This window comes from Schistosoma haematobium, chromosome 5, assembly GCF_000699445.3.
Source record: "Schistosoma haematobium chromosome 5, whole genome shotgun sequence".
Classification (NCBI taxonomy): domain Eukaryota; kingdom Metazoa; phylum Platyhelminthes; class Trematoda; order Strigeidida; family Schistosomatidae; genus Schistosoma; species Schistosoma haematobium.
In genome coordinates, this window is record NC_067200.1 from 16,003,704 (window position 1) to 16,147,882 (window position 144,179).

At 38.8% G+C, this 144,179-nt stretch overlaps 4 protein-coding genes across 8 annotated transcripts; 3 read left to right on the forward strand and 1 right to left on the reverse strand.

The window, feature by feature from the left end:
* Positions 1-13,265: 13,265 nt before the first annotated feature.
* CFAP91 (Cilia- and flagella-associated protein 91) lies at positions 13,266-18,008 on the forward strand. The gene has a single exon (XM_051208374.1). The coding sequence runs from the start codon at positions 13,374-13,376 to the stop codon at positions 13,767-13,769; it is 396 nt and encodes a 131-aa protein (XP_051064996.1). The 5' UTR covers positions 13,266-13,373; the 3' UTR covers positions 13,770-18,008.
* Positions 18,009-20,439: 2,431 nt separating this feature from the next.
* NDUFAF6_1 (NADH dehydrogenase (ubiquinone) complex I, assembly factor 6) lies at positions 20,440-34,479 on the reverse strand. 3 transcript variants are annotated; one of them, XM_051217582.1, is made up of 8 exons: positions 34,246-34,479; positions 30,530-30,580; positions 30,397-30,496; positions 30,218-30,352; positions 30,124-30,180; positions 29,970-30,072; positions 28,479-28,615; positions 24,755-25,470 (listed from the first exon to the last, which is right to left on the reverse strand). In XM_051217582.1, exons 1-8 carry the CDS (start codon positions 34,263-34,265, stop codon positions 25,060-25,062), a joined length of 1,014 nt encoding a protein of 337 aa, XP_051064998.1. In that variant the 5' UTR covers positions 34,266-34,479; the 3' UTR covers positions 24,755-25,059. The 3 variants fall into 3 exon arrangements, with proteins under 3 accessions (XP_051064997.1, XP_051064998.1, XP_051064999.1); XM_051217581.1 differs by having other exon boundaries at positions 20,440-28,615; positions 34,138-34,479; XM_051217583.1 differs by lacking the exons at positions 24,755-25,470; positions 28,479-28,615; positions 34,246-34,479 and adding exons at positions 28,623-28,922; positions 28,981-29,038 and having other exon boundaries at positions 30,530-30,614.
* An 18,499-nt stretch (positions 34,480-52,978) lies between these two features.
* On the forward strand, positions 52,979-72,789 carry MS3_00009244 (uncharacterized protein; the record flags this gene model as incomplete). Of its 2 annotated transcripts, XM_035729606.2 has the most annotated exons (12): positions 53,175-53,325; positions 53,356-53,600; positions 53,633-53,885; positions 57,616-58,116; positions 59,089-59,241; positions 60,289-60,602; positions 63,298-63,744; positions 64,557-64,877; positions 65,916-66,117; positions 67,174-67,275; positions 68,498-68,961; positions 69,622-72,789. In XM_035729606.2, 12 exons carry the CDS (start codon positions 53,175-53,177, stop codon positions 69,799-69,801), a joined length of 3,333 nt encoding a protein of 1,110 aa, XP_035586415.1. In that variant the 3' UTR covers positions 69,802-72,789. The 2 variants fall into 2 exon arrangements, with proteins under 2 accessions (XP_051065000.1, XP_035586415.1); XM_051217584.1 differs by adding an exon at positions 52,979-53,137 and having other exon boundaries at positions 53,227-53,325; positions 53,356-53,415; positions 53,452-53,600; positions 60,289-64,877; positions 65,916-68,961.
* Positions 72,790-97,713: 24,924 nt separating this feature from the next.
* MIER1_1 (Mesoderm induction early response protein 1) lies at positions 97,714-118,277 on the forward strand. 2 transcript variants are annotated; one of them, XM_012946144.3, is made up of 11 exons: positions 97,715-97,757; positions 100,602-100,898; positions 101,791-102,162; positions 102,899-103,298; positions 106,849-106,931; positions 108,953-109,201; positions 109,569-109,650; positions 112,152-112,255; positions 113,588-113,712; positions 116,073-116,374; positions 117,165-118,277. In XM_012946144.3, the coding sequence occupies exons 2-11, from the start codon at positions 100,641-100,643 to the stop codon at positions 117,392-117,394; spliced, it is 2,205 nt and encodes a 734-aa protein (XP_012801598.2). In that variant the 5' UTR covers positions 97,715-97,757; positions 100,602-100,640; the 3' UTR covers positions 117,395-118,277. The 2 variants fall into 2 exon arrangements, with proteins under 2 accessions (XP_051065001.1, XP_012801598.2); XM_051217585.1 differs by having other exon boundaries at positions 97,714-97,757; positions 100,684-109,201; positions 109,569-118,277.
* Positions 118,278-144,179: the final 25,902 nt, after the last annotated feature.

Sequence of the window (144,179 nt, forward strand, 5' to 3'; positions counted from 1 at the left end):
AATTTAACTGTTCATACATGTTTGCTGTGGTGTATCACGAATGTCCTGAAGAGACGAAAATAGATGAACGAGAAGCAAAGCAGACAATGTTCATTACTGATAAAGTTTAGTTACTTGAGATGGAGCATTTGAGGTATTACGGCTTAGCCTCATCCTTTTTTATCAAGTCAGCTTTTAAGCAAGTGTATTTTGATAAATTAGGGGAAGCAAACCAAATGTGTGGTGACGAATGAGCAAAGGACTGTATAAGTGAAGGTGATTTAAAAGGACTGCAAGTCTGAGATGGATATTTCTAATATGTAGTAAGGAAAGTACTGTTTGGGTAAACAAATGACTTATTTTTATAGAAATTATTATGACTCGCTTTTATTGTTATAACGTTTATATAGTCATGAGTGGACTCCTGTTTACCGTAAGCCTACAGCATTTCTTGCAACAGGGGTTCTCTGTGGAAAGTGTAACCAATTCAAGGTTACAAACATGAGCCCAAGAGGTATTTAGCATAAGAATTCGGTATCAATACCACTGGTTAACTGTATCTCACTAAACTGCAGTGACCAAATTTTATTAAGAGAACGCGATTTTTGTAATGGAAGCAGTTATTATTACAACCAACTGTACCAATGATTGTTTTACTGGCCCTGTTCGTTTAAGTGTACCGAAAAACACTCTTCCGTTGTTTGTGACCCTAGCACGCTCAGTAGTCTCGCTTGTAGTTTTTGGCATGATCTCAGTATTATTTTGATACCACGAGATCGCCAACAAATGCATCTTAGCTACAACCTCCAACTGCCTTCTGATATTTGGCATACGGAGGGATCTAACCTGGTAACTGACACGTAGTTTATCTGTAGTGGTGATCATAGTCAAACCCAACTCAACGCTAACTAAATCTGGTGAGTGACAACTGCGAACACGCCTCAACGGCTGGAAAATCTCCCGAAGAAGACAATTACGGTGAGTCTATTATTTATCTATCCACATTTGTTGCACATTTCATATTGATACCTTTCAATATATAATACCCTCGTAACAACTCAAAATGGTGGATAACGGTATGAACAGTATTAATATAATAGACTCCGATGTACAGTTTATCAATCTGCGTCCTGTCGCTTCCATTCTCCACGATCCACAAGTCTGGTTCGCGGCACTAGAGGCTCAGTTCGAGATCCGCCGCATTACGAACCAGCGCAAAAAATACGCCTACACTCTGGAAACTCCACCTGGGGGTCACGTTGCCGCTGTCCGTGAGGTAGTTCCCAATCCCAATGTACCTAACATCTATGATCGTCTCATCGAGGCGATTCTCAGACATTTCCTCCCATCGAGGGAGGGACGACTGAGAACATTATGAGCATTTCAAGTCCTGAGTGATGCTAAACCGAGTCACCACCCCATGCTCCTGCAGTCTTTAGTAGGACTCACGACAGCCCATTCCGAAATACTTAAGGAATTGTGGCTCGAATCATCACCAGCACATGTACAACCTACGATTACGGTCCTGCTCGAGGACACACCACTTTCTCAGGTCGCCCTCATGGTAGACAAGATATTAGCGAGGACTAGCACTCGGGACAATTATAAAGTTGCCTCAACGTTACGCTCGGACGTAGATCTTGATGCTAGGCGCCTTCCAGCTCAAGGTGATCGGGGTTGCTGTATACATACCCGTCTGAAATTCCGAGACCCTTCAGTCATACCAGAACCACACGTAAAGCCGTAACTACCCGACCCCCAGTCACGGCAAAACTTCGCCGACTAGCACCGAACAAATTAGCCTTCGCTAAACGTGAGTTTGACAATTTACTAGCTAGTGATATTATTCGTGCTTCTCACAGTCCCTGGACCTCACCTCTTCACATGTTTCGCCAAAAACGAATGAGGTTAGTTGAGGACCATGTGGCGACTACCGAGCATTAAACGCTGCTACACGTTTAGCTACCCCGTCCCCCACATACATAACATCACTCAGGGTCACGACTATTTTTCCTAAAATCGATCTGGTACGAGCATATCATCAGATCCCAATCGTTCTTGAAGACATCGAAAAACCGCTATCACGACTCCTTTCGGCCAGTCTGAGTTCCTACAAATGCTATTTGGATTACGGAATGCTGCTTAAACTTTGCAATGGTTTATCGATAGCATAGTACGAGTCATAGATTTTGTTCAAGTCTATATTGATGATCTGCTAATCACATCATCAAACGTAGATGAACATTATTAGCCACAATTGATTGATCACAGGAGCACCAGTTCCCTCAAGATTACAGGTACACCTTGCTGACGAGTGCCAAGTAGCACGAAACCCAGGTCCAGGGTTTCCTGTTGACTACCTCCAACCACCGTCTAAATCTCAGAACATTATTAGCATCTAACATTTCTGTCCCAACGCCTTTCGGATAATGCAATAATAATCAACCCGGACAAGTGTCAACTGGGCAAAACCGAAATAAAATTTTTAGGTCATATTATTAAGCAAGAGAATATTTCACTTTGTGAGCACAAAGTACGTGCAATAATGGAGTCCACCGTACCGTCCACACTCAAAGAACTGAAAGTGTTCCTCATTTTGGTTAACTTCTACCGACGTCTCGTCCCACACACGGCAGAACGGTTACGAACATTAACCGACTTACTTCGCGTTAATCCACGCGAATTAGAATTGAACGATTCCGCGTATAATGCATTTTCAGAGATCAAAACGGCTACGGCTCAAGCCCCACTCCCCCTTCACCTTGACCCACTAGCCACACCTAGTATAGCGGTTGATGCGTCGGATTTTGCTATAGGAGCCGTTATGCAATGGAATATCTCCGGAAGTTGGGAACCTATCAAATTTTTCTCACGACGCCTCACTCTGACGGAGACGCGACATACTCACGTGCACCGATCGTTTCGCAAGGTGACCTGAAGCTATGCCCATCACGTCTATTACGGCGGAGACAAGTGCTTACCGCTTCGTAGAACGACGGATAGCGCCGTACGGTTGTCCCTCGACTGTCACGACTGGCCGAGGACTACAATTCGAGTCCAAATTATTCTTCTCGCTGACTGAGCTGCTTGGTACGCAGAGCATACATATACCGCTTACCACCCAGCATCAAAAGGTTTAGTTGAACGGTTTCATCATCAACTTAAAAGTGCTCTTCGGGCACACGAAAACAACAAATGGTACGAAACCTTAATTATCAGAACGAGCTTAAAGGTAGATATTCAATATTCCGCCGCTGAACTTGTATATGGCACGACAATGAGTCTGCCTGGGGAATTTTTCACACCACGGAGCAGTAACAATTTCGGTCAATCAGACCACGTCCAACGATTGTAAGAATATATGCGAACACTGCCTCCAGTGTTAACTCGAATACAGCATCGAAAAGTCGCCATCTCCCGAGAGTTATCTACCTGTTCACATGTGTTCATACGAGTAGATTCGGTACGCGAACCTTGGGAACATCCTTACGAAGAACATATTCATATGATTTTTCGCCATGAAAAGACCTTCGAGGTTGATCGACACGGCTGCGTTGTGATGGTCAGCATTGATTGTTTCAGGCCAGCACACGTGGATGACAGTACCCTACCTGATACGTTGAGACCCAATTCTAATTCTTATCCAATCAGCGCTAGTCTATACTCGGAGAACAATCTGGAATCTCCTCATGTAAAAACTATAAGTGTACTAACGTTCTTATTGTCCTTCTTACTTCAATCTAACACAGTTATTTGGAATATAATTCCTCTCCTGCTCAACCGTGTTCTGATTTGGGGACTTGTCTTGTGAATTGGTGTCCAAGAATACTAAGCGATAGGAATAGCTGGGTCGTAATAAGAGGAAATTGTAACAGTAGTATTAAAACAATACTTAGAATAACATCAGATAATCATATGACTGATAACAAAAATTCAAATATGATTTCGAAGACATTGTCCATTTCGACTTTAGTCACCATCACTCATTGCCCGAAATTATATAGAAATCTAGACTACAGGGTCCAGATTCAGTGATTGGAATCTATCATTATCACTACGGTCTTAATTTTCTGTGTCCAAACTTGTGTAAAATCATTCTAACTGTTAACTTCGATCCACAAGACGTTACGCAAAACTTGGAATATTAGTAATCCATAGAAATCCTTAAATGGGACTACTTGGTGTACACTACGCCATGATGAAATCATTACTTCTATAGAATAACATGTCCTAGATATTTAATTATCGCAGAGTACCCTGTGTAGCGGTAAATAATTCCCCAAAATAAATAGATCTGTAAGTCTTCGACATTGGATGCTCACCACATTAATTTTAATAGACTCACCTAGCTGAAGTTGCTCGTTCATGCATCCGCACCGTAATCGAAATCCCCTGCAATAGCTAGCCAGATTAGATCAGTCGATCCACGATATATTGATAGCCGATCAAATATATCTCTGAACCTCCTCGCTTCCGTCTTTTGATTTCACATGGTGAGTACGATTCATATTTCAAGGTGTTACTGGTTATAGCATTGTCAAATTCCATGAACCTGTTGCATCTTCACCTGTAAACCTTGTAGTGTGGTGTCGAATCGCGTTGACTATGATCACCACTACAGGGAGACTACGCGCCAGTTAATCGATAAGATCTCTCGTAGGCCAAATATCAGAAACCGATTGACGGCTGTAGTCGAGATGTATTTTTTGGCGATCTCGTGGTATCTAAAGAATACCGAGATTGTGCCAAGTGACAAGTGTGGTTACTGAGTGTAACCGAATTCGTACAATGTAAGATCCAAACTAAGGTTTGGACTGCTGAATAGCCTTCCAGGTACGTTAGACACGCGCCTTTTCCCGTCGAAATCAAAACAGGTGATCGGGTAAATAGCGGTTCTATAATTCATCATAAATTTAAATGTAAATCGTTACCTAAACAAATATTACCACCCGGCTATTCAACCAATAATTGTTCAATCAATAAAATCTAAATTACAATAAATAAAGTAGTTGAAGAAAGATGAGGGAAAATTACCAGTCACAACAAATGAACGTTATTCTATCCCGACTGGATAGAACACACAAAAGGAGGAGCAAATCAATATGGCTACCGCCAAGAACAAGTGTCAAGTAAAACAACACAGATGCAGTTCGGGAAGAAACACAAACTTAGTGAATGCGTAAGAAAAACAAAAACTATAATAAAAAAATACAAGTATTAACAATTCAAATGTAATCAAAAGACAAGATGTACAACTAAGGGGATCAATAGGAACAAAGCGCAAGTATATACATGGAGGGGTCTTCACAAACACACAAAACATTCAAAATGGATCTTACATGCAATGTCACGATCAACAGAAGGAAGAATGTCTTTAGTACGGCTAAACAAACAAGTACAGTAAAACAATCACTGGTACAATTTGTTATAATAATAATTGTTTCCATCACACCAATCGCATTCTCTTGTTAAAAGTAGTGGACTACAACCTTCTGGAGTTACTGCCGTCACAAGCCCGTATAAACCAGGGGGATCAAGCATAAGGTTATCCACATCACTCTGTAGAAAGCAAACTTACTTAAAAAAGATTAACCAGAATAAACCATTTAAACTCTGTCCTTAGAGTTGAAGGATCTTTTTCAGAAGAAATCTGACTACTGATTGTGGAAGCCGAGATTCTTCGGAAGTCACATGGCCGATGCCCGCTCTAAAAACCAAGGCAACAATTAATATAGGTACATGGAATATCCGGACAATTTGGGAGACTGAGGGTACCATTTAAATAGCTACGGAAATGAGGAGATACAGATTGGCGTTTATCGGAATAGGTGGAAGACGTTACACCCATGCTAGGTAGAAAAGGTTATATTAGGGAGAAATGCTGCTGTACACCAGTCATGAAGAAAGTGCTCTGTCCACGCAGCAAGTTGATCTGATGCTATACAGGTAAGCACGTGAAGCACTTATACGATGTCAGTCTCCTGTACCCAGGATAATTAAATCATTCTTCAGAACGAAGGCAAGGATTACACTGCTCTGTTTTTTTTCAGTTGTCCAAACGATATGTGTCAGTGGAATGTGAACAAGGATATATAGGAGGGTTCCCGGCGTTTTTTTTAAGGCGATCGCCTTACAAATAAATGCTGCACTGGTCGAACTACCTAGAAAGTCAGCTGCTTACACTACTGAATGGCTCACCAAACTAATTAAGGCCTTGTCAAGTATGCTACTGATGATTACACTTATCCTGGGGATTGTTCACTTCGTAACTTCACTAGCAATAAAAACAATGACAGATATGGCCCTCATAATACCCTCAACATTAGCGTAAACCGCAAAAATAGGTATAATGTAGTGGAAATCTTGAACGACTTATCAGCCTTATTGTAAAACAATTAGCAATACAAAGTATTAGAATAACAGCTTTCATTGTAATAATCAACCCTCGCAGGTCAAATTATGACTTCTAGTAAAGAAAGAAGGCAAGTTTACATATATACATACATACGAGGAGTCCAGCTAGCACTGTGAGCCAAGGTTATCAAAATATATAGTACTCGTCACTAACTGATGTCATAATGCCAAATGACTAGGGTTATGTATTAAGATTTATACTGGAGTTCCAAGTTGGGTTTGCAAACACTAACTGAGGAATGCAATGCTTTGCCACCTTCGTGCTTACAAACCTGAGAAACTTGGGGCTTGAGATTTAGAGTGAGGGTTGTGTTGATTAAAGTTGATAATAATATCAATACGATTTCTGAAGGGACAAACGGTACAACAGATCAGGAGTAATATTGGTGACGGTGAGTAAACAAAGTTATGTCTCATACTTACATATTCAGAAACTTCTTAAACTTCAGTTAGACACTCGAGGCCAGGATTATTGAGGATAACATCTAACTTATGGTCTCGTAAACACCAAGTGTTGTGGTAGACTGTAGTGCAAAGACCACAGATTGGTAAGGCTGATATCGTGTTGTAAATAGAATTCTGTTTTTTATAACATTCATCAATCGATAACAAGAAGGATAACAGGAACAGAACAAGTGACCAAAAGTACGTCTCACAAAACGGAATATACTTTTGTCATATTCTTCTGATTGATTTGCCCACGAAGTACATATCATTCTGATACTAACAAACTAGTAATTGAATTTAGGTATTGTGCTTATTAAGATTATCTATGGGGCGAGGTATGAATCAGTTTTTTAAGAGATGACTAGTGACCCTGAATTAATATGTTGGAGTTTTGTAAGAATAGAGTAGACTAAGTATGTCTTTAGAAGCGCTAGTATTCGTGTACACTGCTAGCTAGTTGGTCTAGTGATTTGGAGTCATTTAGATGCTTATATAACGAATGGTAATTTGATACCGATCACCCACAATGATTGAGGCCAGCTTAGTAGGGGATCACAGATTCCAACAGAATATAGTTTGTCATATAATTTACTGTGAGATACTTTATTAAATGTCTCAGATGTCAAAATAACAGTTTATAACAATTTTTGTGACTCTCAGCACTGTGTTATGTGGTCAAAGGACTCAAAGGGCCAATTCATGCACGAAATACCGACTAAGAAACCATTTTGTGATTTAAAGGTAAGATTTTTAGTAAGTAATCTAATAGACCGCTTTGCATAACCCATTATTCTCGAAACAACTGGATTGATATTTTTGAGTCTGTAGTTAAGTGCATCCACTCCGTCCTGCCTTATGTAGCGAGATAATTTAGCTGGTCTTCCAGTAATTCAAGGATATACCCGTACCTCAAGCGGGTTATTACCGTCATATCTTTTAAAGGACGAGATTAACCAAGAAGGATGGTGATTCTAGACCCCGACTAATGAGGATAACTTTCCCATCCTCCCATATGTCGGCTGCAACTCTAGAAGCATTTCGTGCCAACAGATGTCGGTTGACATCTGGGATCCATATTCACTCGGATAGGCCACATGACGCCAGGATCAAGCACAAAGGCAAGTTGGAGCTAACCATTCCACTTCTGGACTATGGATTGTGGACCAACTCGGCAAACCTTATATAGGTAGGCTACCTGTCCATTCACATAAGGCTCATACAGACAAACAGGAAGTTCAAGCATTTCAAAATGAAAGCACAAACTGATTATACATGAACGCCGCGAGTCTACGAAATAAAATGGATGAACAACGTGAACTTAGCAATGCTAATAAGGTTCATTTGATAGGAATATCTGAAACTCGGATATCTCAGTCTACGAACCAGAAGCTAGCAATACCTAGGATGTCTTTGTTTCGCGACGACAGAAAAACAGGAATTGGGGATGGTTTAGCCCTATACATACGATCCTGCCTGGAGGTACACCAAGTTCACAACCATGAGTTTAACAATCCAGATGGATCTGTATGGTGCTCAGCAAGGTTGTCTACTACTTCGAGGTGCCTAGTCGAAGCCATCTATAGGGTGCCCACTACTGACATCGAATATGACAGTCGTATGTTGGAAGGACTATCCCACTCTACGCGTCTCGGATTCACTCATATCCTGATTCTAGGGTACATCAATCTCCCTAGAGTCAATTTCGCCGAACATACGTATATTGGAAGTAAAAATTCAAGTACAGCTCAGTATTTCAACCTCGTTGGGGATCTGGATTTTACGAAAATATGAAGTCGGCAACTCGTTGGAAAAACAGTTATGCCGTCGCGCTTAGACTGAGTATCTACAAACGAAGACTTTCTAGTTGACAACCTCTCAATCCTGGCTTCCCTGCGAAAGAGTGATCACGCCGTCATAGCCTTCAGTTTTGCTGGCAAAACTGAACTAAGATATCCCACCAATAACAGGCTCTGGAATTTCAAACGATTGAGTGTGTCCGCTCTGCATGACTATCTTCGGGATGTTCACAATCAACTTGATGTGGTTGCTCATTGGGGATTCTTACTGAACAAGCTCTTATGAGCTACAAAGCAGTCAGTTCCTCAAACGGTCCTCAATAGCTACAAGCAACCTACAATCATCAAGAACCGCATTCTTTGCCTGCTCAGCCGCAAAGGGCACTGTTGGTCAGAATACAAGCGAACTGACAACAACGGCGCGTACAGTCAATACAAACGTATAAGGGACATATGCACGAAGGCCATAAGAGAAGACAGGCTTCAGTATCAGATAAAGCTTATGGATAAAATTTGTCTACAATCCGAAAAGCTTATTCCATTATGCAGCCTCCCTTCGTCCAGCTGAAACTGAAGTTTCCCAGCTGCTAGGTCCTGATGGCCCGACCAAAAACGACGGCGATGCCACTAACCTTTCGGCTTAACAATACTCTCTGACATTTCAACCGACCTACATCAACTATACTGATGACAGCTTCATCTGCAACTGCATGGGACTTCCGGAAGTGAGCCTCAGCGCTGACTTGGTGTTCCGGAAATTGCAGCACTTAAGACTAGATACTTCTCCTGGCCCGGATATGGTTCATTCTGCCATACTGAGAGAGGCAGCCTCAATCCTGTCAACGCCGCTTAGCGTGATTTTCTCATACTCGCTAAGCCGAGGCAAACTACCGGAAATTCGGAAGCTGGCTCATATCACACCAAGTTCCAAAGGAAGTCGACGCAGCGAACCTTCAAGTTTCCGACCGGTGGCTCTTATCTCTATACCTTCAAAAATCATAAAATCCCTGATATGCGATGATATACATGACGATTTACTGTCCTTAAATTTCTTCTCACCCCAGGAAGGGTTACTCTTGTACGACCAAATCGCTAACTGCGGTGGACAGATGAACAAGCATCCTTGATCGCAAGGGGAAGGTCGATATCATTTACCTTGATTTCTCAAGAGCTCCTGATAGGGTCAACCATATATGTCTTATCAACAAGCTCAAACGATTGGCTATCTGACCACCTCTAATTGATCGGCTCTTTTCATATCTGGAAAATCGACACTTTAAGGTCAGGGTCAACTTCACTTTATCTCAGGCTATGGAATGTCCTAGTGGGGTCCTCAAGGGCTCAGTACTAGGACCTCTTCTCTTCTTGATTTTTATAAATGATCTTCCACAACAGGTGTCGTCAGACTTATTACTTTTTACTGATGACGTGAAACTTTGGAGAGAGATACGCCACTAAGAGGATATACTGGCACTTCAGGAGGATCTGACTTGACTTCAAAGTTGGGCAGACGATAACGGACTTACCTTTAACACTTCAAAGTGTAAAGTAGTTCATCTGCGACATGTTGCAGACTACAGTTACAACTTAAAAAACCCCTTTCAAGTGGTATCACGAGTCGAACAAATTTTAGTAGTCCTAATACCCTAGGATTTAAAGTCCTACGCTAACTGTGACAGAAATGCTTTTCGAGCAAACCTTGCACTGATAACATTGAGGCGCATTTTTGGCCAGTTTGACTGAAGAACTTTCCACATAATCCTCAACAGCTTTATTTGTCCACATTTAGAGTACGGAAAAATAGTATTTCCTCCCTCAGTCCAAAAAAATAAGGACACTTTGGAGCGTATCCGACGACGAGACACGAAATCAGTTCGTGGACTCAAATTCAAACCTTATGAACAGCGTCTCCAATCACTTGTAGTGTGGCGTCGAGTCGCGTTGACTATGATCACCACTACAGGGAGACTACGCGCCAGTTAATCGATAAGATCTCTCGTAGGCCAAATATCAGAAACCGATTGACGGCTGTAGTCGAGATGTATTTTTTGGCGATCTCGTGGTATCTAAAGAATACCGAGATTGTGCCAAGTGACAAGTGTGGTTACTGAGTGTAACCGAATTCGTGCAAGATCACGATCAACAGAAGGAAGAATGTCTTTAGTACGGTTAAACAAACAAGTACAGTAAAATAATCACTGGTATAATTTGTTATAATAATAATTGTTTCCATTAAACCAATCGTGTTCTCTTGATGAAAGTAGGTCATTACACACTTAACCTTTATTCATTAGAGTATAGGCATCTTAGAAGTGACTTTGTAATGGCTTACAGTGTTCTTAATACTTCGGGATATCCCCTTAAACACCTACGTGAGTTTAGCTCCAACACAAACTCAAGGGGTAACACCCAGAAATTGGAGATACAGAATAGCAGAATGGACTATAGGCACAACTCCTACTCTTTAAGAGTTGTCGAACGCTGGATTTTGCTACCGACTGAACTGATCCAGGCGACTTCCTAGGAGTCATTTGAGAGGAAACTTGGCCTATTCCTAAGGACTAAAAATAACATCGTATTATGGTTTACCAATTTCTTTTTTTCTTCTATTATCGTTGATATACCTAGGTTCCTGGCTGGAGGTATTGGTGATCGACTGCTACTAGACACGGGAGCCCGTTAAGCGAAAGCTTCTTCTATTCCGTTCACAACCATTTGGACCATTTGAATCTGGTATTGTAAACGGACACCAGGTTTCCATTATTAGGACAATTTCCAGCTTGGTAATTAAGGCAGTCGCCTTCAGTCCTGCCATTTTATTACTTAAAAAGCGTTCATTAATAAGCAAAACAATGGACGGGATATGGTTACTTAAATAGTGGTCCATCACACTGTCTGTACCTATATGACTACATGTAACTTGAATGGCTAGTTTAAGTGGCGATACAACGAGGTTAATCGGACGACTAGATGGGCACTTACCTGTTTTCTTGATGGCGATGGGACTAGATATTCGTACGGATCATCAGTGTTACACATGCAGTCGCGTTACTCTAAATCTCTTACCATATTTGGCAATAAGGTGTTATCCGGTTTATTTGATTTGGGAAGCAAGGATATTTCTAGGTCTGTGGTATTGACAGGTAGTGCTGCGCTCAGCATAGGGGTTTAAACATTCTGTATATCTATCAAAATGCATGGAGCGCATGCATCAGAGGGCAGCTGAACTGAATAGGCCGCCGATACACATCAGTAACTGTGACACTATCCCCAAGATCAAAAGACCAATAAACTTTGTTTCAGACTATACATAGCATCATGAACTATTCCTAGAACTTGCACACGAACCTGAAACAAAGTCTAATGGACCACCTAATATATAGGCTGATCACAAATATATCCGACACACAGTCAATAATATACGTATAACCGAATAAAACGATTCACTCCCTTCGCCCAGTATTCATTACGGAGAATAACTTATGCCCTTCGACCTCTGTTATGACGTTCATTTATTTGCGAAATCTCCGTCGACAATTGATGTGACTCGTGGCCCATCGAATATCACGTAATAAGATCACCAATCAGAGCACGACCTATTAAATCTTAGCACTGTGCCAAACCGCTGAAGTGTTTACTGGTACAAGAAACCTAGTGCACTTTTAAGTCCTTCTTGCCTAGTCCTGGATGCCAAGTCCAGAAAACTAATATCAGCTTATCCTGTGTCAATAAAATAAATCAGACATACTTGGTACACACACAAGCAAACCAGACCACAGTCCATCATTCTGTAAATAAAAACGGACACATTCGTACGCAGGTTTATCGGTGTAAGTTGCTGTACCATATTACCACAGAGATACAATTGTCTATTCAAATCACATGGTGGTAGAGGTGGTAAAAGTATAAGCAGTAATCGGATAGATTAGGGTTTGAAAATGTTGTTCAAGGAGTATAATCCAGTGGAATAAATTTGCTTCTGTGTATCAAGCTTGTGCCTTGATTTTCACCGCTCTTTTCCGGCTGATGTTAACTGCTGTCTTTTTGTTTTTCATTTCTTGAATCTTGTCCGTGGTTTAATAATAATGTGTTGTAAGCATCTTTGCAACATGTAAATAGTCACAATTGATTGATCACTGGGTGGTGATCAATGTCATGCTATCAATCTGAACTAATAAGGACTAGACAAGCATGACATTGATCACCACCCAGTGATCAATCAATTGTGATTACCTCTCAGTCCTACAGGAGGTTAGTCACGGCTCGGATAGCTCAGTGGTAACGTCTCTGAATGTGAAGCTGGGTGACACGAGATCGAATCCGCCAGGGAGCATCAGTTCCCTCAAGATTACAGGTACACCTTGCTGACGAGTGCCAAGTAGCACGAAACCCGGGTCCAGGGTTTCCTGTTGACTACCTCCAACCACCATCTAAATCTCAATACATATAAATAGTTCTCAGCAAAATGGGAAATTTTTTTCACTTAAGCGCCCTAACTAAGCCATTTAAGCAGTTACGGACTCTAGTCAGTATTACATCGAGTGTAATAATTGGTCAAATAAATGTAGCTTCGCTGTTTACTGACACCCAAAACAGCACTCGTATGACATCCAAACGGGGAAAGCAAATATTCAAGGATTGGTGGTTAAGATTTATTTATTTGTTTTGATGAGATTTCAGTAATATTTATCACAATGCAATTTTTTCATATATCAGCCTTCAGGAAATCCGAAAATTATGGATATTACGTTGGACTCTTTAGTAGGAAATCAAAATATCACCCAAATAGATCTAAGGCCGAAACGACCTGTCTATATATCACGTTATGTGCAGACAATGTATCGTGATTCAGAGGCGCAAACTGACCCATATTCTCCATTGTATGTTGTCAATACAGGGAAAAACCTTGAGACACTGAAATTAACTTCGTTGAGTTATGGATATGGACTTCCAGTCGGATTATTTGATGTTGAAAGAATTGAACGTGCAAGACAAAGACGAGAAATTGAAGCAAATTTACCGCCGTATAAAGATATTGCAAATAATCTGGTACAAATTGCCAAACGACGTAAAATTTTGGAAGGTTTAGAAAATCGTGAATGGTACTTCAGAGAAAGAGAGGTTGAAGCGTAAGTCAGTCAATTTATTATTACTAAGCTTTTCCAGTCATGTAATTTATGGACGAGGAATTCACTTTAAAAAGCAATTTTCGTTCCTGATAAGTAGAATCAAGGAAACAATGAAACTAGAAATTTGTAAAAGTTTGTTATACCGTTGTCCTGTACTCATCAAGAGCCCTAAGACGTAGGTGTGGTTTAAATCTCAGTTTATCCAACGTGGTGCTTGAGTCTGATTAGTTTTTACTTTCTTCAAATTGATTGAAGCTGAAACTCTGGTCACATATTTAGTACTTGGTACGGGGCATAAAGGTCTTGGCTTGAGTTGCCGTTAAGGCTGTAGATATTCATTATTGAACGCTCCCAAACTAGTAAAGATGCCACAGATATTCAGAGTTTGACAACGCCTTTACACATGACACCGTCCCAATTGAAGTATGCCAATCCAGTCAAATTAGAAATCAGAAATCAAGGTCAGCCAGTCAGTCAATAACGCCATAGAACTCCGTACGTACATACGTCAATTTAAGTTGCCATACCACATTAGCACAGAGGTACAATTGTCTATTCAAATCACATGGTGGTAGAGGTGGTAAAAGTATAAGCAGTAATCGGATAGATTAGGGTTTGAAAATGTTGTTCAATGAGTATAACCCAGTGAAAAAATTGGAAAGAGAAAAAGGAAGGGAGATGAAAAATTCAGACAATTAGAATTTGCGAGAACATAAAAGTGGATGCACCTGCAACTTTGCAAACGATTTTGAGTCATTTCATTCAAGGTCTCTGACCGTTGGTTGCTATCATCTCGCGGATCCCAACCAGGTAGTCTACACCTACAGACACTGCTCAGTCCACTTGCCAATGACCTCATGGATTTGTACCATGTTTCGGTCTGGCCACCCCTAGCTTTCTTCCAACCTACTCGTACACCATAAAACATCGCTCGTTCGGGCAGTCGGTGGTTGTGTATACGTAACACATGTCTCAGCCATCTCAACTGATGAAGTTTCACTACTTCAATTGATTTGCCGTCCCTACCTAGCATCCGTTTCCTAACAACTACATTACTTACTTGGTGGTCCCAGGATATATGAGCAATGCTTTGAAGACATCCACGATCGAATACTAGTGACCTACCAATATCCTCTACTCTTACCGGCCATGTTTCACTGCCATAAAGTAGGCCGGAACGAACTGCTGAGCAGTAAACCCGTCCTTTGGTTGATAGACGGATATCTCGCCTACGCAATAAATGACGCAAGTTGGAGAAAGCCAGTCAAGCCTTCTGTATCCGTGCTGACGTTTCGTCACACACTAGACCACAAGGGCTGACGAGACTCCGAAGATAAGTGAAGCGGTCGATACACTCAACTCCATCACTCCCCATCATTAGTTCAGGTGCCGATGCAACTCAACCCTGAAGTGACATGTTGCATTTCGAGGGGAGAATCGCCTTCAGAACATGCTTGCATTGTTGCTTACGGTGGTCAGAAGACTGCATTTTGTCAGCGTCTTCACCAAATAGAACTCTCATTGGCATACTCTAAGTCAACAAGTGAACCGCCCGGTAAAAGTTTATCTCCTGGAAATTTAGATGAAGAAAGCATTATCTCTAAAAGCACGTCAACAACAAAGTTAAGCAAAAATGGAGAGAGTTGACAGCCCTGAAGAACATTCGAGGTAATCAATTCTGATGACAGTTCGCCATAAGCTCTGACTCGACCAGTTGTGTAGGGAGAGAGAGCCTGTATAAGGTTAATGTATTTCCTTGGTACTCCTTTCATTGACAAACACTGCCATATATCCTCACTATCAACAGAGTCAAATGCCGCCTTAAGGTCGAAAAGTACTATTATTGTGGGACGTCTGAATGTGTGTCTATGTTCTAGGACCTGACGTAGTGTGAATATCTGGTTCACACAGCCACATCCAGGTCGAAAACCAGTCTGGTTTTCTCTAGTTCTGCTCTTCAAGAGCTTTAGTTAGGCGTCGACACATTATTGAAGCTAATGTTTTAGACAATATATTAGTCAAACTGATTCCTCTGTGATTGTAACAAGAGGACTTTTGCCCTTTCTTATAGACTGGCACAATCAGTGGTTGAGACCAGTCAGATGGGATTACATCCAGTTCCCGGATTCTGCCTAAGACCTCAGTCAATCTCGCTGCTAGTACTGGACTGCCATCCTTAAAAATCTCAAGAGTAAACCTGTCAGAACCTGTTGCTCTCCCACGCTTCAGATTTCCTATAGCTTTTTGGACCTTGTCAAGAGTTGGAGGACTTACATCAACTGGTCATTCAGGTCGACTGGAGATCGTGGGAAACCGAAGTGTGGTTGAAGGCCAGTTGAACTGATCCCTAAAGTGTTCTGCCCATCCATCCAATCTCCTAAATTGAGAATGAACAATATGTCCTTCTTTTTCTGAAATAGTTTCGCTAACAGTCGGTTTCCTAATATCGGTTTCCTTAACAAGTCTGAACAATTGTCTGCTATTACCTATTGCCTCTGCCTTTTCCGTCTCTCTTGCTTTCGCTACCCACCACTGTTCACGATCATTGCGTAGGCTCCTTATCAGCCTGCGCTTAAGCTGACTCCGCTCTTTGTCATGTTTAGAGCCAGATGGGATGAGTTTTCGAGCATCTATCACTGCGGTGGATGCTGCTCAGACCCAGTATTTTCCCTAACCTTATGGTTTACTGTCCTAGCAGATATCACTGCTGTTTCCACAGCTTTTCGGATATCATTCCACGCTGCCTCGGGGTGGATATCACTTACATGGCTGCCTAACCGTGTTTTCTAGTTGTTCCTGAAATATATTCTTAGCTTAGCTATCATTGAGTAGAACCCTAAGAGGTTTCTTTGAATCGTCTTACCTACGTCCAGTGAGACGCAGACAAATACGCGCTCGCACTAGAGCATCATGTGAATCCAAGCATGTGCTCCACAACAAGCGTCAGTCTTCTATTGAGCCTCTCCATCGATGGCTGACAGCAATGTGATCTGTTTGGGTCCAACGTTGGGACGAATTCGGGGGTCGCCATGTCAAAATATGTTTTTCCTTATGCTTAAAGTTAGTATTTGCAAGGAACAGGCGGTTATCTGATCATAGCTGCATTAGACGATCGCGATTATCTGTTCTTTGAGCCACGACACCATAAGATCCACTCAGCTGTCCTTGATTTTCGATTAATTTATCTAAGTGTACATGGAAGTCACCAACCACCATTACTACATCAGGGCACCTAACGTTTTGAAGGTCAGAAAACTTTCTGTAAAACTCATCTCTCACCTCATTTGAGCTGGAGTCAGTGGGAGAGTAGACAGAGAGGACGGAGAGGCAACAACGAGCGTCCTTATCTTTCCGAGTCCTTAGTGTTCCGTTTAGTTGGACAGCACGCAAGCAACTGTCCACTGGGATCCAGTCTAAGAGCGTTAGTTCTGCCCTAGGACATAATGCTTTGATCCCCCTGGTTTGTACGGGCTTGTGACGGCAGAAACTCCAGAAGGTTGTAGTCCACTACTTTTAACAAGAGAATGCGATTGGTGTGATGGAAACAATTATTATTATAACAAATTGTACCAGTGATTGTTTTACTGTACTTGTTTGTTTAACCGTACTAAAGACATTCTTCCTTCTGTTGATCGTGATCTTGCACGAATTCGGTTACACTCAGTAACCACACTTGTCACTTGGCACAATCTCGGTATTCTTTAGATACCACGAGATCGCCAAAAAATACATCTCGACTACAGCCGTCAATCGGTTTCTGATATTTGGCCTACGAGAGATCTTATCGATTAACTGGCGCGTAGTCTCCCTGTAGTGGTGATCATAGTCAACGCGATTCGACACCACACTACAAGGTTTACAGGTGAAGATGCAACAGGTTCATGGAATTTGACAATGCTATAACCAGTAACACCTTGAAATATGAATCGTACTCACCATGTGAAATCAAAAGACGGAAGCGAGGAGGTTCAAAGATATATTTGATCGGCTATCAATATATCGTGGATCGACTGATCTAATCTGGCTAGCTATTGCAGGGGATTTCGATTACGGTGCGGATGCATGAACGAGCAACTTCAGCTAGGTGAGTCTATTAAAATTAATGTGGTGAGCATCCAATGTCGAAGACTTACAGATCTATTTATTTTGGGGAATTATTTACCGCTACACAGGGTACTCTGCGATAATTAAATATCTAGGACATGTTATTCTATAGAAGTAATGATTTCATCATGGCGTAGTGTACACCAAGTAGTCCCATTTAAGGAAGTCTTAATATCGATGTTTGTTGTCTATTTGAGACCCGTATTCAAGACTCGAGTGAAGTACTACAAATTCGCTCTCCCTCTGTCGCTTCAAAAAGCTTGTTTTACGTGCGTTTATCCGGGGACCCTGTGACAACTTCGTCTGGTCTTGTTGGCGTTGGTGTCTCACTAAGCGCTTGAGCTGAGGCAGCACTAATCGACTAGACCCCATTAACAGTCGGTTATGTGCCGTTAGATTAGAAAGTTCCATCAAAGTGAGAAGAAATTGGCGTGAGAAACCATGTCTTTTCGTCATCTCCGCCTATGCTCCGACGGATGGCAGCCCGGATGCAATCAAAGATAAATTCTACCGCCAGTTAACTGTTATTCTCCAGAAAGTACGTTCGACAGATATTGTAGTACTAGCCGGAGACTTGAATGCTCAGGTCGGGCGTCTAGGCACAGAAGAGAGTCGTTCAGGTGGTCGATGGGAACTTGTTGGTCGCAGGACAGATAATGGAGACCGTCTACTGCAACTGCGCACAGACCACAACTTGTTTCTGGCTAGCACTAACTTCTGGCACGGTCATCGCCAATGTGCCACCTGGTGTCCTCCCTCTGCATCTGAAGCCTGGACTCAGATTGATCACATCGCGATCAGCTACCGCTGGCGTGGTTGTGTACAAGACTGCCGCTTCTTTTAGAGTACCTATCTGGACTCTGATCATGCCCTGGTCTGCGCCAATTGTACCTTGCTTTTCAGTGGCCAACGAAGTGACGGTTACCAAAGGATTGATGTCAGCAAGTTGGTTGCAACTTCTGTTGCAAGTAAGTATCGAACCGAGCTAGCTTCTAGGCTAGCTACCACTCCACCGAAAAGTATAGATGAGCATTGGTTGCAACTTCATGACGCCATCAAAATGGCGAGTAAAGCCCTTGCGGCTTCGCGAAACGTCACGCTTATAAGCACTGGGTTTCTTCAGGCTCCTTACAAGTCATCGAAGCCCGTCGGTCTACTCCTGGTGACCGTGAGTTTGACCACAAACGAAGAATGCTACGCAATGAAATTGGGCAAAGCTTGCGTAAGGACCGAGAAGCCTGGTGATCGGAGCGTGCCAATTAGCTGGAAGCAGCAGCTGCATCTGGTAACTACCGAGAGCACTTCCAACTCATCCGAGCCACTGGCAGAAAGAAATCTGTTGTGAGCGAAACAATCTGTGAGGATAACGGGATGTCAATCACTAATATCCATCGACGTCTTGGACGATGGGAAGAATTATTCGAAGGGCAGTTCAACTGAGCTGCTGCTCCGGCAACACCGACCGGACTGTCCTACCCTCCATGGCTGGTGACGACTGATCCACTAAATTAGGCGGAAGTCCTCAAGGAACTCCAGCCCCCAAAACGCTACGAATCGCCGGGCCCAGATGACTTACCTCCGGCTCTTTTTAAAGATGGTGGTGACTTTCTGACTAAGGAACTGACGACGTTGTTTACAAAGGTCTGGGAACTAGAGAGTGTACCAACGTCATGGAATGAGTCGATAGTTGTCCCTATCTTTAAAAAGGGTTCACGTTCTTCCTGTAACAACTATCGGGGGACAGGTCTACTTTCGATTGCATTCAAGCTATTGGGTTCCGTCATATTTCGTAGGTTGTTCAAAACCCTGAGAAAAATTGACTCGCGAGGAGCAGGCTGGGTTTCGTTCTGGTCGAGGATGTATTGATCATATCTCCACCCTCCGCCAAATGTTAGAACACTGTCATATTTATCAAAGGCCAACAATCGTAGTATTTCTTGACGTTAAGGCTGCCTTCGATTCGTTGGACATTATTTATGTGTTCAATTAAATAAATAATAAACTTTGGTAACCTCAGGCAGAGTGAGGGCATACAACCACCTCTCTTCATTGTTCCATTCGAGTAGTGAGGTTAGACAGGGTTGCCCAATCTCACCGTTCCTCTTCAACTTTGCCACCGATGACATTCTGGAAACAGCTCTGATGAATGTAAGTAATGGTGGTGTGGATCTGTTGCCTGGAGAAAGACTTCTCGACCTTGAGTATGCGGACGATATTGTCTTACTGTGCGATAATGCCCAAGGCATGCAATCCGCACTTAATCAGTTGGCAATCAGTGTCCGTAGGTATGGTATGTGCTTTGCACCTTCGAAGTGCAAAGTACTTCTACAAGACTGGCAGGATTCCAATTCTGTACTCATCCTGGATGGTGAGCAGATAGACGTAGTCGAGAAGTTTGTGTATCTGGGTAGCTGCATAAGTGCTGGTGGGGGTGTGAGTGATGAGATCAATGCACGAATAGTGAAAGCCAGAGCTGCTTATGCCAATCTGGGCCACCTTTGGCGCCTTCGTGATGTTAGTCTGGCTGTAAAAGGTCGGATCTACAAAGCGTCGGTGAGAGCACTTCTGCTCTATGCTTGTGAAACCTGGTCTCTCCGATTTGAGGATGTTAGACGACTCTCTGTGTTCGATTATCGTTTTCTCCGAAGGATTGCTGACATCCGATGGCAACACCATGCTAGTAATGCAGAGGTTCGGGATCGTGTGTTCGGGCACAGAGGTGATAATGCAATTGGTGTCACTATCTTGAAACACTGACTTCGGTGGCTTGGACACGTTCTACGAATGTCTTCCCAGGGAATTCCATGTCGTGCGTTATTTGCCGACGCTGGGATTGATTGGAAAAAGCGGAGAGGTGGTCAGTGTATGACATGATGTCGTGGTATGAAAGAAAGCTGCAAAGGGATGGCTTGTGTTGGTCCTTCACGACTCCCTGGTCAGGGTCCTAGAGATGGCGCAATACAGTGGCTAGAGACGTTATCAGATATGGCTCAGAATAGAAGCCAATGGCGATCCTGCAGTAACCTTTTACTTTCTTCGTAAAAAATGGTTGTTTCTTCCTTAACTGAAAGATTTCTACTGATTATATCTCTCCGTTTCCCCCATTATTATTACTATTATTATTACACTACCTTACACTGATCTGTTTGTTGTTTTTTTCTCTTTGAATTCTCATTGTTTTTTGTGGCGCATATATATTTGGTGCCCTTTTGTACCAATATTTGTGTTCAAATAATAATAAATAAATAATCACTTACATCCATCGTCGTCTTGGACGATATTTGTGTTCAAATAAAATATATAATAAAAAATATGATGTCGGGCAATGAGTGACTAAATCGAAATGGACAATGTCTTCGAAATCATATTTGAATTTTTGTTATCAGTCATATGATTATCTGATGTTATTCTAAATATTGTTTTAATACTACTGTTACAATTTCCTCTTATTACGACCCAGCTATTCCTATCGCTTAGTATTCTTGGACACCAATTCACAAGACAAGTCCCCAAATCAGAACACGGTTGAGCAGGAGAGGAATTATATTCCAAATAACTGTGTTAGATTGAAGTAAGAAGGACAATAAGAACGTTAGTACACTTATAGTTTTTACATGAGGAGATTCCAGATTGTTCTCCGAGTATAGACTAGCACTGATTGGTCAAGAATTAGCCAATTGGCATGCACCAACTCAGCCGTGCATGGAACGTGCTTTGACCCAATCTATGTCCCGCTAACAACTACATACCTGACATGACTTCATATTTGTTACTTTCGATAAAAAACGTTCGAACTTCAACCTGTTGTCTACCGTTTTTTATTGTAGTATTGTTGGTTTTACATTAATCTCAGATTATTAATGAGCTGAACACTAGATCCCATTTTATCGAGTTACATAACTTCCCAACCGCCGATATTTCCAGGTGTAACCATGATTTTCAAAGATCAGCAAAAAACCTTTTACTGCTTGAGTGATATTTTTACTGGTTAACATTTGTACACGCTAACCAGCCAAGATATAAACCCGCTATTTCGGCGAAACCACACACCACAGTGTATAGCTCAATAAAAAGAGACGGATAGACCAAAATCTATTCCGCATCAAAACTGAATTATCGACATATTTCAATAATTGTTTTTTTATTATTTTACTCAACATTAATTTATTGTTCAAATTTGGTCGATTCACAACTCATTAGTCCATAAATTGTCGTTGAAGACCAATCTTATAATATCTCAAGAATAAAAACATACTACCAAGGATAACTTTATTACTGAATTCTTCCCTGACAGACTGATAATTATTCTCTATCCGCAAAGTGGGAATCGGAAGGTTTGTATGACAACTGGTTTCCAGTTACACAATAATAGGCTTCAATTACATGTATAACGATTTAGCGTTTGGATGAACGAGCACTGGGTCTGAGCTTCGCAGTGGATATACATCTAGCTGATGAGCTTAAAGTAGAATAAAAAATGTCACAAATTATTTCCCTAATCACTATTGTATACATTTCGAACGCTTTACTTTTAGAGATTGATGACTTTTGGTGTATCTGAAATTTATGAACGTACTTTACACAAAAAATGAAAACAGCATCTCGTAATCCGGTGTTGACTACGTTCTTCATTCACAGTACATTTGTGAGAAGTGTTCTTTCGGTCCCACGAGACCGGACCAGTAGTCAATATGACATATAATGTTAGACTGTCATATAAATAGCTAATAATCTAATCTATTTTGGTTACATTCCCACGATTGAATAGTTTCGATTGTGATTATCTTATGTGAATTAGCCACCAGATAGTAACTGATGTGGTACTCATTTCAAATGTATTGTTCGCTGGAGGAATACAACATTGGGAATAGACTATCAACACAGTTAAGGTAGTTATTTTGGTCATCGTAAAACGTATTGTATTAGGAAAACACAATCTGATTATGATCATCCGAAAATGTGAAGTTTAGTCAACAGCATATGTGGAAAATACTCTTCTCCTTGATTGGTGGACTAAATTGAAAGACCATTGGTTGTTCTGTGAGGTCTATTCTTCATTATTGTTTAAAAATTTATACTATCTTGTATACAAAAAAGTGACCGTCTTTGCTCTCTAACAGTATATGCAGACATTTGCCTAGTGGTTTCATCTATTGGGATCATTTTGTTAGTCAGTCCCATTAAAGATGTCTCCAAATACATGATGTACACTTGTTTTGTTTTAAGGAATAACAGTTTCGGGGTTGTAAGCAGCTTAAGAGAATCTACGGAAGTTTACGAATGTGAAGAACTGAACGAAGGTTTCATAGGTGAACCATCAATCCAGTTATCTTAGAATTTATCAAATTCGTTACATCGTCATCACAGTGATCATTCTACACCCATGTTAAGTTTGATCCGTAGTGTAATACTGAAGTAATTGATACACCTTTCAAGGTTTCATCAAGATTGCAGTGTTCCAACTAATATGAAACCTAGGACTGAGACATTTTGGACATTACTATCATATCAATCCATTTAGTCATAATTTGCCTGGTATTTCAGATATCCGTATGTCATAGATCTAAATTCTTCTACAGACACTGTTCATGAACTTAATGCAGTATAGTTCGTCTTAATTTCTACAAGCTTTGCTGCATAATCTATGACCAGTTTGTTTGTGAAGTACCAATTTCCGCAAGTATTCCCATTACAACATAATCGATGTTAGTATCCCACTTCATGTAGTTATTTCCCCTCAGTTCCAAATAAACGGTAAAGCGTAGAGCACTTTTACGTACTTAACTGTTTTCCACTTAGAAGAACGATATACACAACAAATCACAGTAGTAATTTTCTCATGGCTTGCTTCAGTAACTAGCCTTAGAAAACCAATATAAACTCAGGTCTCAACGAACGACAGTCTCGTCCAAGGATGGGACTCTTCAGAGGAGTGGATCAATGACCCTAACTGAAACTGAACTCAAGACCTCCAGGTTTTGTGGTAGTCAGTCAGTAACAACGTGGAACTTCGTACGTACGTACATCAGTTCGAGCTGCCATACCACATTAGCACAGAGATGCAGTTATCGATTCGAATCCCGTAGTGGTAGAGATAGTAAGAGCAGTAATCGGAAAGATTAGGGTTTGTAGATGTTATTCAAGGAGTATAATCCAGTGGAAAAAATTTGGAAAGAAAACAAAGGACATGAAGAATTCAGAAGATTAGAATTTGGGAATCCACAAAGAGTGGATGCACCTGCGCCATTGCAAACAATTTTGAGCTGTCATTCAAGGTCTCTAACCATCGGTTGGTATCGTCTCGCGGATCACAACCAGTTTTTGTGACAAGCGCCCAATCTTTGGAACACAACTGGTATCCAGTCCTTCTTGAACCATTCAGTTATAAGCAACATATGTGCAAGTCTTTAAAATGCTAAATAAAACATACAATGAGATTTCAGAGCAGCAGTGGTTGTTTAACCACGACGGATCTCCAATGCAAACTATGAAGTTCGACAATATCGACGAACCCTACACGGTAATGACTAATTTTTTCAGCGTTGTTTAGAGTGGAATAGTCTTTCGATAGAATTACTATTCCTAGTTAGACTAACTGGGAAAGTAATTAGCTCAGGGCCGATTAACTCATAATTAGATGTACGTTGCACATTTTATCTTGTTTTTAAAAGAGGTGATCTTCATCGATAACGTGTCTGATATGCAGTTAAATTGACCCGTCTTTAGGACTTATTTTGGTCAAGCAGTACTATGGAGTGGCAAGATCAATGAGATGAGATTTAATATTTAAAAACCACTTTAATTTTCCTTAATATTTCGGGTACGATCGTGACAAATTTTGTCAAATACACCAGCAAAAATAAATCAAATGTATAGAACTAGGTGTTCTGGTAAATGAATGTTATTGGACTTTGTATTACTGATGCAAATGTTAACATGAAGTTCTCGAAAACCCAGATTGTTTACTTATTATCAAATTAAGTAGTGTTATGAAGATAGACAAAATAAATCGCAGGGCTTCTGTATAATCCTTCTTCCTACAAAATGTAAACTGGAAATACTGGGCAAGGAAATACAAGCAAAGATTTTTACAATATTTCCGACTCAGCCTATCTAATGCCATAAGGTTAAACAGTCTTGTTCATATTTATATGCATTGAGATACGTGAGAGATAAATTAGAAGTGAGAATTAGGCTTTCGGTTCCCTCGGTATTTTATTCCACCAAGCATTCCAACATAATTGTAGCGGTAATAAATCATTATTGTATTTGGAATTAAGGCGTAAATCGAAATCTGCTGAATAACCTAAGAAATCCAAATATTTATTTATAGAGAGTAGAGGTAGTAAAAGCTTGGGCAAAACATTTTGTATTAAATCTTTTTGTTGCAAATCTTTTTCTTTCAACTTTGCTGAATTGAACGTTGGTGTTGAGAATGACTGCATTATTAATTCCGAGCTCAAATGGGAAACACGTTTAGCATGATAATGACCCAAAGAAGCAATTTCACATGTTAATTTTTTTATAGGTTTATCAGCTGTACCGGTCATCGAAGGATCATTACGTAGAAAACGAAGTACATGTTCTTGAGTTAAGTTATGCTGCGGATAGAAAAAACCACAAAATAACAAGTCTATTTGCTAAGTGATAGAAACAAAGTGGTATAAAGCTATTACATTACGTGGACAACTATTTCGGCAAAGCTACTGCGCACATACCTCTGCCTTGGTCAATTCAGATACTTGGGCTGGAAGCATCATTATTCAGCACTCGAAAGTCTTAGTCTTATCGTTGTCTATAGTCAGTTAGTTTAGAGTTATGAAAAATTAATAGCGACCCAATTGTACAAAAATACACAATAAATCAATATATTACTTCAGTCAGTCAGCTACAACGTAGGAACAGGCACATATACGCGTCGGCCCAAGTTGCCACATTTCATTAACACAACATGATGAACACCGGATTCATGGAAGTAGTTGTCTCAATGGTAGTAATATATAAAAGAAAGATTGTGTATAAAGATACAATACAGGAAGAAAGAATTAGTTCCTAGAAAGAAGGGTATAATGCAATTTTAATCTCACAGTTTAAGAGAAGACGAAGATTGTACACACTGACGCCATTGTGATCGATTATCAGCCATGCCACCAAGAGTCTCCAACCATTGGTTACGATAGTCTCATGGGCCCCAATCAAGTAGTCTTCATCTACCAACATGGCTAAGACCAGAAGTTAGTGACTTCAAGGACTGATGCCACATTTTGGTTTGGCCGCCCCTAACTTCCTTCCAGCCATCCCCAACACTGGTCAGCATTGCGCGTCGTGATAATCGGTGTTCAAGCATACGCAACACGTGGCCCAACCATCTCAGTCGATGAAGATTTACAACCTCACCAACTGGTTTACTATCATTTCCTAATACCCTGCATCTAACCTCACTATTACTTACCTGGTAATCCCAGCAGATGCGAGCAATATTTCTACATCTGTGATCAAAGACTAGTAACTTACGAGTATCTTCTACTCTTAATGGCCACGTTTCGCAGCTGTAAAGTAGAACAGAACAAACTGCCGCGCAGTATACTCGTCCCTTAATTGGTAGAGGGATATCTCGCCTTCGCCATAGGTCACGTAAGCTGGCAAAAGCCAAATGAGCTTTCTGAATCCGTGAAGAGATTTATTCAGACACCAACCCATTAGGGCTGACCAGGGTCCTAAGATAAATGGGATCGTCCACACGTTCGACTATCCACTCCCTGTACTTAGTTCAAATGTCGAGGCAGGCCAGTCCTGAAACAAGAGCTTGCATTTAGAGGGGGAGAAACGCATTCCAAACAACCTAGAATTGTTGCTCAGTGCTACCAAAAGACCCTGGGTTTTATCAACGTCTTCATCAAACGGGAATATATTATTTGAGTATTCTAAGCCAGTAAGTGGACCTCCTGGAAGGAGGTCAATTCATAAAAATCCAGTCGACGAGGTAGTTATTTGCAGTAGTAGGTCTATAGTGAAATTAAACAGAAATGGATAGTGGACAGCCTTGTCGGACACTAATTGAGGTTGCAAAATCAGAAGACAGTTCGCAATAAGCTCTTACTCGACTGATAGTGTTCGAGTGAAGAGCCTTCACAAGGTCTATGTGTTTCTGAGGTTCACCTTTCAAAGACAGTCACAGACCCTTTTGGTTTACAGAGTCAAATGCCGCTTTTAAGTCAGAGTAAGACAACACAATGAGTAATATAATTAATTAGAGTGCCTATACACAAGATTGGAATAACTTATTTGTCTTGAGAAAATCCTGTCCCAATTATCGACCTGAAGTTTGACTCAATAATAACGTTGAGTTATTACTTTTAGAATATATTAGGTTTATCTACAACCTTCAATTATGATTTAGAACTGAAGGACCATAAATGCTAATAACTTTCTTAAACGTAATCATGACTAGTAAAGTAGTTAACAGACTTATAAAAAATATTGATATGTTGTGGATATTTACATCATAAGATCTGGCAATCTCAATCATAGTGATAAACGAAACAGATGGAGAACACGAAGCATGTACAAAAACCCATCAACATTTCCGAGGTATTAGAAGTAAAAAAGAATAAGTGACTATGCAGTTGGCTTTCTTCAAACAAACGTGGGAAATATACTTTCTTCAAAAATCCTTGGATAGCAATATAAAAGACACCAGAGCACGAACTCTTTGCCGGACAAAAAGCTTAACAAGAGGAGGATGATCTAAAAGAACCCTGAAGTAGGAAGAATTTTGTTATAACTTAATCCGATGATGGGTTTGTCATAACAACCACAAATAAGAATGACGACGTAAGGAGCAGCTTGAAAGTGTAAGTTTGCAAAAAAGTCACTAATCAAATTAACAGAACCTTAACTACACATCAGAGTAAGATAAATAAAAAGAGGAGATAGACGCATCTGTTTGACCGAGGTTTGCGATAGGTTGATATTACACAAACCAAATACTTTTAAAACCAGTTGTGTTAACTCCAGAAACTTTAAAGTGAAGCCTAACATGATAAATTATAAGGAAATCATATTATCTGATGAATAAATACTTCAGTAGGTCCTTTATTATGGTTTTCGTATGAGATTATGTATATTCAAACTTATAAAAACCGATTGGCGATGCGTTTCCGACATCGCATACTTGCCCACTTCAAACGAACCCAACATGAAGCAGGAAAATAGTTGAATAGTTCAAGCATTTTAGTTTCATTTATTAGGTCACAAGCTCGGATCCCACCCCACCTAATTTGATTTGATCAGCCAGGTAATATCACCAGTTCATATATAAACACCATGACTCAAATGTAAGTATATAAACTTGTCTGAGATAAAGGAAATCCAGAGAACAAGTGTTTCAATCAATATAGTTTGGTTTGGCCTTCTAGTTATTGTGCTAAGTTAACAACTACGAAGAGGACCAAACTATTGTTGGAGTTTGAATGATGCGTAACAGATTTTTGCATAGAATACCCAGTTTTTTATTCCCCAAAATGTGTTATGCACCCACGCCTATAAACAGTTTAGTAATTACATTTAAAATTAAGAATGCAAATATTCACCTTGTTGATGAACATACTTGATTTATTAAATCCAAAGGAAATAGTAGAACATTCTTATGTTGAGCTAATAAAACTGAACTACGTAACATATTCACCATCCCCTGAGCTCGTCCAAAGTGATTTAGTAATGGGTTCAATGAAGTCATTTCAAATCCTACTTGTTACAAGGTAAAATTGATGTATTTAGTTAAAGTATAAAGTGTGCACAATCATAACAATAAATGAATATTAAAAACAGTCACCTTATGATGATAATTGCATTCTATGAAGGATATAAAGTATTATAGAAAAACGAAGGAGGATATTTAATCAATAGGAAGAAAGCATTTGATCTAGGTTTCTTTGTAGTTGGTAACCATCATCATAGAGTATTCGCAGTCCTGGGGAAGTTGACACTTCCTGCATAGGATTCGAACTAGTGTTAGTGAAAAAAAATTACTGATCAACATGAGACTGATATCCTTTAAAATTGAGAAATTTGCAGTGACATAGTTGAGTATTAAGTAATATCATTCTTACCTAGTCCTTAGTGGTTATTGAATCCTAATGATCAAGCTGTAATGTAGCGATTGGCCAACTGATAAGTGTAAACAAAGAAACAATACATACAAGGTTCTATAAGTTTCCAGAAAAGCTATATAGCCAAGTTTTTGAAAATTATTTGGTTGATTTTAAACGTAATATTAGCTACCAAAAGGTTTGGGATGTCATTTGGAGCAAATAGATGTGAGTAAAACGTCGTTTTTACGGCTTGAATTTCAACTTTTTGTGATAAGCTTTTAAGATTGTAACATAGAACATGAAAAACCTATTGCTATTGGAAATCGGATATATCACTAATTTTACGAATCACTTGTAAAATGAATTCAACCAGATAAAAAACCTGCTGCCAACTTATAAGAATTTTTATATAGCAATTTTTCCTTCGTGAAAATTGTTATTTTGACTGGGGGGTATAGATTTATCATTTAGTGACATTACATTCCAACGACTAGTGATAGCTTTTCTATCTTGGAGCCATACTTTAATGGTTGAAATGCGTGAAGTTAAACTTCTAGGTATCAGAATAATTCAATTACACCTACATTAGTAGGTAGTAGGTAGTAGTAGTAGTAGGTAGTAGGTAGTAGTAGTAGTAGTAGTAGTAGTAGTAGTAGTAGTAGTAGTAGTAGGCCTATAATTAAGTACACGGGACAGTCAATTGTAAAAGTCAGTGCAGGTAGACCAGTACTCAACAGAGTGGAGAAATCTTAAAAGTTTATACATGAATAATTAAACTTCTGTATGATGAGATGCCTTTAATACTAGAAAAATCTAGGAATTTTATAGAACCAGTATAAGTCAAACTTGTATATAAAAAGTTAATGAGAGGAAATAAATATATATGGGAGCATGGAACTGTATAAATTGAACCTGTTTGTAAGAAAATTTTTCTTTAAGCAAAATCCAAAGGTTCAGTACAATTTAGAACCTGTAGTATAAACATCATATGTGAACCAATCACTTACCATAAGCCTCAGATAGTAGACAATGAATCGGGACATAGACATCATCAAAATACGCTTCAGCTGCTTTGCAAGTAGGAAAGAAAACATTATTGAAGTGTCGTTCCTGTTCAAGTAATTTATAAAATTCAAAACACTAATGAAAATGAATTCAAACCCTTGAATTGATGAGCTGATAGAAGCGTTGTTTTGATAATACCAGACCTGAAACTGACTGGTTATGAATAAAGGAAAAGTGATCAAGATGGTACTTCTTTGAGCTCCCGTTCGAGAGGAGTGTGGTGTGGTGACGAATCATTGGAGCTATCAAATAGATGTTCTATAATCTCCCTCCAAAACTGGAACCGGTATTTAGCTTGTGCCAGATTTTCCGATCGGTCACATATCTTAAGTGTAAAAACAAACAAATTAATACAGAAGATATCAATACTTGAGCCAGTTCCACGTTGAAAGCTCTTAAGGCCAAAGCAAAGTTACGTCTTGAACCAGGTAGCAACAGTGAACACAGATAGTTTTCATAATCATACTTTCTAAAATCATAACGACAGAATTAACTGACATACTGAACAATACTGAGACAGTAAGGTTTTGTTTTGGCATTGACAAAGCGAATCCTGGAAGGATGAAGCATTCACATGAATAAACAAGCTGGATTAAAAACACGAAGTTGATTGCATAACTAAAATGTATATTTTGTCAGCAAAAATAACTATTCATTCTAAAAACATAACTGACTTAAAAAACGGAAAAGCACAATTTTCTATTTTTAAGCGGGTATGAATACACTATCAAATAATTACAACACACTGGGACTGTCAGAAATTTGAACAGTTCTTTATATAATTAGACCGTAAAGATGCTCTTACGGCTTTTTACGGTACCTGATTTCGTAAAAAGACCACTTTGTATCAAGTACCGAGTTTAATATTAGTGAATGAGGTCATAATTTGGAATCCCTTAGAGTGGTTTATATCCGTCGAACATTCTATTGCACTACATGTGTTACTGTATTTCTATTGATCATTATGACTGCTAGTAAATTTTTCTTCTTTACCAGTAGTGTAACTTATCTAGTACTTCAAGGTGTCTAGTCGGAGTCATTTACAGGAAGTCAACTGCCGAAATCGAGTACGGTAGTCATATGCTGGAAGGACTATCCCGCTCTACCCGTCTCGGTTTTACACACATCCTGATTCTAGGGGACTTTAATCTCCCTAGAGTCAACTTCGCGGAATACACGTACACTGGAGGCGACAACTCAATTGAAGCTCGATTCTTCAACCTCATCGATGACTTAGGCTTATACGAAAATGTGAGGTCGGTAACTCGTTGGAGAAACAGTCAGACACCATCGCGCTTAGACTGTGTATTCACAAACGAAGAATTCCTAGTTGACAACCTCTCAATCCTGGCTCCTCTGGGAAAGAGCGATCATGCCGTCATAGCCTTCAGTTTTGTCATCAAAACTAAGCTAAGGTATCCCAACAATAACTTGTGTTGGAATTTTAAACGGTTGAATGTGCCAGCTCTACACAACTACCTAAAACAGGTGGTTTGGGATGTTCACCCTCAACTCGATGTGGACGGTCACTGGGACTTCTTACTGCACACGCTCTTACGTGCTACAAACCATTCAGTTCCTCAATCGGTTCCCAAAAGCTGCAAGCCACCTACAGCAATCAAGAACCGTACCCTTCGCCTGCAAAGCCTCAAAAGGCACTGTTGGGCGGAATACAAACGAACTGATTACGACGGAGCGTATAGGCAATATAAACATATAAGGAACATATACACGAAGGCTATAAGAGAAGACAGGCTTCAGTACCAGACAAAGCTTATGGACAAATTCGCCTATAACCCTGGAAGCCTATTCCGTTATGCAGCCTTTCTTCGTCAAGCCAAAACAGCGGAACATTACTCTCAAACATTTCAACCGGCTGACATCAACTTTACTGACGACAGTTTCATCTGCAATTCCACAGGACTTTCCGAAGTGGACCTAAGCGCTGACTTGGTGTTCCGGAAATTGCAGCACTTAAGACTAGATACTTCTCCTGGCCCGGATATGGTTCATCCTGCCATACTGAGGGAGGCAGCCTCAATCCTGGCAACGCCGCTTAGCGTGATGTTTTCACACTCGCTAAGCCGAGGCAAATTACCGGAAAATTGGAAGTTGGCTCACATCACACCAATTTTCAAAGGAGGTCGACGCAATGAACCTTCAAGTTATCGGCCGGTGGCTCTTCTGTCATTACCTTCAAAACTCATGGATTCTCTGATATGCGACGGTTTGAACGACTATCTACTGTCCTTAAATTCCTTCTCACCCCAACAGCATGGTTTCAGGAAGGGTTACTCTTGTATAATCAACCTGCTGACTGCGGTGGACAGATGGACAAGCATCCTCGATCGCAAGGGGAAGGTCGATATCATTTACCTTGATTTCTCAAAAGCTTTTGATAAGGTTAACCACTTGTGTCTTATCAATAAGCTCAAACGACTAGGTATCAAACCACCTTGATCGATTGGCTTGCTTCATACCTAAAAAATCGACACTTTAAGGTTAGGGTTAATTTCACTTTATCTCAGGCTATGGAATGTCCTAGTGGGGTCCCCCAGGGCTCAGTACTAGGGCCTCTTCTCTTCTTGGACTATATAAATGATCTTCCACAACAGGTAACGTCAAACTTACTACTTTTTGCCGACGACGTGAAACTTTGGAGAGAGATACGCAACCAAGACGATATATAGGCACTTCAGGAGGATCTGACTCGACTTCAAAGTTGGGCAGACGATAACGGACTTACCTTTAACACTTCAAAGTGTAAAGTAGTTCATCTGCGACATGTCGCAAACTACAGTTACAACTTAGGAAACTCCTCTCTAGTAGTATCCCAAGTTGAAAAAGATTTAGGAGTCTTGGTGCCCCATGATTTAAAGTCTTACGTTAACTGTGATAAAAATGCCTTTCGAGCAAACCTTGCACTGGTAACATTGAAGCGCATTTTTGGACAGTTTGACGGACGAACTCTCCATACAATCTTCAATAGTTTCATCCGTCCCCATTTAGAGTACGGAAACATAGTACTCCCCCCTCACTCCAAAAGGATAAGGACACCCTGGAGCGTATCCAACGGCGAGCCACGAAATCAGTTCGAGGACTCAAATTTAAGCCTTATGAAGAGCGCCTCCAATCACTAGACCTTTACCCATTAGAGTATAGGCGCCTTAGAGGTGACCTTCCAATGGCTTACAGTATCCTTAACACTTCTGGACATCCTCTTAAACACCTACTTAAGCTTAGTTCGAATAATAACCTAAGGGGTAACACCCAGAAACTGGAAATACAGCATAGCAAGACGGAATGTAGACACAACTTCTACTCCTTAAGAGTTGTCAAAAGCTGGAATTCTCTGCCGGTCGAGCTAGTCCAAGCGACTTCTCAGGAGTCCTTCAAGAGGCAACTTGACCTATTCTTAAGGACCAAGGACAGCATTACACTATGATTTACCAGTTTCTTTTCCTCTTTTATTGTTAACATACCTAGGTTCCTGCCTGGAGGATTTGGTGATCCCCTGCTACTAGACACGGAAGCCTGTTAAGCGAAAGCTTCTTCTATTCCATCCACAACCATTTGAACCATTTGAACTTGACAAAATACAAATTTACCCTAGGTTTTACATTCGAGAGAATCAGCTAGGGACAAAGCAGCTCGAGCATGTCACTTAAAAGGTTTCATAACAAGCTTAGTTTGTTGACACCAGAACCGGGGAAAAACAGAGATAGCCTACAACGTAACACTGAAATGATAGAAACTCATATTGATATACATCGGCTGCCAGAGAAGAGCTAGCTAGACGAAATCCTAGAGAGCATGAAACAAGGTGGCTTGAAACGCTTTGCACAACGAGTCGCGATAAAACTACTGGTCACACTGTGATAACCTATTTTATCAGGTATCTTATAGTAAATGAGATTCCTTTGGGGAGGATGAAAGCCATAATGCAAATTAATCGCATAGAAGTGACATGTGCAGGGAGTGTTTGAATGATAGCTATACCGTAAAGTCCCTGTAACCAATAGTGAAGTCCGTATGCGATTTTTTTATGATACATAAGTAGTAACCAACATTTAATAAACTTGTAAGTACTGAAGCATGATTTGTAAATACCTCCAGTGTGCTTTTGTATACGAAAGCATAAATAAAGGGGAAATGTCGATTTTTCCACCTTACGTCGTGTATTTGGGGGATATTTGTCAACAATTATACGTAACATACGGTGTTTGAATATGCCGCATTTCGTACTTATGTTTTCATAAACGTCGACAAAATAATGCACCGCTTAATAAAAAAAACCAAACTATTTTCATAAACACCAGTAACAAAATACGAACACAGGGATTTGTCTGAAACGCATATACACTGACTTCGTTTTTTGTTTAGCTAAATTGTTCCGACACTATTAACTTGTCAAGCGTCCTTGGCTGTCATAGATCGACTTATAACAGACGGTGGAATAAAATACGAACAGCGTTCATAAAAAAACATGACTTGCTTTCGTTTGGTCAGTTTGCTAATGAAAGCAAAATCAAAAGTAACTGGCTTTAACAGTGGTGTATGTTTAATTGGTAGCATTGGAGAGAGAAATTAATTGCAATGAGAATTCTTCAACTGTTACTCCATCCACCAGCTACAGCAAACAAAGCTTCTAGATAATAATGGTATGTATATGAAGTGAATACGTTATTGTATTTCTTATAGGATGCAATGACGTTAATTTATGCTCTCAAAAGTCCGTAAATCGTAAAGAGCATTTCAACAATGTATTGATGAAATTAATTACAAAAATGTTTTTGAGCATCAGTGATGCTGGTCGAATTCTGAATGATTCCCGAGATCTGGTTTCGGACTTACCAAGGAGCATAAGATGTGTCCTGAGGACATGCACAAGTGTTCAACCAAATTTCATCAGCAGTTGGGTTTATTACCACCTCGTATTGAAAACCAATCTGCTAAGATATTTTTAACTCTGGTTGTTTACTTTTGATTTTGATACTTTAAATTTGTATATTAATGTAGATGGACTTTCTATGTCCTGGAGCTCTAATCAACATTTATGGCCTATATTAGGACGGATGGTTGCCCCAAGGTTTAGTGACGTGTTCATGATAGGGATCTACGGAGGGAATACTAAACCGGCAGAATTCAACGAATTTTCTGCGGACGGAATTTCTGAAATAAAAGAAATGACTGACGTGGGTCTGTTTAGTGCTAAGTTTGATAAATACATAGCTATTAAGTTGTCCTGCTCGTTCTGCTGTTACGTACACGGTTAATCACAATGGTAAGGCAGGTTGCGATAGGTGTACTGTACTTGGGAGACGGCTTTAGGGGAAGGTGACTTCTCTAAATGGTGAATATACGTTAACAACGGACAACAGCTTTCGTCGCCAGACCCAATCTCTTCACCATCAGAGCTACTCGATTCTGGAAACGCTTTCAATTAATATGATCTTAACTTTTCCTTTAGATCCTATGCACATGGTGTATTTAGGTGTCACAAAAAAGCTAGCTAATCTCTGGATATAATTCTCACATAAAAGACTGCTTAACATGAACTCATGTGCTATTGGGGATATAAATAATTTAATATCAAGTACTCCCTCCGACTTTCAACGTGAATGCCGTACACTAGGCACTGGGGGAGGATGGACTACTAAAATTCAGGTCTTTCACTGACCCACGTAATTACTTAGAAGATCCTTTCCCATCCACTGATACAGGAATATTTATGTGCTCCGTAGTTAGCCGGGAACATACATGGGTATCGGTTAAGGACACTGACTGTGAATGTATAGCCATTTATTGTATCAATTATTTAGTTATAGTCGCATTGTTACATACTTTTAAGTGAATGTAATTTGTTTCATTTGTGCTTAATTCATGATCATAAACCATTTCATGACCTTGTAACAGCTTAGGTTGGTTGGTTAAGAGTTGACCCCAAACAACCAAGCATATGCCAAAACAGTACTGTTCAAGTATTCATTCACTTCCTTATTTTGTATAAGCGTTGTATTCCTTATTATCTTATATTGAATGTTGAGAGCCTTTGCTTGTCTGAACAGATAATCTCACACTCCACTGTGACTGCGCGAAGATCGAAATAAAGACCTATTCACTACTTCTCTGGTTTCTTCTATCAATAGCACGAGGGTTACCTTAAGGCACGAAAGTGGTGAGCCCTTTTTGAACACAAATTTAACCTCATTTCTGTTATTAACATTTCTTTTACTTAATCGTAAAAGTAGACCTGATTATCCGTAAACTAAGTTGAGTGTATAACTAGTTTATTCCGTATTATCTTAAGTTATTCGTGTTATAGTAACCATTTTTCGTGCTAACTTTATTGCTATATTTGTCACATACCTCATGTCAAACTCAATAGAAACCCATAATCCGGAGGGTTTGTCACCAGTGGAGATAGACACTGTTATGACTACGAAATCCCGACTTCCAGAATTTGATCGTAGTGATCCTGAGTTGTGGTTTGTTCAACTAGAGCATTATTTCACGAGACACAATATCAAATCTGAAGGGACTCGCTATAGAGACTTGTGTTCTATCCTTCCTCCTTCAGTCGCCAAAGAAGTCCGTGACTTGATTTTAGATCCACCATCACCACAACCATACACCATCTTAAGACGAGAGATAATGAACCGTTTATCATTATCAGATAGTCAAAGAATCCAAAGACTTTTCCAAGGTGAAACACTAGGTGATCGGTCGCCGTCACAGTTTTTACGTCACCTCCAAGTCTTAGTGGGTGATAACACAGTGGGTGAAGCGGTCCTAAAACAAGGATGGATATAAGCTCTCCCATGCTACGTCCAACACTGTTTAGATGCACAAGATCCTGAAACCTCATTATCTCATTTAGCGCGTATAGCCGATAGAATAATGGAAAGAGGTCCTCCAACTGGATCAGGCACAATAAATCACACACAAAGTAGAATCAGCAAAAGACCCCGTCATAGAAAGACTCATTGCGAGTGTTAAGAGTCTCACTGAAGCTGTCACCAGAATGCAAATGGGTCATAGAAACAGGAGCAGGTCACCACAACGACCACGATCCAAGTCACAAAACAGGTCACAAATGTCCAGACAATCTGGGCAGTTTTGTTGGTACCACTGGAAGTTTGGTGTCAACTCAACCAAGTGCATGCAACCATGCGCCTGGCCTAAACATAATTCTAAGACAGCGGGAAACGAGTAACCCCTCCCCAGGTCGCGACGACTGAGGAGGGGCGCCTAAACAGTCGCTTGTTTTATGTTAGAGACAGAAACTCTGGCTTGAATTTCTTGGTGGATACTGGCGCTGCTCTTAGCATCATCCCTCAAAATAAAACTGAGATTAGTCGAGAAACATCATCAATTACACCTCAAACTGCAAATAAAACTAAAATCGCGACATTTGGGCAGAAAACTTTAACCCTAGATTTGGGGTTCAGGAGGCAATTCCCTTGGGTTTTCACGGTAGCCCACTTAGATCTGGCAATACTGGGGATGGACTTTCTAGAGAGATACGAATATCTAGTTGACACCAAGAAACGGCGATTAACACTAAAAGAAACTTCGTATTACACAAAAGGCATAGAAAGTCACATCAGCTCTCTTAACTTGATTCAAACTCCTCCAGTAACAACAGCGAAATTCCAAGATATACTCGCGGAATTTCCAAACTTAACTAAACCAAACCCACAGCCTTCCAAAGATAAACTAAAAGTAAGTCACACTATCAAAACCGAAGGTGCACCGGTTTTTGCAAAACCCAGGAGACTAGCACCAGATAAGCTCAAAATAGCTAGGGCTGAGTTTGATTATATGCTACAACTGGGTATTATCCGTCCCTCTGATAGTCAATGGGCATCTCCTTTGCATATGGTCCCAAAGAAGAATGAAGGTGACTGGCGACCGTGTGGGGATTACAGAGCCCTCAACCGTCAAACCGTACCAGATAGGTACCTAATACCGCATATCCAAGATTTCACAAACGGTTTACAGGGTATGAACATATTCACTAAAATTGATTTAGTCAGGGCATATCACAATATCCCGGTGGCTGATGAAGATATTCCCAAGACAGCTATTGCAACACCCTTTGGCTTATTCGAGTTTGTACGCATGCCATTCGGCTTGAGAAATGAGGCACAGACATTTCAAAGATTCATAGACAACCTACTTCGAGATATGCCATTTGCGCAGGGGTATATAGACGACTTGTTAATTGCCAGCCCAGATTTGCAATCAGACAAACAGCATGTACAAACAGTGTTGAAAAGACTGGATGAACATGGAATAAACATACATTAAAGTAAGTGTGTTTTCGGTGTTCAAACTTTAGAATTTCTCGGTCACACAATAAGCCCAGAAGGGATTAAACCGATCAAAAAAGAAGTAGACACCATCAAACAATACCCCATACCTAGTTCTCTAACACAACTGAGTTTTCTAGGTCTAATTAACTTTTATCGCAGATTCATGCCAGGTTGTGCACAATTAATGCAACCTTTGACAGATTCACTCAAAGGAAAACCAAAAGAATTCAAACTGTCTTCAGACGCCGTCGAAGCTATTAAGCAGATTAAAGATAAATTAGCTCGAGCAACTACGTTGATGTATCCGAATTCTCTTTCCCCACTTGCTTTGATGGTGGATGCTTCAGATAAAGTAGTAGGCGGTACCCTTAACCAACTGGCTAAAAACGCCTGGAAACCAATTGCTTTCTTCTCAAAAAGACTCGCTCCAGCAGAGACAAGGTATTCTACCTTCGGGCGAGAACTTCTTGCAATCTACCTAACCATTAAACACTTCCGACACATGTTAGAAGGCAGGGAATTTATAGTCTTTACGGACCACAAACCACTAACGAATGCACTAAAAGCGAGAGCTGATAAATACTCACCTCGAGAAGTCCGACACCTTGACTATATATCACAGTTCACAAGCGATATCCGACATGTCAAAGGTCAGGACAATCAGGCGGCAGATGCTTTATCTAGGCTAGAAATGAACGTGCTACAACAGTCCACAGTAAACTTCGAGACGTTGCGAAACGAACAAGAGCAGGATCTAGAATTACAAAACCTGCTTAAAACAAACAATTCAAGTCTTAATTTAAAACAGTTCCCATCACCTGTCGATGGTATTCTAATCTACTGTGACACGACCAAGGCAATTCCGCGACCTTTCGTTCCCAAAAGTATGCGAAAGTTGATATATAATAACTTTCATTCTTTGTCTCATCCTGGCGCAAAAGCTTCAACAAAACTAATCAATGCCAGATATATATGGCCGAATTTACAGAAGGATGTACACAAATGGGTTAGAGAGTGTTCAGCATGCCAACAATCAAAGATTAATCGTCACACAAATTCACCCATAGGTGTTTTCTCGCAACCAGATGCACGTTTTGCCCATGTGCATATCGACTTGGTAGGTCCTTTACCACGTTCAAACGGTTTTAACTATCTTTTTACATGCATAGATCGATTTACCAGATTCCCTATAGCCATCCAGAATGCGGATATCACAGTGGAAACAGTAGCCAAGGTTTTCATGCAGAACTGGGTAACCATTTTTGGTACACCCATAACAATAACGACTGATAGAGGAGCGCAATTCGAATCCGAACTATTTAATAACTTGGCTAAACTTCTAGGCTCCAATAGGATACGCTGCACTGCATATCATCCTCAGGCTAATGGGATGGTAGAACGTTTTCACCGTCAGCTAAAAACCGCCCTTATATCTCACTCGAACCCCAGTCAGTGGACAGAATTCCTACCATTAGTTATGTTGGGAATACGAACATCTGTCAAAACTGACGCACAGTGTTCAGCTGCGGAACTGGTTTTCGGAACAACTCTGAGACTACCCGGTGAATTTGTTAACCCTAATACTAACAGTCAAAAACTTAATTTAGAAAATTATGTAGATCAACTACGGGACCACATGTCTAAACTTAAGCCGATTAATACTCGTGAACAATCGCGCGCCGTATATATACCTAAAGACCTAAGCAATTGCACGCACGTCTGGATAAGATGTGACAAAATAAAAGCACCACTCAGTCCTCCATTTGAAGGTCCTTTCAAAGTCGTCTCAAGAAAATCTAAATATTTCGTGATAGAAAAACATGGAAACATTGACACAGTAAGTATTGATAGGCTAAAGCCGGCTTATCTAGATCATGAACCACCATACGTGTTGTTAGATCGTTTAACTGACAAATCCATTACGGAATCGAAATGTAAAGATGATAAATCTTTACAAATGACTAAAACGGTTCGCTGGGCACATCCAATTAGTCAGTCGAGGATGTTGACAGTTTCGGCTGCAGGATAAAATCTAACCACGTAGCTAATCACAACCTGCATCTACTTAAAAATAATTTTTTTCCTCATTCCGCCTCACTGACAACTCCCCAGACCTTTTACCTTTGATATATAAGTGTTATGTTAAATTTTTTTTTAAATACTGGACACATAAGCTAGGTATTCCGAAACGGTGACTGAGGATTTTAATCAAACTCATACAACTAGCACTGGCAAATACAACAAATTCAAGAAGCAACTCAGGCGAGTTTTATACTTTCTTTTTCTGGTTAATTAACTATGTTGGCTGTACTTCTCATATATTTATATACATTTTTCACGTAGACTGGCTATACATATATACCATATGGACTACTTCTAAAAGTTTTCGGTTGAGGATATGTTTAGTAGCTTGATACGATTAATACTACCATTAATAAGTAGTTTTCTAGACAAAACATTTTGGATTAAACCATGGTCAAGTACTTATTAAAGTTCTCATCATTTTTTTTCATGTTTAGGAAACTTACGTAATGACTTAACCAGTTTTCCTGCAGCATGCTTTTTAGTGTGATCATATAACCCATCTTTATTGGCAATATTCAGATTTTTTTAAATTTCTGACATTTAAGAATCAATAACCGTGAAGATATGGTACAGTGCATTACTGTAAGGTTACTATGTTAGCCGCATTGATTCCACATACCTAATTTTAAACACAACATATAAGGGAACTGTTTAGTAATCATAACATTGAACTGACGATATGAATATCACGACTATGCTAACGTTAAACCAATTATTATTAGTGGCCCATACAAAGTTCTGGAACTTAACATTAGCGTAATAAAAAAGACATGTTATGTCAATAACTGATATATATATATTCGTTGGTTTAAATATAACGTAAGATGGAAATTTACTAAACTTGTGGGTTTTTTTTCTATAGTAATAATATTAATGTAAACAAAGAACTTATACTTTTCCAATATGGCACTTTGATATATCAATCTGTCCTCTTGTCATTTTTTCTCTCATATGTGAGCGACTTACGGGCAACAAACATCGTATTGAAGGTGGGTCTGGTGAACAAAAACGCAGGCCCCACACGCACTCGAACCTCTACCCTCCTGAATGCTAGATCGCGTGCTTAGCCGTTAAACCACGTCAGACCACGGAAGAAGTGACTTCAATATTTCCTTACACCAATTATTCACTCATAATACTAATGAGTAATAGGACTTACACACCTCTGAGGTGCAAACCAATTCGTTACTCGGATGAACTGACGAAATATTGCTTCAATATATCATGCATACCTAAATCAAACCAGAAAAGGGTATTTGACACAACTGTACTTGGTCCGCATACTCTACACAATTTTTTTGCTTCTAAACCGTATATTCTTTTTCGTTTTGTGGAGTACTCTGATGCACCCTTGGTTACGCACCTAGTTGTAAAAGGCGGTCATCACAGGCTCAAGGTCATGCGCTTGATCGATTTTGTTAGAGTCCAACTTCTAGTAAGTTCACCCTTTTACATATATGCATTACAAAAGAGTATATTTTTTTTGTTTTCAAGGTTTTTCGTGCACAAGATATCTACACTATGTCTATTTCCTTCCAGAATACCAATCCGTTCTGGAGGCCAAGCACTTACATTGAACCGAACGATTATCAATTACATTTATGTATTCCATTTTGTATCTTATTACTTTATGCAGGTAGTGGAGCAGTTCTTCAGGTTTGTTTGATTTTCACCATTACCTTTGAAGTAGATTCTTCTTTACCTTTTACTTGAGGGCGACTCAAGAGGCAGGTGAGTAAACACCTGATAGCCGGTCTGAGCACGGAAAAATCGTACCTCACCAACATGGTGTTGGGTAGCCCGCTAGCGGCACTTCCTCAGATATTCTTGTTCCACATTCTCACACTTTCTCTTGAAAGCACGCAGCAAACCGTCAGAGATAGTTGTAGAAGAAATCACATGCTACAAAATAAGATGACAAGTTAGTAAATGAAGAGACATCCATGGACTATCGTTGACAGCGTCAGTCGTCACAGATTGTAAATCAAATAATGAGAGAGTTGATAATTTTCCCTTGGGATGAGAAATAGAACTAAGGTGTTTTCGATAGATAGGCTAATCGAACCGACGTTCCTACGGAAGTCGATTCTAGGGGGAAGCTAATGTAACAGCTTAGGTTGGTTGGTTAAGAGTTGACCCCAAACAACCAAGCATATGCCAAAACAGTACTGTTCAAGTATTCATTCACTTCCTTATTTTGTATAAGCGTTGTATTCCTTATTATCTTATATTGAATGTTGAGAGCCTTTGCTTGTCTGAACAGATAATCTCACACTCCACTGTGACTGCGCGAAGATCGAAATAAAGACCTATTCACTACTTCTCTGGTTTCTTCTATCAATAGCACGAGGGTTACCTTAAGGCACGAAAACCTCTTATGTGTATTATAGTCTCACCGAGCGCGGTGAGACTATAATTTACGGACGACCTTTGAGCTACCACTGCTCACAAAAGAAGTTCTAACTACACCCCATATGGCAACACAACTACTATCAGTACACAAGGCCGAGTCTGCAGATGACAACCTGAGCAAACATACATTCACGTCAGGACTAGCATTATGATGTGTTGCTGGACAACCTTGAAATCTGTCATGGTTGTCCTTGAGTAATATCAACTATATCTAAGCTGAACTGTCAAGATTAGGAAATAGTTGCCAGGATTGGAGTCTTATCACGAATTGATATGACGTATGAATCAAGGATCTTGTGTAGACCTGCTATTCATCATACTTTTTCGATTCCAATAACTATACAATATCTAACATTTTCGAGAATTTACCCATTCGTTTAGTCGGTCAATGCTCCATAGAAAGAGGTGATTTTCACTCAGGATTTCATTTCTGTCGTTTACAGCCATCCACATTTGCCCTTTATGAATTGAAAACGGCAGCACATCCTATTTAGCCGGACAAAATAGGCAAATAACGTGAAAGTTAAGGCTTGAGAAGAATTCTTCAGTTAAATTCATTTTAAATATACAGCATTCACACACTAAACAAGCGGATCATTACTGAGTATGCATATATAGTGCCCATCGAAGATAGATGAGTCACACGTGTCCTATTTTCTGTCTAGCCACATGAAATCAATATATATTGTTAATTTCAGGTAAAGTGAAAGCCAGTGTAGGCTTTGGATGCATTTTACTAATATTTGTCATTAGTATCTGGGCTTTCTATCGGAAACAGTCTTCCGTCGCAATGTATCTAGGTTATTGAGAGATAGTGACCGTGAAGGAAGTAGTCTACATGATGCTCCTCCTTAACTTGGAATATTACCACTTGACGCTTTCGGAGACTGAATGTCAAACCATAACTGTTTGTCCATTGAAGTCTTAGTTAATGTAGTGTCTATATGAACTAATGATTCCTTAGTACTTGATGTCTGCCTGATTTCGAATTATAAATACATTACGTTCGTTGATGCCCACCTAGTTGTTCGGTCTAAATTGCGTTATTTCTGGAATTCTTAGATCGTATATTAATGTAAATACTTCTACTCACCACAGTTAAGTGGTTAAGAGCAAGCCAATAACCTTCTTATAGAAACAAAACACTACATATGATATAGTCAGTTACTTTGTTATTTTGTGTAGGTATTACATCCCCTATTCTTTTGTACTGTATGGTGAAACGTTTGTGCGTTTTGAGGTAATCTGAGTCGTTTAGTGGAGTCCACCATCTAATTCAAACACTGCTCTTTGTTTGACGTAGTAATCCAGAGCTTTGTTCCACTCAAGATGTTGATTTATCTGGATTACCAAGTAAACTCTGAAACGTTCCACAGACAGCTTTGGCAGTAACGCTTTATTTTGTGGAATTAACGGTTCATTGTAGTTCTTCCTCAGTGACATAACGGTATGGTAGAAATACAGTACTCATCTATAATATTTGATCCACTTCCAAATTATTCGACCAAAAACTGTTTCATTTTTAATACGAATTTATGATTTCCCGGAAAATTATTAGTATGTAAAACGCTGGTTATACTTTTTCCGGAGATTTCAGTTCTTTTACTCGGTGGAAACAATCTTTCAGATTTATGTAAAAAACTTTAGGGCCAAAACAACATGTGATTTCAGTAGATTTTCTAGGTTGAAACTAATGCACAAGATATGTGACAGTGACGTTGTCTAATTGTCGCTAGATGCCACCAAGTACTTGAAAATTTACTAACATAACAAGAGACGAGAGTAAAGAAATCAGTGGGTTTACGCGAGCACATCAAGAAGAAATCGTATGTTGGTATGGACTGGTTCGACCATTCAGGCTCGGTCACTTTATGCAGCCCATCTCTTTTCGTTCCAACCCGAACGTGTTCTTCAGAAGTACTGAACAGCAAATTACTGACTGTCATGTATTACATGTTAAATAATTGCTAGTCTTTGTGTAGTTACGTCGACTGAGAGCCATATTCTCTGGTGGTTGATGTTCTAACAAACATATTTCACTGAAACATGTAAATGCCAGTAAAGCTTATCAATGAACCATCGCAGCTAATCATAAATATAGTTGACCGGATTTTAGTATTGACCGAGCTAATAAGCTATGATTACTAATCAATATTAAAATACACGTGAGCATTAATAAGCAGACTAACAGAAAATGGGTTCCTATAAAAAAGTCAATCGATAGAGTTAAATTGAACGAGAATTAATAATGAATAATAACTTTCGTCTAAACTTGAACGAATAATAGTTTGCATTTCTTTAGTAGATCTCACCAATGTAGTGTAATGACCTGCTTTTATCAAGAGAACGCGATTGGTGTAATTGAAACAATTATTATTATAACAAATTGTACCAGTGATTGTTTTACTGTACTTGTTTGTTTAACCGTACTAAAGACATTCTTCCTTCTGTTGATCGTGATCTTGCACGAATTCGGTTACACTCAGTAACCACACTTGTCACTTGGCACAATCTCGGTATTCTTTAGATACCACGAGATCGCCAAAAAATACATCTCGACTACAGCCGTCAATCGGTTTCTGATATTTGGCCTACGAGGGATCTTATCGGTTAACTGGCATGTAGTCTCCCTGTAGTGGTGATCATGGTCAACGCGACTCGACGCCACACTACATTTGAAGAAAATTCTAGCTTGGTATTAGTCTACTCAAACAACGAACCTAATCTCTAAGTTGTAGATTTTACGTGATGTGACTACCCAATTTATAAATTCCTACATGGAAGTCACACCATTGTCTACATTAACTTGTTGTATCGTGGCCATCAGCAACATGATGTACGGCAGTTATGACGAACGTATTTTGACTACGGGTAGAATAATATATTTAGTGTGGATAGGTATGTATTATACAAGAATGGCCACGCCTAGAAGGCTGATCCGTGCTATATTGATCGGTTGTTGCCGCGTTCATCATCTCTGACCTTCTCTCTGTGTTAAGTGCTAAACATTAATTTTTTTCAGTTCAGCTTCGAGGATTTTGTGATTAGGACAAGTACCACTACATACTCACAAATTCGGACGACGACGCAACTAAGGCATTCTCCACAGTTAAGGAAATTGTCTGAAAAGCAACAATGCTTGCACACCAGGACGTCAAAGCACCCACTAGTTTTGCAGTATATGCATCCATTTCGACAACAGAAGCAATGAAACAATTTGTAAAAAAACATGGCAACAATTGGCATTCTTCTCGAGACGGTTGCAAGACACGGCATCGAGGTATATTACCTTCAACGGAAACCTCCAGAAGAAAGCAATCCTGATGTAAGTGGTGTCCATCCTCTTGAGAATGTTGACTAAGATCAAACTCCAAGTAGTTTTGCTGATGACGAATGGGTTGACACAGTTCAAATCCCTATTAGTGCGTTACTCAGTTACAGTAACTGTGCAACGGATAACGAGAAAACATGTTTCGAATACTGACAAAGTTGCTGAGTCTATTACCCCTCTCAACACCACTCTCACCTTAGCCAATCCTACGAGTATTCATGGAGCTACCATTTGTGATTTATATTCTAACCTGCTTCACCATGATAACTTTCAGTTTATTATTCTTTCTTTCAATGCCCGCTCACCGTCCAATAAAATTACACATCACAAAACCCTTTTATTCTTCGTAAATCCGACCATTAAACTTATTACGGAAAGGCAGTGCATATCATCTATATTCGATCACTCCTTACAAGTAGATAACTACGTTTTCTGTCGAACCGATAGATGTCATGGATTAGGAGGCTGTACAATTATCTATGTCCGTCCGGAAATTCAGGTATGAAAATTTGTGGATAAATCTCGTGATGCTATAGACGACTACACTTAGGTTACTGTAGACTGTGGATCTCAAAATTATCTACTGGTGGGATGCATATACAGACCACCACATGCTGATAGCAAGTTTGATAAGCTACTAACAAACATATTTTCCATTGCTTCGCACCAACCACATACTTTTAAAATTATTGGAGGTGATTTTAATCTGCCAAACGTCACATAAGGTCCGACTACGGCACCAGTTCGATACAACAAGTTAGTTAAAACGCCAGAACTTTGCGATTGGGTCCAACAAATCCGAAAACCGACTAAGAGGAATAATATACTTCATTTATTGTTTACAATCAACATCGACTTTATCTTAATGCATATCAGTGATGAGTTTTTTATGAATGATCAAGTGGTTGTATTGAGTATTATTCTTTCTTTAAACGCCATACAATTAAACTCCAAAGCTGTAACGATGTACCAGAGCAGACAGTGTGATCAACAAACCTAGAAACGGACAGAAGTCCTTATTCGATGTTTACCATGGTAAACTTATTTTACCGCAAATAACAATGACATTGCGTTTTCCGATTTATACCACAGACGGAGATATTGCATTGACTGCACTTTTTCAGTTATTTGCCGTGAGGCTTATAACGCTAATGGGGTCCAGAATACTTTTAAAACTTTTGAAATAAAGCTGAGGAAGTTGAAACACCGTTGCCACGAGCATAATGACGTGTATATACTTCAGAGTATACTTAACTTAATCAAGAGAAATGCTTCATCTAAAGGCCAGTATTTTATGAATATAGAAAATGAAGCCCTAGGAAGTAAAAGCCCAGAATTATCAATACTTCGTCTTTTTAAATCCCATGTGAAGTCAAATTCCCTTGGGACGACTAAATTGTGGACGACCCTGATATTATTTACGAACAATTTGGCCAGCATTTCTCACAATGCTGCAAAACTGGAACTGAAAACTCTGCCAATACATTTCCAATGTTGACATCCAGACACCAACCAAAATATGATTTCATACCCTTCAATATCAAGCAAGCCATAGCTGCCTGAAAAGTTATATAAAGGTAGAATTGACGGGATTCCTTCATCATTTGTGAAATATAGTATTCCCATTATTTTGTTTAAAACTTTTCAACCTATCTATGGAATATGGGACCTATCCATCTGAATGGATAACATCTATTATCACCTCTAGATTGAAAACGGGATCACGTAGTAATGTTGCTAACTACAGGTCCATTAATTTGACATCCGTGCTATCAAGAACTATGGAAAAAATCATCCACTAACAGCTATTATCATTTTTACTTTCAGCTAGTCTGATTAGCCCATCCCAACACGGGTTTATGACTAAACGCTCATGCTTCACATCGCACCTGGAACCTTTTGATCAAACCACACAGAGAAGAGATGTTGATCAGTCAGTGATAATCCTGTACTTAGATTTTAGTAAGGCTTTCGACAATGTCTCACACAAACTTCTTCTAAAACTCTCTTCATTTAGCGTACAGAATCCCCCTTTATCTTGGCTCAAATCGTCTTTAGAATAGCGTAGCCAAATCATTCTCTTTGAATCTTGCTTTTCTAAACCTGTGAGTGTAACCAGTGGGGTTATACACGGAAGTATGATTGGTCCATTGCTGTTTTTTCTTTTTATCAGTGACGTGTGTTCCCTCTTTCAGTATGGTAAACCTTTCCTTTTTGATTTATTCATTCTCTTCTCCCACGAAAGAAAGATATATTTCAGCGGTAATCCAAGAGGAAATAAACAAGTTATACGAATGGACTGTTTCGTGGAATTTGTCACTTAATGTTGACAACAATGAATTCATCCACATCGGCCGCTACCATAACCTAAATCTGGCTATACACAAACATACACTGAAACCTCTCAACACTGTTCGTAACTTGAGTTTAAGGTATAGTGACAGTTTGAACCTTTCTAAACACATTGCATCTCAAGTATCCAAAGCCAGAAAGCTCATCGGATTGATAATGATAAACTTCAATAATATCGAATCGAGATTATTATTATTATTATACAGAAAATGTATCTTACCCATTCCTGAATATGGTATTTTAGTTTACGGTAATTGCAGGCATAATGACCTGATTAAAATTGAAAGTGTTCAAAGAAGGTTCAATAAAGCTGTTTGGGGTATTCCGACAGCAAGGACTATCACCAAAGATGTCAACATCTCAAATAAGAACCACTCTGGATCAGGCGTATCAAATCAAACTTTATCTCTATCTACCGGGTTGTTGACGATATTTCCTACTCCCCGGTATCCACTTCTTCATACTCTGTTATCATCCCACATTCTACGCAAAAAGAAAAATATTCTAGAGATTCCAAAAACCTACACAAACTCACGCCAGAATTTTTCGTAATCCGCTACTCAATCATGTGGAACACACTGCCAGTGAACCTCCGTCGCAGTGAAACTAAAACCCGGTTCAGAAGTCTTGATGATTTTCTCTCCGAAAGTGGGTTATGTCACCTATTGAATATCAATGTATTCAATAATGATTTATACGAACAAGGTCCGTCATCCATCTAATTGACTGAAAAGCAGAATGAAACCTTTGAAACTTTTCACGTCTATTTCATTCTTATTTTTATTCATCTTAACATATGAAGTCTGTTTATGCTTGTATTTATCATTATTACCGTTATTAAAATCATTACTGGTCCCCCGACACGTTAGATATTCTTTTTATCTCTTCGCATCCTTCTAAACATATTTAATTCCAGATTGTCCTTTGAAATCAATTGTGACTTTCATAACATCATTCTTAATTATTATTGCACAAATATTTATGCTAATATCCGGTCTCACTCTGTATACTATTATATAAATCTAAATGTATTCATCCGAGTGCTTTAACGGATTTTTATTTTATTTTTCTCAATTGCTGGTTTACTTCTGAAGTCGATATTCATTACACAATAATCATTCTTATCATGGATGAACCTTTTCACTAGTTATCCACTTATTTTCTCTCTTCTTTCCTTTTAAATTAATATTCTGCTTAAAATTACGACATTTGTAATTAAGACAATAACTTGTGTTACATTTAAATTAACTTCTCAGACCCGTTTTATCTTCACTATGCATATATGACTACTCATACATATTGATATTTTATTATCCTTTCCACTCAATTGAGACTTTCATCGCATCACTCTAAACTATAACTGCACAAACATTTATTCTAGCGTCATATCTTACTGCAATTATAAATTATTTTTCTTCATTATTTTTGTTACTAATTTAACGATACACACATAGTCGTTTATTCTTGTTCTGTGTTCATAAACACGCCTATTAGACTGTTTGCGTATTTCACGTCTCCTTTATTTCTATCCCCTTATTTTCTCTCTCTCCTTCTTTAAAGTCAAATCAGTATTCTCAATTACACAGAACCTGATTTATTGCTATTATTCTATTATTACTCTTTTTCAAATATGGCGAATATAATGCTAACATTATTGAAACTTGTGTATTGTTGTATTGTTGAAGAAACCGGAAGTTGTTTCCTCACAACACTTATGTACCCATAAGATGTTTGTGACTAATAATAATAATAATCACACGGTTCTTGAAGCTGAGCGGAGAATTACTAGGAAGATTGATATCCGATACTTGAGTGACATCCTGACCCTGTTATTTATTCGCTTATCAGTCTTGACTGTTCTTATGTGAGCGCGTAGGTGTGTGTACATTTCGGCGAGACCCTAATTTATGGACGAGTCAATCACAGTCGTTTTAGAGATTTCAAGGTTACGGCGCCATTTTCAGTGCCTAATGCTAATGTACGATTGGTTCACGAGGAATTTTGTACAAAATGTGATAATTGCGTGGCCATAACAAATAAAACGGCGGGACTATAATTTGTGGACGAATCAATCAGACATAATATAATAGACCACGGATTTTAACGCGAAAGCCTTCCATCCATTTGGCTAAATAAATTTCTGGCATTATAGCTGATGTCAGTTCGTGATGAAAATCCCATATATAATTCCTAACTAAGGCAAATTACGACAATTATTACGAACTGGATAATAAAAGCACCAGTAACACTGGCTGCAGCCAGGTACTACAATATATACGGATGTTTGGAAAGCGTACAGACTACTACATAAGCTTGACTATGTGCATCATGTCGTTATTCACAAGTGGCATTTTGTGCACTTAACAACCGGTGTGCACATAACCAATATTGAAGCTATGTGGTCAAGGCTCAAAGAGTTTTTGACACCTTATCATGGCTCCAGAAGCCGACCATTCTGTATCCGTATGGATGATTTCCTCTACTGCATGTATTACAATTTGAGAACCTCTGAACGTCTTTCTAACCTTGACAAGATTTTGGACCACGTATAAGAATTGTATCCACTTTATTTCCCTGGTTTTGTATAATATATTTTTACTCTATACTGACTGTTTGCTGATTGGTTAATATTTTTCAAGGTCGCTAAAGATTCGTTCCAAGGTCATCCATAAACTTGAGTCTCGCCTACATTTCTTATCCCATTACTCATCACATGTCTGTAACTTACTTTTGTGTAACTATAAATATTGATTAACGCTTGGTTAAATGGGAGTTGGCTTACCAGCTATATCCACTCCACGTCGTTCCTATTCTCTCTATTCCATTCGCTTTATATACCACATATATGTATTCACAAGTCCATTCTCGTTATTCGACTTATTCAATTCCGTTATTGGCTAACACGATTTAAGTCGATGATTATATACTAGAATAGGGGACATATATATTTCAATAACAATCATTCATACGATCTAATTAGAGTCAGATCTCGGGCCACTAAAGTGAAGGGCCCTTTCGACGACATCGTTCTATCTAAATGACGATTAAATAACGGGCCTCCACAAACATTTTCCAAAGAATCGATTTTCTTAAGCTAGCTCAGCTTCCCATCCAGGTGTCCATTCAACCATCAAGCTCATGACAGGACGATTTTGCTGGCCCGGTCTGAGTAGAGAAGCAAAGAAGTGGGCACGCTTCTGTGTAAGCTGCCAGATACCTACAGTGATCAAACGCAACAAATGTCCCTTAGGTTCACTTGAAACTCCCGATGCTCGTTTCTACCATGCTCATCTGGATTTGGTAGGACCCTTACCAAATTCAAAGGATAATCTTACCTGTCTGCGTTTGTAGGCCATTTCACACGATGGCCACAAGCAGTGCCCATCAAGGACATTACCAATGAAACTGTGGCCTGCGCCTTCGTCGAACGATGGGTAGCAAACGTCGGTTGCTCTTCAACTATCTCCAAAGACTGTGGACGCCAGTTCGAATCTGGACTCTTCCGTTGTCTGACTACAATATTAGGAATAACGCGATTCCGAACAACTGCCTACCACCCACAAGCAAACGGGTCGGTGGAAAGCTTCGAACGACAGCTAAAAGCTTCCCTATCAGCTGTAAAGGTTTCACAGTGGATCGATGCTCTTCTACACGTATTATTTGGTATTTGCAATGTAGTGAAATCTGACATTGGACATACTGCAGCTCAAATCGTTTATGGAACGGCACTTCGACTGCCAGGATAGGTCATGGACCCTTCATCTTCGATAAACATGGCCCTAACCTCCTACACGAGCAGGCTTACACACGCGATGCGTTCGGCTAAACCTGTTTCCACTCGACCGCAAACAACTGATGTTTTCGTCCAACCTGCATTACGATATAGCACACACGTCTTTGTACGTTGCGACTCACTTCAACGACCTCACGGAACAACATGCGAAGGACCATTCAAAGTTCTTCAGTGTGGACCTGTGTACTATATCATCGATCAGAATGGAACTAACGATAACGTCAGCATTGACGGTGTCAAAGTCGAGTATGTAGAATGAGATCCTAATAATATTGAGTTTCGTCCAGTAAACCCGAACAACACATGTCTCACTATTACAATAACCCATTCGATGATCAACAATATCGAAGAAACTCTGATACCCGGCCTAAAACGACACACTCTTGAAGAAGGGTTGGGTTTCTGGAACACTTAAACGATTTCTGCACACAGGACACCACATAAATTCGGTTTTGTGTTGATTGTTTCACGTTATCAAGTGAAAATACCGAAAACAAATCTTCTTTCTAACATGTACTTATATATGCGCACATTTTTTCTCTCACGAAAAACCCGATAAAACGATCAGCCTTCTAAACTGTCTAGAGAGAGACAGTATATCTCTGTCTTTAGTTAATTCGGATTGCGAAATTTGTTTAATCATGTTAATCTACCGGCCATATTAAAAGTTAGCAGTCATCTTGTTTTGCCCTTGAAGGTTAGTAGAAAAATTTATCAGGTTGCAAGTTGTAGGGTTGGTCGCGCTGTAACGCTCCGTTAATAATGTGATAAAATGGTGACAATTATTAATACAGAGTAACGATCGCCGGCGAACTTCTGGTGAGAATATTTTCTCGTTATTTTTTGAATGAATTAGATGTCAGAACCTCGAGAACATACCAATCTCGATTTTTTTAACCTGAACTTAGGCTCATGGAATAATGGTTCTGGTATGGAACTAGTCGATAATGATATTTGGCCTCCCAATTCGGACTCTTACCTTGCTCATACCAAACTGGGCAACATGGGTAAACTGCATACAGTTTAATTTATTTCAGCTCTTCCTGCCCCAAAACAACCCGAAAAACTAACTGTGGACTCTAAACCGGACCCTGCAAGTATGAGTTTGTTAGGTTTAATCTTATCGTTCTCAGTTACTTGGTCTAATAATCCTTTGAGGCTCTCTAACAAAATGTCCATTTGGTCGAGTGATATGCAAGTATCAGAAGTAAAGTCATCAGGTAATCACAACCAACATTGGGGAAGTTCAACTAAACAGAGTGTTTCACTTGTCTATGATGATGTAAGTCACTTGTTTTTTAAACTGAACTATAGGTCTGGGACTCATCTCACGATCCTGTGTTTCAAGTGTCAAGGGTTACTAGTGGTACTGATCCTTGGAAGCTTAGTCCAACACATTGTATTGGTTCCCTCACAAATGCGCCCATTACTATTGCGGATCCGGGTGTCTTGGCTGGTACATCCAGGTCTTCCGACATACCTCATGATAGTCCCGCTAATAGCCTTCCTTATGTTACTGCGATGCTTTCTGGTCTGAATCTTACTCCTAGGAATCCCGATGAACCAAGTAAGTCCTCAGTTTAACTAATCATAACACGCAGTGTTTTCTTAAACTTATATGTCTGTGCTTCAGATGATCTTGTTATTTCAGTTATAGCTAGAAAGTAGCATTCGGACTGTTGAATGCAACAAACAACGGCTCAGGCTTCTCGTTTCAAACTATATTTCTGTCAAAGAGCTAGTGTCAGCACTATATGTGCATAGACCTCAGTATCTTTGCTTCATTTCAAATCCAAGACATCTATTCTAAAATGCACTGCATCTAATAAACTACAATATCTCAAGGTGTCAGTTCTTCATTAACTAGAGTTTTTTGATGTAGCTTATAAATAAATAATCTGGCTTACTATATCGACATTAGTTCCAAAACGAATATTGTCTAAACTAAATGACTAAGACAGCAGCTAGCAGCGCTTGTACTGATTTTCATATTTAAGAGCAGTTCATTATTGACATTTGTACTGTAACTATTAACCCGTCTAAATTCTAAAACTGACTTCCCATACTTTGTTTTAGAAGTATTCACATTGGAAATGCGTCACACGAAATTGCGCTAGTTAACGTTTAAAATAATCGACACATACAAACCGATGTATTGAGCGAGTATGTGACTGTTAATTGAGTAGCGCAGTCGGTTGACTTTAGAGGGAAGGCAGATATTTTTCACTTAGACTAATCTTGTCGTAAATGACTAGTCTAATATATCAGAATCAATGCACAGCATAGTGATGTGCACACTTACGATATCAAATAGATAAGTTTTACTTTTTATCCTTCAATTTGTCACGAACAATTTCATGTATTCACAAGGTCTTAAATAATTCAACAGTCTATGGCCTGTTTTAGGTTTGTTTGTCTTGTGGTAATAACTGCCAGTCGACTTACACTTATACAATGGATCATGTTGTGTACCGATTTTCTGAGTTTGAATCCCCTTGTTTCATCAACTGTAATCTAATCAAGCTATACGTTCTACAGCATCGTATCATGAACTGATCTCTCAACCGTGAGCAATATCGACGTCAAAAACTGTTATTTTCTATATCAACACTTTGGATTCTGTCGTAATAATTCGTTGGATTTCAAACTTTATCACTTTGGTACATCTCACGATGCTCCACTGCCTTGTACGTCACATCGTTAGGTCAAAGGCTCGGAGTGTGGCCCCCTAGGATAACCACCTGCTTCGGTCTGGGCACCCGGGCAGTATCACAGCCCACACACAAATGTGACGAATTGTCGATGTTTATGGGAAATGCTTGTCTTGCTTCGATCAACAACTTAACGATTCACATTATTATTATCATTACTATTATCACTTATTTTTTTTCACGTCATTTGTTCACTCTCTTTTATTCCCACTTTATGTATCCTTATTTTTCGACTCATACAGCAGCTCGCCTATGGTGGAAACTCGGTTCTGTCTAAAGGTTCTCGAGTCACTGCCTGGTTGAAAATTGTATGCTACCATCAAATACGAATTCTTAATCAGTTTTTTCGAAACCACGTGCACCATTCAAACTGGCTGCCTTCAACGTTCGCACACTTATGCAGGTCGGACAACAGATAGGGCTGGCTATGTCTTTGGGAAGTCTTAATATCGATGTTTGTTGTCTATCTGAGACCCGTATTCAAGACTCAAGTGAAGTACTACAAATTCGCTCTCCCTCTGTCGCTTCAAAAAGCTTGTTTTACGTGCGTTTATCCGGGGACCCTGTGACAACTTCGTCTGGTCTTGTTGGCGTTGGTGTCTCACTAAGCGCTTGAGCTGAGGCAGCACTAATCGACTAGACCCCATTAACAGTCGGTTATGTGCCGTTAGATTAGAAAGTTCCATCAAAGTGAGAAGAAATTGGCGTGAGAAACCATGTCTTTTCGTCATCTCCGCCTATGCTCCGACGGATGGCAGCCCGGATGCAATCAAAGATAAATTCTACCGCCAGTTAACTGTTATTCTCCAGAAAGCGCGTTCGACAGATATTGTAGTACTAGCCGGAGACTTGAATGCTCAGGTCGGGCGTCTAGGCACAGAAGAGAGTCGTTCAGGTGGTCGATGGGAACTTGTTGGTCGCAGGACAGATAATGGAGACCGTCTACTGCAACTGCGCACAGACCACAACTTGTTTCTGGCTAGCACTAACTTCTGGCACGGTCATCGCCAATGTGCCACCTGGTGTCCTCCCTCTGCATCTGAAGCCTGGACTCAGATTGATCACATCGCGATCAGCTACCGCTGGCGTGGTTGTGTACAAGACTGCCGCTTCTTTTAGAGTACCTATCTGGACTCTGATCATGCCCTGGTCTGCGCCAATTGTACCTTGCTTTTCAGTGGCCAACGAAGTGACGGTTACCAAAGGATTGATGTCAGCAAGTTGGTTGCAACTTCTGTTGCAAGTAAGTATCGAACCGAGCTAGCTTCTAGGCTAGCTACCACTCCACCGAAAAGTATAGATGAGCATTGGTTGCAACTTCATGACGCCATCAAAATGGCGAGTAAAGCCCCTTGCGGCTTCGCGAAACGTCACGCTTATAAGCACTGGGTTTCTTCAGGCTCCTTACAAGTCATCGAAGCCCGTCGGTCTACTCCTGGTGACCGTGAGTTTGACCACAAACGAAGAATGCTACGCAATGAAATTGGGCAAAGCTTGCGTAAGGACCGAGAAGCCTGGTGATCGGAGCGTGCCAATTAGCTGGAAGCAGCAGCTGCATCTGGTAACTACCGAGAGCACTTCCAACTCATCCGAGCCACTGGCAGAAAGAAATCTGTTGTGAGCGAAACAATCTGTGAGGATAACGGGATGTCAATCACTAATATCCATCGACGTCTTGGACGATGGGAAGAATTATTCGAAGGGCAGTTCAACTGAGCTGCTGCTCCGGCAACACCGACCGGACTGTCCTACCCTCCATGGCTGGTGACGACTGATCCACTAAATTAGGCGGAAGTCCTCAAGGAACTCCAGCCCCCAAAACGCTACGAATCGCCGGGCCCAGACGACTTACCTCCGGCCCTTTTTAAAGATGGTGGTGACTTTCTGGCTAAGGAACTGACGACGTTGTTTACAAAGGTCTGGGAACTAGAGAGTGTACCAACGTCATGGAATGAGTCGATAGTTGTCCCTATCTTTAAAAAGGGTTCACGTTCTTCCTGTAACAACTATCGGGGGACAGGTCTACTTTCGATTGCATTCAAGCTATTGGGTTCCGTCATATTTCGTAGGTTGTTCAAAACCCTGAGAAAAATTGACTCGCGAGGAGCAGGCTGGGTTTCGTTCTGGTCGAGGATGTATTGATCATATCTCCACCCTCCGCCAAATGTTAGAACACTGTCATATTTATCAAAGGCCAACAATCGTAGTATTTCTTGACGTTAGAGCTGCCTTCGATTCGTTGGACATTATTTATGTGTTCAATTAAATAAATAATAAACTTTGGTTGCCCGAGTTTTATCTCTTGTACTTCGAACCGTTAACATCTATGATAGTTGTATTGTAATGTGTTACACATGCTGGTGTGGAAAATCCGGAGTGTACAGTTATCTTTCTGGACTTCTGTAATACCACTATGAACTTAGATCTAACTAGGCACAAAAGCTTCTTAGTATTAGATCAAATATTGTGGTATTCTGTGCTCACTACTAACTTCATACTGAATAGAATTAATTGAAAACAAATATTCAGGTAAATTATACGTTAGTTCCCTAAATAATCTGTTAACGTGGAAACTTTTTGTTTCAGCGTCCGATGTCAAATCGTCCATTGTCTGTGCTAACATGAATGATGTTGCGTTCTCAGCAGAACAACTCTGTGACAGACTAATCAATACAAACGAGGGTTGGGGGCGACGACCAATTGATCAAGCAACACCTTGGGAGCCATTAGATCCAAAGTTGGGTGATCAAGTGAATCGCAGTGGCATAACTACACCTACCCCAGGAGCTTGTCCTTCTGGGTTTGTAAGTGGAAGTCTTAGGATATCTCATACCCACTCAGCTGATTCTAACGTTTGGGCAAGTGGACCGCCAACAGGAACAGGAATATGGGAAATGCACTATGAAAGTTTAAGTGGACGCTCGGCTGCATGGCAGGAAGAATCACAATCCTCGACTTACCGTGATGCTTCGTCTGTTACCCATATTAGTCCTAGTACTTTAATAAACTGTAACATGAACGCCAATTCTCGAGGTGCAACACCAATGCCACTTAACAACCGTCGAGACTGGGAAGATAATGAAAATAGTAAGCACTAGATAATTTAAAGTGTTCATTCTGATTTACGTGCTATGTATATATTATATGTGCTAATGAAGTATGGCAACTTGGACCGATGCACATATGTGCCTGGTCCTACGTTGTAGCTATGTATATTTAAAAGCCTGGTTTAAAATAATTGTATAACAACAAATGTACCATTTTAGTTTTTAGCCATTATCTTTGGTCGGTTTGTTGCACTCGGACTTACACTTTTAAACATTTTTACACGTTTTAATTTCCACTAGTTCACTGTTGTATGATATATAGTAGATCTAAACTCGATAAAAAGCGTGCAAACCACTCCATGGTCCCGGTACATATATCACAGCATCACTTCTAACCGATAATAAAATAAAGGGAAAAGTTAGTTATAGTGTTTTCATCACGGACTTACAAGCTGTAATGCAAGAATGTTTTCTAGCTATATTCGTGGATAAATTTTATTCAATCCAAGAGGCACTGTCTTCAGTTTTTCGTGTGGCAGTGTGGGTCTACCCGTATCTCTTCCAGACCTTTGGTGATTAAGTCATTCTAGATCTACATAAGCCATTCACTCATGTGTAATATTTTCTAGTTGGCTGAATGGGTCAATAGATTATAAGATAATGCCTCTTCAGTTCTTGGGGTAAGTTTATTAAACTATACAACTAAGTGTTCTTGCATTATAGTTGGTGTCAATCAATGATGAAAACCTTAAACCTAACTCTAACTCCCTAATCTTAGCACTATAGATCACTTATATTTGTTATTTTGTAGTCGGCGGTTGTTTAGTGGGTCGTTCAAGCTCAATTTTATGGTTCAACTTTATCGTAATTTTACCTTTCGATAGTCTCTTTCCGATGTAACTAACGTATGTTATGTACGAGTGTCTACGTTGATTACGACAGGTTGGTTTTCTAGCTACTAGACATGTAAATGCATGTAAATCCGTTCCTCTGTTTATTTGTTTCTAATTAGGACTATCCAAAAACTGGAGTCTCGGCCACTCTGAATCCTCAGACCACAGCAGCTCATTATGGAACTCGGTGTGTGTGACTGATAGTGAAGATAGTGTTAGTGGGGATATCATCCATAGACGTCCACTAGTAACAGTTGGTTCCAGTCAGGAAAGTAAGTGGTTTTATGTTAATTTCAGCCCATTATTTCCCGCAGTAGAAGTTTGTTATCAGATTGTAAAGATAAACCAATGGGTGCATCCAGTTTATACTATAAATGTTTCACAATGAAGTTATGCGAATTACTTGGTCCTTGCGAATGACATATGGCCTTATACAAAGCCATTCAGTCGAGAAATCTAAATCTTGCTGAAACCTCCAATTTCTTCATCACCTTTAGAATAATTCAGGCTTATAGCTGTGACAGGAAATATATTAATATTTAAAAAATACCTGGTGCAGTGAAGCGCTAAAAATACACCGCACGAATCTATACACGTGAAAAAGGAAGCAGAATAATTAGAGCAAAACTGTCAAAGAATACTGTTTTAAATAAGAACATAAATTCCAGTTTTCTCAATGTAGACCTTGCTATTCATGCAGAATTCGAAGGAAACTAGGGAATGACTGTCGGACTTTAATTTTAAGGCTTCCGATAGCATCTCAAACCACTTGGTTACATTATGAAGTAAATCTTTATCCGATAAATTCGCCTCTTCAATAGTAACTTGCTACACTGTGACCAGCAAATTAGGGGGTTTCATAAATTTTTGTGGAGTGGTTGTAACTAGTTACGACTGGTTTTTACCTCTAATCTTTCCCGCTCTACCATATATATATATATATATATATATATATATATATATATAATCCGTTTATTTTTGTACTGAATTCGATCGGGCAAAGCTGAGTTGTATTAGTGGATGTACATAAAGAGGATGTAACAATTAAGTGTTTCATTGTTCTCTGAATAATCGGTCCTAAATAATTTCCGTTTTCTATGATTTATCAGCTAAGTGAATTAGTGTATCTACTTCGTTCATATTCTCAAGTAACTTGAGATATGCTTCGAGATCACTATCACAGCTTCAAATTTGCTATGTTTATTTTTAGTTTCTGATATTCATCATTGGTGGTAGATACTAGAAATATCTTTATGTTAACTTGTCATCATCATGTGATAATGTAGCTTACCAAACTTAATGATTTTGCATACATTTAGCTTCTCGGAATAGTGGAAATGTTCAACAATCCAATGGTCGTCCTGTACTTGGTAGTGCTCGCCCTATTGTCCCGACACACAATCCACCAGACGAGTTCTCGTGGGATCCTGATCCGAATTTTTTGAGGTCCGGTGTCAATCCGAACGGAATTGTTTCATGGGACACGTCACCCAATAGCGTGGTCAGCACCACTTGGGGGACTCTTGGTACTTCCAGCTTAATAAGTTCTACACAAACTCACTTCCCACCTGTTTCAGATGATGTTAGGCATCAACAGAACTTCATGAGTACTAACTCACTTCCTCAGGGATCTGTAAGTATTTCTTCTTTAATATGTTGAAATAACATTTAAAAGTTGAGAATGATATGATTTTATATACAGCCAAATAGTTTGTTGTACTTATCAATGGTGCTGATTTGAACTGCATACCGGCATACGAGGAGGAAGTAAGTGGTCTAGTTTCTAGTCCAATACTAAAAAGCAATTGAGCTTACATAATATAAATTTGCATTTATTTTGTAACAAGTAACTCTGACTTTTATGAAATGCATAAAAGTTTTTGTGCGAGTAATGATATGATAACCAAAACCATAATGAGCTTTTGTATCTCAATAAGTTACGTTGGAACAGATTAGTATACATATGGTAAAAAACGTCTATTGTTTGTTACCTTTGCATCTTGAAACGCTAACCAATACCACGTGTCAAAGTGACTAGTGAGGATCCTAATTTTGTCTATGTCGTTTCTTCTACTTATGTAACATAGTGTCCCAGAATTGACCAATTATACGTCTGACCAGCACTGTTGACCTAGAGTCGACACAGTCAAACTCATATTGCTTCTCTATCTTTGCTTTGAGACCAGAAAGTCAGTGGCCAGTTTCCATTATTACTTTATGGTAGAACCATAATATTTCGACAGCAATTCTTAAATTACATTGATAATCATTAAGCTAATGAGAATAAAATTTGTATACAGGAATAATTTACTGTATAATAATCCGACAATTTAGAATGTATAAATAGCTTTTACATGAATAATGATAGATTTTCAGTGGAGTTTTCAATGTTATAATCATAATAGATCCGGTATATAGACTCGTCCATATGACTCCATATCATTTGACCTGTAGATCCTTTATAAACTCGAGGAAAATTTTTCAATCTGGTCCACATACGTTGTTAGTATGAACACCAGTTGTTGGGTCTATGCTAGGTTTGAAGCAGTACGAGTTCACTTAGACTGCGAACGGAACAAGGACTTGTGTCCAAAAACCAATAAACTAGCTATTCTATTGCGTCCCAGCCCCACTAACTAGAGAGAGAAGTCGAAGTCCGAACGCGGATATATATTCCGCAGAAAAGACAGAAGCACGAGCGATAACAACAGACACAAATCAAAACGTATATATACAGCACAAAACTGTCCTTGGGAAGCGCTACAAAATAGAAGACACAACGGACCAATAGCGTTTAAGATTCTCCCAAGTGGGGAATACGACATGAAGGTGAAAAGAGCGCTTTTGGCGTGAAAACAAAGAAATTCAAAATTTCAGAATAAAATTACAAAATTAGGTCCTTTTCCGAGTGAGTTCTGGGATCTAACGTCCCCAACAGTCTACATAGTGCCTCATGTACTAACTTGCGATGAATATATTCGTGTTTATAAAGATACCGATACTCCTTACATATGCTTGTGTGAATTTTTGTTCCTGATTACACATGCTGTTTAATAATTGGCAGGAGTGTTAGAGCCTTTCTGTTTCGTATATATGTTGGTGATATCCTTTTGCGTTTTACAATCCCGGATTCCGAAATCTGTACTACTAATGCTGAGAAAACTATTACTTACCCAATCCACTTTCACACTTCTGCTCGTTATACTTCCCCTTCCGGACGACAGTTTCATCAATTTCTGCGATCCCGCCAACACATCCAAAAGATATCTTTAGGTTCTTTAGCATTATCAAATAAGTATCTCGCCAGTAGTAATACCACTATTGCTATGGCTTTTGTTACATCAGTCAGGACAGCTGCTTGAGTAGCTTGTACTTCCGAAATTCACCAGATACAATTAATATGACTTTTAGAATGTTGGAAGAATGAATGGCATTCTAGTCCAACAAGACTGGCACCGCAAATCTGTCTCATCGCATGACACTAAAACGGGAATAATAAGCAGTTTAATAATAGTCAATGGGTTAAACCAAAGCTTAGGGTAAAGAAGATATATATGCATAGTAATTCACAATAAAAATATAAATAACAATAGTCCGAAAACCAGTTCCAAAAATTCCAGTTTGACAATATTCGTTGCTCTATTTTTTTGATGTAATTCGTTACTTTCACAAACAGATGTTTAATGCAATGCATTATATCAATACAGTTTTTTCATTTTTCTCAGTTTATCCAGTCTTCCCTGTAATAATATGATGGTAATTTCAGTCCATCTACAATTAGTCATCTAAAAACAAAGCTTTACCCACCCTCTAACATGCATTTACTTCAGCATCTGTAATTACGTAATTAGATATCTTTTTCTTGTAACATAAACCATTTCGTAGTATTGTCCGCTAATATCCTTCATCTAATACCCTGGATATGTTTTCCGTACTTGTTAGCAAGACATTGATTGGATTAAAGCACGTTCCATACAGGATTATGTTAGAACATATTGACCCGGTTTTCGCTAGTCAGCGCTAGCAGATAATTGGAGGTTATAGGATATTCTTGTGTAAAATCTTAACAATACTAACGTTTTTATTACTGTGACTATCTCATTAGACTTGGCTTGTTGTGGAATATAATTACGCACCAGTCCAAGCCGTATTCTCATTTTTGGAACTAGTCGATTAAGGTAATGTATCCGAAGAATACAAAGCAATTAGGTTGGGCGGGTCGTATAACAAAAGACTTTACTTCGTACTATGCTTTTCAGAAGGTAGATTTGCATTGCTTACGCTAAGTAGTATATATATCGTGACTAAAAATTTTTTATTTTCCTTAGGAACGATTACTAATTCACCCATACAGTAATACCTATCGCGCAGATCTGGTCAAATACTTAATGAGCCAAGGATTTAAAAGAGAAGATGCACATGCTGCGTTAATTGCCTCCAATATGGAACCAGATAAAGCTATAGTCGAATTACGGGAGCGTTACAGCACCAATAAGGCTATTAATGCCATGACACAGCCTCTAGAGCTTAATCGTAATTATGGAGCTGATAGCATTCTGCACGTTGTAACAAGAAACGGACCCATGTACCAGCTGTCGAATCATACGTCTTTATCACAGTTCGCACCTTCTGGAAATAACTCTTCGGTGTCTGCACAAAATCATCGTCTGAAGCAGTCAGGGTTGTGCGTGTCTACGCAAAGTAATACAACTCAACTTTTATCTATGCAACCAATCCCTAACTCTCAATTCATGCGACAGCAGATTACACAACAGGTGATATGTTCACTCCAAATTATTGCATTATATAATTGTATATGCGGTTACACATCTCTTCTAATCATACTGCCTTCAGCAGTCATCCAATTGCTGGCTTGTCTTCTGGACTAAATGTGCTTCTAAGATGTTGTAGCGCATATTGATTTCCTAACTGATGCTTTTTTAAAATGTTTCTTTGATTTACTATTGATTTTATTGTGATAATTATATTTTATATGCATTGAATAAATGACAGGCTTTAATCAGTAGACTGAGTCCATCTATCAGAGGTGAACTAACTAGTTTATTTAAATCGTTTAGGTTGGTGGAACACCAAACCTAGACCTGAATACTCAACCGTTTTATTCAGTGAGATTAAGGCCTCACTGAACTAAAGATTCAAAATTTCAACCATTTCGTTAACTGTCTGAACGCTGTTCTGTTTTAGTTTTTTGATATGTTTTGAATTAACGTAATATTTGTACGACTTGTGGTCTATAAAATTAGCCCAAGCTTCCTGAGTTCTAATTTCCGTATCTTGGTATCTGATTAACTGACTAACCCTCGCAGTGTGACCTTCAACCTGAACGTTTTGACTACTGGTTCTCCTTACAACTATTTGAATTAGAAGGTTAACACCTAAGGGTTATCTTTGTAGACTTATCACTCTTACTGTGACTGGGTCCGAGTTGCTATGGCAGTTTTGACACCACAGTAGAAACAACTTATAACTTTATTAAGTTACCTGAAACAAAGTTCATTGATTATGGTCTTCAACTTTGTCACTCATTTGTAATCAAGCACTAATAGCATTCGTAATTTTCCTTTAGGTTCGATCGGCCTTAAACCTTTCCATTCCAAGTCCGTTAGGTGTACAGACGAATGGGAGTGCCACAATGGGAACCTGTGGTGGTTCGCTTTTGGGAAAGCCTCCATCTCTTTCCTTATCAAACGTTAATTCCAACATTCAAACTGCATCGTCTACTAATCCACATTCAAGCACTAGCCTACTAACTACTACTAGTTTATGTCCTATCAAAAATAATCGTACATCGACTGGACCAGCGTCTTTAAACCAAAACTCAGCGAAAAGGTCGCCTCGTCAAATTTCGATCATAAACTCCATGATTGAATTGCAGAAAAAACATCAGGTGAGTAGAATTGTTTCAAATTTGTATTCCTATTTATTGCATTTCATCCTTTTTGTTGTCAATAGGACATAAGAATTCCGCTCATCACGAATTTTATTTTTGTCTTATCAAATTCCATTTACAATTGTAAAACGAATATTCTCCCGGATGGGTTTCGAGTTACCGAATTATTTGTCTAGTAGGTACGAAATCGCTATGTGCGAAATGCTTGTCTTTGGCAAACCTTGACAGAGAATGTTTGGTTGTCATTTCAGGGTTTTCGAAGATCTCGGGGATGCTAGATCCCCAGAAATAACTTCTAAACGTCTCATTTTTGTAATTTTGAAATTTCATTTTCGCACCAAAAGCTCCTATTTATGCCTTCAGATTGTATTTCTCACTTCGAAGGACTTTTAATGTCATTGGTTCGTTTCCTCTTTTAATCCTCTATTTTCTGACATTTACCAAGGACATTTTTATGTTCTATATGTAAGCTTGAGTTGTGTGCTTGTTTGTTTGTGCTTCCAGGCTGTTTGTGGAATATACTTTTCCCTCGGGTGAATCTAGTCTTCTCCCTCTAGTTAGCAGAGCTGGGGCGCAGTCAATAGTTTAGCTTGTCCTGTTGCGTTTTTGACTTTCGTTCTGTTCGCCTAGATGATATCATAATCTCTTCAAATGTCGCAGAAGACTGTGTATTAATAACAAGTATTCCAGCAAGTGAATCACGAAGCGTGTGAACTGTTTAAAAACAATGGTATAAAACTTATGAACCTGCAGTTTATTGAAAGATCAAATGCAACCAGCCGTTGTCGAGCTATGACATTCTCAAATCAAGTAATGACTTCTAGGAATATTCATGATTTAGATTAACTGTATGCACGTTTGAAGATGTTACATCTTCCTCAACCGGTGTGTTTATACTAAAATATCCATATAACAACGCATGCTGAATAACTAATATCGTTTGTAAAACGCTCACTTAGTTTTATATCTCATCTGTTGAAATGATCTGAGCCTGTTTCTTATCATCCTGATTGTTCTTCTATTTTCTGCTTGCAGAGTATTCAACACCAATTAAATATGTATAATAATAACCCTGCCCTTCGTTCACAACCTCAGTACGCGGACGTATTTGTTGAACTCCAAGGTCAAATGCAACAAATTGAAACTCAGTTACACGGAAAGCGAGCACAGCTTAACATAACTCGTGCTCAAGATTCTGTAACACAATCTGTAAAGAACCCTTTAATACCAACAAATGGTTAGTTGTTTATGGAAGGTATTTTTCTCAACTTCAGCTGTTATGCTTCATAAAGTTAAAATGATTGGTTTTGAATCTTGTACACAAAATGCACAACAAATGCAAGAAACTGACAAAATACCAAAACTGGAACTATGATATGTTTATATCGCAGTTTCTTCCGGTAGTCCAAAGTATATTAGTCATTCCATCCTTTTTTTTTACTTGAAGTAATCACCTTCCCTCCAAATCATTATTATAGCGATAAACAAGGTTTTTTATTCGGAAAAGAGTTTCCACACATGCTACCTGAACTTAGTTCCCAGTAAACAAGTTTTTGTCACCTGATCAGTCATTCACATTCTACGTACAACCTGGCACTTGTGCATCGGTTCAAGTTGCCACACCATATCATAGTGAGATAATTCCAGTAGTAGAACCAGTGACTGCATTAGTGGTAAATGAAAAGATTGCTCACAGAAGACATGATCCGAGAAAATTAAATTGGTGGGGTAAAAAATTGTTTTTACGGTAATTAAAATCTAAGGGAAGACAAAGTGTAAATGTACCTGCACTGTTGCAAACTATTCTGAGCCATGTTGCTCAAAGTCTTCGGCCATTGGTTGCGATAATCATGTGGACTACAACCAGGTAGTTTGTACCTTCCTACACGACTTAGTCCAACTGTCAGTTACTTCATGGACTGATCCCACGTTCCAGGTTTTCAATGGTGGTCTAACATCAATCGGTTCATGATCGCGATAAAAAAACAATACTAATAATCGATGAATATGTTCTACTTTTACAGGCCACGTTCCATAATTACAAAGTAAAACAGAAATGATGAGCAAATTCCCCCATTAGTTGACAGGCGGATATCTAGTCTACACCATAAGTGACGCAAGTTAGCCTAATTTTAAGTTGTCTTCACTGCTCATCGTGTTCAGAGCCCGAAGAGATGAGTATCTAAGCATCTAACAATTCTGTGAACGCCACCAAAATCCAGTCTATATTAACCTTTTGTTTAAATAATTGGTAGGTATCGCTTGTCAGTCTGGTGTTTTGTTTTCTTTTTAGGTACCGATATTTCTGATAACTCGTTTCCTGCTATTGGAACATGGATATCTCCTTCACCACAATGTGGCGAAAACTTTGATAAAAACGTCATGGATGGATCAGGTATGTGAAATAAAATACTCTGTTTTCATCCTCAGTAACGTAAAAATCCGCGAAACATAGAATTGGTCTCGTTGATTTCTAAGCCGTTGAAATTATATCAATTTCGTTTCACTACTGTGCTCATACCGGCAAGGTGACTAAATGCTCTGGATAGCTTTTAAATTGTTTCCGTCGTTTACTACAGTATACATGTATCTTATTCGTTAGTTCAACTTTTTATTTGAATTTCAGCTTTTTCTAATGTAATCCAAAAGTGAGACAATTGTATAGACAATATATTACAAGTCGAGGAGCTTGTCAGTCAATTGTTAAGATGAAACGTTCACTCGAATATGTTTTGACATGATATCCCGAGATCGATATGAATAACGATGTTTCCTAGCACTTATTTAAACAAAAGGTTAATATAGACTGGATTTTGGTGGCGTTCACAGAATTGTTAGATGCTTAGATACTCATCTCTTCGGGCTCTGAACACGATGAGCAGTGAAGACAACTTAAAATTAGGCTAACTTGCGTCACTTATGGTGTAGACTAGATATCCGCCTGTCAACTAATGGGGGAATTTGCTCATCATTTCTGTTTTACTTTGTAATTATGGAACGTGGCCTGTAAAAGTAGAACATATTCATCGATTATTAGTATTGTTTTTTTATCGCGATCATGAACCGATTGATGTTAGACCACCATTGAAAACCTGGAACGTGGGATCAGTCCATGAAGTAACTGACAGTTGGACTAAGTCGTGTAGGAAGGTACAAACTACCTGGTTGTAGTCCACATGATTATCGCAACCAATGGCCGAAGACTTTGAGCAACATGGCTCAGAATAGTTTGCAACAGTGCAGGTACATTTACACTTTGTCTTCCCTTAGATTTTAATTACCGTAAAAACAATTTTTTACCCCACCAATTTAATTTTCTCGGATCATGTCTTCTGTGAGCAATCTTTTCATTTACCACTAATGCAGTCACTGGTTCTACTACTGGAATTATCTCACTATGATATGGTGTGGCAACTTGAACCGATGCACAAGTGCCAGGTTATACGTTGCATATAAATTACGGAATATAGTTTTCAATTACAATTGGTTTATATTTCCATCTATTTTGCTGTTGGTGAGTATTTTCGAAACAGGTCATTTAGCGGATTTCCTTATTTCAAACTAAAGTGTGCTTAATTGATATTTCTTTTTGCAATACTCTCGCTATTTTTTTATAGCTTCTAAGTTGAACAACTTCACGCGCACTCCTTGCAAAATATCTGGTAGTTGGTCTCCTACCTGGTCTTCATCTGTTATAAATCCATCCTGTCCAAATATTCGATCCATTCATAATCAATGGCAACTAATACATAATCAACAACGATGTGCTTTAGAGAGTAACTTGAAGTTTCCGGTGTCAAAAAATAATCCTTCGAGTACCCTATCTATTGAAGCTCAAGGTCAATGGCTACTAGTGCAACCACTCTTAGGATGGAACGGTACAAACATTCACAGCCTGCAAAACATTTTATCAAATCATTTTAAACTTACTAGTTTTCATGTTTTGAATCCAAGCAGCTGTAGTGTACTTATAAGGCTTCAAAATATAGAGGACTCACTGCAGTTAGTGAAGTTTTTTGGCGACCGTTTATCTGTAGAACCGTTGTCTGATCACGATGCTCGCGTTCATTTGCAACAGCTAGTATGTTTCGTGTCAGTTTTTCGTTTTAAATTATTTTGTAAAGTTCTGCTGCTTACCCTGATTTTCTTGAAGACCTTCAAGATGTTTTAAATAAGCAACTCTTAGCATTCTGCTTAGCAGATAACTTAGTACCGTCTGAGTTAACTTAAGATTATATCTGTAGAACCTCACTACAACATTAATTATAATAACTACGATTTCTGTTCCAAACAGTTGTAAAAACAACAATAGGTAGTCAACTTGAATTTTCGCCTCATTTAATCCTGTTTTTGTTGTTTACACAGGCTCTATACAAGCGCATATTTGTTCTCAATAAGTACCATGTGTAACCTTCATCTGATAACCCGTGATAGATTGTTGAAATACTTCCCACAGCTTTTCATTTGTTTTCTATTCGTATTTTTCGTCTGGAGTATCCATTTTTGTACGATTTTATGTTTTTCACTAGAATAATCTTCCCTGAAAATATCTTTAGTTTTTAGATAATGTCTTATTCAAAGGTAAAAGTAATTTTCGGTATCCATTTTTCTCAGGTATCATACTCTATGTGGAAAGCCTAGTGTAATCTCAAAGTAATCTTCTGTATGTATTTCATTTATCTAGCATTTGTGACTATGTGGACTACATGATGTTTCCCAACTTTTTTAATTTTTATTTTAGTCTTTGAACGCTTGTGGAGATGGCCTAATATCCAATCACTTTAATACGTCATCTGATATACATGCCACACCACCTAGTTTAAATAGCAATGGACAGTTTTACTCCCCCATGAATTCAAATAACAAAAAGCCTAATCCTCATATAGCTCGTTTTGGAATAACTGTATGTGGAAGCAAGTAAAGATTTATATTTGTGAGAAAGATGGTCGTCTCATGGAATCTCTTTTATTCTCTGAATATCTTAGGGAAGTCTTCCAATTTCAACGCTTTCGCGTTCAGATTCACGTCTCTGAAGCGCAGCCAATCTGTCAGTATAAAAGTTAATGACTAACTTAAGTTATGCTCAAGTTTTGCCAGTATGTATTACTCTTTGAATACCCCTATTTAGTTCATCGTTTGCTGTGCCTAAGAACATTCTGTGATCCAATATTATTACAATCATACGTTTTGGATTTACAAAATTATATACGGATCAAAACTAGTCAGAATTGCCTTGTAAATTATAAACATCCTCTTTATCCATATTTTCCCCATCTGATATATATATATATATATACCTCATTGCCTTTCAATCATCATTAATTCTGTGTTTGTGAATGTATCCTGACTGTTTGTCTGTTGAATGTTGCAGTTTCGTTTTTAAACCGTTCAGTTTTAGTAGTCTTTCATTTGTGTGCTTTTTGGACAGCCTCTATGATCTGTAAATCGTTTCATTATTTATCTTTTTGTAAAGAGACTTCTAGTATCGCTAATGATTCAGTCTGTTTCTGGTTTATAAGTCAAGTGTTTCCCTCGTCCATTTTGAATAGTATCTAGTTTGTCCTAAATATTATATGGTTGATATACCTATAATTAATTTGTACTCTTTTGATTTCCCTCTATATGTAGTACATTTTGTGTGTTTTCAGTGAGCTAATCAAAGCTAAACTGAGGATGTATTTTTTCATCTTAGTACAACATAGACCATGTCCATTGATAGCCCCTAACTGTGATGTATTTAATTATGCTCATTGTTCTAATTTTCTCATCATTTCTCTCGTCTTTAAAATGCAAAAAATATTTGGTCTTCAACTCTAAATACACTGTCTTAACTGTAGACCGGTGCAATATGTTTCTTGTCCCTCAAATTGTGCTCTGAACATTACTTACCTACCTCTTAATAGCAGTAAATTCGTTTGATAAGCTTATAGTCCATGCACCGTGTGTATGATCAGTAATACTTTTGACGACAATAAGTGTGCATCCTATATTATCAAATTATCGCTTAATAATTATAATAAAAGAACTATAACCTACTCTGTCATCAGAAGTGTTTAATTTTTGCAGATCCAGCCGAAATTACACAAATCCATTATCATGAATATTAGTGTCTTTGATATATATATATATATATATATATATATATATATATATATATATATATATATATATATATATATATATATATATATATATATATTCCAATCAAATGGTCATCCGTTATGTACTTTGCTTGTAATTGTTGCATCCAGTTTTTCTCTGCACAATGGTCAATCTAAAAATCAAACTATGCTTTTCTGCTTCTCTTCAGTACGTATGAATATATACTTATCCCGTTTTATTTAATTATTTTGAACTCTGAATAATTCTGGCTGTTTATCACAAACCATTCTGAGTTAGTCTTTCTAATTCTCATGTCTTGTTGTTGATGATTGCATTTTCCTTTAATAATTCTAGATATAACTATACTTTTGTGGTTACCTTTCTGTATATTCTGTCTGAATTGTTTTTACGCAGTCGATTTTGTTATCACAACGACTAAGTTCTTTAATTTATCATGTCATGTGCTCTGTTTTTCTTTGCTAAATAACTCATTCCGGTGCAAAGCTATATTATGTTGCCAAACTTATTTAAATCGCATAGTCTGTATTTTCCCTTGTTTTTTAATTTCTACCACATCTTGAAAATATCTTCATTTTTTTAACTTAGTGGATTGTGAAATTATTCTGCCCACTTATTACCTTTTACTCTAACCTGTGATCAGATCCATGTGTTGTAGCTACTGCGCACCTATCTCGCGTATTTTGATGTATTATTTTTCATTCCATTTATGGGCCATTGTTTTTCTTTTATCGTTATGTTCGTGTCTTAAATGTTAACTGATCTACATTTCCAGGGATCCAGAACATTTTGTGATGCTTTTCGTGCCTGTGCTAACTGACTAGTTAGCATTATTCATATCACGTGTGCTTCCACTCAATTCTGTTTACAGCTGCAAAACAATGTAGGAAGTGGACTCACATAAAATAATTGAAAGCACCATATTTTATTCAAAACTTCTTTGGTTGTGTTCAACATAGTCCCATATTTCTCCACATATCCTGGGTGCTCACAGATCTGTGTAAACTTTCATACTTCAGAAATCATTGTGCTCTGTTTTGCAACCTCTTGATTCAATGTATTGAATCCAATAGGTCGTCCAGTTTCATTTTCAAATCCTAATTTTGTTGGGACTCAGCATTCTTTTTTTCTGTGTCCAGTATTGAATTTGCAGTCTTGTTAAGCATAATCATGAATTTGAAAAAATTACCGGATTTTATTTTATGACAGATTTGCCGTTCCTTCACTTTATGTTCATTGATTATTTCTGTCATTCTCATATCCTATCACCTACTCTTCTCATCACCCTTGCTGTGCTGATACTAATTATTATCCAGTAAAGCATTATGGTATCTTAATTGTTTTTTTTATATAGCAAAATTCGGCTGGTTCCAGGGACCTTTATTTTATCCAATTCCTGTAAGACAATGTTCTCTTTGAATTATGATAATTAATGAAGCTAAAAGGTCTTTAGATTATTTGCGTGACTTCTTACTGGTTCCCAATATCGTCTGTCTATTTTCATCGTTGTTTCCAGCTCAGCTTTCTGGACTTGCCATTTTTGCGCCAAGTTGTTTCACTAATTACTGACTATTTAGCATTGTTTGCTGTGCCCAGTGGACAAAGGTTTTTTGAAAATATTTCAAGCTGTCTTGTTGTTTTCATTGCTGCTTCTGAGTTTGGTTTATGAACGTTTCAGTGTGTTCCATATTTTCTACATGGATAGTTAATTCGGATTTCATATTTGAATCATCTGATTAATTCTTAAAAAATATTTGTTCATTCTGTTGGACAATAAATCTTTACGTCGAGTTCTTTGTTTTAATCGCACGTATTAAGCGTACAACTCGTGATTTAAAACACTCAGTATCAAACATAATGAGTAGTCAAAACGTTTAAAAAGTCTTCAAAGCAATATTTGTTCTGTCATTAGTTTTCCAGGTTCACCGAACGTTATAATCGTCTAGTCGAGTATATATATATATATATATATATATATATATATATATATATATATATATATATATGCATAGTAATCCAGTTAGCAATTACACAAAAATATAATTAGCAATAGGTCGAAAATCAGTCCCGAAAACTCCAGCTTTATAGTATTTGTTGCTCTATTTGTTTTGATGCCCCGGACGTTGTGGTCGGGCTTGCTTGTCGTGATGATCCAATTAAGCATACTGGCTGGGGCGTCGTCCTTCAAGGTCCTACCACGATAGAGAGGTCGGTTGAAGTGCGGTAAGACTAAAATCAGCCCACTCAATGTCTGACGTCGAACTGCTGGCTGTACAGAGATGTGATGGCAGCAAGGTGTACCCTTCCGACAGCCAGCATAATAGCGATGCTGCCTTCCCACTAGGAGGGGTGGGGTTAGAATAGGCCAACCCTGAAGATGCATACCTCGCCTCACCTCATGGATATCCGTCTCCACTGGTAAGGTCTCAACAGGTACAGAGCTAACACGAAAATTACTCGCAAAAAGGTCGTATGTGACCGACCTCGAGCAGTTGTCCCTTGGGCGGTAACTGCCCTCATACCTTTAACGGCACTCATGATAACCGTATCCATAATCGATCTCCCTCTTTAGTTCCTATTATTACTCCTACTTCGACATTCAACTCTAAATTCCCTCAAATGTCACCATGACCGACGATTCTATTGAACGAAACTCTATCCCAGGTTTACTGAAACCGTGCTGCAAACTTCACATTGGAGCCTTCAACGTACGCACCCTATATCAAATCGTCCAGCAGGTCTATCTGACTAAAACACTTAGATCTTGTACCATTGATGTATGCTGTGTCTCCGAAACATGCGTACAGTATCCTGGTATGGTCATTCACTTGACCTCACCAAACCGGAGAGCCAAAGAGACCATCCTTGTGCCTCACGACCGATGGCTAATTCTCGTGGACTGGCAGGTGTAATTAAAGCACTAAGTTGGAGGACAGAACAAGCACCATTAGAGTGGATCCCCGTTAACAGTCGTCTATGTGCTGTTCGGCTAAACGGCTTCGGAAGAATGAGGACACACGTCGTTGCCTTTTCGTCGTTTCTGCCTACGCTCCTACTGACTGCATCCAGGATGAAGTGAAAGATGAATTTTACAGAAAGCCTTCTGAACTTCTTCAGAAAGCTAAACGTTCAGACATAGTACTCGTAGAAGGTGCCCATTTAGGCAGCTTAAACCAAATAAAAAGACATTTAGGTGGGCACTTTGGTATTCCGGCTCAGCGAACAGATAATGGTGATCGTTTAATTAAGGCAAGCACTAATTTTAAGCATTAGGAGAGACATCGTCTTATATGGCGACCCTCTGCACCAAACAGTCGATGGACTCAAATAGACCACATTGTCATCAGTCATCGCTGGGGAGGGTCGGTAGAAGATTGTCACTTGTTCTGGAATGCATGTTTGAACTGCTCTAATACGAGCATGCATTTGCTTGCGCCTCATTGGACGCAGCATAGCCTCATTCAGAAAACCCTTTGGAATTGAATTGAGTGATGAGAAAGAGAAAGTAGATTCCAGGAAAAACTGAGGTCACACTTCGTCAGTTCTGAAAACAAGGCTGATCCAGATGATACCTGGAAAGATATACAAACAACTGTGGAAACAGCAGTGATATCTGTTAATGATTTGAACCAATGGATTTCTTCTAGGTCTGTTTCACTGGTAGATCCTCGTAAACTCATTAGATCAGGCTCTGAATACGATGAAGATCTAGGTTAACCAAAATTCCAACGAACGACCGAAAGCAGCGGTGAGAAACGAAAGCAAAGGTGATGGAAAAGACGGTGGCAGATGTAGGTAACACAAGATGGTTCTTCAGATTCATAAAAGAAACAGAAGCTAAAAAGTCACGGATGGTTAAAATAAATAAGAAAGGGTGAAACACACTAAGAGAGAAAAGGAAACGTAAGTTAGATGAAATGCTGTGCGGCAGACGAATATTCGGGTCTGGAATTAAAGTGTTAGATGGTGGAGCGTGTGTGCCGGAAATTCGCTATGAGTATGTAGTGTATGTATGTTCTTTCGGCCATAAAAAGAAGCCAGAGGGCTATGGTCAGAGAGTAAAAGGGTAAATGATTATTATTATTGTTTTCAATTTTTACAGACCAAAGTTTGGTGGTTGCAAGGCCATGTTTCGTTTACGGTATGCTGTGAACCGGTTCGTCATATCGTCGTCGAGGATGATACATAACCATCCTGGTGATGAAAAGTGCTTGAAAAATGATCCTTGGTTCAGAAGACTAAGTGAAGATCAGTTGAAGGTTGTTCTACCGACGGTTAAGACTGGAAGTAGTGCTGAATCTATTGTTAAGTATGCAGAAGAAAACTTCGAAAAGACAATAACAGTGCATTATGTCAATAATTTAAAATATAAATTTGTCGGACGTAAGCTTATCCCATATATCTACGGTTTTTTAGGTTGTGAAAGTTTAAACAAGGTAATTGCAACCTTACGGAACAATGGAAAATTGTTCGTTTCTTATGTGGGTGTGGCTAAACAGGTCACAAAGATAGCATTTGACACACACGAGCAAGTTGTAACGTACAAACGGTTCCCTGAAGTTGTGTGTTTGGATTCAACATACAACACGAACAGGGGAAAGTAAGTTAAATTTTGTCTTTCGTTATAAACTCTTTCAGTTGGTTTGTACAGATAGCTGCGGGCATGGAGTCCCAGTTATGTTTGCTTGGACCAAGGAAGAGAAGAAGGTTGATGTTGTAGATCACCAACGTAGACGATCTATGTCGAAATGATTGGAGGCCTACTCGAGTTAGACGTCAATGTTGTGACAAACTAGCTAACGTCGAAGTCACACCTCGAGGTCAGCGCTTTACGTGGACTACCCCATTAACATACCAAGGTACCATAGATGCTTTGAAGACTGTACAACACAGAGGACGTTATTACAGAAATATATTAGTTAAAGTAGATACAAACGAAAGTGAGACCACTGCCACATGGGCCAGTCCATGGTACACGATTAACTGATGCGCGTTGGTTGTCCCTGACCTTGACGAGGATCGATGATTTGCTCGACATTCAATGGCCCAACTGCCGGATGATTTGGCTATGGCTTAGCAACATTTTGCTGGCCCTACAATGTAGTATGGATACTGGATCATTTTAAAATGATCATGAATGGAACCAGTCAAACGGAAACGTTTGTGATGGATTGTGCAAGATCCAACATATCCGCTGTTGAATTAACGCACCGTACTGCCCACATAGCTCTTTGCTCTTTTCATGTGTGTAGAGCTATGTGTAAGAAGACCCGCAATCCAGTAATCAAGAAGTACTTATGTCAACTGGTGCGTGAACAAACATTAGCTAAATTTAATCAGACACGTCGCATAATCAGTGTACGCAGCAGACGCATCGCAGCCTACTTGAACAAGAACTGGATGAGTAGGAAAGAAACTTGGGCCGCAGCTTTCAATAACGATGTCGTTACGTCGGGTAACAACACAAACGATCGGGTTGAAAGTGGGCACAGACAACTGAAGAGAAAATTGTCTAACCGAGACGCGTTGAGTAAATGTATGTGGAAGGCATTTACATGGCAGAGGCAATTAGGCAAACGTAGGTCACTACAGTCCAGCTTACACTGTAGTCACAAATGCAGATACGTAGCTGAAGATTGCTTCATGCCTCTACTAAGCAAGTTAATCACCTATGCTGGCTTTATAGTCCTTAAAGACTATAAAAAAGGGGACTGATATGCATCAAGAATAGCCAGTCACCCTTTGTGTTCTTCGTAGACGGCCATCAATGTCCGGTAGTGGATGGACTTGGCAGGCTGTTCAAGATGTAGATGAAAATATACCAGCTAATCCGTCCCCAGATTATAATGAAACGAACAGACTTTATCGCACTCTACGCAGTAAAATCCACACACTCAGTACACTTTTCGGACAGACGACGGTGCAGGACATAGTAAGGCAATTGATAGATCAAGTTGATGAATTAATACGCATGAGGCGTCTGGCTACAGTTTCCGAACATGGTAAGTCTGTAGAATTATGGTCTACTATGATATTAATACTGTTCTAATAATAGACCTAATCCTAAAATTGTAGATTTGTCATGATATAACTGCTAATCTATAAGATCTTAAGTGGAAGTCACACCATCGACTACACCAACTCACTGTATCGTATCAATTACCAATACATGATGTAGAACAAGGTTAGGCTAGAGAAAAAACAATATATTTAATATGAATAGAAGATATAAGGTAACATTCAGCGAGGACCACGCCTGCATGACCGAGCCATGCCATTCGGTCAACTCTAGTCAATTCAATCCATTGTTCCCGCCTTTTATATCGTTAGGTATTTCTCCGCGTTAAATATTGAATATCTATTTTCCGAGTAATCTCGTGTTCAGCTTTGAGGATTGTGTGGTTATGGTCCAGTGCCACTACAAGTCCACTGGTTCTTTGGAAACCAAAATCCAAGTATTTATAAATGCATCTATTAAGCTAATACTCGTACTATCTATTTCAGATAATCAATGAACACAAATCTCGTCATGTGCGTCTGCTGCGTTGTCAGTTTTTGTTAATACCTTATTAAATAAAAGTCTTGTATTCACTAAATACAGAGTTTCTTGCTATATTTGATATAAGGGGGTGAAAACATTGAATGGGCCTGCAGTTGTGTTTTGACGAGCACGTGCCCTCATGATACTAGTGACCCGTGAGTGTAGCTAAGGTATTGATTAGAAATCCGACGGCATCCCAATAAACAACTATGACTTAAACGCGCACCCACCAACGTACTACTGCAACACATCATGGCGGCTGAAACAGGTTATAAGGAGGCCCGGACTTAAAGGTTTCCCGTTGCTTGCTTATCATATGTTATTTCAATCAGAAACTAAGATTACAGGTAGGGACTGTTAGGATGTGTAACTGAGTCAACTGTCTCAACTTGAAATTACTACATATCAACGAGGTGCTGACAGGCTCTCGTTTCACCAGTTTCTTACAACGATTAACTATATAAAACGAAATAGCATCAAGTCGATCAATTTATTCACGAACTTTAATTAACAATGGAATATGAAACAAATATCTACACCAGGTTCCGAATTACATTGTAGCATTGGTAAAGTGAAGCTGCAATAGTTGTTTCTTTTCAAACGACAGGGTATAAGAAGTAACTCCAAAACACTGGAAGTGGTTGTGAGACTAAAGTGGACGTCCGATATGCTTTTAATAATTTACTGTTACTTGGGTCTCCCATAAAGTTTCATAGGGCCATAGTTATAAAGCTGAATGACTTTGTAAGATCTGTGACGGCTCATTCCTGCTACATTCTAAATAAAAGATAGTAATGGATTTAGTCAAGAATGTTGAAAAGGTAAATAAACAAATTACATGTTTCTAAGGAAAGAATTTATACAGCTGTGATTTACCTCGACCTCATAAATATCAGATCACGCCAGCTACTAAAACTTGTGCAAAGTACAGCATCAGACAGCTTTTATTATTTTGCTCCCACTTAAGTATTCCCATGCATCTGCGTCTGGTTTTACAGGAAGACATACAAGTTGATTTAGTATCTGGTAAACTAAAAGTTCCAGTTGTCAAAAAGACTCTTAACATTTGTCCACAGCCAGCAGCATTTAATTAAGACAGAACACTCCTCATCTAAGACTGTATACTGCTGTTTTGGTGGCAAATAAAAGCTCAGACACTTAGCTATCCTGCTACCGATGTTATTGCTGGGGAAATCGTTCACTGACAGTGGTCTTGAAACATGAACAGTGTTAGACGTACTGTCTACAAATAAACACCAAACGTACTTAAAGCTATCTTATAATACATGACAGCAACAGTACCAAAGGCATTTTTTTCTAGTTTTAATCAGACTGATTTTAATCAGTATACTCATTAAAAACAGGCAGCTCTACTTACTAAACTGATCTGTTTCGTTACAGGCTTCAAGCAATATACTTAAGTATGCTATAATTCTATAGACTAAACTAAATTATACGGCAATCAGGAATACTAAACTAAGCAAGTGTCATAGTTATTGTTCCATTTGCACAGACATGTTGCTAAACGGAGTCAAATGAACATAATTCAGCCGATAGAACCAAAACACGAAATATAGGCCATTCAAACTTACCTAAGAGAAAACGAAGGATACATATATACTGCTTTCATACTGAAGACAACAGACAGTTTTTCATAAAAACATAGTTTACAGTACAAAAAAACTTTCTTCAGTAAAATCATGCACTGACAGTCTATGTGGAAACAATCAACTATGTGAATAAACTCACTATGAGTTGAGATATCATCCCAGCGTACAATGGACGTTCAGTGTGACGCAGTCAGATGTGGCGAATAAAAATTAAAAACAGAGGAAAATTAACTACATAATCTAGTTATTTAATTAAAAATACATTATGAAATGACACAATCTGTGGTTACTTGAATGCACAGATGACCCTGGGCGATACATTAAGTTTACATGGTTGCGGTGCGGATAAATTCATCCCCGCATATTATATAAACGACTTACGCCCTCCGAGGAAATACGCACCTCGGTGTTCCTTCTAAATCGTGATCCGGGACTAGTAACCACAAATGACTTAGGCACCAGCTCAAACTACATGGAGTATTGGGTCAAGACAAACGCAAGTCTTCTCTTTACACGAAGACAATTTGAGCCAATCACCCCAGAGTTGTTCTTAGGTCTTTTAAAAACGCATGTATAGCTAATCTTGAAGTTCACAATGTTGTTGTGCCTCGTCTGTTCAGAAGAGATATAAATCTCATTGACCAAGTACTGAGATAGGCAATCAAGTGGGTGATAGTTATAAAACATATACCTTACGATGACAGACTCCAACGCCTGAGGTTAGTCAAATTCGCCAAGTCAGCCCGATATGGGGACCCTGCTAGAACATCAGGACCACTGCCTCCGAGGTAACTCTCGAGGAATTGTACGTCAAAGAGAGAAGACTCAGGTGTGCTCTCACATTCCCTCATTAAGATCTGCCCCCACTTGAAACGCTCTTCTGAAATGACCAAAGCTTCCCAAGTGGATAGTGTTATATCCTAGTAAAGACCAAATTACGGGTAACTTCTAAGAACTATTGATGGACTTATATTATACATTTTTTCATTGTATAGCCATTCAGTAGCTAGGTTATGTATCTGCATATCTATATTCTTCTCACCATCTTCCCATCATAAGCTAGAGACCATTATTATACGGCTCACAGTTCTTAAGTTATGTTCAATTTATTAACTGCAGTCACCCACGATCACAGCCACTTTTTTTGCTTGGTCTTGTACAAATGTTATTTCCTATTTTATGGTGTGATGTGGTCCGTTTGGATTGCATATAAACCAATTATGTTCGAAATAAATGACATGTATAGTGAAAGCTGGTATTGGTTTTCTGGACTCAACTGGCAGGGCTAGGAAGACAAAAGACCAATAAGGACGCGATGTCGCTCATAGCGGTCGATACGTCATCGATTTTGGATAGTGCTGTAGGGCCAGGGAAATGTCACTAAGCCATAGCCAAATCATCCGGCAGTTGGGTCACTGAATATCGAGCAAATCACCGATCCTCGTCAAGGTCAGGGACAACCAACGCGCATCAGTTAATCGTGTACCATGGACTGGCCCATGTGGCAGTGGTCTCACTTTCGTTTGTATCTACTTTAACTAATATATTTCTGTAATAACGTCCTCTGTGTTGTACAGTCTTCAAAGCATCTATGGTACCTTGGTATGTTAATGGGGTAGTCCACGTAAAGCGCTGACCTCGAGGTGTGACTTCGACGTTAGCTAGTTTGTCACAACATTGACGTCTAACTCGAGTAGGCCTCCAATCATTTCGACATAGATCGTCTACGTTGGTTATCTACACTGGTGAGCAAGACTTCGAATAACGCAACCTATCACTATAATCTTTATTATTGTATTATATACTTATTCTTTTTCATTTTTATCATCGCCTATGTTAATCTATCACTGTGAACTTTCGTTGCTTCATGTCAATGTTGATTAGTATTTAGACTTAAATACTTAGTTCAATCGACAGAACTAACCAATCAACTACGATTACAATCGGCTATCGTGGTTCTTTAACAAGCATTAGCAGCATGTAAATACTCCTGTGTAATATGTCTGTTAAAATATAAACCACTCGTGAGTATAGCCACAAGGCAACACGAACGTACATCTGTTTGTAACTTATCCACTGGTATAAATAAGACAAAATTAACTATCGATTATAAATTCATTTTTCTGCTTAACCACTATCCACTAGACTGTTTTACTTTCTTTTTACCACCGCCTGCCTAATTTCCAATTGCTGAGTTCCATGTCCAAACAGAGGATACGAATTCTAGAAATTTACGGTGAGTTTGAACTATAAATTTCCTGCAATCTTAGATCTCGTTTAGTCTGTTCGTCAGGCAATGCTATGTTTGGCTTAAATTAATTTTGGACTTATGCATATCCAGTCTACTTTCGTTACATTGGCGGTTACATTTTTTATTATACTCCTTGTATTTGCTATTATTTCACACGGTAAATCATGACTCGATTTCCTTATTACCCGACAGTCATTTTAATTCCATTTTCGGTTCATTTGTATACAGTACGGGCTTGGAAAATATCTAAACGTCCTCAAAAATTCTCCACGAACCCAACCATAGTTTTCGTATATGTTTTTATTCACTTATCCAACTGTTACGCTAATAATACCTAAACGACTGTTCAGTGCAACTGTTAGTATACGTAAGAACGATGTTATTTAGATTTGACTTTATAACACCTCCGAACTATTGTAGTTATTCTACTTCGATGTCGTACTTTATTTTATGAAGTATTGTTTCCTCGTGGCTGTTATCTAACAGATGATTTCGGTATGTCAATCGGCTGCTCAACTACTCAACGATCTAAAACCTGTCCAGTTCAATTGGTGGTCTGACGACATTATCATTCGCGCGAATCGTCAGTTTATGCAGTCGAGCGAATCTCCTGCAAACTTAAAACGACATTGTCGCCTCCATCCCAACACTGACAGCGTTTTTCACGGGTATCATTTACATGAGTCCAGAGTGACACTCTTGGTTTCTTATGTTCTTTTCGATATTTTTCAGTTCACTAACCGAACAAACACGCAGCACTTACCGTTTATCATCTTTTAGAGAATTCATCGTGCCACCTTTGCTGTCGATTTGTAGCCTTCAACCCTTACTGACTGTAACAGCAGTCATCGACTTTTCAACCTCGGACTACAAGTTGATTAATAGCTTAGCACAACGAAATCACGACCACTCTTCACGGTTATACTTCTGTCCTTACGGTTAGTCTGTTAAATATAGATATAACTAGAAGCTGTCAACGACACTGTCTGACATTCAACTTTAAATCAATGGCACTATAGACATCGGCATCGATTGATAATACACTTACCCTACTATCGCTATAGCATCATTACTCTTACGGCAAACTTAGCGTTTCTCATCGGAGGGACTCAATTATTTGTCAAAGCTATATATTTCAGCGCGACTTGATAGAACAATAAAACGTCTGGTTCTTTTCATTATTTATATGGTTAATCGCTTTACGTTTAACCAACGTCGTACTAACATATTGTTACTCGCTGTTTTCCCGATCAGTTTCTGCCGCCTACTTTCCATTTTGTTTTACAGCTCGGAAATACCCGGAGGATTCATATTAATCGTTTGGTAATCTCCGGCGCGCAACTACTCCCAACGTGTTTGGTACCGATTCAAACGACCGTTGAATCTAGTGGGGAGTAATGTAGGGCCAGCGAAATGTCACTAAGCCATAGCCAAATCATCCGGCAGTTGGGTCACTGAATATCGAGCAAATCACCGATCCTCGTCAAGGTCAGGGACAACCAACGCGCATCAGTTAATCGTGTACCATGGACTGGCCCATGTGGCAGTGGTCTCACTTTCGTTTGTATCTACTTTAACTAATATATTTCTGTAATAACGTCCTCTGTGTTGTACAGTCTTCAAAGCATCTATGGTACCTTGGTATGTTAATGGGGTAGTCCACGTAAAGCGCTGACCTCGAGGTGTGACTTCGACGTTAGCTAGTTTGTCACAACATTGACGTCTAACTCGAGTAGGCCTCCAATCATTTCGACATAGATCGTCTACGTTGGTTATCTACACTGGTGAGCAAGACTTCGAATAACGCAACCTATCACTATAATCTTTATTATTGTATTATATACTTATTCTTTTTCATTTTTATCATCGCCTATGTTAATCTATCACTGTGAACTTTCGTTGCTTCATGTCAATGTTGATTAGTATTTAGACTTAAATACTTAGTTCAATCGACAGAACTAACCAATCAACTACGATTACAATCGGCTATCGTGGTTCTTTAACAAGCATTAGCAGCATGTAAATACTCCTGTGTAATATGTCTGTTAAAATATAAACCACTCGTGAGTATAGCCACAAGGCAACACGAACGTACATCTGTTTGTAACTTATCCACTGGTATAAATAAGACAAAATTAACTATCGATTATAAATTCATTTTTCTGCTTAACCACTATCCACTAGACTGTTTTACTTTCTTTTTACCACCGCCTGCCTAATTTCCAATTGCTGAGTTCCATGTCCAAACAGAGGATACGAATTCTAGAAATTTACGGTGAGTTTGAACTATAAATTTCCTGCAATCTTAGATCTCGTTTAGTCTGTTCGTCAGGCAATGCTATGTTTGGCTTAAATTAATTTTGGACTTATGCATATCCAGTCTACTTTCGTTACATTGGCGGTTACATTTTTTATTATACTCCTTGTATTTGCTATTATTTCACACGGTAAATCATGACTCGATTTCCTTATTACCCGACAGTCATTTTAATTCCATTTTCGGTTCATTTGTATACAGTACGGGCTTGGAAAATATCTAAACGTCCTCAAAAATTCTCCACGAACCCAACCATAGTTTTCGTATATGTTTTTATTCACTTATCCAACTGTTACGCTAATAATACCTAAACGACTGTTCAGTGCAACTGTTAGTATACGTAAGAACGATGTTATTTAGATTTGACTTTATAACACCTCCGAACTATTGTAGTTATTCTACTTCGATGTCGTACTTTATTTTATGAAGTATTGTTTCCTCGTGGCTGTTATCTAACAGATGATTTCGGTATGTCAATCGGCTGCTCAACTACTCAACGATCTAAAACCTGTCCAGTTCAATTGGTGGTCTGACGACATTATCATTCGCGCGAATCGTCAGTTTATGCAGTCGAGCGAATCTCCTGCAAACTTAAAACGACATTGTCGCCTCCATCCCAACACTGACAGCGTTTTTCACGGGTATCATTTACATGAGTCCAGAGTGACACTCTTGGTTTCTTATGTTCTTTTCGATATTTTTCAGTTCACTAACCGAACAAACACGCAGCACTTACCGTTTATCATCTTTTAGAGAATTCATCGTGCCACCTTTGCTGTCGATTTGTAGCCTTCAACCCTTACTGACTGTAACAGCAGTCACCGACTTTTCAACCTCGGACTACAAGTTGATTAATAGCTTAGCACAACGAAATCACGACCACTCTTCACGGTTATACTTCTGTCCTTACGGTTAGTCTGTTAAATATAGATATAACTAGAAGCTGTCAACGACACTGTCTGACATTCAACTTTAAATCAATGGCACTATAGACATCGGCATCGATTGATAATACACTTACCCTACTATCGCTATAGCATCATTACTCTTACGGCAAACTTAGCGTTTCTCATCGGAGGGACTCAATTATTTGTCAAAGCTATATATTTCAGCGCGACTTGATAGAACAATAAAACGTCTGGTTCTTTTCATTATTTATATGGTTAATCGCTTTACGTTTAACCAACGTCGTACTAACATATTGTTACTCGCTGTTTTCCCGATCAGTTTCTGCCGCCTACTTTCCATTTTGTTTTACAGCTCGGAAATACCCGGAGGATTCATATTAATCGTTTGGTAATCTCCGGCGCGCAACTACTCCCAACGTGTTTGGTACCGATTCAAACGACCGTTGAATCTAGTGGGGGAGTAATGTAGGGCCAGCGAAATGTCACTAAGCCATAGCCAAATCATCCGGCAGTTGGGTCACTGAATATCGAGCAAATCACCGATCCTCGTCAAGGTCAGGGACAACCAACGCGCATCAGTTAATCGTGTACCATGGACTGGCCCATGTGGCAGTGGTCTCACTTTCGTTTGTATCTACTTTAACTAATATATTTCTGTAATAACGTCCTCTGTGTTGTACAGTCTTCAAAGCATCTATGGTACCTTGGTATGTTAATGGGGTAGTCCACGTAAAGCGCTGACCTCGAGGTGTGACTTCGACGTTAGCTAGTTTGTCACAACATTGACGTCTAACTCGAGTAGGCCTCCAATCATTTCGACACAGATCGTCTACGTTGGTTATCTACACTGGTGAGCAAGACTTCGAATAACGCAACCTATCACTATAATCTTTATTATTGTATTATATACTTATTCTTTTTCATTTTTATCATCGCCTATGTTAATCTATCACTGTGAACTTTCGTTGCTTCATGTCAATGTTGATTAGTATTTAGACTTAAATACTTAGTTCAATCGACAGAACTAACCAATCAACTACGATTACAATCGGCTATCGTGGTTCTTTAACAAGCATTAGCAGCATGTAAATACTCCTGTGTAATATGTCTGTTAAAATATAAACCACTCGTGAGTATAGCCACAAGGCAACACGAACGTACATCTGTTTGTAACTTATCCACTGGTATAAATAAGACAAAATTAACTATCGATTATAAATTCATTTTTCTGCTTAACCACTATCCACTAGACTGTTTTACTTTCTTTTTACCACCGCCTGCCTAATTTCCAATTGCTGAGTTCCATGTCCAAACAGAGGATACGAATTCTAGAAATTTACGGTGAGTTTGAACTATAAATTTCCTGCAATCTTAGATCTCGTTTAGTCTGTTCGTCAGGCAATGCTATGTTTGGCTTAAATTAATTTTGGACTTATGCATATCCAGTCTACTTTCGTTACATTGGCGGTTACATTTTTATTATACTCCTTGTATTTGCTATTATTTCACACGGTAAATCATGACTCGATTTCCTTATTACCCGACAGTCATTTTAATTCCATTTTCGGTTCATTTGTATACAGTACGGGCTTGGAAAATATCTAAACGTCCTCAAAAATTCTCCACGAACCCAACCATAGTTTTCGTATATGTTTTTATTCACTTATCCAACTGTTACGCTAATAATACCTAAACGACTGTTCAGTGCAACTGTTAGTATACGTAAGAACGATGTTATTTAGATTTGACTTTATAACACCTCCGAACTATTGTAGTTATTCTACTTCGATGTCGTACTTTATTTTATGAAGTATTGTTTCCTCGTGGCTGTTATCTAACAGATGATTTCGGTATGTCAATCGGCTGCTCAACTACTCAACGATCTAAAACCTGTCCAGTTCAATTGGTGGTCTGACGACATTATCATTCGCGCGAATCGTCAGTTTATGCAGTCGAGCGAATCTCCTGCAAACTTAAAACGACATTGTCGCCTCCATCCCGACACTGACAGCGTTTTTCACGGGTATCATTTACATGAGTCCAGAGTGACACTCTTGGTTTCTTATGTTCTTTTCGATATTTTTCAGTTCACTAACCGAACAAACACGCAGCACTTACCGTTTATCATCTTTTAGAGAATTCATCGTGCCACCTTTGCTGTCGATTTGTAGCCTTCAACCCTTACTGACTGTAACAGCAGTCATCGACTTTTCAACCTCGGACTACAAGTTGATTAATAGCTTAGCACAACGAAATCACGACCACTCTTCACGGTTATACTTCTGTCCTTACGGTTAGTCTGTTAAATATAGATATAACTAGAAGCTGTCAACGACACTGTCTGACATTCAACTTTAAATCAATGGCACTATAGACATCGGCATCGATTGATAATACACTTACCCTACTATCGCTATAGCATCATTACTCTTACGGCAAACTTAGCGTTTCTCATCGGAGGGACTCAATTATTTGTCAAAGCTATATATTTCAGCGCGACTTGATAGAACAATAAAACGTCTGGTTCTTTTCATTATTTATATGGTTAATCGCTTTACGTTTAACCAACGTCGTACTAACATATTGTTACTCGCTGTTTTCCCGATCAGTTTCTGCCGCCTACTTTCCATTTTGTTTTACAGCTCGGAAATACCCGGAGGATTCATATTAATCGTTTGGTAATCTCCGGCGCGCAACTACTCCCAACGTGTTTGGTACCGATTCAAACGACCGTTGAATCTAGTGGGGAGTAATGTAGGGCCAGCGAAATGTCACTAAGCCATAGCCAAATCATCCGGCAGTTGGGTCACTGAATATCGAGCAAATCACCGATCCTCGTCAAGGTCAGGGACAACCAACGCGCATCAGTTAATCGTGTACCATGGACTGGCCCATGTGGCAGTGGTCTCACTTTCGTTTGTATCTACTTTAACTAATATATTTCTGTAATAACGTCCTCTGTGTTGTACAGTCTTCAAAGCATCTATGGTACCTTGGTATGTTAATGGGGTAGTCCACGTAAAGCGCTGACCTCGAGGTGTGACTTCGACGTTAGCTAGTTTGTCACAACATTGACGTCTAACTCGAGTAGGCCTCCAATCATTTCGACATAGATCGTCTACGTTGGTTATCTACACTGGTGAGCAAGACTTCGAATAACGCAACCTATCACTATAATCTTTATTATTGTATTATATACTTATTCTTTTTCATTTTTATCATCGCCTATGTTAATCTATCACTGTGAACTTTCGTTGCTTCATGTCAATGTTGATTAGTATTTAGACTTAAATACTTAGTTCAATCGACAGAACTAACCAATCAACTACGATTACAATCGGCTATCGTGGTTCTTTAACAAGCATTAGCAGCATGTAAATACTCCTGTGTAATATGTCTGTTAAAATATAAACCACTCGTGAGTATAGCCACAAGGCAACACGAACGTACATCTGTTTGTAACTTATCCACTGGTATAAATAAGACAAAATTAACTATCGATTATAAATTCATTTTTCTGCTTAACCACTATCCACTAGACTGTTTTACTTTCTTTTTACCACCGCCTGCCTAATTTCCAATTGCTGAGTTCCATGTCCAAACAGAGGATACGAATTCTAGAAATTTACGGTGAGTTTGAACTATAAATTTCCTGCAATCTTAGATCTCGTTTAGTCTGTTCGTCAGGCAATGCTATGTTTGGCTTAAATTAATTTTGGACTTATGCATATCCAGTCTACTTTCGTTACATTGGCGGTTACATTTTTTATTATACTCCTTGTATTTGCTATTATTTCACACGGTAAATCATGACTCGATTTCCTTATTACCCGACAGTCATTTTAATTCCATTTTCGGTTCATTTGTATACAGTACGGGCTTGGAAAATATCTAAACGTCCTCAAAATTCTCCACGAACCCAACCATAGTTTTCGTATATGTTTTTATTCACTTATCCAACTGTTACGCTAATAATACCTAAACGACTGTTCAGTGCAACTGTTAGTATACGTAAGAACGATGTTATTTAGATTTGACTTTATAACACCTCCGAACTATTGTAGTTATTCTACTTCGATGTCGTACTTTATTTTATGAAGTATTGTTTCCTCGTGGCTGTTATCTAACAGATGATTTCGGTATGTCAATCGGCTGCTCAACTACTCAACGATCTAAAACCTGTCCAGTTCAATTGGTGGTCTGACGACATTATCATTCGCGCGAATCGTCAGTTTATGCAGTCGAGCGAATCTCCTGCAAACTTAAAACGACATTGTCGCCTCCATCCCAACACTGACAGCGTTTTTCACGGGTATCATTTACATGAGTCCAGAGTGACACTCTTGGTTTCTTATGTTCTTTTCGATATTTTTCAGTTCACTAACCGAACAAACACGCAGCACTTACCGTTTATCATCTTTTAGAGAATTCATCGTGCCACCTTTGCTGTCGATTTGTAGCCTTCAACCCTTACTGACTGTAACAGCAGTCATCGACTTTTCAACCTCGGACTACAAGCTGATTAATAGCTTAGCACAACGAAATCACGACCACTCTTCACGGTTATACTTCTGTCCTTACGGTTAGTCTGTTAAATATAGATATAACTAGAAGCTGTCAACGACACTGTCTGACATTCAACTTTAAATCAATGGCACTATAGACATCGGCATCGATTGATAATACACTTACCCTACTATCGCTATAGCATCATTACTCTTACGGCAAACTTAGCGTTTCTCATCGGAGGGACTCAATTATTTGTCAAAGCTATATATTTCAGCGCGACTTGATAGAACAATAAAACGTCTGGTTCTTTTCATTATTTATATGGTTAATCGCTTTACGTTTAACCAACGTCGTACTAACATATTGTTACTCGCTGTTTTCCCGATCAGTTTCTGCCGCCTACTTTCCATTTTGTTTTACAGCTCGGAAATACCCGGAGGATTCATATTAATCGTTTGGTAATCTCCGGCGCGCAACTACTCCCAACGTGTTTGGTACCGATTCAAACGACCGTTGAATCTAGTGGGGAGTAATGTAGGGCCAGCGAAATGTCACTAAGCCATAGCCAAATCATCCGGCAGTTGGGTCACTGAATATCGAGCAAATCACCGATCCTCGTCAAGGTCAGGGACAACCAACGCGCATCAGTTAATCGTGTACCATGGACTGGCCCATGTGGCAGTGGTCTCACTTTCGTTTGTATCTACTTTAACTAATATATTTCTGTAATAACGTCCTCTGTGTTGTACAGTCTTCAAAGCATCTATGGTACCTTGGTATGTTAATGGGGTAGTCCACGTAAAGCGCTGACCTCGAGGTGTGACTTCGACGTTAGCTAGTTTGTCACAACATTGACGTCTAACTCGAGTAGGCCTCCAATCATTTCGACATAGATCGTCTACGTTGGTTATCTACACTGGTGAGCAAGACTTCGAATAACGCAACCTATCACTATAATCTTTATTATTGTATTATATACTTATTCTTTTTCATTTTTATCATCGCCTATGTTAATCTATCACTGTGAACTTTCGTTGCTTCATGTCAATGTTGATTAGTATTTAGACTTAAATACTTAGTTCAATCGACAGAACTAACCAATCAACTACGATTACAATCGGCTATCGTGGTTCTTTAACAAGCATTAGCAGCATGTAAATACTCCTGTGTAATATGTCTGTTAAAATATAAACCACTCGTGAGTATAGCCACAAGGCAACACGAACGTACATCTGTTTGTAACTTATCCACTGGTATAAATAAGACAAAATTAACTATCGATTATAAATTCATTTTTCTGCTTAACCACTATCCACTAGACTGTTTTACTTTCTTTTTTACCACCGCCTGCCTAATTTCCAATTGCTGAGTTCCATGTCCAAACAGAGGATACGAATTCTAGAAATTTACGGTGAGTTTGAACTATAAATTTCCTGCAATCTTAGATCTCGTTTAGTCTGTTCGTCAGGCAATGCTATGTTTGGCTTAAATTAATTTTGGACTTATGCATATCCAGTCTACTTTCGTTACATTGGCGGTTACATTTTTATTATACTCCTTGTATTTGCTATTATTTCACACGGTAAATCATGACTCGATTTCCTTATTACCCGACAGTCATTTTAATTCCATTTTCGGTTCATTTGTATACAGTACGGGCTTGGAAAATATCTAAACGTCCTCAAAAATTCTCCACGAACCCAACCATAGTTTTCGTATATGTTTTTATTCACTTATCCAACTGTTACGCTAATAATACCTAAACGACTGTTCAGTGCAACTGTTAGTATACGTAAGAACGATGTTATTTAGATTTGACTTTATAACACCTCCGAACTATTGTAGTTATTCTACTTCGATGTCGTACTTTATTTTATGAAGTATTGTTTCCTCGTGGCTGTTATCTAACAGATGATTTCGGTATGTCAATCGGCTGCTCAACTACTCAACGATCTAAAACCTGTCCAGTTCAATTGGTGGTCTGACGACATTATCATTCGCGCGAATCGTCAGTTTATGCAGTCGAGCGAATCTCCTGCAAACTTAAAACGACATTGTCGCCTCCATCCCAACACTGACAGCGTTTTTCACGGGTATCATTTACATGAGTCCAGAGTGACACTCTTGGTTTCTTATGTTCTTTTCGATATTTTTCAGTTCACTAACCGAACAAACACGCAGCACTTACCGTTTATCATCTTTTAGAGAATTCATCGTGCCACCTTTGCTGTCGATTTGTAGCCTTCAACCCTTACTGACTGTAACAGCAGTCATCGACTTTTCAACCTCGGACTACAAGTTGATTAATAGCTTAGCACAACGAAATCACGACCACTCTTCACGGTTATACTTCTGTCCTTACGGTTAGTCTGTTAAATATAGATATAACTAGAAGCTGTCAACGACACTGTCTGACATTCAACTTTAAATCAATGGCACTATAGACATCGGCATCGATTGATAATACACTTACCCTACTATCGCTATAGCATCATTACTCTTACGGCAAACTTAGCGTTTCTCATCGGAGGGACTCAATTATTTGTCAAAGCTATATATTTCAGCGCGACTTGATAGAACAATAAAACGTCTGGTTCTTTTCATTATTTATATGGTTAATCGCTTTACGTTTAACCAACGTCGTACTAACATATTGTTACTCGCTGTTTTCCCGATCAGTTTCTGCCGCCTACTTTCCATTTTGTTTTACAGCTCGGAAATACCCGGAGGATTCATATTAATCGTTTGGTAATCTCCGGCGCGCAACTACTCCCAACGTGTTTGGTACCGATTCAAACGACCGTTGAATCTAGTGGGGAGTAATGTAGGGCCAGCGAAATGTCACTAAGCCATAGCCAAATCATCCGGCAGTTGGGTCACTGAATATCGAGCAAATCACCGATCCTCGTCAAGGTCAGGGACAACCAACGCGCATCAGTTAATCGTGTACCATGGACTGGCCCATGTGGCAGTGGTCTCACTTTCGTTTGTATCTACTTTAACTAATATATTTCTGTAATAACGTCCTCTGTGTTGTACAGTCTTCAAAGCATCTATGGTACCTTGGTATGTTAATGGGGTAGTCCACGTAAAGCGCTGACCTCGAGGTGTGACTTCGACGTTAGCTAGTTTGTCACAACATTGACGTCTAACTCGAGTAGGCCTCCAATCATTTCGACATAGATCGTCTACGTTGGTTATCTACACTGGTGAGCAAGACTTCGAATAACGCAACCTATCACTATAATCTTTATTATTGTATTATATACTTATTCTTTTTCATTTTTATCATCGCCTATGTTAATCTATCACTGTGAACTTTCGTTGCTTCATGTCAATGTTGATTAGTATTTAGACTTAAATACTTAGTTCAATCGACAGAACTAACCAATCAACTACGATTACAATCGGCTATCGTGGTTCTTTAACAAGCATTAGCAGCATGTAAATACTCCTGTGTAATATGTCTGTTAAAATATAAACCACTCGTGAGTATAGCCACAAGGCAACACGAACGTACATCTGTTTGTAACTTATCCACTGGTATAAATAAGACAAAATTAACTATCGATTATAAATTCATTTTTCTGCTTAACCACTATCCACTAGACTGTTTTACTTTCTTTTTACCACCGCCTGCCTAATTTCCAATTGCTGAGTTCCATGTCCAAACAGAGGATACGAATTCTAGAAATTTACGGTGAGTTTGAACTATAAATTTCCTGCAATCTTAGATCTCGTTTAGTCTGTTCGTCAGGCAATGCTATGTTTGGCTTAAATTAATTTTGGACTTATGCATATCCAGTCTACTTTCGTTACATTGGCGGTTACATTTTTATTATACTCCTTGTATTTGCTATTATTTCACACGGTAAATCATGACTCGATTTCCTTATTACCCGACAGTCATTTTAATTCCATTTTCGGTTCATTTGTATACAGTACGGGCTTGGAAAATATCTAAACGTCCTCAAAAATTCTCCACGAACCCAACCATAGTTTTCGTATATGTTTTTATTCACTTATCCAACTGTTACGCTAATAATACCTAAACGACTGTTCAGTGCAACTGTTAGTATACGTAAGAACGATGTTATTTAGATTTGACTTTATAACACCTCCGAACTATTGTAGTTATTCTACTTCGATGTCGTACTTTATTTTATGAAGTATTGTTTCCTCGTGGCTGTTATCTAACAGATGATTTCGGTATGTCAATCGGCTGCTCAACTACTCAACGATCTAAAACCTGTCCAGTTCAATTGGTGGTCTGACGACATTATCATTCGCGCGAATCGTCAGTTTATGCAGTCGAGCGAATCTCCTGCAAACTTAAAACGACATTGTCGCCTCCATCCCAACACTGACAGCGTTTTTCACGGGTATCATTTACATGAGTCCAGAGTGACACTCTTGGTTTCTTATGTTCTTTTCGATATTTTTCAGTTCACTAACCGAACAAACACGCAGCACTTACCGTTTATCATCTTTTAGAGAATTCATCGTGCCACCTTTGCTGTCGATTTGTAGCCTTCAACCCTTACTGACTGTAACAGCAGTCATCGACTTTTCAACCTCGGACTACAAGTTGATTAATAGCTTAGCACAACGAAATCACGACCACTCTTCACGGTTATACTTCTGTCCTTACGGTTAGTCTGTTAAATATAGATATAACTAGAAGCTGTCAACGACACTGTCTGACATTCAACTTTAAATCAATGGCACTATAGACATCGGCATCGATTGATAATACACTTACCCTACTATCGCTATAGCATCATTACTCTTACGGCAAACTTAGCGTTTCTCATCGGAGGGACTCAATTATTTGTCAAAGCTATATATTTCAGCGCGACTTGATAGAACAATAAAACGTCTGGTTCTTTTCATTATTTATATGGTTAATCGCTTTACGTTTAACCAACGTCGTACTAACATATTGTTACTCGCTGTTTTCCCGATCAGTTTCTGCCGCCTACTTTCCATTTTGTTTTACAGCTCGGAAATACCCGGAGGATTCATATTAATCGTTTGGTAATCTCCGGCGCGCAACTACTCCCAACGTGTTTGGTACCGATTCAAACGACCGTTGAATCTAGTGGGGAGTAATGTAGGGCCAGCGAAATGTCACTAAGCCATAGCCAAATCATCCGGCAGTTGGGTCACTGAATATCGAGCAAATCACCGATCCTCGTCAAGGTCAGGGACAACCAACGCGCATCAGTTAATCGTGTACCATGGACTGGCCCATGTGGCAGTGGTCTCACTTTCGTTTGTATCTACTTTAACTAATATATTTCTGTAATAACGTCCTCTGTGTTGTACAGTCTTCAAAGCATCTATGGTACCTTGGTATGTTAATGGGGTAGTCCACGTAAAGCGCTGACCTCGAGGTGTGACTTCGACGTTAGCTAGTTTGTCACAACATTGACGTCTAACTCGAGTAGGCCTCCAATCATTTCGACATAGATCGTCTACGTTGGTTATCTACACTGGTGAGCAAGACTTCGAATAACGCAACCTATCACTATAATCTTTATTATTGTATTATATACTTATTCTTTTTCATTTTTATCATCGCCTATGTTAATCTATCACTGTGAACTTTCGTTGCTTCATGTCAATGTTGATTAGTATTTAGACTTAAATACTTAGTTCAATCGACAGAACTAACCAATCAACTACGATTACAATCGGCTATCGTGGTTCTTTAACAAGCATTAGCAGCATGTAAATACTCCTGTGTAATATGTCTGTTAAAATATAAACCACTCGTGAGTATAGCCACAAGGCAACACGAACGTACATCTGTTTGTAACTTATCCACTGGTATAAATAAGACAAAATTAACTATCGATTATAAATTCATTTTTCTGCTTAACCACTATCCACTAGACTGTTTTACTTTCTTTTTACCACCGCCTGCCTAATTTCCAATTGCTGAGTTCCATGTCCAAACAGAGGATACGAATTCTAGAAATTTACGGTGAGTTTGAACTATAAATTTCCTGCAATCTTAGATCTCGTTTAGTCTGTTCGTCAGGCAATGCTATGTTTGGCTTAAATTAATTTTGGACTTATGCATATCCAGTCTACTTTCGTTACATTGGCGGTTACATTTTTTATTATACTCCTTGTATTTGCTATTATTTCACACGGTAAATCATGACTCGATTTCCTTATTACCCGACAGTCATTTTAATTCCATTTTCGGTTCATTTGTATACAGTACGGGCTTGGAAAATATCTAAACGTCCTCAAAAATTCTCCACGAACCCAACCATAGTTTTCGTATATGTTTTTATTCACTTATCCAACTGTTACGCTAATAATACCTAAACGACTGTTCAGTGCAACTGTTAGTATACGTAAGAACGATGTTATTTAGATTTGACTTTATAACACCTCCGAACTATTGTAGTTATTCTACTTCGATGTCGTACTTTATTTTATGAAGTATTGTTTCCTCGTGGCTGTTATCTAACAGATGATTTCGGTATGTCAATCGGCTGCTCAACTACTCAACGATCTAAAACCTGTCCAGTTCAATTGGTGGTCTGACGACATTATCATTCGCGCGAATCGTCAGTTTATGCAGTCGAGCGAATCTCCTGCAAACTTAAAACGACATTGTCGCCTCCATCCCAACACTGACAGCGTTTTTCACGGGTATCATTTACATGAGTCCAGAGTGACACTCTTGGTTTCTTATGTTCTTTTCGATATTTTTCAGTTCACTAACCGAACAAACACGCAGCACTTACCGTTTATCATCTTTTAGAGAATTCATCGTGCCACCTTTGCTGTCGATTTGTAGCCTTCAACCCTTACTGACTGTAACAGCAGTCATCGACTTTTCAACCTCGGACTACAAGTTGATTAATAGCTTAGCACAACGAAATCACGACCACTCTTCACGGTTATACTTCTGTCCTTACGGTTAGTCTGTTAAACATAGATATAACTAGAAGCTGTCAACGACACTGTCTGACATTCAACTTTAAATCAATGGCACTATAGACATCGGCATCGATTGATAATACACTTACCCTACTATCGCTATAGCATCATTACTCTTACGGCAAACTTAGCGTTTCTCATCGGAGGGACTCAATTATTTGTCAAAGCTATATATTTCAGCGCGACTTGATAGAACAATAAAACGTCTGGTTCTTTTCATTATTTATATGGTTAATCGCTTTACGTTTAACCAACGTCGTACTAACATATTGTTACTCGCTGTTTTCCCGATCAGTTTCTGCCGCCTACTTTCCATTTTGTTTTACAGCTCGGAAATACCCGGAGGATTCATATTAATCGTTTGGTAATCTCCGGCGCGCAACTACTCCCAACGTGTTTGGTACCGATTCAAACGACCGTTGAATCTAGTGGGGGAGTAATGTAGGGCCAGCGAAATGTCACTAAGCCATAGCCAAATCATCCGGCAGTTGGGTCACTGAATATCGAGCAAATCACCGATCCTCGTCAAGGTCAGGGACAACCAACGCGCATCAGTTAATCGTGTACCATGGACTGGCCCATGTGGCAGTGGTCTCACTTTCGTTTGTATCTACTTTAACTAATATATTTCTGTAATAACGTCCTCTGTGTTGTACAGTCTTCAAAGCATCTATGGTACCTTGGTATGTTAATGGGGTAGTCCACGTAAAGCGCTGACCTCGAGGTGTGACTTCGACGTTAGCTAGTTTGTCACAACATTGACGTCTAACTCGAGTAGGCCTCCAATCATTTCGACATAGGTCGTCTACGTTGGTGATCTACAGTGCTAAGATTGTATAAGTCGTATTTCGATTAGCGAATAAGTCACGTAAAAATTAGAAGGCTTTAAAGACACGAGGGATAGCTTCATGAAGTGACTTGACAAAGATGTACTCACCCAATGATTATAATCTCTTGCTTGAAGCACTTGTGGCTGAAAGTTTCATAATTTACCCACTGTTTTCATCACTACCCACCACTAACGGCTTCCTACCTGGCTTATTATCACCTCCGTTTCCCATTTTATTTTTACACTTCTGTCTTCTTACACAGCATGCATCTGTCGATGAGTGAACTTATCTATTTATTCACTTCATGAAACAATCGTTTTCTCTCAGCACTCAAATTATCACTTCATTACTTTTCATAGTGCGACCAACCAAGCTTCTGCATGCTGATATGACAGATACTGGCATCTAGAAACCCTACTGTCATTATACAGACACAGTCACTTGAGTTACAAGATATACATATCAACAAATAGCTACCAAACTGACTAAAATTAGTGCACATGAGTGACTAGACTATCGCCCATTGAACATAACCGAATGCCTGGAACCATACAGAAACAACAGTAAGCAAGAGCAAATCATTTTGTTTACACAAGATGGTGACAAAGATATTAGATATTGGATCTAAAGATTATGATGGTTTATCATTTGAGGTGTTCAAATAAGAGTGTATGATTAAGCTGAACACGTGGAATCGCTTCTCGAGGAAGAGGTAGGATGGAAGAAGAAATACATGCAAGTTATCCTCAAAACATTTTCATGTTGGACACCCTGAACCTCCTTCTAATTCGCTTCCGCTTGAACAGGCGGGGAATTATTGTCCTGTCGGTAGGTTTTTTTGGTACAGCTCTTTGTGTGTGAGCCTGTATCAGAAATCTCCACTCATACTGCAAATGGGACTACTAGTTGTAATTCTATATACAGTTAAGACTGTTGGTTATGTTAACATCATTATCCCCAGTGGGTTTCAAAAAAATAAGTGGTTATTTGATGATAGGATACAGTTTATTATTTATTCCAAGTCATCTCAGCAGAAACGTTCTGCTTAAATCCCCATCATTGCGCTCCACCAAATGACTTTTTAACAATTGCACATCAAAGGACAAACACCTACTTAAGGTTACCTTTTCACCTTGAGTCAATTCCATTCCGAATGCTTTCCCAGCCGATGTGAGCCCGACCCCCTCAGTGTACAGCCCCAAGAGGAGAACTGAAGACCGTTTGTGACCCATGGCTTGTTGTCTTTCGCCTGAGACGTTTGCGCCGAAACCGTGTTTCACAACTTACATCAATTACCATTGACATGAGTACTTTAATTATCATTAGCCTGTTTCTACTCACTTTATCCCTTGTCATCTCCGTTTATCTGTTATTTTAAAACCGTGTTTATTTGTATCTCAGCGCAGTTCGTTTACTCGTGATTGATTCCTTGCTCCTCTGCATTCCAATCTCGTAGTTTCGATCTATAACTAACCAACATACTTTATCATGATCGCTGGAAGCTCTAACAACCCCATAGATAGTCAAGAGATGTTAGCTTCCAAATAACTACTAAGTTCACTAGGAATAGTTCACTTTGAGTGACCAGACAACTCATTGTAAGCATTAAGGACTTGAAACATTATTGTAACGCCAAGAACCTAACACAAAAGATCAATCGGTTTACACTCGCTTGCCACAAAGATAAGAGGCACATAATTTACTCCAGAGCGAAGTGCCGTAAGTCCAGTGATTTAAGTGGAACCGATTCCCGTATCATTTATGCCATTTACCTTTTCATCTCAGTTTCTTAGGGAACTGTGCTAAGTTGCTGATAACTGAAATCAGATACATATCTGTTTGTACTTTCTTAAATTTAAATATTTTCAGCTTATTCGTGTTTGAAAGAAACAGCATCAAAGTACTTACTTTTCATGCAAAATCTGAGTGGCGATGTCATCTAACATCCTTTACAACTTTTATGGTGTGCTCAGGTTACTAATGTGTTAGGCAGTAATGACACATCCAGTGTTTAATGCTTCCAAGATCTACATAGTCTTGGCGGATTTTTGTTATTGAGAAGAGTTCCGAAACTTTATTAAAGCCTGACATAGGTTCTAGACGTCTTTTCTTCCTATCACATTACTATGCTGTTCATAGTTGCTGAGTGTTCGTCATGTGTAGGCGATTGAAGAGTAGTTATAGGCCAGTTGTTTGTTGGAGCGTTTTTCCTGTTGGTTTAATCCTTGAGATTAAAATTAAATTGTGATTTAATCTTTCTAAAATGGCCACAAACAGCTGGTGTTTTAATACCAGTCCTCTTTCTGTAATATTTGCACCTAAGGATTTTAGAGTGATTATGTCATCTATCACTGATACAATAAGTCAGTGCAATGTCACAGTTTGACCTTCTAGTGTTCTATCTAATCTGATCCTAGTTTAGGGAAGACTTCGCACCCCGTTTTTATTCAGTTATTTATTTTAACACATATTGGTACAAGGAGGCACCAAATACATATGCACCACACATCTCATTTGATTTGTGTGAGGGCTGTGATACTGTCCGGGTGCCCAAACCGAAGCAGATGGTTTTCTAAGGGGGCCTCAACCGGAGCCTTCGACCTGAAGGTCTGATCCACAAGGCAGTGAAGCAACGTCAGGAGATGCAGTTCCACGGTAGCCGGTGACGAACGATTAGTTCCCTTAGGATACTGGAGCCCATGTGCACCATTGGTTTGGAATCAGGGTTTCCCAACTTCCTAGGTGGACTCTCCATGTCCATCAACCCGGTCAAAGCGCCGGAGATTCGCTTTTCGCCCTCACTTTCGTAAACAACACCCCCACCACGAGAAGGCAATGAGTAGGACTTCCCTGTCGATGGCTATATACGCGTGGCCATGTGAGAGCATTACCAACCAAAGGCACAATCTTGCTTATTGTTTTCATCTGACAGCGTTACATGTTGTCTTGAAACTCCTGGCTCAGTAGGTGCATCACATAGAAGCACTGTTTCAGTCGCACTTAGAGATGAGCGAGACTGAATCAAAGTATGAGTTGCGTAGTTCCTTTGAAATGAAACATCCACAAATTGTGCCTGTACATCATTTCGTTAGCCTGATGTTTAAAATGGCCAGAGGCAGGTTCATTTTATATTTCCCAAATAGTTCATAAACCGCATTCCGACTGAAAGCTCAAGGCATGTAACCACTGTGCTCTAAGCTTTGTTTTACGAACTATTATTTTGTATATGGAGATCGCAACTGACTGGCAGTTTTCTCCAGTACATACTGGATTGAGTCGACCAAAAGCCCTGCTCCAATCACTTATTAAATCTCAGAGTATTTAAGGAAAAACAAATGTTAAAACAGACCCAGAGCAACAAATAAATTTGACCTCGTGCATATACCGACATCAGCTTCTCTACCTTTGTAAGCTATTTATGGGAACCATTTCAAGCATATAACGTTGCTAAAATGTGCTAATTCGTTGTTAGAAATTTACATTACTAGCGTAAAACATGTTACGGCAGACAGCTAGCCTGGATGTTTGGTGTTTTGAGATGGGAACTTAATTTTTTGGAAATAATGGTTCCATCCAGATAACACATCTTTATCACTGACGTTCGGTGGTTTTGTTTCGATGTATACGGTAGTATATTTGATCCCCCGAGTCATTTGGTTTTGTATGTTGCAGAACTTTATGTAAATATCTTTTTAAACCTGGATTTCACAAATGTTAATTGAAAAAAATCGGGAACCAACTTTACCTGCTTCAGAGTCGTCTGAACCCCAGACAGATTATAATCCCAGCACGACTGAAACAACTAATCGATCTGCAGACAATCCTGGGCCTTGTCTAGATAGCACCGTACGTAAAGCTGATGGGATGAGCGATAGTGATTTTGACGAACGGGACGTTTCGGTAGATGATGACAGTATTCCTCCAGAGGAAGATGCTGCTGACGAGGAAGAAGTATCAAGTCTCATGAAAGTGAGTTAATCTAATCTGCAGTGTAAAATATTTCGTGCTGTAATTATATTGTATACAGTATTTCTAAACTTATTTAGTGTGAAAAATAACCAAATGAGAATTTTTTGCTTTTAAACTTCATAATATTCTGAATTCAATCATGGTACTTCCTTTGAAGTATAGGGTTTCAAAATAGATTAACGATGATCCTACTGTTGCTAGCTTTTATTTTAAAACTATAAATGAGTGTTGACTTAGTTTCCATATTTTATCAAATCCATCGAGAAGGAATGTGTACACCATTGGAAAAAATTTCTCTTGGGAGTCTAAATGTATTGCATTATACCTAGGTACGTTAGCACTGGTGATTATATCATATACACAGCCCCATTCTGCATATATAAAGTTGGTTTAAATAATCCAATGATAACATCGGTTTTGATTTAAAATCTTAGAAGTGGGTTATGTAGGGTTTGCTTGTATGCGTTCTTATCGAAAGTCAGTCAGTCGTACACGAAATTCACTCGACTTTAACTTGTCTTTTATCACTATATGGTAGAGTACTTAAATACCAGTTAACCCCTGTTATATCTTACACAATTTTCGAAAGTCATATTATGGAAGATATACATTATCAGCTTAACTTTAGTGAGTGTTCTAAAAATGCATACCTTCAGTATTTTGGACGGCGTCACATTTAGCCCCTCCTGATGTAAGATTCTGCATCTGCATAAAACTTACATTGAATATTTGTATTGTTTTTCCATACAGTTCGTATAGTAGATGTAAGTTTCATACATGTTTTTATTTTCCCCTTATTTCGATATTCATTTTTGCGTTAACTATTTACATGTGTATAGGTAGTAAGGAAAATCTTTAGTGCTTGGCAATTTGTTTACTCTTTTGATTTTAGGAAAGTCAAATGTCATTAGATGAACTTTTAGCTACATACGGAATTCCTGCAAACCCTTACGGGAAAGACGGCGACTCTGTTGCAGTTTCCTGTAGCAACATTTCCAGAGGTAAATCTGGGCGCTTAAAAAGCATTCGACACACTGTTACTCCTTCAAGTTTAGCTTCATTACGGGAGGAATCGGTATCATTACCTCCAGCTAAGAAGTTTCGTCGTGCTGCTCACATATCTCTCTGCTTAAATATTGGAAATAATATTTCTACAGGAGGAACTAGACCAGTATCATCAGCTGATTACCCAACCATTCGTTCATCGTCAGATATTGATGCATTGGTAGATAAAAACAAAGTCGATACACCTCCATTACGTTGTGTGAGTTATTTGGATAAATTATCAGTGTTTAATTTATATATTATTTGTTCTTCCAGTTAAAATCATTGTTTTGACAGAAAGCTGTATTCTAGACGTAAGACAATTCCGGGAAAAAGATTGACGCACTGTCGTCGTTTAAGTCATGTCCATCTAGCAGATTTATGGGTATATTGTATTATAATTAACTCTATTGAAAATATCATGATGCTCTGTTTGTCGTTAAATTATACCAATATTTTCGCTCTAATCACATAATTCACGAACTTTTAGATCGGTCTAACACGATTTAGACTCGTTTCTAGTTAAATACTCATCTTAAATTCATTGACCAATTTAGCTTCAATTGGAATTCAGGGGTAAACGTTTATATCACTCGTGTCCATTCAATGACTAGTTTCGGGTCAAAAATCTGGTTTATTGATTTTAAGATCTAGCTTTACAATCGATTAGTTTAGACAGTAAAGTTATTTCTTTATCTTTTACACAGTTGGTTTAGATTATAGACTAGCGCACGAAGCTGTACATTGTTTCTCAGTCAAATTATCATTATAAACTGTGTCAACGATCATATTTAATTTTGATTTTGTCCTTTAAAATCTCTTTCAATCCTCAAAATCACACTCTCAATTGACGGAATGATTTATTGTATAAATGATCTTAGTTTATTTCTAATAATATAAATGAAATTTGGTGCAAATTTTACAAGATTGATGTTATATCCCGTCTCTTTACATAGCTCACTGTATTTCCACATCCACACTCAGTCCCTTGTTCGCATAGCACTAGTCCGGTGTCTATAGATGTATCATCTTCCGATCCTCCTTCAGCCACTGCAACTCCTAGTTATTCAAAACAACATGCCTCAGAAGACTCAACTATTAGTCGCAAAAGCTCATCGCGTAGTCATCTACTTAGGTCCCGCTCAAAATCTAACCTAGCTATCCATACTTCTGAATTATTGGACAGTGCAACTCCAAATGAAGAGAATCAGTTGGAGGAAGAGGATGTTGATACAAGTGTGCCTAACTTTGAGCTGGATGTAGAAAATCATTTCCAGAAAAATGAACAAACTACTGACGATAAGTTTGAAGTCAACCAAGATTATTCTTCACGTTTCTGGAAGAGTGCAATTACTGGTGAGTAAACTAGATAGATTCGTGTTGTGTAAATGACAATCTTGAAACCAAATTTCCCTGTAAAATCCCCCAGATTGTCACTCTTTGGTAGTTTGCTTTAGCGTCTCAACTAATTCGAAATCGGGTCGAAAATTTGGAAACTAATAGTCCTAGTCTGACCATGATGTGTTTTTTAGTCCTTTTTTCATGTACTATATGGTATATAACAGTAATTTTTGAGTTTTCGCGTCAAAACTGTGTCTAATGGGTTTACTAACCTAGTAAGTTTTCTACCATTTTATGTCTCGGAAGTGTACGTGTAACATATGATTAATTTTGCTCATTCACGAATTACAAGTTTATGTACTTAATTTTAACTCATACTTTTTGGATGAGGACAGGCGATCTACAAGAATCCCTAAAGGTAAAGCGAGGTTCAAATGTGGGACCTACTGATTGAAAATCGGGTATTTTAAAAATTTGCCACCGCTCCATATTTAGCTGATAATATTAATAGAATGTATAGTGTGACTGAGCTGGTAATTTGCCCATTCTTTCGAGCCCAAGATCCGAAATGTGGATAAATTTCGTATGAACACACTATCCATTTGTGATGGCTTATCGTCTAAACCATCGGACTACAGTTTTCACTGAAATTAAGTTTAAAGATATGACCTCGCGCAAACCTAACCTTGATTATTGGAAATAATAAGAAATAAGTGGAAACCGGCACGTAAAATGTAGGTACGATCGAAATGTGAACGTTGTTATGATATCTTAGCAATTAAAAACCCTACTAAGTATTATCATTTGTTTATTTTCTTTAGTAATCGGTCCCTCTGACGAACCGAGTTAGTGTAATGAGGAAATAAAGTTTGTCAGAACTATGTGATATAGTATATTCACGCAATACATTCCATAGAATATAATCACACATTTATGTGTGTGGAGAAATAAAGGTCAATCTAGAGAAATCGGAAAATGAGGAAAAATCATATATAAAACGAAATGATTCACGTCACTTTTTGTAATAATAATAGGTATAGTATAAGCGCCGATTGTTTTTAAATATCTTGGGGGAGGAGGCGTTGAACTGTCGTTCTAATTGTTTTGCTAAGCATTCCCAATTATTTTTATAAACACTCAGATTCGTTAAAGTATCTAACATGTCACCTGGCTCGTATTTTTTATTATTTCTGAGTCATATACGTATTATTGTAGGGCCATTATAAGAAATTAATTGAAAAGAAATATCACTTCGCTCTATTCGTCTTTTTCTTCCATGTCTAAATGGGAATTTTCTCTGTATCATAAAGAACAAATGAGATAGAAGAATAGAAATTTAGAAATAATACTGAAGATTTAGATGAAGGTGAATGAATGCAGCTTGCCACATTGACTTGGGTTTGAGTCTCGTGTACAGGATCGTGGATACGCACTGCTGAGGCGTCTCATACTAGGACGAAACAATCGTCCGGTGCTTCCAGGTTTTCAATCGTGATCTGGCTAAGATCAACCTGGAAAATTATTTTAAGGTTAATGATGTTAAGCACGTCTTAGTTTACTAAAACGATGGATCTAGAAGATATACAATGATACAATGTCAATCGATAAGTAATCACAAAATTAGACTGTTGAGGAGCTGATATAGTTTCAGACCCTATTTGATGGTGGTCAAGCTAGAAATGAAATAAAAAAAGAATTGGAAAACTGGACAAGTAAAATCACAAAAGTTCAATATACCCTTCCTTCGAGGTGCTAACCAACTCAGCGAATGCAAAATTGCTCACAGCAATAAATCCCAACCTTTAAAAGATCTACTAAAAAAGAGGAAACCACACTGGAGAACAACTGGGATGAGATTAAAGAGGACGTCCTGGGCCTCAAGAAGCACCATCATAAACAATGAATCTCTGTTGATATCTTGGAAAAGATTCGAGAAAAGAAGAACAAAAAGGCAGCAATCAACAACAGCCGAACAAGAGCAGAGAAAGTCAAGGCACAGGCCGAATACACAGAAGCAAACAAAGGAGTGAAGAGAAGCATTTTTATTTATTTATTTATTTTAACACATAGATATTGGTACAAGGAGGCACCAAATACATATGTGCCACACATATCTCATTTGATTTGTGTAAGGGCTGTGATACTTTCCGGGTGCCCAAACCGAAGCAGGTGAAGAAAAGCATTAGAGCTGATAAGCGGAAATACGTTGGAAACCTAGCAATGACAACGGAAAAAGCTTCAAGAAAGGGAGGTAGGAGATAACTGTAAGATACGGCGAAGAATCTGACGAGAAAACAGTAAGTCAGGGCGATCAGTCGGATACAAAAAGGCAAACCAATCACTGCGATTCAAGAACAGCGGAACAGGTAGTTAGAGCACTTCGAAGAACTCTTGAATAGAGCGACCCGCACTAAACCCACCGGACATCAAATCAGCACATACAGACCTCCTGTTACCTCACCAAAAATTGAATAAATCAGCAAGAGTATCGGAAAAATCAAGAGATGGGAAGCAGCTGGATCAGACAACATACCAGCAGCAGCCTCTAAAGCGGTAGACCTCAGCATACACAAGGGAACATGCAAAACCCTGAAATACAACACAGTGAGCACCAACGAAATCGTACTTGATAAATAAGCTGTGGAAGAGGTGGGAATTTTCACATACTTGAACATCATCATCGATGAACAAAGGGGGTCCAATGCAGACGCACATGCAAAGATTGGCATTCCTACAGTTAAAAAACATATGGAACTCAAGACAGTTGTCAACCAACCTCAAAGTGAGAATCTTCAATACGAACGTCAAGACAGTTTTATTGTACGGAGCTGAAACGTGAAGAACTACTACAACCATAATCAAAGATGTACACGTATTTATAAACAATTGTCCAGACAAGATACTTGAAATCAATCGGCCAGACACCATCAGCAATAACCTGTGGGAGAGGACAAACCATCTTCCAACTGAAGAGGAAGTTAGGGAAATACTGGTGGTGGGTAGGACATGCGTTGCGGACGTCATCGATCTGCATCATAAAGCAAGCTCTGACTTGCAATCTTGAGGAGAAAACGAAAAGAAGCAGACTAAATAACACGCTGCACCGGGAATCAAAGACAGACATTACCAGAACAAACAGCATTTTCGAACAACTGGAAAAGAGAGCCCGGGACATATTAGGTTGGAGAATCTTGGTCGTCGGCCTATACTCCAAGAAGAGTAACAGGCGTAGGTACGTTTATTTTGCGTGTCATATCATCCCGTTTCTTTGTGAATTTCTTATGGCTGACTAATTCTTACCAATCAATTTGCCTCTGTACCATTACAACAAAAGTGTGTTCATTCTGTTCTGAAATAGAACTTAGCATTGTATTTGTACTGATCTTTTTATATTTGTTTTCATCTTTGCAATGCTCTGTTGTAATATAAACGAGAACCCTTTCTTTCATTAGTATTTGTTATTTCCTTGAAGATACGACAGGTACAGTCTTTTGTCTAGTGATAATGCATAGCAAAACTAGTTTATGTCTCCTGACAAGTTTTGCTTTCTTTTCATCCTAAAAAGGTCAAGAAACTACACCTTCGTACAATTCAGACGAAGACGAAGACTACTGTCCAAGTGAAGATAGTGGTCGTGATTGGAAAGGTGTAGGTTTTTTTCAGTGCATTTCTTGTGTCCCAGTATTTTTGTGACCGTTAATACCCAATAACCCAGTGGGAGATTTAGTGAGAACGTCTCTTGACATAATACATGTCTGTTACCATCAATAATTGTTCAGTACCAATCACTGTAGCGAAATTAACAACGGCAGACACCTTAATACTTGCAAGCACGAAATGACCGGTTTAATATGGTTAAATAAATAAATTTTGTGTCAATCAATAAGAAAGCAGTTGAACATCAACCATTAAAGTGCAAGAAAATAAATTCTAGTAACTTATAATTAGTATAGTCATAATACACAAATTTCAAGTTAGTTTTACAGGTTTGTTGATAATAAATAATTTGTAGTTAAATTCACAAACTGACTTTAACTTAATAACCACTAAAATATGGAGTATTAAACAGCTATTTCATCCTGGTATATAACTCAAATACATATTTTTGGGGTAACTGGTAAATTCAATTCTTTCTTTATCATATATTAACTTGTATTAATTGATTTGTTGTGGATAAAAGAATTTTAAATATGTTAGTAGTTTCTATGTTTAAAATACCTCACCACTATCACCATGAATTTAAATTTTTCGATCTCTGTAATGTTAAATTCTCAACTTCAGGTTTTTTCTCCAATAAGTCATATCAAAATTACTTTATTTTATTAATTTAGCACATTTACTGAGTTTGTAGATTTCCTTTTGGTGTAGTAGTTGTCTTGTCTTTTGGGCTGTCACTACTATCAGTGACAGTCGATGTAAAGCCTCGCACATGTATGCGTTAGCCGTAGTCGTCTTACAATATCAGCACGACAAGATAAAATTAACAAGGCTGTAGCATAGCATTCTTTACTGTGAAACTGACTTTGTCTCATATGTAGTGCTTATTTAAACACTGGGATCATTCCACAAATTTAACCAATGATAATGCCTATGTGTCTGACACCAAGTACACCTGTTTAGTGAGCTTTGTAATACTTGCTAGACACTTGTCTTTAGTCTAAATATCTGGAGGATAGATCTAGAAGCCTGAAACTAATTAATTTAGTCCAGCTCATGTTCAGCTATGGTTTAAAACGGAATCAAACTGCGTTGTGCAGCGTGTCATATGTTATGAAGAGGATAAATCTCTAAAACCTGGACTCCACTGTTCGAACCCCAACAATAATTGATCACTTTAAGTTTGTGCAAGATTTAAAACTCGGCTTGATACTGTCTGCAGATATTTCATATCTGCTTTCAAAGCAATTTATCAAAACAAAGTGATACAGCTTTTAAGAAAATATTTTATTAATGGCAGGAACAATCATACGATTGAGGGTAAAACGATATTTCAGATTCCTCATCTTAACTATTGAAATAAAAGAGAAAGTTAAGCTTATGCACCACCCTCACTGCCTAAAGTTTTGAATCATCTTTTAGTAATTCCTTAATTACCTACACATATGTCTCGATCAATAGTGCCAGGAAATATCAACAGATGGTGGCTCGAATTTTATATCGTTTCTCATAACCACTACATTAAGTGACTTCACATCGTAACGGAAAACTACACAAGAGTATGTTTCGTGTTTGCAATTATAGGAAATTTAATCTTTTATGGGAATCATAAATACAGACGACATATGTTTTATCTTTATGGTTTACATCGCGAACTGATCTTAGAGAGCCACTAAAAACAACAAAGCACTAGACAACTGTTTCGTCGTAGTATAAAGCACCACACCGCTAGACGAGAAATCTCGAATTCGATCCATGTTGTGGAGTCGCGGGTGCTCAGTGCTGAGGAGTCCTATATTAAGATAAAATTTACGTACAATACTTCCTGGTTTTCATTGGTTCTCTAACAATGAAAAACCCATGATGTAAACTAAAAGTTTAGCATTCTCCATAATCCCATCATGCTAATATTTATAATTCATTGACCAACAGTACGAACTTCATATTACGTACTTAAATTACTTATTTTCTGAAACTATTTTCTCTCTTCACATTTCCAACATGTTAAATAGGAGATAAAAATTGGTGAAGATTATCAGGCAAATATCCCTATGCTTGCCCTAGCATCAAATGTAATGGAGAATCAATGTGATGAAAGTCGATCATCGTATTATGGTTCTGAACGGATTTTTCAAGAATCTAGTCTTGTATGGAAACCTTCGGAAAAGCTCTGTGAAGCTGATGTCACACGCTTTGAGAGATCATATGCCCAAGTTGTTTTGTCAACACTGCCTACTGAACGAACAATAGACGACGAAGAGGTAACTTCGGTCTTTATGTTTAAAGTTATGCTCTAAGTTCACATTTTTCCACCTTGACTACTCGTTAATAAGTAAAGTAGTAATGCTGAAATACACTGATTTCTCGAAAATACTATAGGCAATTTAAGTTTAATTCATTAAATTAGAATGTCCGTTTTACTTTATACTCACTCGGAATGCATATACCAGATGTTTTATCGTTCATTTAGTGTTAAGTTTTATACCTCATCAGTACACTTGTTTAACCGCAGGAATAACCAATAAGGTCTGCAGTCTTAGCTTATAATTGTTATCTTAACGACTCAAACACGATTTCAACCACATATTTATCTTTCTATTTTATTATTTACCATTATTTTATTTTTAGGCTTTATTCTTGTTAATGCGTTGTGATTATGATACGGATGAGGCGCTGCAACGATTACAATTTAAAGCAATATCACCAATGGGTATGATGACTTTTTTAAAACCCGATGTCTACACATGTGTGTATTTATGTTTTCTGTCGTTTGTGTGATTATCTTGGCTAGATTTTGAATAGTAATCACGTTTAATTTCCAATTATTCTGTTGATTTCAAATTAAAACTCAATTTTATTCACATTCAAAAGAGAGATACATGCAAGCAAATAGAATAGTAATGAGATCTTGTGTTGCTTGTTGTTGCAAATGTATTTATATCTCTATTCTAAAGTCTCGTATTTTCAGTGCATATAAATCATCTATTTTGTTTACATAGTTATGACATGCCTTCTCCATCTTAAAAATGCTTTGAAAACTCATCCGTCCATATTACTGTCAAGCTAAAGTCACGTTTGGCATCGATACTTTAAAGATTTTGATCATAGGTATCTTCAAAAATTGCTCGAATATTGTGGAACGATTGGGTGAACGGTTTTGAGTTTAGGCATAAGTACTAAACAAAAATGACATGTCGGTTGATGGGAACGGGAATCCTTATGAACCGAGCCGGTTGAGACACATGTCACGTCGTATGCCCCCCACTATCTCCCTCGATGAGTAATATTTACTGTAGTAGGTGTAGTTTGCAAAAAATAGGGGCAGATAAACCAAAAGCTAGCATCAGTCCATGGAATCATTCACTGTTAGACTGAAGTGTGCTGGTACATCCTCACTACCTAGTTGGGCTCCTCTCAATTACTAGTTGGTGAGTGACTAGATAACATAGTTTAAAACCGGATTTAGTGGAACAAATACATTCATTCTCCATCCTCCTTTAGATCATTAGTTTCAATATTCCTTCATGTATACTTTTTTCCGGACCATATTCTCTAATGTTTAGTTTCTCTCAGTATCTATTCCGGTACAGTTATTTAGACTCGTTTACTGTTTGCTTTTTATTGTCATCTCGTTTGACTGACTTGATATGATAAGTTTGGCTAATTCACATTTCCGCCAGGGTCTATCCCTTGTATCCCATGTAAAATTGCACCATAAATGTTTAGGCAGTTATATCAGTTAATTTTTATCATGCTATAAATGCATATGATAAATCGCATTCTTCCTATATACATTCCTTTACATACCTATGCTTATTAATAGTACACATTCATGAGTGTTCCTCAAGTAAATCCTATTACACTCTTTTATCATCATTGCTACTGCATTATTTCGATTCCCTTTGCTCTCCATCTTGCTATTTCCATCTCGTCGTACTAATATGGTATAACAATTCAAGCCAATGCACATCTTTACCAGGCTCTGCGTTAATAATGAGTCAATGATATGATGATAGGGTGTTTTTGCTTTCACTAATATTGTAATTCGATTTGCATGTTTTTGACTGCGTAGTAATTTGTACTAGATGCCTGTTTCTTAATGTCAGAATAGTGTATATTTCTTAGGAAGATGGTTTGTATCGGTCCAGTGGTAAACGTACTTACTTACTTTTTTCTGGTTAGCGTTTTTTTAGCGAGTTAGTTTTCTACGGAATGGGGACGCTAACCCCATGCCCAACCCTCCTCCTTTATCCGGGCTTGGGGCCGACAGTAGCTCCCGGAGGGACTCCAGGCGGAGATGGTCGTTAAATATGTATTCGCTATAAAAACCAACCACTTGAAAAAATTAAACTTATCATGTAAAAGGCGAAATGTGATTCAGAAGTAAACCGGACTGTACGTTTTTTGTAAACATTTATCTTAGTTTTAAACAAACGGAAATTGTAAATAGGCGTATTTCGTCTTAAGTACTATGTACTTCCGGCCATTTATCTCTATGCTATGGCTTAATATTACTAACGATCTGCATAATCTTCCCTTTATAAGATTCCAGATTGAAATTTGTGTATAGTTTGCTATTGTTATCGATAAATTAAAGTTGGTTTTTATATATACGAATATGTTAAAATAAATCAATGCACAACATTGTTTTCGTTAATTATATCATGTTACATTAGGTAGCAACGCTAATTTTTAATTCGTTTTTGTATTGATTGTTTACAATTTATTTACGCGAATCATCAAGTACCAGGTCCCATGTTGCGACCGACTGATTCCCACAAATAGGAATTCTCATAAAGTGCAAGAAATGTTTTGGAATGATAAATAGCTCCTTTTTCAGCCCTGAACTTTTTTATTTTGCATAATTCAATTCAAGTTGATAGCAGATAGAAAGTGTTCATAGGTCGCTAGATTTCAGTACAGACATATTTACTCTTGTTTGGTAAAACTTTCGACTGTGTAGTGTCGAAGTTACATGTAGAGTACGAGATAAATATGTTAAGTTGAAAAATGAGATTAGTTTTTGCGTTGTGTGTTGCATAAGACTACTTCAGAGTTCGATGCTGGTCAATAGTGTGATTGAAATAAAGAAAAGTAAGGTTGATTAAACCAATAGGTGAGACTAGTTTATATAGTTGGTGAATATAGATCTAGTTGTTATAATCGCAGACATTATCCATTATGTACTGTCCTTTCTTATTTCATTCCCAGCTGTTCCCGGTTATCTAGATTCATGGTCGGAGTCTGATTGTGCAGCATTTGAGAAAAGTTTCGCTTTATGTGGAAAAGATTTTCGTCAAATACGAGAGACACGAGTGAGTAGATTTCACTTACCTCAAATACCACATTATCTATCTAGATCTGTTTTTCCATGCCAACAAATAGAATGGTCAGATTCAATTTACTACTATCATAATGTTTATAGACACAATATTCAATGTTTAATGGTAAATAGGCATGAATCTGTTTATCATGATATATCTGTTTATTCAATAAAAAGGAAATATGAACTGATGTATACCACGTTTACTGTTGCTAAACATAGTTGGAAACGTATTTTTTTACATGCGTCAACGACTAGATAACATAGTTAAGCCTTAACTTGCGACTTGACCATAGTTGAGATATGCATAATGATGAATATATTCTAGGAAATTCCTTATGTTCACTAGGTAGCTGAAGTAGAAATGAACTGAAAAAGACAATCATCCGGTCATTCTGTTTACATGGCAGAAGTCTATTAAATCATTTATCATTCGTTTAAACTGTATGGACGTGGTAGTTAATCAATCTGGTCGTCTACATTTTTACTCTTCTGTTCTTGAATCATCCATCGTGTTAGTGTAGATTGCGACAAGTTGAATTGTGTGCTTTCAACTTTTTGTTGCCAAACGTCAAGGCTATATTGCATATTGCCAATCACAAACGTAAATGACTCGATGTCATTTTTAAAAATTAGTTTTGCAAGCTGAATAATAAAAATAACTCACTGCTGACAGGTTTTCGATTGGTTGTCTTGTTCATTTCGTATAATTCCACCACTAAAATATTTATCCTGTTATTATTTCTTTGTTCTGGAATAGTATGCTAAATGGTGTACATTAATCTAGCATAAATGATTCCGTTGTCCATACTTCGCTTCGGGAGTATAGTGTACTCTAAACCTTAGCAGTTTGATTGGGAAGCTTTCATGCTTGCTTGCGACAGTATCATTTCTAACTACTCAATCACGTCAAGAAAATATATTTCCAGTAGACACCCTTGTGCTTCAAGTTTTCTTTAATTCCATGATGTATGTAACATGAATAGGTATGGTCACCCTACATGTTGTCGTTTTTGTACTCTTCCGTGTTATTTCACTGATCAATTTCTTTTATTAACTTTGAAACTCGTTAATTCAATTGATATAAACGAATCTAATCAACTTTTTGAGGAAATTGAAAGGTATAATTATCAAAAAATTGATGATATGGAAAAGCATTGGAAAGTTGTAAGCAATCCACATTCATGACCCTCAATTGTTTTTTAATAGAATCTGAAGTTTCAAAAACTAAAAGCCTACTACATGCACTAAAATCCATCGTGTTTTTCCTGTTTGATTAACTTCTATCGATTGTTTGTTTTTGTCAAATAAAATCATTTTATAGCTTCGTCATAAAACTGTGTCGGAACTGATTCATTTTTATTACCTTTGGAAGAAGACAGCACGTCATGATGAGTTTGCACGAATATATCGTAGGGATAAAAAAAAGTCTTCACATCCTAACATTGCGTAAGTGTTTTTTTACAACTGTCGTAGTCTTTCGTCTATCTAAATATAATTTTCAGTAACCTGCTTTCCACCAATGTCGGTATGAAAACTATGAGATTAAAATTACTTCATACCTTTCTTTCTACTGGCCAATTCTTTCTCCGTGTATTATATCTTTATATGCAATCTTCTATAAATTACTACCACTGAAGTAACTACTATGGATTCGGTGTTCATCTTTTTGTGTTAATGGGGCACAGGGACTTGAACCGAAGCATATATGTATCTGGTCCTACGTTGTAGCTGACTGACCAGTACAATGTGTGACTTGAATTGTCTAGTAAAATATTTGCTTACTCTATGATTTGTATTGATGAGTGACAATCCTTACTATCCTGATTCCGATTAAGACATTCCCCTATTTTTACGAGTTACAGCATCTTTGTCAGTCTTTATGAAACAAAAGTGAAACATACTACTTTTCAACCAATTTTGGTTGGTTTTGTCCCTCAACTGTAACTTTCTGGACGTGAAACGCCGTTCAATTAACCTATGTAATTGTGATAACATTCCCAAAAAACTTGTAGTTGGGTAATATATTTTTCCGCGACTTCCTCTCACTTTTACATAGTTTGAGGGATGTTGAGCCTATGCATTTATCTGGATTCTTTTCATTGTTGTTTATTATTAACTGTTCCGTGGTAATATTTTGTTCTGTTATTTCTATCCTTTTATTCCCAAACAATATGAAACTAATTGCGCTCCTTGTCCTACTTTGTTTAACATAAGATTTTATGTAGCTACTTTACTTTCTTTTACTGATATTCCACTGACATTCACCGCACAACCATTCAATATATGTAGTTTTTTATTAAATCGAATACATTGTTTAAACGGAACAAGATGTCCTAATAATGTAGATTGATATGACGAAACAACTGTAGTATTAAAAAACTGTTAGTCATTTCTCAGTATGGAATTAACATTCGTTACAAATCACTCAACTGCTCAATACGTATATACATCCCGTAGGAAATAACCTTACTAAAAAACGTTAGCCAAAATAAAGTTGAAGGATCTTTATTGTGAAGAACTATGACACCTTTTGGTGAAAACCTATATTCTTCGGAAGTCAAGAGGCTGATGCCCTTTCTAACACCCAGAGCAACAACTAATATGGGTACAATGAATGTTCGGACAATATGGAAGACCGGGAGGACCAATCAAATAGCTGTGAGAATAAGAAGACACTACTTGACTGTTCTCGGAATCAGTGAAACCGATTTAACCCAAGCTGTACAGAAAAGGTTAGATTTGCGAGAGATTCTGCTGTACTCCGATCACGAAGAAGAAAATGCGGTTGCACACTCAAGGAGTTGCTCTGATTCCATCTAAAGAAGCACGTATAGCACTGATAGGATGAAAATCTCACGAATCCAGGATCATCAAAGCATCCTTCAAAACAAAGAAGGGAATCACAATGCTTGTTATCCAATATTGTGCTTCCACCAAGATCAGTTCTATGAGCTGCTGCAATCGATCATAGCGAAGTGTTCAGGAAAGAACCTGACTATCTTAATAGGAGACCTAAATGCCAGTTATAATGGATAATAACGAGTATAGAGATATAATTGAACGACGTGGACTGGAAAAAAGAGACGAAGACGCTAAGAGATTTGCGAATCAATGTGCATTCAACAAAATGGTTTTAGGTGTCATAGTGTCCTCCCACAAACTCGTATTCGATCCGAACGTCAAGACAGTTCTATTGTACGTAACTGAAACCTAGTGAACTACCACAAAAAGTACTTATAAACAATTGCACTACGCATGATACTCAATGTCCGTTGGTCAGATGCCATCAACAGCCTAGTGTGGAAGAGAACAAATCAGCTTCTAACTGAAGAGGAAATCAGAGAAAGACTCAGAATGTGGATAGGACAGCCGGAAAGCATCAAACTACATCACGAAACAGGCGCTAGCCCTTAATCCTGATGAAAAACGGAAAAGAGAGAACAAAAACACTGCGCCGATAATTGGAAGCAGATATCAAAAGGATGAAGGGCCAGTAGAAAGGATTGTACAGGACGGAGTTGGATGGAGAATGTTAGTAAGCGGCCTATGCTACTCCACGAAGGGTAACGCGTAGAAATGAAGTTACAAATCAATGTTTGGCCGTTATGTGTTAGATAATAAATAACATTGTTTATTTAGGCTATGCTATTATAATGGAAAATTAACTACAAACATTTGCCTGACTGCTTGTTTTTATTCCATGACTTCTGAGATTATTACAACTTTGTAAAGTGATGAATTTAAATGTGAAATTTTTGTTTTTATGCTTTATTTCGTACACACTCCCGTTACTAATTACTTGACAGTGATTTTATGGATTGTTTGGCTATGGAACAAGAAATTCTAGCGGAATCCTATATGCAAAATGCCAGTGATATAGTTTTGTCAACTGCAACATCGAATGCAGATATTCAATCCTATCCTCATAAATCCATTCAGCATGCTTCAATCAATAATATCGGTTCCATAAAAGCTAGTGGTTGTCAGTTAGGCTCATCAATCAGTTGTAACAATGGTCAAAATACTGGAGTAGTGTCAGCGAATTGCAGTGAAACCTGTACTTCAAGAAGTCCTGTTAATCGATTTACAGCTTTGTCAGACGACATGAGTAAGTTGTAATAAATGTTCTTATTTAACATTTTCTTCTTTATATTCCTAAATTGTAGGGCATATTCATTTTAGCATATTGTCATATATTAATTGAATAATTATGACATAGAGCCAGATATTAAGCACCCCTAGTCTGGAGTTAACCTAATGGCGTTCGAACTAGTACCTCTAGTTGAAAGTCGAGTGTTTCATTGTTTAGGTTTAAGTAAATGTTTAGAATGAATTATCTTTACACATATATCTATGAAGTTCGAGCAACATGTTAAAGTATATGATGGTGGAAATCGTTTGTGCGTATCACTCTAGCATTACGCGAAAAAAAACATCTAATTAGCCTTACTTTTGAGAACTTCCACAAGTGTTTTCGACAGGGAAAATAGGGTAAATGTACTGCCCCGAATAGGGAATATTTGGGGACAGATTAGTCTGTAGTAAATGATAAAAACTAATGTACAATAATTGTGTTTAATTCCAAGACCTAAAATCTTTGGTATTAGTTATGAACTGAATTTCATCGATTTTCAGAATAGTATTGACACAATAAGACGACGTTTGTGTATCCTTGATGTTATCTCATCATTGAAACAATCATCCAACCAAATTGTTAGTTGAGATGATATTTAAATTACTTTAAAAGGTACTCGCAGCTTTCTGCTTTGTGAAATGTTCACATTTCCATGGGTTGCTGTCGTATGATCATATATATATATTTCATTTTTCCTACTGTTTCTCTAAAAAGATTTTTCAGCCAACTTAATTCCAAGTATTTTTTTCTTTCGGTGTTTTAGTAAACAGTGAAGTCACTACCAGTATATGCTTAGATGCTCCTGGAAATCAATGCAAATCGAAAACAAGTGGTAACTCATTGAGTTTATCAGTAAATACAACTAATAATAATAATAATAATAATAATAATAATAATAATAATTACAATGGAGCTTTTTGTATAAAGCAATCAGAGCATATGCCTAGTTCATCATCTACACGTACAGCATTGTCATCAACTGTAACTGTTTAGAGTTAACGGCGTTAGAAAATATATTCGATACTTTTTTTGGCTACATTTTACTGTTTCTTGTTCTACATGTAACACTCCAATTTTTATATGCACTTCTTCATTTAAGATTCCGATCTCTTGATAACTTAAGGTTTTTTCTACTGATTTTTAAGTGATTGTACTTCAATTTGCTGTAAAACTTTCTTGTTGTCTTTTGGTAGTTTGCTTGTATGTTAGTAGATCTATGTAAGTCTGAATAATGTGTATTATATGAAAAACTACTGCTACTTTAAAAACAATGTGAGTTCAAAAACAGTATTTCTCATCATTCATGTTATTGTATGTAGCTAGGTATATACTGTTGCTCTTCATTATTGTCATATTATCTTTTGCTTCCCTTAATCAACCTGTACTCATGTTTAGAATATATTTTCCTGATTTACTTCCATTATATTTGTATTTTTATCCTTTGCACGACGGATGTTTTCTCACTAAATGTTCCTGTCTTCTACTGTACTGATAAAACTAAGATGGAAATGCTGTTAATAACATGTATAAAATATAAATTGTGTAACAACACTTGTCTAGAATTTATGTTACACCGTCTTTCAAAACAAATTTGATCAGCGCTTCGTTAAAGATGCAGTTCAACTAAACTGTTACGCGATACATGTTGATTCTAAAACAATTAGCTGCAGCATGATTTACCAAGTTTAATAGTGTTTACAACTAACTAGCTAAGTTTAATTAGGCCTAGGAACACCAGGTATCGAGGAGAACATTTAGTATTCCAGGTGGTCTAAGTGCACCGTTGTTTTGTCTGGCTTCAGTTGGTTATAGTGTGCTGTTATAACATCGTCTTGGGGTCGTTGGAGGTTACGTAGGACGAATGTAGTGGAAGACCGCGTAAGCACAACTTCATAAGGTCCTTGCCGAGGGCGATGGAACTTGCTACATGTCCCTTGTGGGGCCATAGGGCGGTGCAACCAAACACGATCTCCGGGTTTATACACGGGCCCATTCGCCTTGCGATCGTACACATCCTTTTGGTGCTTGCTGGCATTTTGTAGGTTGATCTTCACTAAGCAATAGGCGGCTGCGAAGGTTACGGACGTATACTATATGATCTTGGGCCTCGCATGGTAACAACGGTATTTAAAGCTCAACGGGTAGGCGCAATCCATGTCCAAAAAGTAGGGTCGCAGGTGAAAATCCAGTAGGTCCGTGCACTGATGCGCGGTAAGCTAACAGACATTGGGATATCGCGTCATCTCAACATTCCGTCGACGACTCATTGATAAACGACTGTAGGAGAGTTTTGACAGTCCTGTTGGTTCTTTCCACTAAGCCGTTACCTTCTAGATGGTGGTGTGTTTCGGATTCCCAATAATCGACATACCTGGGCGACGAGATTACTTTCAAAAGCTGAACCTTGGTCAGAATGGGGTGAGAGGGGAGCGCCGTACCGGGGTGCCCAATGATCAATGAAAGCCCGAGTAACTGTGAGGGCATCTTGTTGTGGTATAGGAACAGCTTCACACCATTTGCTGAAATAGTCTACCATAACCAGTATATAACGGTTTCCGTTCTTTGACGTTGTGAGTGGCCCCATAATATCGATGCCAACTCGCTGATGAGGACCTGTCGTCATTGGAACTAAGGACGCACGGGGTATTTGTCGGGGTGACTTAATAGCATAGCACGTGCTACAATTTTTGCAGAATTCTGCAACGTCTTCGTGGATAGATGGCCACCAAAACCTCTGGCAGATAGCATGTTCAGTCTTCCGTATTCCTGAGTGCCCAAGTCCTCGGTGTACCTGCTCCATACTATTATGAACTTGTACACGTGATGCTATCAATAGTGGATGTTTTGATTCACTGATTATAAATAACGTGTTTTCATACAATCTTAGACTGTCCCACTTCGCCAATGAATGATCCTTCAACTCTGTCATAGATGATTTATTATTATCATGTAGTTGCCTCTGGTAAATAAATCGCAGATCTGGGTCTAGTGCTTGAGGAGACGGCCAGTCGATCTCGGGGGCTGTGCTGAGGACGGCACTAATGGTATCAGGCGAATAGGGTATACGAGATAGAGAATCGGCATTTGTGTGTCGGCTTCCGGGTCGGTATTCTCAAGTAAAATCAAACTCCTGCAACCTCTCCTGCCAGCGCGCTACCTGACCTGGTTCACGGAACGAACGAAGCCACTGTAGTGCACGGTGGTCTGTGCGTACACGAAAGGGTCGTTCTAAGAGATAGTGACGAAAATGTTGCAAAAAGTTTACCAAAGCCAGCATCTCTCAGCGCGTCGTAGAATACCATGTCTCTCTTTTATCTAACCGCCGATTAGCGTACGCAATGACCTGTTCCTTTCTGTCTTGTGCTATTTGAGACAGGACTGCTCCAATAGCTGACGAACTAGCATCTGTATCAAGTATAGACTCACCCGCTTTAGCAGAAGTGTCCGGAAAAGCTAGTATGGGTGGAGCAGCAAGACATGACTTCAAAGTGTTAAATGCTCGTTGACATTCTGTGGTCCACAAAAATGTTCGGCCTTTGTGCGTCAGGCGATGTAGAGGTGATGCCAGGGAAGCTAAATCGCTTACGAAACGTCTACAATAAGAAGCGAGTCCCAGGAAGCTGCGAACGTCCTCGGCAGATCTCGGTTGTGGCCAATTAACAATGGCGCTCGTTTTTTCCTGATCTGTTGCTACTCCCTCTTCCGTAATGCGATTCCCTAAAAAGAGCACTTCTTTTTGCAATAGTCGACATTTAGATGGTTTAAATTTTAGGTTATGCTGCTTAATTCGTTGTAGGACTGCCTTCAAATTGGCATTATGCTGTTCCGACGTGCTGCCATACACAATAATATCGTCAAGGTAAATTAAACACTGGTGCGGTACGAGACCGTGTAGAACTGTCTGCATCGTTGGAAGGTGGCTGGGGCATTAGTTAGCCCGAACGGCATCACTTGATATTCATATAGACTATTGGGTACTGTGAATGCTGTCTTTTTTCTATCTTGAGGTCGGACTTCCACTTGCCAATACCCTGATGCTAAGTCTAAAGTCGAGAACCAACGAGCGCCTTTCATGGTATCTAATGTAGCGTCTAAATGTGGAAGTGGGAAGGAATCACGTTTAGTTATAGCATTAAGGCGGCGGTAGTCTACGAATAGTCGTAGGGAGGAGTCTTTCTTTTTCACTAAAACGATAGGCGATGCCCATGGTGATGAAGATGGTACAATAATCTTTTTTTCTAGCATATCTTTTATCATTGATTCTAATTGAGGCTGGTAATGTACTGGTACTCGGCGAGGTGGTTGACGTAATGGCGTGTGATCCCTTGTGAGGATGGAGTGCTGTACAGTGGTCGTCCGACTTCCAGAGATATTCTCAGAGAAAACGGAACTAAATTGTTGGAGTACATCAGTGGTTGCTCGACGGTCTTTTTCACTTATTATTTTATTGTCCTGTACCTGACGTACAATTTCTGAAATTCCCACCTGGGCTAAGGACTTAGTTGGCATTTCATGGTGTTGTATGTGCACGAAAACTCCACTGATACTCGCTTCTGACTTATTCATGTATATAGAGACCTGGTATTTTAACATGAAGTCGACCCCGAGAATCATGTCCCAAGTTAGTGTGGGGCAAACCCAGAATTCATGTTGAAAAGGCTTCTTGTCTATAGTTAGCTCTAACCCTATCATAGAACACGCTTTCAAGGTTTCTCCGCTCGCGGTAATTAATGTAGAAGAGCATTGTTTACGTTGAGTGCTGTGGTTAGGTTTCTGCAAGAGGTCTTCCTTGATCAAGGATACTGAAGCTCCTGTATCAAATAGTATATTAATCTCAGTACTTTGCACTCTAACCTAATAGTAACAGAGCATAAATGTTTAACATAGCAAGACGATATATGCAGACGGCATTGCTTACCTCTGTTTTTGACGCGGTTATGCCAGCATTTCTTGGTACTTTTGCCGAAACGTCTGCAGTAGAAACATTCTATTTGCTGGTTCTGATAGTTGTTCCTTGACGACCGTCCGTTCCACGTGGGAGTTGGCTGCCCTCGTCTACTATTCCGGTAGCTGCGGCACTTTGAAAGCTATCTTGTCGATTAGGTTCGGTGGCTTCCTCAATAGTCATCACTGTTGGTTGATAGGTCGCCAATGGAACTGACACTCTCTCAGCAGTCAAAAATCAAAGTGCTGTTCGTTTTAAATCGGCTGTGTCAGCCGGTGGCACTCGGAGGATATGTTCTCTCAGTGCACCTGGCAGCAGTCCTTCAATAAAACGGGAGCGTGTAATTTCTTTTCGCCTCAAGATGTCAAGGCTTGGGAATGCCTGGGTTGCTATTTGATGTAATGAGTGAAGATAATCGATGAGGCCTTCATGCGGTTTCTGGTGGCGCGACGAAAATTGGATGGCCGTCTGCTGGGTATCCACCTTCAACGAAAAACATTCATCCAAAATCTTCCAATTTTGAGATGGTGAATTGCACGCAGTAAAGCCGTTAGCTGTCGCTCGTTTCGCTGCTTCGTCATCTAAGTAGGACGGAAGGTAGTCGAAGTGTTCTGACGTTGGAACTCGACGTAGGCACGTCTATACTCTGATTTTCCAGATATCATAGTCTGATGAAACTCCTAATAGTGGCGGTTGGCGGGGCGTTGTGCTGACTGTTACCTTGCCTGGGATGACTGGGGGTTCATCATACTGTTCATCATGTTTTGCCATAGATTCCTCCATCACCACTTGTAGCACGTATTATTAGCGTTTACTTGCAAGCAGAAGCGATCTGAAACACAACACAACAGAGTCAGAACTGGCAGATGCCACTCAAGTGAGAACACGGCGTGCGAGCACAACAGAGATATATTAAAATTGAATTACGCGGTTTAAGTACAAAAAGGGATGTCTATTACAAAATGGTTTTACTCATTATCCAGCAGGTTTAGCTTGCGCAAGCCTTGTTCTTCTTCTTCTTCTTCTTCTAGTACGTTCACTTTCTGTTGTCCTGCAATAAGGAAAACAAACTTGCATTAGTAAAGTCACACGTAATGATTTTTGATACTGTTACAGAAATATTGGTCGTATTAAGCGCTAATTAACGGACTTGTGTCTGACATAATTTTTTAGGTCGATTAAACTCTTAAATGCGAATAAGGTCAACTGTACCAATTGACGTTTAGCTATGCCGTTTAATTTCGATATAATAAATAAAAGTCTGTATTCGTCTAGCTGAACAATGTGGCAAACACTGGAACATTTATTGGCGTTTGCATGTACTGTTGTTGAACAGATCAGCGTTCATTAGATGATATCGACATTGAAGAAAACCATAAAGATGTATTACTTATGTGCGGACTACAGTCTCATTATGATTATTATCCTTACTTGACTATGTAGCTTATTCAAGAGGGCTTGACTAGGATTTATCAGTGTTAGTCCAGTTGACCTCCCCCAGAGAAATAATTTTGTTGTAACATTGAACTGTTCCGAGTGCACAATTTTCAACTCGTTAATCATAACTGAGACCTATTTGTATTCAGTTTCATATCAGTATAGACTGAATTGTTCTACATAGGAAATAAGTTCACAGATACTGCTAAAGAATAAATTGATTATTTCATTTAATTCACAGTTAACACAATGGCATATATTAAGATACCAGATATTGCTTATCGATGGATACTAATACGAATTAGCCTTAGCGCAGATAATAAATATTTGGTAATTGTAAGGCTGAACATCTTCTAATGCTATTATGAGTGAAGAACACACGGTCTGGTGAATTTCTTACCGAAATAGTACGAAACACATCAGATGAAACTAGTTCCCGGAGAATTAACGCTAGATGCAACGACGTCGGAACTGTAGTCGAAAATACAGAAAACATATATGGAATGCGATCGACAGGAGTTTATTAACGCAATCTGTAAGGCATTGAAAAAGCAGAACTTAAATCAAATTGTACGTGGCCCTAAAACAGGCCTTTATTCAGTCTCTTCACATTTATACTTGTCCTGAATAATCACATGATTATACTCCAGTTATCGCACCAAACATGGGAATTGTTGTCGTACCTCAGGTAATTACACTCATAATTGTGATGCACATTCTCACAGACAACAGTCCAGTAACCTTCAGTAAATTTACGACAGATGAAGGCCGGACACTGAGTGTTCATTGCAGCCCTTCATGCGCAGCGTGCGCGTTTCAAACAGGGCAGTGATTTTGTACGTGTTGTGATTATCCATGCTTTTGTTTACTTGTTCCATCAAAAGCATTCTTGGTCCACTTTAACTTGAAGTTTTTCGATTCAGGTTTTGAATCTCGCTAAATTTTGTATTGTGGTACCTTCTTTCTCATTGACTGACACTTGTGTTCATATTGTGTTTTAAACCTTCTTAATCTGATTACAATGGTTGGTTGCACTTATAAATGTGGACAGCCAAACCGTTTGTTCGTCATGGAGGAAGGAATGCAGTGCGATGAGTGCAAATATTGGTTCTATAAAGTGTGTACCCGTTAAAGTCCTACTGCATACAAAAGATGCTCGAAGCCTAACTCGTATCAGGTTTGCATGTTTTGCCGTACAAATAAGACCCTACCAATCCAGGAGGCTATGAGCCTATTAGCTTTGGCCTGTAAGAAGATAGATGGTGGTTGCGTTGGTACTGTTGGCAAAGATTGCGTCACTGTAGTAAGTGCTGCCTGCCTGTACCTGCCAGACACCCAACTGTACAACACGCAATTGAGCCTTCTAGCCCGAAACAATTAGTCAGCGCCACGCCATTAGACATTGGTGGCCAAGTTGCTGCAGCAGCAACTGAAGATCCCGACAAAACTATCACCGTCCTGAGAAATTGTTGACGCGGAGACGTAGAAGAGTATGAAAGATAGCCAAAACTACTCAGCCTAAGTCCCAAAGTAAGATCTCATCAAAGATTGTTGTGATTCATACGATCGACTCCCATGATTCTGTTACAAAGAAAACTAACGGTAAGATGCCTGTAGTCAGTATGCAAGATCTGACATCACAGTCAAAAGCCGTGAACACGATTTTCAGAGAAGCTAAACCCCATCCTCGTTTGATTGTTTGGAATCTAGAGGAGTCGAAAGACAATGACCTTGTCAAAAGACATGTACACGACCTGCAGTTAGTAGAATCCGTAATCGGAAACGTACTACCTGAAGAGGTTTCAAGAGTGCATATGAAGGTAATACGACACGGTAAATGGATTGGAGTCGAGACCAAACCAAGAAGGATCTTGAAGTTTGTACTCGTGAATTTTGAGGAAATAAACATAACATTGAACAATACACAAAACTCGTGATTCAAATATACGTATTCGACCACATGCCCGACCGAAGCTGCTACCTTGACGCGGTGATCGGCTTGCCTATCGTGATGACCCAACCGAGCTATATTGGCTGGAACATATGTTCCTGTAGGTTCTACCATGCTAGGTAGGTCGATTGGAGAACGGTAAGACTAAAAGCAGCAACTCAAGGTTTGAGGGCGAAGTCGTACTGCTGACTGTAGAGGGGTGTGACAGCAGTAAGGTGTTTCCCTCAGACAACCAGCATCTGCAGCGATGCTGCCTTCCCACAAGGAGGGGTAGAGTTTGAAAAGGTCGACCCTAAAATGTCACACCTCACCTTACCTCACGGATTTCCGTCTCTGGCGGTATGGCCCTTTGAAGAACGGAGCTAACACATTAAAAACCTTCCACGAAAAGGCCGTGCGCGACCGGCCTCAAGCAGTTGTCCCTTGGGCTCTGCGGTCACGCTCCCAGGTCGTCAAGACCAACACTAATCAATTTCCTTTTCAGGTTCCTCGAGAAATACCCTTCCACGGTGTGGGCAGCCGAAAAGTGATATCAGCCCTCATACCCGTAACAGCACACGAGACCAAGTTGGTCGCATTCAAATCCTTCCTATACCTCCTAATACCTCTCTTATCTCCATGACTAACCCTCCTCACGTCTCTTTATCACCTCGCACCGCTAGGGCAAACGATTCGAGTACGTGGAACGTTATTCCTGGTCTCCTGAAACCACGCTCTAAACTACATGTAGGAGCTTTTAACGTACGAACACTGTGCCAAATAGGACAGCAGGCTTCCTTAGCTAAGACTTTAGAATCCCGCGCCATCGATGTGCGCTGCGTCTCCAAAACGCTCATACATGATCCGAGTAGCGTCATTCATTTGACCTCACCATGTCAAAATAAAGAACCGACTCGATTCACACTTAGTGTATCTGGAAGCCCAGATTCTGCTTCCCGTGGCCTTGCCGGCGTCGGTATAGCGTTGAGTTTTAGGGCAGAACTAGCTCTCTTAGAGTGGATCCCAGTGGACAGTCGTTTGTGCGCTGTCCGACTAAACGGAACAGTAAGGATCCGAAAAGATAGGGACACTCGTCGTTGCCTCTTCGTCGTCTCTGCCTATTCTCCCACTGACTGCAGCGCAGATGATGTAAAAGATGAGTTTTACAGAAAGCTCTCCGACCTTCTCCGAAAAGCTAGGCACTCTGATGTAGTGATAATGGCCGGTGACTTTAATGCTCAAGTAGGTAAACTAAGCGATAGGGAGAGACACCTGGGTGGATCTTATGGTGTTGTGGCTCAAAGAACAGATAATGGCGACCATCTGTTGCAGCTATGCTCAGATAACCGCCTGTTCCTTGCAAATACTAACTTTAAGCATAAGGAAAAACATACTTTGACATGGCGACCCCCGAATTCGTCCCAACGTTGGACCCAAATAGATCACATCGCTGTCAGCCACCGATGGAGGGGCTCGATAGGAGACTGTTGCTCATTTTGGAGCACATGCTTAGTTTCAGATCATGCTCTAGTACGAGCGCGTATCTGTCTGCGTCTTACTGGACGTAGGAAAGACGCTGCAAGTAAACCTCTTGGGGCCCTACTTAAGGATAATCAAGCTAAGAGTATATTTCAGGAACAACTAGGAAAACAGTTGGGCAGCCATGTATGTGATGCCCACCCCGATGCAGCATGGAATGATATCCGAAAAGCTGTGGAAACAGCAGTGATATCTGCTTGGACAGTAAACCATAAGGTTAGGGAAAAATACTGGGTCTGAGCAGCATCCACCGCAGTGATAGATGCTCGAAAACTCATCCCATCTGGCTCTAAACATGACAAAGAGCGGAGTCAGCTTAAGCGCAGGCTGATAAGGAGCCTACGCAATGATCGTGAACAGTGGTGGGTAGCGAAAGCAAGAGAGACGGAAAAGGCAGAGGCAATAGGTAATAGCAGACAATTGTTCAGACTTGTTAAGGAAACCGATATTAGGAAACCGACTGTTAGCGAAACTATTTCAGAAATAGAAGGACATATTGTTCATTCTCAATTTAGGAGATTGGATGGATGGGCAGAACACTTTAGGGATCAGTTCAACTGGCCTTCAACCACACTTCGGTTTCCCACGATCTCCAGTCAACCTAAATGGCAAGTTAATGTAGGTCCTCCGTCTCTTTACGAAGTTGAAAAATCCATAGGAAATCTGAAACGAGGGAGAGCAGCAGGCCCTGACAGGTTTACTCCTGAGATTTTTAAGGATGGTGGTTCAGTATTAGCAGTGAGATTAACTGAGGTCTTGGGTAGAACTTGGGAACTGGATGTAATCCCATCTGACTGATCTCAATCATTGATTGTGTCAGTCTATAAAAAAGGACAAAAGTCCTCTTGTGACAATCACAGGGGAATCAGTTTGACTAATAATATTGTCTGAAATATCAGCTTCAATAATGTTTCGATGCCTAAGTAAAGCTCGTGAAGAGCAGACTAGAGAAAATCAGGCTGGTTTTCGACCTGGATGTGGTTGTATATACCACATATTCACATTACGTCAGGTTCTGGAACACAGACACACGTTCAGACGGCCCCCAATTGTAGTATTTCTTGACCTTGAAGCAGCATTCGACTCTGTCGATCATAAGGTTCTATGGCAGTGTTTGTCACTGAAAGGAGTACCAAAGAAGTACATTAACCTTATACAGGCTCTCTACTCGAACACAACTGGTCGAGTGAGAGCTTATGGCGAACTGTCATCAGAATTGATTACCTCAAGTGGTGTTCGTCAGGGCTGTCCACTCTCTCCATTCTTGTTCAACTTTGTCGTTGACGAACTTTTAGAGATAACACTTTCCTCGTCTAGATTTCCAGGGGTTGAACTTCTACCGGGAGGTTCACTTGTTGACTTGGAATATGCTGATGACAGTTTTATTTGGTGAAGACGCTGGCAAAATGCAGAGTCCTCTGACCACTCTAAGCAACAATGCAAGCATGTTCGGCATGCGATTCCCCCCCTCGAAATGCAAAATGTTGCTTCAGGATTAGGTTGCATTGACACCCGAACTAATGATGGGGAGTGATGGAGTTGAGTGTATCGACCACTTCACTTATCTTCGGAGTCTCGTCAGCCCTTGTGGTCTGGTGTGTGACGAAATCTCAGCACGAATACAGAAGGCTGGACTAGCTTTCACCAACTTGCGTCATTTATGGTGTAGACGAGATATCCGTCTATCAACCAAAGGACGCGTTTACTGCTCAGCAGTTCGTTTCGTTCTACTTTATGGCAGTGAAACATGGCCGGTAAGAGTAGAGGGTATCCGTAGGTTACTAGTATTTGACCATAGGTGTCTTCGAAATATTGCTCGTATATCCTGGGACCATGGGGTAAGTAACGGAGTTGTTAGGAAACGGGTACTAGGTAAGGATGGCAAATCAATTGATGACGTAGTGAAACTTCATCAGTTGAGATGGTTGGGACACGTGTTACGTATGCCCAACGACTGACTGCCTCGACGTGGGATGTTTTGTTGTATAGGAGTGGATTGGAAGAAAGCTAGGGGCGGCCAGACCAAAACATGGCACAAATCCATGAAGTCACTGACAAGTAGACTGAGTCATATTGGTAGGTGTAGACTACCTGGTTGGGGACTGCGAGACGATAGCAACCCTTGGTTAGAGACCCTGAACGACATGGCTCAAAATCGTTTGCAGTGGTGAGTGCAGGTGCACCCACTCTTCGTGTTCTCTCAAATTTTGATCTTATTCCTCCTTGTCTCGTTTTTTTCTCTTCCCAAATTTATTTCACTGTATTATACTCTTTAAATAAAATCTCCAAACACTAATCTTCCCGGTTACTGCTTGTACTCTTGTTACCTCTGCCACTACGGGATTTGAATCGGCCACTACATCTGTGTGCTAATGTGGTGTGGCAACTCGAACTGATGTACGTACGTCCGAAGCTCTACGTTGTTACTGACTGACTGACTGACTGACTGACTGACTGACTGATTCGACCACATAAAGGATCGAATCAAGTGTAAGAATGCTCTTAGAAAGTTAAGAACTCGAAAGCTAAATAGCGAAAAGAATCATACGTTGAAGGGTTTTCGGGTAGTCAGGACATAGAAGCCGATGCTTACGAGACATGTATGCGTAGAATGAATGATTCCTGAAGCACCCTAAAACATTTATCACCGATCAGGGTCAGGAATCACAATAACCGTGCAATAATTGTCAACCGAAGTCACACATCTCATATGTGTTTTCGTTGGCGTGGTGAAAAGATTTTAAAAAAACGAGCAGACAATGTTCATGACTATTGAATTTGAGTCATATGTGGTGTAATAATTAAGGTTAGACTACTTGGACCTATTCTGTTTGATCAAGTCTTTTTGTAAGCAAGAATTGTATAACAGGTTAAAAATACAAGCCTATGTATGGCGATGGAGTTACAAACAACTAAATTAATGTTGATTAGAAAAGAGGAAGAAAGTTTATGGCTATGTGTGTACTCAAAATATGACATAACATGGGACACACAGTATTCAGATACACAAATAGCTCTTTCTTTTTATCGTCGAAGCCATCACAGCTCATTTTTATTTGCATAATATAGAACGAATCTTCAATGACACGCTCAAATGAAACAAGTAATCTTCATAATACGCGAAGGTTTGCTAAACAGATATCCTTCTATCAGTCTGAAATACATGGAAAACGTGCACATTATGAACGTTGGTGAAGACAAACACATGGATCTCATTTCCTTAGATTAACATCTTACGCTCGAGTGCCTGATAATTAAAGGATAATAGATCTACTTCTTCATTCTTTCTCTAAACACAAACAACCAACATCAGCTCTCACAAGTTGTTGCTTTCAAGTAACGTGGTTCTTAGCAAAATGTGAGGCTGCTGACTGTATCGGTAGCCGTTTGACTAAGGAGTGAATTTATTATGCAATTCCTACCAACAAAATATCACCTCATATCTTTGGTGTTACATTCCTTCAAGATATTGTACACCAAAACGAATAAACTACATATATATAAGTAAATCTATTATGGACGTAATGTGACATCTTCATACAGGATTGTGTACAAGCGGCTGATTTACAGATCATTTCACGCTTATGTGGTTGTATTGTAAGAATCGAGCTCTCAGACTCCATGAGCCTCATGATAATCTACCAGGAAGGAGAATAATTGGTAATAAATATCAGTTAACAAATGCATAACTCAATGTGTTTTTATTACGTTCATCAAACTTATCTGAGCATTGGCATCCTATTTGCAACAGTTACATTGTAGTCCTTCAAACTACAGTCCAAACGTTTTATAAAGAATAAGGAATCTGCGTTTCTATCTACTGGTCGAGATAACTTAAGCAGGACATTAAGACACCTGTTCATTTATGAATATTAGGTCGTGAGGCTATTCAGAATAAAAGAGTCACCTTTTAGTGACACGGGACCCTAACCACACAAACTTTGAGGCCGAGCATATACTTACTGAAAAGATTTGTAATCAATAATTAACACGAAGAGAAAGATAGCAATGAAGAACTCTGGAACCTTCAATTCGATTCAATCGATGGCATGGCTGAGCCTCGTAGACGCGATCACTCTGTATAGCTTGGCTTTATTCAAAATAAATATATTATCCTATTCTCAGCCCAAATGTGTCCTTCAAAAATATTAGACGATATATTGCTGATTTTTACAATACGATTAGTCAGTGTCGACAATGACCAGACTTCCACTTTTAAGGTTAAGTTTATTATTATAGCAGTACTAATAGTGAGCTAGACCATAATTCTACATTGGTGAGCCCGACGTGATGCACGTTGGCTAGCAATGTAAACAAGGACTGAATCGTTATCTGGATCTAATTCTTCATCTTGTTTCTTCACTCCATTCTAAACTACGGACTATCCTGTAGCACCTTTTCTTCTAACTATATATATTTCATATTGACCACTTCCAAAACCGTTTCCTGCACAAAATATATATTATGGGTTCACCTGACATACTACTTTGAGTGTGTCTTTTTCAAGGAAACCATATCAAACCCAACATTTCCCAGTTCTGATAATCATTGCCACACAGTCAGGAAGTTACTAGATTACTTACATCAACCTCTGTACTTTAACCCGTCATACTCCTAACTGTAGTTCTGCAAATCATGTCTCAACATGAAAACCTTTTTGGCCGCTTATTTCTTCTCAAGTGTTATATTCCTCATGAACTGACTTGTTAGCCTAGCTTATACATGCACTGTATTATATCTTCTATGCAATTAGAATTTAACCATTATTTGAACTGCCTTTAACATTTTACATTAAACCCATCATGGTCCTTATTGCTATGTGTATTTAGGTTTATGAATAGCTCTATCGCATTAGTAAGATAACAAAGTCACTGAATTAAGATAATATCGTACTACACTGATATAATTACTAAACTATCAAGTAGTCGTTAATCAAATAATCATTCAAAGTAAACTTCAAAGCCTGCTTCTAAAATTAACACTAAACAGACGAATATTTCTGGACCGCAATCTGGAATATCTGGCAGCTAAAAGCCGTTAATTCTACAAACTTCTGATATTTTCGAATCATCCTAAGACCTTGTCAGTCTAATTCGTGGTTTAGTGACACAATCATGCATGCGAATTTTCAGTATAAGCAGTCGAGTAAATCTCCTACAAACTGAAAACATCACTGTCGAATTTACCTCAACACCGACCACGGTAAGGTCCAAGCTATTATCATAGACATGAGTTAGAAGTTGTACTCCCCTTGGTTACAACTTATGCTGTTCCAGATAATCACATGAGCAGCACTCACTGTTTATCATCTTGTAAACATTTATTTAGCCAGAAACATTGTGCAGCTCCACGTCACCTATATTTGTGGCACATAGATTTTGTCGATTTCAACAATTTTTGACCACCGTAATACAAATAAGTGGTTTTCTATCTTATGCTAAACTCCACACTTGCAACTAACCTGGATGCACTATCAGCCGGTAAATATGCACATAAATAATTGGTTCTACACCAAACCCAAATAATACGGATACCGTGAGCTATGGGGCGTGAAATCAAAACCTCATTCAAACTTACTTCTTTGCAACGTGTTATCCAGATTGAAGGTAAGAAATTTCATGGAAAGTATCTTCAGTCTCAAGTTGTACAATCACTCTAAACACTTGAACGGGTTTACAACTTTCACAACTGAGATTGTAGTCGCCAACTGCAGGCGAATTAGGAGAATGAGACTCCAAGTAATAACAGGAGAATACGTCAGCTGCCACGACAACGACAGTGCATGTGGCTGATACTTCGAACGCACAATATACTTGTGAGTAATTGAATGACCACATGTTGCCGTGGGGTTATATTTTGCATGCACATGGCAAAGATCTAATTCGTGGAGGCAAGTGTGCATTTGTTGGTCACTATGACCATCATAGACTTAGTTCGACACATCACCCGTTCGACATAGAACTGTATAATCGACGTATTTCTCGGCACGATGTACAGCAAGTTAAGTTATACAGAGAGTCAGTATTTGGTGGAGAACTTCGCAAACAAGTGCCTTTAAACACACGTCCTCAGTGAACCTCGATCGGTCGGCGGATCTCATCCGTCGATGCTTTGACGCAGTTGAAGACGTATCTAATGTGATGATTAGAAGTAATTGAATTATTATACGAACTTGGAGTCTCCGACATAACGCAATGAATGCCATCCACTGGATTTTCGTTATTGCGGATGTTTCTATGCTAGTCATTGGTATACATCATCTACAACACCAAAATTTAATCATCGATACGCGCAAACGGTTAGTAGACAGAAACACTAATTTATCTGTTTCCATAACTTCTTTTTCCGGTTGTACTTTATCTCCAATTACAGTGAGGCGCACGATCGAGCCATACTATCAAAAAAATACTCGATAAGTACCCTGATATATACCAAACGCAACCGAAACTGCCATGTGTAACCAGCAATGTTACACACCACATCACGACTACTAGACCTCCTGTATTCTCTAAAGCGCGCTGATTAGCTCTTGAAAAGCTGAGATTGGCGAAAAATGAATTCGACCACATGATAGAGTTAAGAATCATTAGACCGTCAAGCAGCCCATGAGCATCTTCGTTGCACATGGTCCCTAAAAACGATAGCAACGATTGGTGTCCAACTGGTGACTATCGTCGATTGAGTGCAAAAACCATTCCCGATCGCTACCCGTCGCCTCACTTTCACGATTTGACAGCTACCTTGAAAGGTACAACTGCTGTTTGTAAAATTGACTTGATTGAAGCACATAACCAAATTTCTATGGCTATTATAAGTTCCTTCGAACTCTACGAGTTTTTACAAATGCCTTTTGGTCTAAGAAAAGCCGCACAAACTTTCCAAAGGTTCATAGACGACGTTTTTCGAGGCCTCAACTTCGTACATGCGTATGTTGATGACTGTCTGATAGCGAGTTCGGACAGATAATCGCATCTCCAGCATCTGGATTTCGTTTTCGAACGATTACAAAAACATGGCATTGCTGTAAACATTCGGAAATGCCAAATTGGAACTGACTCATTAGACTTCCTAGGACACACCATAGACGCTCAAGGCATTCGACCTCTGAGAAGCAAAGCGAAGTCCATTCTGGATTACACAGAACCGACAACAATAAGGCAGCTGTGTATGTTCAACGGCTTAGTAAGTTTCTATAGACGGTTCATATCAAACTGTGCATCCCTTACAAAACCGCTAACCGACAAAATTCGTGGAAATGCGAAATCCGTCAATCTGGACGACACCGCACGAAAAGCATTCTCCACAATTAAGGGACTTATCGCTAAAGCAATGATGCTTGCACATCAGGACACTCAAGCACCCACTAGTATCGCAGTAGACGCATCCGACTCAGCAATCGGAGGAGTCTCACAACAATGGTTTAACCACTCCTAGCAACCTTTGACATTCTTCTCGAGCCGATTGCTAGACGCTAAATCGATGTATAGCACTTTCGGTAGGGAACTCCTAGCTATGTATTGTGCTGTATGGTACTTTCAACACTCTATTGAAGGCTCAGAATCTGTAGAATTATGGTCTACTATGATATTAGTACTGTTCTAATAATAGACCTAATCCTAAAATTGTAGATTTGTCATGATATAACTGCTAATCTATAAGATCTTAAGTGGAAGTCACATCATCGTCTACATCAACTCACTGCATCGTAACAATTACCAAAACATGATGGAGAACAAGCTTAGGCTAGAGGGAGAACAATATAATCATTATGAATAAAAGATATAAGGTAACATTCAACAGGGACGACGCCTGTATGGCCTAGCCATTCCATCCGATCAACTCCAATTAATTCAACTCTTTCTTCCCGCCCTCATCATCGTTGAGTTTTTCTCCGTGTTAAATGTTGAAAGTCTATTTCCTATATTGTCTCGTGTTAGGGCCAAATGCCACTACAAATCCACTATTTTCACTGACCACAGACTTCTTACCTTCTCTATAAGGTTAGTTTCAGACAAGTACTTACCTCGAGAATTTCGATAACTGTACTATATTTCTCAGTTTACCTCTGACATACGATACATTTCTGGAGCAAACAATGTATTTGCAGACGCCTTGTCTTGTATAACTTCCTTGAACAGTGTCCAAGGAATTGACCTTCTTAAACTCTCCCAGATTCAAAAACGAGACACTGATCTTCAGCACGAGTTATCTTCAACAACCCTAAAACTGCTGAATAAACAGATGGAAATAGACAAGGAAACCTTACTATGCGAAACATCCACAGATAGGGATCGCTCAATCGTGCCGAAACATTATCGACGCAACGTCTTCAATACGTTGCACAAACCTTCTCATCCAGATGTTCGTGCAACCATCAAGCTCATAGCAGACCGGTTTTGCTGGCGTGGTATGAATAAAGACGTGAGAGAGTGGGCACGCTCCTGTGTAATCTGCCAGAAATCTGAGGTGGCTAGACACAGCAAATGTCCCTTAGGCTCATTTAAAACTGCTGATGCCCGTTTCACCATGTTCATTTGGATTTAGTAGGAATGTGGGGTTATGCATGACAAGCTTATTTTGTAAATAGCTTTTGATGTTATGAGTATTTATTCTGTTAGTTTTTAATAGCCTGTACATTTACCATTAAATGATTGTATGTATTATTTAAGTGTATGACCTTGAACCTACTTCTTCCGTCGTGTTACACTCATAGCATGACACACGCTGTTACCTGCTAACAAATACACTGCTATACACATACCTCTTTTAGTTCATTGATCGTGATCGTGTTAACTGAACTATAAATCAACATAGTAAATTAAAAAGGAAAAAGAAAAAAGGTAAAACTCGCCCGGAATATTTTCGAATCTAAGTAATGAAAATTCGAAGTAAATAGTACTTCGAATCTGAATTATATACGTGATACTGTTTATTAATTTCTTGGCTTAACACAGCATTGAAGACTGACTTTGTATAAATCCAAAGTTAATTGAAGTTAACTACGTAGCATTGTCTGACGAACATTCAAAACGAGATCTAAGATTGCAGGAAATTTATGGTTCAAACTCACCGTAAATTTCTAGCATTCGTATCCTCTGTTCGGCTATGGAACTTGGCGATTGGAAATTAGGCAGGCAGTGGTTGGAAGAAAAGATATTACAGGGTAGTCCATAGGTTAAAAAAGACTGAAGTGTTAAGTGAAGAAACAGTATGAAGAATTAGATCCAGATAACTATTCAGTCCTTGCTTACGTCGCTAGTCAATGTATATTTAGGTTTTTTACAAGTTGTATTTGCTAGAGGTTGATGTTAAAACAAGTTTATTTCGCTGAAGCATGTAAACGGTATTAAAGATTGTTAATGAACCATCGAGGCCAGTAATTGATATAGATGACCAGTTTTTTTTATTATCGATTGAGCTAGTAAGTTATGAGTACTAATCAATATAACATTACGCTAATACTCGTGCTCATTAATCAGAGGAATTCAGATCGTCGGGCATTCCCAAAACTTATTCAACTTAGGATACTTTTAGAAAGGCGTTTCCCAAGTTGTAGATGTAGTCTGCAACAAGTCTCCAATGGACTACGTTACACTTTGAAGTGTTAAAGGTAAGTCCGTTGTCATCTGCCCAAATTTGAAGTCCAGTCTAATCCTCCTGAAGTGCCAGTATATCCTCTTAGTGGCGTATCTCTCTCCAAAGTTTCACATCATCAGCAAAAATTATTAAGTCAGACGATACCTGATGTGGAAGATCGTTTATATAAATCAAGAAAAGAAGAGTTCCTAGTACTGAGCCCTGGAGGACCCCATTAGGACATTCTATAACCTGGGAGAAGAAGTTAACTCTGACCTAAAATATCAAATTTTTAGATATGAAGTGAGCCAATCAACTAAAGGGGATTTGATACCTAATCGTTTGAGCTTATTGATAAGAAATATATATGGTTGACTCTATCAGAATCTTTTGATCAAATTTTTACAGACTGAAGTGGTTCGAATGTTTGTGGACGAAATAGAAGAAGTTTTAGCTTTAAGAGCCTGACTGCAATAAGTTACTCAGTTATTTTGATATGTTACAAGGCACATTGGTCATAGAATTAGTGTGATAACTCTTCTGACATATGAATATGTTTAATGGTGCGATTTATGGAGGATGCGTTGCGATGTGCAATAGTTGGTCGAAAATGAATCCATGTAAGTTTGAGTGTTTCTATAAAACGCAGAGTTATACCACTCTGGAATTCCTGAGATATTTTTGATGGCGCAGGTCGATGTCACAAAAGAATTTCTCATCCAGTTTTGAAAGTTTTCATGCCGTTTCTGCTAATTAAATGGTTGGTTTTAGAAAGGTAATAGTCCGTTGTTAACTTCCTGAAATCGATATAAGTGGCAAATGCTTCTCGACTAATCACTGTTTCTCCGAATTGTGGACGTGAATAACATACAAAGTGCAAGCTCTGTCGTTTTGAACGTTGTCGCAGGCACGGCTAACGTGTTCTTGAGGACGTTGTATCTGGTAACATTCCAATCACTTGGAGCGTTAAAGAGCGCCATCAGAAATTACGAATGGGGGCGACGTACTGTCATTATGCGGTTCGCAACTCTCATTGCCACAAGAATCAGAAGCCGTTTATTCAATTTATTGAAGAAATGGTTGTAGAGCACTTAGAGGGTCTCTACAGCCTAGTAAACGAAAGAGGTTAGTTGATTAATGTTTTTACATTGTTCATGAAGGGCTGCAATGAACGTTCAATGTTCGGCCCTCATCTATTGTAAGTTTACTGAAAGTTAGTTGATTCTTGTTCGTGGAAATGTGCATCACATTCACGAGTGCAAATCCATAAGACAACGGTTCTGAAATGCGCAGGTTAACTGACGCGCACTTTGAAGCAGTGAGACCTCTGCTGATTTTGGGGACTGCAGCATTCACTATTTTCCACTTCGTTTACCAATCTTATGGGAAACGCCTGAATCCACAAGATGTTTTCAACATACGCCACATAGTGCCCTCATAGGCCAACCTTCCAGATAGGCAATGTGCCTATTTATATTGTAAATGGTAGGTGATTATGCCAAATTGAAAACTCACACTGTGTCCTAACTGTCGAACAGATGTGGATTTGGGTGCCACGCTAAGTAATGAGGAAGAGGATATTGTTCCCATAAACTCGGATTAATCCAGTGTCGGAGAGAAAAACACCGACGAAGATGCCCACGAAGACAGACTGAGTGACATACGCAGTCTTGCTCAGCCGCCAAGTGAAACTGCTCTTGTAGGCACTTGGAATTTTCGTCGCTCCGATGCAATGTATCGTCCATTTTTTGGCCAAAGCTTGCAACCACAATCCTGCAGACTTCATTGTCGCATGTGTGGCGCATTGTTCAAGACAAGTGGAAGTGTGAAGAGACTGAGTGGAGGTCCTTTTTAAGGCCACGCACACTTTGATTTCAATTTTAGTTTTTCAATTCTACCTAATCGAAATGGCTGGTAGCTAACATGTTTAAGCTAATTAACTATGTTTGCCTAATTTTCAACCTCCATGGTTTCCCAGCTTCAACAAACTATGTAGTGCCAGGCGATCCAGTGAGCCTCAGCCCTCTTACTTCAAGCAAGTTGCTTGAAGCGGTCAAATTTGTGTTCCTTGTTGAGTACTCTAATCAGATCAAGCGCTCATTAACTAGTTTCTGCTTCGATTGTGTAGAGTAATTTCTGACGACCAATCTCTCCAGTTTTGTCTCAAGTTCGCATAACTTGGACGGACGATGAGAGATTTTTTAGAAACTTCATATAAACTGAAGTGGCAAAACAGTCAACTGAGTTTAATTACAACGCTTTTCGACATTTAGATGCATGCGAATCATAAGCAATCTTGCCAGCATATACATATGTACGAAGCATCCTGAAGGTAACTTACAGCTGAGTAACCGGCGAGAAGTGTGAGGGTGAAATGATAGATAGAATTGTCCGAATAATTTATCTGCCTGGAGGTTATGATAAATCATGTAGGTGTGTAACAACACCCACTTCTACAAGTTCAATTTGGAGATTGTTTCCCTTATTTGCTTTGAACATATGGGAAGCTTACTAGAAAACGAATCTGTTCACAATGTATGGTCCGATAAATCAAAAGTAACATACGTCATCTCCAGACAATTGTAGCGTAACATGGTTGTGAAAGTCAGATTACTAATACGAATACTTTGGACTTTAGGGCGTGAAATCACAGCCACATTTACAGTGATTCCATAGCATACTTCTTCTATGCAACAAAAGAACGAAATCCTCGATACGATATGAAACTATCTAGGAAGAGTTAGTTTACATAGATGTTGTTACTATGTCACTTCACTGTACCACCGAGAATGAATTGAATTTGTATGTAGAAACCACCGAATTCTAAAAAGAATAGATAAAAAAAGTTACTTAGAAACTAGGTTTATAAGATTACGAAGTAATTCACTAGCGAGTACATGATAATTAACAGTATGGGGTAGCGGATACTGCTGACTTTCACTGAAACCATAAATTAAAGCTAGGCAACCATAGAAAACCGAGGTATGAGGAACAATAAAATATAGTCAAGCACTATCATGGAGCGATTCAAATCAGACTTGTACACGATTAGATGCCCAGTAGTTTAAGGGTTGGGTGATTGGGGATGACACCGAGAGTCCTGAGTCGCACTCCCGGTTGCGGGGTCACGTATACACACTACTTGGGGGCCCCAGTCTAACAAGAAACCGGCGTTTAGGGCTTTGAGGTTTTCACTGGTTGTCTAACTAAGATCAGTTCGTGATTTTAATAAAATTCGGCAGTCTCCCAACCCATCCCTAAAACTATTTTATTATTAGTAGATAGAAAATGTAATCAAGGTCCATACAGTGCTATAAGTAAAAGTGGACTGTTTCAACCAATAAGTAATACAACGGTGACTGGTTGGCTAAAACAGCTTTCCACAGTAAGAAAATATTGGAAGATTTGACGAATCAGCACTACTCAACAGGTCAAACCTACTTGAACGTGTCTAAAATCTATGTAATATTAAATGATATGAGCTGATAAAGATAAGTGAGACAAAGCAGTATGTAAGTACGTGAAAACTGGTCAATAGATTAAAGCTATTGGATAAAAAAATATAAGGTGACAGCAAACTAAATGCTGAATTAGAATCATTAAATATTATGTTACAAATTAGTTAGAGATTGTCACAATATAAAATAATATTTGCATAAATGATGCCAAGTTCAATTGTGAATAATAATAATTGTACAGATCGATTAACTGAAACCACATTAGAATTTCACAATTAAAGATCAGTACGGATTTCGAATGCTATAGGTGTACAGATGTTGGACAATGACACTTTAAGTGAATTCGTATGTTTTCTTTTTTGAGTAATTTGGAATACTTCGTCAATAGAAAATTAAAAAATAAAATAATAATATGATTCAAGTTTCACTTAAAGTTTTAAAATACATGTTGATTGTGTTAGGCAGTGAAATTTGCGATGTGTGTTTCATCGCTCTCCTGCATCTTCCTGTTGAAGTTCATACAAAGACTTGAGTTCAGTACCCTGACACTTCATTAAACATCAAAATTATGTTCAGAAAACAATGTTTAATTTTTAACATAATTTCTTTCAACAAATGAAGAGTAAACATTTTGAGAAAAATTCTAAAAGACACATGTTGAACTGTCATCTGCTTTTGCAACCTCAAGCGATATCCATCAAGGCTGTCCACTTTTTCCATTTTTGTTTAACTTCATCATAGACCTATTGATGGAAATAACGTTCTCGTCGGCTGAATTTTCGTTCATTGATCTCCTACCAGGAGGTCCACTTATCGATTAGAATACGCAGATGACATAGTCCTGTTTGGTGAAGACGCTGATAAAATGCAGAGTCTTCTGGTAGCACTAGGCAAGAATGTCAGAATGTCTGGAATGCGCTTCTCTCACTCTAAATGCAAGTTGTTGCTTCAGGACTGGTCTGCGTCAATACCTGAACTAAGGATAGGGAGTGAAGTAGTCGAACGCGGTGACAACACTTATCTTGGAAGTCTGATCATCACTAATGGGTTAGTGTCTGACAAAATCTCTGTACGGATTCGAAAAGCTCGTTTGGCTTTTGCCAAATTACCTCACCTATGACGAAGGCGAGATATCCGTTCATCAATTATGGGACGAGTACACTGCGCGGCAGTTCGTTCTGTTTTACTATACGGCAGCGAAACATGGCCATTAAGAGTAGAAGATACTCGTAAGCTACTAGTATTTGACCACAGATGTCTTAGAAATATTGCTGGGATCACCGGGTAAGTAATAGGGAGGTTAGACACAGGGTATTAGGGAATGATAGTAAATCAAATGATGAGGTTGTGAATCTTCATCGACTGAGATGGTTGGGCCATGTGTTACGGATGCCTGAACACCGATTACCACGACGTGCAATGCTAACCGATGTTGGGGATGGCTGGAAGAAAGTTAGAGGCAGTCAAACCAAAACGTGGCATCAGTTCCTGAAGTCACTAACTTCATGTATGAGCCATGTTGGTAGATGCAGACTATTTGATTGGGTGCACACGCGACTATCGTAACCAATGGTTGGAGGCTCTGGGTAACATCACTCAGAATCGATCACAATAGCGTCGGTGTAAACACTCTTTGTCTTCCCTTAAACTATGAGATTAAAATGGCTTTATATCTTTCTACGCATTAAATCTTTCTTCCTGTATTATGTCCTTATATGCAATCTTTTTATACATTACCACCACTGAATTAACTACTCCTATGAATCCGGTGTTCATCTTGCTGTGCTAATGCGGTATGGGAACTTGGACCGATGCATATATGTGCCTAGTCCTGTGTTGTAGCTGACTGACTGACTTTGTTTAGAAACACTAAATTCGATATGAACAATCCGAAAAATTACGATTAATAAATAACCCATGAGAGAGCCTTAAATGGTAAACACGTGACAACCGATTGATCCTGTCGTGCCGCGCTTTATTTAAGCAAGTAAAATGGCACATTGATGGAATGGGAGGTTGGATGGTGACGAAGGAAGAACATGTCTGTCAATGGCAATCGTATTAATATCTGTGTTTGAGCTGAAATACTGACGAAATAGAAGCCAGAAGCTCTTTTACGAGGCTACATAACCTAGAGGACAAATCCACAAGAGAGTGAAGCAACGTCAGGTGATATAGTTCTATGGTGGCCGGTGACTAAAACAAGTTCGTATAATTGTTGTTTGTTTAGGATCCCAGAGACCATGAAGAGTATTGGTTTGGAATTAAGGTTTTTCAACCATAGCTATCTTTATTCAACAACTTGATTTAAGCTTCACAAGTCAGCTTTTCTACCTTTCACTTTCATGAAAACACCCTTTCAGTGAGGATCCCTACCAGAAGTTGTAGACATTCAGTCGTATGAGAGCATTTAGAGAATAAGTTTCCAAAGGCAACAAAAAATTACCTCTACGTGATCCAACCTGAGTCCAACCACCAGCGTTACCAGAGTCATCTTCATATAGAAGCGAATCAAATTCAGAAGGAACAGCTAAAAAAGCGAAGATTTCAGTAGCGAAAGATATATATATATAATAATGCTTTAACTTACTTCTTCGCGGACCACTTCGACTCCAAGTATCTTTGGAAGGATCACTACGGAGAGTTGGTGTATTATCGAAACCAACTATATATGTATATATAAATAAAATGAAAAAATTTTGTAAAAGGGATTCTTCGCACATAAATAAAATGTTTGTTTTTATTAGGAAAAAATATCTGATTTACCTCGTTTACTTCCCGATGACCGACCAAAATCTGAATATCTTGACGTATCATCACGTCGAAAGTCTGAAGTGAAATTAAAAACGATAGTTTGTAAATTTGTGTTAGCTTCAGGAAAAGAGGTGTTGTATATTCCACAAGCACACAACTCATGAGTACATATACAGTATAAAAATGTTCTTGGAAACGTTACAAAATAACGGACTAAAAGTGGAAACGAACTAATGACATTTATGGTCCTTCCATTTGGAAAATACAAACTGAAGGTGAAAATGGGTGCTTTGTGGTCGAAAATGAGAAATTCAAATTTCCAAAATGAAATTACAAGAATGAGACGTTTACCATGTGATTATTGGTGATCTAGAATCCTCAAACAAACCATACTAACAGTTTTTAGTTATTCTAAACATCATAAGTTATACTACTATTATTTCAACTGTTTCAAGTTGTACACCTTGTTACTTATTTTTATTTCACTCTGTCAATGCATATTTGTATCAAATGTTGAGTTGGTTATATCACCAATCAAGAATTAGTAATACGGTCTGGCGACAACAAACAGATGATAAATGTGAAATTACTATGTTTCAAGTTCAAACACTTGAAAAACTAAACTGAGCATATTAGATCCATATATGATACTAGATAGTTGAGACAAAAGATTAGATCATATGATGAACAAATCCTACCAAGAATAAAAACGAAGTTTTATAGATCAGAATAACTAATTATTGACATGAGTTATAAGCAATCATATAAAGTAAAATCCAGAGTAGAATATAGTGAAATCAGAGTCAGGTATATAACATTCACTTATATTCCTATACCCGAATATGTCTTTTAATTTAAGTTAAAAGCGTAAGGTCACATTGTCGTTGCATTACTAATTCACTATGACTTGTATTTAAGGACAATTACTCCGCTCATAAATCATAGTAATTACAACTGACTAACTAAAAATGCATTTTTACTTATATTGAAGCCATAACAGGTAAATAAAGTTCCATTACAAAACTGAACGTTTCTCTCTCTCTCTCTCTTTCTAGTTAATGAATGGGAAGGGGTAGGAAACAAAAAGGCAGAAATAATTTTGCTCATTGTAAATAAGTTTGAGTTGCACGGATGCATTAAATTCTTATAATCCAATAAACTTAAAAAACTTACCACGAAATGCGTTACCAGAAGCACTACTAATTTCAGATTGACGATGTCGAGCAAAAGGATTAACCGATACAGGTTCATCTGAATATTGTTTTTTTATTTTTCAAACAAAAAAAGAAATTATTAATTAGTCAGTGAATGAATATTGAAAAGGAAGAAAAAAAACGCAACAGTTATAAATTCACATACATGTATTGATATCAGCTTCAGATTTCTTAGTAGATAATTGTTCACTTGTCATAGTAACTAAATTTTGGGTATGAATTTTGAAAGATGCATGTTTTACGTACAGATATGAACGGTAAAAAAATAGATAGAATAACAATTGATTTAAGAATTATTTCTTTTCATTCACAGGCATATAATTTTGATTCTATGGCTCTAAACATAACAGTCTATTAGAATGTAAAGTATTCCATCTGAATTAAGATTTATATGAACAGAGCTGAGCTATGTTGGTAGGTGTAGACTATCTGGTTGTGGTCCGCGAGATGATAGCAAGCGGTCGTTAGAGACCTTGAATGGTATGGCTCAAAATCGTTTGCAATGACGCAGGTGCATACACTCTTTGTGGTCTCCCGAATTCTTCATGTCCCTGTTTTCCTCTTTCTAAATTGATTTCACTGGATTATACTCGTTGAATAACATCTTCAAACCCTGATCTTTCCGATTACTGCTTATACTCGTACTACTACCTCCACCACCATGGAATTTGAATTGACAACTGCATCTCTATGCTAATGTGGTATGGCAACTCGAACTGATGTACCTACATACGAAGTTCTACGTTGTTAATGATTGACTTATATAAACAGAATATAGGTAACAATGCCAAGGCTGAACATGATAAAGTCAATAAACAGTTTTTAATAGAAAAAAATTCAATAACTAAAATTTTGTAGTGTCCTATTCAGTGGAAATTTGGATTTTTGACGCTTGATGATGACTTAATGTAAGTCACTTCTTCAG

Coding starts and splice junctions, on each gene's coding strand:
- NDUFAF6_1 (XM_051217582.1), bottom strand. CDS start 34,265: ATGCGGCATATTCAAACACC. Junction 30,353..30,396: donor TCAACGTGGAACTGGCTCAA/GTATTGATATCT, acceptor TTTACACTTAAG/ATATGTGACCGATCGGAAAA. Junction 30,181..30,217: donor TCGAACGGGAGCTCAAAGAA/GTACCATCTTGA, acceptor ATTCATAACCAG/TCAGTTTCAGGTCTGGTATT.
- MIER1_1 (XM_012946144.3), top strand. CDS start 100,641: ATGTTAATTGAAAAAAATCGGGAACCAACTTTACCTGCTTCAGAGTCG. Junction 100,899..101,790: donor AAGTATCAAGTCTCATGAAA/GTGAGTTAATCT, acceptor TTTTGATTTTAG/GAAAGTCAAATGTCATTAGA. Junction 102,163..102,898: donor ATACACCTCCATTACGTTGT/GTGAGTTATTTG, acceptor CTCTTTACATAG/CTCACTGTATTTCCACATCC.
- CFAP91 (XM_051208374.1), top strand. CDS start 13,374: ATGGATATTACGTTGGACTCTTTAGTAGGAAATCAAAATATCACCCAA.